This window comes from Lutzomyia longipalpis, chromosome 3 (genome assembly GCF_024334085.1).
Source record: "Lutzomyia longipalpis isolate SR_M1_2022 chromosome 3, ASM2433408v1".
In the NCBI taxonomy this organism is placed as follows: Eukaryota; Metazoa; Arthropoda; class Insecta; order Diptera; family Psychodidae; genus Lutzomyia; species Lutzomyia longipalpis.
The window spans coordinates 29,752,561-29,889,246 of record NC_074709.1 but is presented as its reverse complement, the minus strand read 5'-3'; the positions used below and the strand labels follow the sequence as shown (position 1 = coordinate 29,889,246).

General features: G+C 35.3%; 6 protein-coding genes across 19 annotated transcripts; 2 read left to right on the top strand and 4 right to left on the bottom strand.

Annotated features, from left to right (window-relative positions):
• Nucleotides 1-35,766: 35,766 nt before the first annotated feature.
• Nucleotides 35,767-74,124, top strand: LOC129793795 (zinc finger and BTB domain-containing protein 17). Of its 10 annotated transcripts, none has more exons than XM_055834141.1 (9): nt 35,767-36,200; nt 43,036-43,722; nt 47,632-47,709; nt 58,994-59,258; nt 62,875-63,059; nt 68,353-68,515; nt 69,451-69,618; nt 69,712-70,412; nt 70,476-74,124. In XM_055834141.1, the coding sequence occupies exons 2-9, from the start codon at nt 43,447-43,449 to the stop codon at nt 70,881-70,883; spliced, it is 2,244 nt and encodes a 747-aa protein (XP_055690116.1). In that variant the 5' UTR covers nt 35,767-36,200; nt 43,036-43,446; the 3' UTR covers nt 70,884-74,124. The 10 variants fall into 10 exon arrangements, with proteins under 10 accessions (XP_055690116.1, XP_055690117.1, XP_055690119.1 ...); XM_055834142.1 differs by having other exon boundaries at nt 35,925-36,200; nt 47,635-47,709; XM_055834144.1 differs by having other exon boundaries at nt 35,925-36,200; nt 68,383-68,515.
• A 5,418-nt stretch (nt 74,125-79,542) lies between these two features.
• Nucleotides 79,543-99,698, bottom strand: LOC129793792 (eukaryotic translation initiation factor 4 gamma 3). Of its 4 annotated transcripts, none has more exons than XM_055834134.1 (15): nt 99,453-99,698; nt 98,213-98,719; nt 93,568-93,755; nt 93,250-93,489; nt 91,589-92,133; nt 91,273-91,514; nt 88,214-88,485; nt 87,718-88,143; nt 84,854-86,313; nt 82,658-83,232; nt 81,935-82,155; nt 81,690-81,833; nt 81,413-81,623; nt 81,094-81,195; nt 79,543-80,942 (listed from the first exon to the last, which is right to left on the bottom strand). In XM_055834134.1, exons 2-15 carry the CDS (start codon nt 98,367-98,369, stop codon nt 80,869-80,871), a joined length of 4,857 nt encoding a protein of 1,618 aa, XP_055690109.1. In that variant the 5' UTR covers nt 98,370-98,719; nt 99,453-99,698; the 3' UTR covers nt 79,543-80,868. The 4 variants fall into 4 exon arrangements, with proteins under 4 accessions (XP_055690109.1, XP_055690112.1, XP_055690110.1 ...); XM_055834137.1 differs by having other exon boundaries at nt 99,537-99,679; XM_055834135.1 differs by having other exon boundaries at nt 99,484-99,671.
• A 350-nt stretch (nt 99,699-100,048) lies between these two features.
• On the bottom strand, nt 100,049-106,081 carry LOC129793788 (semaphorin-1A-like). Its single transcript, XM_055834127.1, has 3 exons — nt 105,405-106,081; nt 101,973-102,990; nt 100,049-101,345 (listed from the first exon to the last, which is right to left on the bottom strand). The coding sequence occupies exons 1-3, from the start codon at nt 105,809-105,811 to the stop codon at nt 100,605-100,607; spliced, it is 2,166 nt and encodes a 721-aa protein (XP_055690102.1). The 5' UTR covers nt 105,812-106,081; the 3' UTR covers nt 100,049-100,604.
• Nucleotides 106,082-106,384: 303 nt separating this feature from the next.
• On the bottom strand, nt 106,385-111,902 carry LOC129793787 (calcium/calmodulin-dependent protein kinase type 1). 2 transcript variants are annotated; one of them, XM_055834125.1, is made up of 6 exons: nt 111,299-111,902; nt 111,021-111,155; nt 110,393-110,440; nt 109,201-109,806; nt 109,012-109,099; nt 106,385-108,518 (listed from the first exon to the last, which is right to left on the bottom strand). In XM_055834125.1, exons 1-6 carry the CDS (start codon nt 111,418-111,420, stop codon nt 108,372-108,374), a joined length of 1,146 nt encoding a protein of 381 aa, XP_055690100.1. In that variant the 5' UTR covers nt 111,421-111,902; the 3' UTR covers nt 106,385-108,371. The 2 variants fall into 2 exon arrangements, with proteins under 2 accessions (XP_055690100.1, XP_055690101.1); XM_055834126.1 differs by lacking the exon at nt 110,393-110,440 and having other exon boundaries at nt 111,299-111,900.
• Nucleotides 111,903-112,953: 1,051 nt separating this feature from the next.
• LOC129793786 (very-long-chain (3R)-3-hydroxyacyl-CoA dehydratase 3) lies at nt 112,954-114,945 on the top strand. The gene is made up of 3 exons (XM_055834124.1): nt 112,954-113,115; nt 113,490-114,211; nt 114,277-114,945. Exons 1-3 carry the CDS (start codon nt 113,029-113,031, stop codon nt 114,593-114,595), a joined length of 1,128 nt encoding a protein of 375 aa, XP_055690099.1. The 5' UTR covers nt 112,954-113,028; the 3' UTR covers nt 114,596-114,945.
• LOC129793046 (transcription factor SOX-13) lies at nt 114,942-135,318 on the bottom strand. The gene is made up of 6 exons (XM_055832592.1): nt 135,310-135,318; nt 134,382-134,453; nt 133,936-134,288; nt 133,114-133,255; nt 117,206-117,820; nt 114,942-116,994 (listed from the first exon to the last, which is right to left on the bottom strand). The coding sequence occupies exons 1-6, from the start codon at nt 135,316-135,318 to the stop codon at nt 116,557-116,559; spliced, it is 1,629 nt and encodes a 542-aa protein (XP_055688567.1). The 3' UTR covers nt 114,942-116,556.
• Between the last annotated feature and the right edge of the window lie 1,368 nt (nt 135,319-136,686).

Below are 136,686 nucleotides of genomic sequence, written 5' to 3'. Positions count from 1 at the left end.
AGGAAAATTACTTACAACACATAATTATAATTTTGATAAGTATATATACTTACTATTAATTGTATTTGTCAATTATTTATCAAGGATCCGTTTGAAATTAATAAAGATTTTGTATAAGAAAGCTTAATAAAAACCAAAAAAATACAGAAGAAGGAAAAACGTCAGCAAAAAAAATCTTTTTCTTACAATTAAAATATTCTTCAAAAGTGTTTCTATAAAATATTAATAGTTGCTGTTTTTTTTATGATCAATTCATAGCAATTAATTTTATTAATTAGTTAGGTTAAAGAATTAATTCTGTAATAAAATCACCCAAATGAATGAAAAAAAAAATAACGTAGAAGTTAAAGGAAATTGCTATTATCTTTTAATTTTTTTAAGGGTTAATGAAATGATTTAACGTTGGCTTGATCTTATCTTTTTGGCTTGTCTTTTTTAATGGAATTATGACTTTATTATGAAAATTAAACATATTTTTGTACTCTCTATAAAGCCTGGAGAAAATTTTTTCCTGATTTTTTTCTTTGGAGAAATATTTTATATTTAAATTTAAAGTTATTATGATATGTACACCTTGGCAAGAATATTAAAAGAATTAAATAAAAGTAAATGAATTGAAAAGGAATATCTTATCCCTTCAATTTTGCCTGAATGTGGATGAATTGAAGGAGAAATGGAACTTTTTAGAGCTTCCATTGCTTCCATGCTTTTCCGCTATTCTCTGTGAAAGTTCCCTCAGTTCAGCACTTGAGAATACTTTCCCACTTTCAGAAAGCGAGATCATAATATTTAATGTGTGCGATGGTATATATTCTTAGCAAAAGGGTGAGGAACTTTCCACCCAATGAAGCGCCATATTAATATTATTTTACAGAACCCAACGCTAGATGTCATACCCATGCGAGCTTTGCTTTTCAACCCCTTTTCCTTCTCGAGAGGAAAGCCAAAAGAGAAAGCTCTTGTTGGAGGAAAATTAATGAGCAAAGAAAAGGCTTTTCTTGAGAAAACACAGCGGAAGGCATTAAAAACATTTTTATTACAAAAAAAGTTGAAAAAATGATTTCTTTTAATCCACAGAGAAGAATTGATTAACTTTTTTCTCGATTAAATGTTAAGAAATATTCTTTCCAACGCTCTTTTCTTTATCGAAGAATTTCGCAGAATTCTTCAGAAAATATTTTTAAGATTGATGTAAAAATAAAAATATTTCCTTCTAATAAAAACTTTTTGAAAGAAATCATAAAAAAAAATTTAAAAAAAAATGTAATTTTTTCATGAGATTCTAAAAAGGAGACGACGCCGCGCCAACAATGCCACACCTTTTTCGCGCAAAAGATTTTCAGGACCGTCGGCAACCTTTCCGCTGTGATTTTGCCAAGAAATTCTCTCTTGATGATTTTTCACAAAAGAAAAGTTAAATTACCTTCTGCTAAAAATTTCTTTTATAGTTTTAGAAGCATTATAAGTAAATTTTTCCGTTACGATGATTTCTTTATCAATTAGACTTATTTTATTTGTGAAACTTTAGAGAATTAATAGGAAAATTATCAGGAGAACTTCTTAATAGTGGAAAAAAAACGAAAAAAATCCTTTCCTTTCTCTTAAGATTAGCTCCAGAGTTTTGCATCAGATTTCTTAGCTTCTAAGCATGAAAAAATAAAGCGAAAATATATTTTTTGAATTGTTAAATTTGAAACGAAACATGCTTAAACATTGATATTATTCTCTGATAATTTTAATGAACTTCCTTTCCATCAATACCTATATAGGTAGCTACTAAATTAATTAAAATAATACAGATTTAATCATTAATTGCACCCGTTGTGTATTTATTTAATCGATAATCCATCGCTATATATCCCTTAATCTTTTTATTATATTGTCCAATTACACGGTTCATCGGAATATTTATTTTTTTTATTAATACGTGAAATTAATTCGAGAAAGGTTTTATTTAGTTTGAAACGTTTGAATAAAATAATTCTTTTACCTCACAATTTTTGTTCAATAATGTTCTCACGTGAATCAGTTCATTTATGGCCACTGCTTAAATATTCTTTTAATAATTTATATTTACCTTAAGAATTATTTGAAGACTTTTGACTAATTCTTTAATCTTTACCTTCATTTAATCATATGATTATTTGTTAAAATTTAATTTTTGATAATCAAATAATTTTCTACGAAATTCCCCAAATAAACTGAGAATAATTTATTAATTTTCTTCCAATGATTTTCTACCCAATCAATGGAATATTAAAATATTACGTTGTGCGTCAAATTTAGTATATTATATTTCTAAAGCAATGTCAACATGGTTTGCGCACATGAATACGAATAAAATGACCAATAATTGACCTTATATTTATTATAAATAATTAATGTGATGACTAAAGCAGCCACTAAATAATTAATTCCTAATAACAAAAGCTCATGTCATCAGCAAACAATGTTTTCCTTCACGTTGAAGAATATTAATCTTAATTTTCTTTCATTGTTAAATGCGGACATCATCCCTCTGAAGACAAAGAGAAAAAAAATTGCAAGGAAAAACTCTGATAAAAGAGATTCTTTTTTAAAGAATAATTCAAAGTTCATTCTGTGTGTCCTTCATAGTGACCTATCCCGGGGAAAAGCTCGCTCCTTCAAATATCCTCCATGTGGCGTCTCTCAAAATTTATCATCCCTATTTTGCGGGGGGTGGAATTTCACAAGAAAATTAGCCAAAATAATGAATGCCTTTCGCAAGGAAGAAATTTTGGCAATTATCGCGTGCAAAATGTGATATTAACTCTGAATTTCGGTGATTTATTCATCTCTCCTCCATCACCCCATACCCCCACCCACACCGCGTGTAAAACCCTCTCGCCGGGAAAATTCCGAGAAGAAAAGTCACGGGGTTGACAGAGGGGGGAGGGAGTGGAGGAGTTTTCATTTTCCCTTGAAATATTCACATCTCCACACACATATACACACACTCCCCATGGTAAAATGTTGATGGGGATGGGTTGAATTTTGAAATTGAATTGCGATGCGAGGGGTTTGCGAGGGCAGCAGCAGGGGCTCACAAAAGTTCTTCATCTCTCGCTCTGTGTGAGGTTTCTGCGGGGGACGATGCGGAGGGTGAAAAAAGGGCGCGGGCGCGGGCCCACCCTCAATTTTGAGCAAGAAGAAACTGCGGGTGGAGCCCTCACACCGCGCTTTTGCAAGAATTTTACCCTCTATTTTATCCCATCTTTCGTGGAGCACAAAGAACACTCACAACCCACCCCCCGCCCAACAGTCTTTGCTCCCAGAAAGACAAAACACCACACGAGGGAAGTAGAGACTCTGAGCAAAGCTGCCATTTCACGGGATCTCAACATTCAAAATCTGTGATGAAGGATGCTCATAGAAAGATTTTAGTTTTATGAGAAATTCCTTAAAATTCTATTTAGAGAAGAAGAATAGGAACAATTAAGAAGGAGAAGAATTTAAGAATTTTTATTTAAGATTTAAAAATCAAATCAACTGGAATTCTTTTACAAAATCATGTAAGGTTTTGCCTTTAAAATTAATTGTATTTAAAGATTTTATCCTTTTACGAATTTGCGAATTATTCTATCTTTAACAAAAACGTTTCTTTAACGAGAAACTTTCAGTCTATTTCCGTTCTTCTTGACAGAACTCACTAATAAGGGCGTAAACGAATGAAATGAGAAGTAAGAGCAAACGTAAGAAAATATTCGTTTTTTTAATTTTGTATTTATATTTTGAGCTCGTTGTCTAATTTTTTATTTTTTTAACACCAATAATACGAGAAACTCTCTTTTGCAAACATTTCCATACAATTTACTACAAAATACGACTACTGAAATATTTTACATTTTACGTTTACGTCTCTTACGTTTCCGTGTGAATTTAATTACTATTTTTCCATACAAAATTAATTCCTTTTCAATTTTTAATCATTAAATTTGAATTCTCTGATTTTTTTCTTTAATGAAGAAATAGGAAAATCTTGAATTTATTTTAAGAAAATTCCCATAAAATATTCCTTAAAATACATCCTTGGAAAACCCTTATTTGCTTTCTAAATTTATAATTTTGAATATATTTTGTCTGCAAGAGTTTATAGAGTTGTGGGACATTACAACCCCCTTTTTTGGTGGATTTGCCGGTCAGACGAGCAAGGATTTCTTGTCCAGAGCGTCCCTTTTCTATATACACATTGATATGTATGTAGTGTGGCTCAAGGAGGGTCACATATGGGAAAACAGGTAGCTCTTTGCGGACTTTTCCAACGGCCTGACTGACCACTCGAGGGTTGCAAAGACTTGTCAATCTCTTTTGGTTGCGTTTTGTTTTTTTCTGAGCTGTTTTGAGAGCTGAAGAAGGACGAGTTTTCCTCGCCTGGGAAGATTTTGTTGGGTGGATGGGGTTGAAACTTGCTTTTCTCGTTTCACCGGACTTCTTTTCCATTCCACCACATGCTATGTACATTCATAATAAACTGACCATCGTCCACGCAATGCAAAGAGACAAAAATCACCTGGATTTTGTTCACAAAAGTAGTGGACATATGGCCAGGAAAAAAAGAAGCCAGAGAGACTCGTTTTCTTCTCTCTTCAATGGCAATTTTCCAACGCCGTGAACGCCATCCTTTTGTTGTGCAGAGAGGGGCGGCTGAAAAAGTATTAAAACTCTTTCGCTCACATATCGCCCGACTGCCAACAGTGGCACTTTCTTAAGATTCCCGCATTGCCATGGTGAAGCAGAAATGGTGGTGCTCGCCGACGCAGAGGATCCGCGAATAAAAAGCAAGTTAGAAAAGCCAGGGATGTGTATGTGGGTGTGTGTGAGTGAGAAAATGTTGAATGTGTGGCGGAAAATATATCTCCGCCTTGGAAAAACCTTCCTCTGGTGGAAAAACTTCAACTCCGCACACAGGAAAATCCACTTGGGTGCTCTGAAATTCATCTCGCATCCGTAGCACGAGCAAGAGGGTGGTGGATTGCGCAAGGGATGGATGCCTTGGAAAAGCTATATACGAAGGAAATTTTATTGCTTCAGTGGAAAATTCAACGTTAGGAAATTTCTTTGCATTCTATGACGTTCAATGTGGGGGAGGAAGTTAGCTTGAAAATTCAAAGAGGGAGGTTTCTTGGTAAGTATTAGGGGGTGTTTAGGGGATGATTTTTTTTTAAATTCTTTTTTGAGAAGATTAAGTAAAAATATATTTTTAGAAGAAATCAAATTTAAATCTGAATTAAAATTAAGAATGTGAAAATGTAAAAATTAAATTTATTAATAGACGATTAATCAAGCAAGAATACAGAGTTTTTTAAATTGATCTGATTTGAGAAAAAGTCAATTTATCTATAGAATATCTACGTTTTCCACCAATTTTTTTAATCAAAATTTCAAAATTTTAGACTTATGGAGAAAAATTCTTATTTAGAACATTTAGACCTAAATTCTAGACTTTGTGTTGAACCTGGCGTGAGACAATTTTCTTTGCTTTTCCGGTCCCAGGGGTAGAAAATTTCGTTTAAAAAGAAAGACAATTCAAGAGACAAAATAAATAATAGAAATAGAACATCGCAACAGATCAATGCCTTTTTCAATCTATTTTATAAGAATTTTTATAAAATTTTTCCTCAAAAACATCAAATTTGGCGCAAGAAATAATGAGTTTACTTTTTCCTTAATTTTGTAGGTTTTATATTTTAGTTTTTTTCCGAACTTCAACGGTTTAATCAAGATCGAATCATTAAAGGTAAAACAAAAGAATCACAGCTAAACAGAACGCGAAAAGATCGAACTTGAGTTTCAATTCTTGATCAAAATTAAACAGTTGGAAAATTCATTGAAATTTTCTTTCTTTAACATTCTTTTTCCTCACAATTTCCAGGGAAATAAATCATATTGGTGTGAAAATTCCTACATACATAGCTTCGTGTTATGTATTTTTAATTTCCCTCTCTCTATTACTTCTATAATTTATCCGTGTGCAAGCTGGTGCTTTTGAATCAAGAAAACTCATTAGGAATTATGAGAAGTTTGGTATGAAATTTTCCCAGCAGCACTCTAGGTGAATTTTCCATCTCACTCGTTAGCGTTATATAAAGTGAGTGAAAAAGCATGGCGAAGACGGAGGTTTTTCCGCGGAAAACTGCGATAGATGTGCCAAGTGTTGGCCCAAAAAGACGTACATGTCGAATTCTTATGTGGTGGAAAATCAATAATCCCAGAGAGTGTGTGGAGAAAAGCAAGTTGGGGCGGGGGTGGTGGTGTGGTGGAGCACCCAGGGGAGCCTTGGCGTGTATGTGTGTGTGTGATGGTATAAAAGCAAAAGGGAAATAATAGAAAGAGTGAGAGATGTTGGAATAAATTAGTGCGAGGAAAATTCTCAAGTGCCGCATGTGGATGAAAGAGTTTCACCCGCCTTGGGGAGAGCTATATAGCGCGTTCGCTTCTCTGTCGGAAAAGCCATCCTCGGGAAAAGCGATATGGTTCCCCGGACGAAGCCGCGCCATCGCATTTTCCTTGTGTGCCCTCATACTTTTTCCTATAAAAACCACCACCACCCCCATCGCGCGCGCTTAGGCAAACCCCCGCACCCCCACCCACCATACACGGAGCTAAAGGTTTTTCTTACTCGCTACACATTTTCCCGAAGCACGTACGCCGGAATTTTCCTGCGGGAGACGCCTCAGCTCTCGGAAAGTATTCAATTTGAATAGCAATGAGGGGATTTCTCAGGCAAAGCACCGCAAAATTTATGTCTACCTAAAACTTTATATTATGCGAATAAATATACAACTTATATGTACAACACACATGAAACATCTAAGAACGAGATTTTTGCATTGCTAATACAATATACATATACTTTACACATAGCGAGATATGTATGAAAGGCGGCCATTTTGAAAGAAGATCTTATCGCGAGAAGTTTGAGAAAAATTTCCCACATTTATACAGAAAGGGGATGATTTTTTATGCTTTTCTCTCTAAAAGAGGGAAAACTCTGACATTATTCTGTATGGAATTGAATTTTCCAACCAACCCCCAACCACAGAAAAAAAATCCTCCTGTTCGCGAAATTCCCCGAATTATACGCGATAAATTACACTTTATTACGGAGCAGGCACGTTTGCATCCGTATTCCTTGCCTTCCAAAACCGATCTGTCATTTTTGCCGCCAAATCATTCTTTTTTCCCTACATTCTCTATTTTCACCACACGAATTCACCACTTCGATTGCGCGCCAAATTCAAATATTATTTTATTTCATAAGTTTTCCGAACAGTCCCCTCTTTGAGCGGAAGCATACCGCTGAGCATCAAACATCTCTTCTTTTCGATTTCCACAAAAAATGGAAAGATTTGGCGGTCCTGCTTTACTACTTATGATATCCTTTCGATAGCTCGACCTATTCATTGTGTAGCGTCCTTCTCAACTGTTTCCTTTGTCAAACGCTACTATCCCTAGCTGACAAAAAATTCCTCTGCAACTGCTATTACCTCATAGTTCCTGTTGACACTCTACAACTAAATTCTTCAGCTTCCAGCCACTATTGAGTTCCGCTTCCATTGATGTTACTGCTTCTCGACAACTTCCAGCTATCGAATTTCTAATTCGTAATTTATCCACTATGTCTCGATGTATTCAGCTCAATGGACATTACTGACTCCACGAGCTCTAATATGTCTCTTTTGCCCTTAGAAATCTTCTAGAACCTCAATTTATAGATCTACCTCATGTAATTATTGTCAAATTCTCTAGCGATAGCCACAGTTACGCTATTGTCAATCTTATCCACTGCGTACTTTGATATCATCTACAAGGGCTGCCACTGTAACGCCAGTGCCAACCATACTTAGAATTCTTTGACATCCTCTTCTACACGTTTGACGCTATGCTAAACTTCAGGCTCCACTTCCCAACCTGCAAGATCTTCTTACTGCAACATTATTTGGAGCGATCCCGCCGAATCGCTACTCGGGAGGTCTACTCACCGACCCTTAACATCTTCCTAAAGGCTTCATATGAATCGCAGCATACTTTACAATTTGCACTTTTTTATTTGCATCAGCCTACGAATGCAAATCTGCTTAATTGCCTTACACGCCTCCTGTCTGAACCCTACGGGAAATCTTGCAACTCGTGTCACAAATGCTACTTCCATCCGGATCTGTGACTTAACACCTTGTCATTTAATTACCTTCAACTACGGTTTTCTTCACTGAATGTTTCTTACGATCAACGAGATGCTAATTCTGCCTTTGTAACTTGTCTTTACCTTAGCCTCTTTTTAGATTTGCTTCGACACCAATATCGGCCATTCCGTTCAATCTGAACATAAATTCTGCTGACATTCGCACTTCTACAATCACCGGACTCCCTGACTGCGTCAGCCAAATTCGGTGAGGCAAACGCTACCACAACTTCTGACAAGAATTCTTGATCACGTGAGCAACTCGTATCACGTCCACTTTAAAGAAAGGTGACACTGCTTAAACTTGATCAAGCCTATCCAGGAATTCATTAAGTTCATAGCTTTCTCATTTCGATGGTAGAACATTCAAATGACTATAACAGCTTTCATTCTTCCACTGCGGCTTCATTCCTTTCTCCGAATACCTCTATTAATTGCTACAACTCCTCCAATAACAGTTCACACTGCGTCTCTACTGGCTAAAGCTTATTCATAACACGATCATCAGCTGTTCTCAGACAACCTGGAGAGCTTCATCTCCTCATTAGACAGACAATGGAGATTTTCGTATATCCACCCGGAACATCCCATTCCTATTCTATTCTAACCCGTGGGGCTTTTGAGATTAATCAAGAATCACCCTTGGCACGTACGACTCTTCCAAGCACTTTATCCCTTTTGTACTGCCATTATCCAGTTCCTTTAGTGAATCAACATCTACGTATGTATCCTTCATGACCGTCCCTTGTCCCCCCGTGGGCGCATCTGCATATCCCTTTGCGACTCTCCTTACTTCTCCCTCGTTGGGAACTTGTCCCCAATGAAACTTTCATCAGGACATTTTCAAAACAACACCATCGACCTTAAAATTAATAGTCACTCGTGACATTAGATCTCTGATCGTCGATTGCGAGGCTGATCAAGTCAGAGTATGAGCCAGAAAGTGCAGAACCTGAACCTTGTTTGCGAAATCTTATGCAGACGGGACACCTTAAATATCTGCACTTGTTCAACAATCAACATATATCGAGTGTATCCTTCTCTGGATCATATGTCTTTCAATAGAACACGACTAATATGCTCTTTTTATTTCGGACACCACGATGCAGTACTTTTACTATAATTTACCTTCTTGGTTTCCATGAAAAGTAACACTCTCTGTGTTGCCAATGCTTCGACTCTTTCATTCGATTCTGAATTCAATCTATCCTTTAATGTGTCAAATGTCCCCTCATGCAGTTAGTAGACTGCAAGAGCACTTGAAAACCCGAAGGATATCTATTAAACCTTTGACGAGTGAGCTTCGAGGCCCACATGAAACCTTCACAACGACCAACCTATGATCGCTGTTTTCAGCTACAACTTATGGTCAGTACTAAGACCAATCAACTTGATGTACCAAACTGCAATTGCACTGAAACGATCCTCTTGGCTAGCACAGAGACCCTCTATTGCTCTGAAACGAAGCCACTTTTCCATACGTTCTTTCAAACCGACGTTCAATCAGTTGTCCATTTCTTGATTTGAAAGGAAACACTAAACAAATAAGTTTCCAAGGAAACTTCATGACCTTTAAACTCTTTCCCAGTCCCACAGGACACATTGTGGCCAGTACATAGGCCCTCAAATATATTGCTGAAGGTATTATGAATAAAAAACGAAAGCCCTCAATAATCCATCATTGAGAAAGCAATTTCCCAAAGAAATACGATGACCAGCAATTAAGTCCTTTATATTTCCATAATGAATAAATGTGTTCTCAAAGGAAACATCCTGCTCAGCACGACGCCCTTTAAATGTCCGGAACTACGGACAGATTGTACGGTTAGCAATAAACCACCTTAAATGTTCAACACTATTAACATTTCGTTCCCGAAGGAACTATTTGTATGCTTCGTAGACCTTCGAATAATCTTTTTTCAACATCAAAGACTAGTCGAAACCTTCAACCTTCGTAGGACATATTATGGCCAGCGCTTAGGCCTGTTGATGTCCAGCATCGATGACAGATGACAGTTTGTTCCCGGAGGAACTGGTTTGGCCTGCACCATAGCCTTTAAAAATGTCCAGAACTGAGGACAGTCTATTCAAACCCTTGTTTTTTTTTTTTTTTATTTTAAACCCTTTTTGGCCTGCACGTTGGCCGCTTGAATTTGTCCAGCACTTAGGACAACCTTTAAACATTTTTTTTTTTTTTTTTAAACCCTTTTTGGCCTGCACGTTGGCCCCATGAGTTTGTCCAGTACTTAGGACAACCTATTATAACCTTTATTGGCCTGCACGTTGGCCCCATGAGTTTGTCCAGCACTTAGGACAAACTATTATAACCTTTATTGGCCTGCACGTTGGCCCCATGAGTTTGTCCAGTACTTAGGACAAACTATTATAACCTTTATTGGCCTGCACGTTGGCCCCATGAGTTTGTCCAGCACTTAGGACAAACTATTATAACCTTTATTGGCCTGCACGTTGGCCCCATGAGTTTGTCCAGTACTTAGGACAAACTATTATAACCTTTATTGGCCTGCACGTTGGCCCCATGAGTTTGTCCAGTACTTAGGACAAACTATTATAACCTTTATTGGCCTGCACGTTGGCCCCATGAGTTTGTCCAGTACTTAGGACAAACTATTATAACCTTTATTGGCCTGCACGTTGGCCCCATGAGTTTGTCCATTACTTAGGACAAACTATTATACCCTTTATTGGCCTGCACGTTGGCCCCATGAGTTTGTCCAGTACTTAGGACAAACTATTATAACCTTTATTGGCCTGCACGTTGGCCCCATGAGTTTGTCCAGCACTTAGGACAAACTATTATAACCTTTATTGGCCTGCACGTTGGCCCCATGAGTTTGTCCAGTACTTAGGACAAACTATTATAACCTTTATTGGCCTGCACGTTGGCCCCATGAGTTTATTGGCCTGCACGTTGGCCCCATGAGTTTGTCCAGCACTTAGGACAAACTTTAAACCTTTTTTGGCCTGCACGTTGGCCCCATGAGTTTGTCCAGTACTTAGGACAAACTATTATAACCTTTATTGGCCTGCACGTTGGCCCCATGAGTTTGTCCATTACTTAGGACAAACTATTATACCCTTTATTGGCCTGCACGTTGGCCCCATGAGTTTGTCCAGTACTTAGGACAAACTATTATAACCTTTATTGGCCTGCACGTTGGCCCCATGAGTTTGTCCAGCACTTAGGACAAACTATTATAACCTTTATTGGCCTGCACGTTGGCCCCATGAGTTTGTCCAGTACTTAGGACAAACTATTATAACCTTTATTGGCCTGCACGTTGGCCCCATGAGTTTGTCCAGTACTTAGGACAAACTATTATAACCTTTATTGGCCTGCACGTTGGCCCCATGAGTTTGTCCAGCACTTAGGACAAACTTTAAACCTTTTTTGGCCTGCACGTTGGCCGCTTGAATTTGTCCAGCACTTAGGACAATTCTTGGAAGAGTAAATCTCATTTTATTTATAGTTAGTACCTTAGCAGGCACTCAATAACCTTCAAAACATGATTTTTCATTCATTTTAATAAAGCACAAAAATTAATAAATAATTTTACGATCGCCTTTTTATAAATTATGAGAAATTGAATTTTAATTTTCTCAAGTTACCTTTCCTTTCACCTTTCCTTTCTATATGCAATTAATAATAAATGCATCTAAATTATTTCAACATTTGTGCCTAAATTAAGGCATCCTTTCCAATAATTCAAACTCTGGCTGTAAAATCGGTTATTTTACACAATTTTTACTTTACTTTTTATGGGTGACGTCCCCTATTAATTTTTTACTTCACTGACAAAAAGGTGAAGTCCCCTATTTGTTCCTCCGTGTCAAATTTGCAACATAAATTGCTGCCAAATTTGTCACTTTGGAGTCTTTTACTCCTAATTGTACTCACAGATTTACCATATCACTCTCCGGGAGTGACACACTTCCTTATTTGCGGCCCCACAGCCGCTCCGAGGACCCATTGTGGAATTTTTCTTGGAATCGAACTGCAATTCTACGAATCATGAAGACGCCATTTGATTTTTCTTAATCAAATTTTCTTCCTCAATTCTCCCCCCAATTGCAGCCGATTCCAAGCACCATCACTTCACTGCACTTCCATAGGTCCTGGTTCTTGCGAAGGACCATAAATGTTCGCGAAATTCCCCGAATTATACGCGATAAATTACACTTTATTACGGAGCAGGCACGTTTGCATCCGTATTCCTTGCCTTCCAAAACCGATCTGTCATTTTTGCCGCCAAATCATTCTTTTTTCCCTACATTCTCTATTTTCACCACACGAATTCACCACTTCGATTGCGCGCCAAATTCAAATATTATTTTATTTCATAAGTTTTCCGAACACCTCCAAATGCACAAAAAACAGAATTCAAAGCAAAAGTTAATTTAAAATAATATACGTTATCATTGAGAACAAACTTCTGCTCCGAAAAGCATTGAAAAAAAATCATTCACAAGTGAATAATAATGAGGAGCTTAAGCTCACTCAATGGCATGATATGTACAAGGGTGGAGGACAGTTGTGGAATCTCAAATGTATATAGCATGGGACAACGGCCAAGTCCAAACGCACGATGGAGGCGAGCCGGAGTTGTTGTGTGTTGCCCACATTTTAATTGAATTTCAAATGCAACAGGTTCGCACCCCAATCGTGCAATATTTTTTCCATTCTCCCACAGATTTTCCCAAAGTGGTGACCACAGAGAAAAAAAAGCACGAGGAAAAAGTCCGGGAAAGCGGAGAAAATTCGTACAAAAAAGCACCCTCGCTTGGTTGTTAATTTGGGCAAACCTATTTGGTCACACACACGCTTTTTTTCCTTTTTTTTTTTTGCTTCTTTTTGCCCCATCGTTTTTTTGTGTGCAGTGCAGCCTTTTGCCTCCCTTTGGGCATGAAAAATTATCATTCCGTGGGAGAATGGGGTGGTGTCGTTTGTCGAGGGGAAAAAAACGTGTGAAAACGGCGTACAAATGACTCAACGCCCCAAAATGAGATTATGGCTTTCGTACGGGGGGTTGAGGGTTGAATGTGCTGCGAAAAAAAAGTATCCAGAAGGACCAGAGATATGGAACCACTTAGCTGTGGCATAAATGGGTTTTTTTATGCCACATTGGGGACTTCTAACGTGGCAATAAAAATGCAGGATTGACACACTAAATTGAAAGCATTAAAAAAGAGAAAAGTATGAGATGAAAAAAAAAATACTAACAATGAGTAATGGTCTAAAAATTAAAGAAAAATCATAATTAGGGGAATTTTACTTTAAGAATTTCAATTCCTTAATTTATCTGACACGATTCATGGCATTGAAAGTAGAAATAAAAAAGATTTTTTGAATCACTTGGGGGGTGGTTCTCTCTGAAAATCTTTACAGTTGATGTTTTCAAATCCTTCTACAGTATTTCCATAAAAGAGAATATAAAGAATTTTTTGTTCTAGAAATTAGTAAGAATGATCTCTAAAAGACCCTGATGGAAAAGTAATTTTCCTTTAAAAACTCTATCAAAGAAAGAAATAACATGTCAAAGTCTTTTAAGATTTTCCATAGAGATACCAAAAATCTCGAAGAATTGTAAGAAAAAACAGATTTTCAGCAGAATCGACCCCATCCTTTGATTTTTTTTATAGCGATAATAAAGTCGTTGGTAAATGTTCTTAAAATTAACGTAAAATAATGTATAAACAAGGATTTATTCCTTTGTTACAGCTAATTATCTACTTCTTTTAGATCCAATCAACTAATCTGGAATGAAAAAATCAATTTCCCTCATATGCTAAATTTTCTTTAACCCTTTCGCGTCAATTTCGATATAATTTAAATTATTTTAATTATTCATTTTTATTTTTAAATGCTTTAATATTACGTAGAAGGTTTAGATGAAAGATATACTTGAGAGTTTTCATTCTTTTTGAATTTTGAACCTTTCTTAGTAAAGAATCTCATTATAATCCTTAAAATTGATCGGAAAAATCTACAAATATGCATTTTTAGCCGTTAGGCTTTTTTTTTAATTAAATTTTTTTATGATCTTTAGAATGAATATGGCGTCAAATTAAAGAATTTCTTTGGCCGCCATTTTGTTTTAGCGTATTTGCAATAATTTTTGCCAAAAGATCTGTGTTCATTTGGTTGATTCTTCAAACAAATTAAAAGCTTTCCTTCATCAAGATTTTCTTCTAAAGAATTCATTTTTATTTAATTCTAATTATATTCCTTAAAAAATTAAATTGAAAAACGTTAGAATTTAAAAGTAAACGGTGTTTTTTTCTATATATTTGACCCGTCTGACCACAGAGAAGCATTGAAAGAAACCTCAAAGGAAGCATAAAAGATAAAGGTACTGAAGCAAAGGGAAACACCCTTTTAGAATGAGAATAAAAAGCATTCGACAAAGCAAGAGCGAGTGAATAAATAATTTCGCGACGTGGGTGGATGGATGGAAAATTTAAATGAAAATTTTGTGAGACTCTTTTCCCCAAAAACCGAAAGAATCCTTCGCCCATCTTCGTGTGGGTACCGGAGAAAAATTCATACATATATAGCGATGTGGCGTCTCGCGCAGAATTTTCTCATTGCCGAAAGGAAAATTGTATGTATGTAGCACAAAAATCTCCCCATCGTCAACCCTCTCGTAAAATTTTCCTCTCTTTCTCGCAGATGCTCCACACATTCAGCCATCACACACCATCCAGCGGTGCGGGAAGAATTAAGAATATTCATGCGGCAAGAAGAGATGTGAAAATTTTCTCCAGCGAAGCTGACTTTTTCCTCCTCCATCTCCGCAAGAGATCCCAATGCTTTTTGCCTACATAACCACCCCATTAAGTCGCGCTGTTACCATAGCAATGGCCCCATTTTTCCTACCCCCGTTGTACCCTCGCGCGCTGCTTTTTACCTAACTCCTCGAAAGCAGAAATTTTCCTTTTGCCACCCGCAACTCATTTTAATTCTTAAGAACACCCTCGCTCACAGACTTTTCCCTCCGTATCGCGTGTGTAGACGCCCACATCGCACACACAACAGAATTTTGTGAAAAGGCATTCTTTCGCAGAAATTCTCTTCAATATTGTAGGTACCGATGATGGCTTTTCACAAAAGCGCGCAACTGTGGCGCTATTTGCGGGAAATTCATCAACTAATCGCGGCTACGCCCTAAAATTCACGCGAAAAAGATAAAAGTCCATTAATCAGGCCATTTCTTATTCCTCAAATCTTGCCCTTTGTGTTTTAATTATACATTCTTAATGGCCTTAATGGTGATTTTGCGTCCTCAATTTATTTAGTTTTTAGAAGAGAAATCTTGAGGAATGAGGAATAAAACACAAAAAGAAAATTAAATCGTTGAAATAATGGAGAATTTTTTGAAGAAAAAATAAGAAAACTTTCTTCACGGCTAAGTTTGTAGTCAAATCGGGTAAAAATTTTAAAGGTGAAAAAAGCTATAGAACATAGATCTCATATTTGTTAATGACTTAAATATGAAGTCTTAAAATATCTTCCGAAAATAGCTTAAGATTCAAGAATATTTTTGTTTTTATGATTTAAGTATTAGGAAAAGCTTTTTCTTGCATTCAATTTAATGCAATTACATATTGCTTTATTCGCATTCATACTATGAATTAATCCATAATTATTTAAAGATTAAATTGAAATAATTTCATTTTTATGGCTAAGGAAAGAAGAATCGATTGTTAAAAGAAAACTTTTTAGAATGGGAATAAATTAATGATTTCAATCCAAAGAAATCTTAATCTTAATCTTAACGGAATTCAAAGCAGTTTATTCGAACTTTAAGTAACAGAGATTTAATTCGCTTCACTCTTTAAATCCCAAAAGAATTCTTTGGAATATTTTTTTTGTCAATAATTAAGTTTATTAAGACTTCTTTAAAGCCGAAAACTTTGAAAAATAAAAGATTCTTCAATTTCAACTCGTAGAAATGTTATTAAAAACTGAAAATAATTATTTCTTATACTCCAATTTTCCTGCATTCTTAAGCAAAATATTTATGTTAAAAAAAGTTGAGCTGATTCCTTAAATTTCTAATGTGCCTGAATTCTTGAAATCATTGACTAAGAATTTCATTAACCGTATTGTTTTGATAAAGCTCTTCCCATTTCTATCTAAGATTCATTTACAATCTCAAAGGATTCTTAAGAACAATTTAGAGAAAAATAAATAAAATCTTAATATTTTAAGGAAAATTTTTTAAGAAAAAATTCTGGTAAAAATCTTACGGTAGATGTCGCCATTTCCTGGGCTTTTCCTTTGCCTGTGTGTCGTGTTATTCATCCACATCTCACACGTTGCTGCTGTGTCAAGCCAGCAAAGCACCCTGAAACGTGCACTCACCCCATCCTTATGGGCTCACCCTCCTTCACTCCACACATCGCCTCACTCGCATCTCATAAACTTCCACATCCTCGCTTTGTTTCTCCTTAAATCCCATCGTGAGCTTTCGCTGAATAAACGAAAGGGGAAAAGCGAACGTCTCAGAAGGGTGCTGCTGGCAGAGGATATAACGGCACACGATTGTGCTGGCCAAGCTCTAGCTTCCACCTCTGGGCACTGGATGGAGCTGCAGAGGTGATTTTTTAGGGTTTCTCCTTCGGCACATCCTGGCACGGTAGAAGTTGCTGCACAGAGACACCCTCTTGGACGCTATTCGAGGGACTCTCTTTTTCCACCATTTATCCTCTTTGTGTGCTTCTTTTTTTTGTCCCTGCTTCGCTCCTACATCTCACGACGCCCACCCACCTCCAATTAATCGATATTACGGCCAGAGAGAGAGCTGTGAAGACGCCCCGAAGTGAATTTCTTGACGCCACCAAAGGACCGAGGTTTGTGTGAATATAATTTTCATCTCATTTTATTTATTTATATTATTCTCATTGCCGTCTTTCCGTTCTTGTTTTCTGTTTTTTTTTAGCTGTGATTCTTTCGAAGAAAAGAATAGCACAGCTTCTGTGTACCACCTAAAATGCAATGTTGTCCGTTTCATTTATTGTTGTAGATAGTTCTATTCAGTTCATTAAGTTTTTTTTTCAACGGCCTGTTTTTCTCTTCTTTACGAAGCTTCTAAAATTAAGTTTTTTTATTTTAAAAATTGAATAAAATCGTGAAAAAGAAAATTCATTCATTTGTGTGCAAGAAAATGAGATATTTTAATTTTTTAAAAATTCTATGCAGTGAAAGTTTTTTTTAGAGTTCTTTTTAGGCAAGATGATGAAAAAACGAGAAAAATGTCTTCTAACGGCAAAATTTTGAATAATTAAGTCAAAGAAATTTTAATTTTAGAGGAGAATGAATCAAGACAGATATTTTTTTTTTGATTATTTAAGAAAAATCTGGTTACAAAAAATTTTTTCTCATAAAAAACTTTGAAGTGTCTTAACTTTCCTGCCTATTTTCTTAGTTTTTTCGCCGATTTTAACATTTATATTTTCTTATTTGTTTAGAAGATTTTCTTTAAAAACTTTTTTATAAACTCCTCTACAATAAAGAACTTATTTTTATTCCCAAAAATTTCCTGAATTTCCTCAAATATCTTTCGTGAGGAATTAAAGAATGATTGCAATTTTTGCCCACAAAAAAATTTTTTTTTAATCTTTAAGCATTTAAAATGCTTCAATAAGGAACATAAAAACATTAAAAAATAAAACATTTTTCATCACATATTTTATTACCAAAGAATAAACTTTCCATACACAACACAATCCATGCTAGAGAGAAACCTCACAAGAGAAAATTGTTGCGGCAAAGTCGGAAAATTGCGCGGACTTGCGAAGAAAACACAGAAGAAATGAATTTTCCACAAACATTTTCTTTTTCTCGACCACTAAAGCCGCCGGGAAATTTCTTCTTTGCCAATCGCTCATTTTACCATTTTTGTTCTTCCATTGTAAATCGCGAGGAAAATTTTGCAGGAAACTCAACACATAATTTTTTGTTTTGGTTGACATAAAAGATATTTCCTTGGGAAAAATCATCTTTTTGGCTGCACTTGCATTTTCCGCATCACATTACCCGCACCACAGTGAAAGTGACACGAAAATGTACGAGAATTTAATGTTTTGTGAGCCTTCAACATATACTGTGATGTGGGAAGGAAAGGAAAATCTTCTCAAAAGAAAAATCAATAAGTTTGTGATGTGTTGTAATTAAGGATTTTATTTTAAGGCATTTCCGGCAAATTGATGATAGGTTTTATTTCCTTTCCAATTTCTTCACAAACTTGCTGTTAGAAAAAAATATACAACTGAAGAATTACCCTGATAAAAATCAATTTTGGATAAAAAACAAATCGATCGTAAAGCAGTTAGTTTGATTAAATATTTTCCAATTGATTTTATTGATAAGATTAAGATATTGCTTAAAAACATCTGAAGAAAATGTACTTAGAGCTTCCTTGTAAAACATTTCTCACGTCGAATGATTAATTAATTCACCAAAAATGCGAAAAATTCTTAACAAAACCTAGATCCTTATTAATTTATTCTCATCTCTTTGAAAAATCAATATTCAATAAAATTTTCAAGAGAAAGGAGAAATTATCTTCTTATCAGTTATTCAAATAATTACGTTTAATTAATTTAAAAAGCTCGTTCAAATATTTATAATGAAGCAAAAATCTTCTAAGAATTGAAAAAAAATATATATATAAAAGAAAATATTCAAATACAGAAAGGAGTTTATTCATTGTTATTTATATAATGTCTTAATTCAAACAATGGACAAACTTTACATTGTAGAGGATCAAACAAGATACAAAAAATCCCCCAAAAGACTCCCCATTATCCACTGAGATCAGCTACAAGAAGGATTCATGCCAGTGCTTCGTCAAAGAATTTTCGATAAAATATTTTTGAAATATCTTAATTATTGGGCTTTATTCAGCGACGAAGAGACCCTTGAAATATTTGAATTTTGTACTGAAATTTCAAGATTTCAAGCAAATCTCAAGGGTTTCATGGTCACTGAATAAGGCCCATTAAGCTGAATAAAGATATTTCAAAAATACTTTTTCGAAAATTTTATGTATTATTAAGAGAATAAAAGAAAGCTCAATCGTGACGTCATTTCTTACATTCTCTGGTAAAATCTTTGCAAGCTTTTCACCTGATATTAGTGGACAATGGGAAGTCTTTTGGAAGATTTCTGAATAATCTTAGATCCTATAGAAGATTAGATTTTATCTCGACTAGTTAAGTATGATTCCTTGAAGGAAGAGAACACGGCTAGTGCCTTGCAATGAATAAACTCCTTTGGCAAACTTACAATTTTAGAAACTTCATCAAATTTCTCAAGATTAAAATGTTTTAAACAATTTTTTTTGAAGAAAGTGAATACTTAATGCCTAAATAAAACTATGAAGATTTCCTTGAAACATTTCTATGGTAAAAGAAGAATTCATTTTTCAAGAAAATAAATCCTCATGGAGCTCCTAAAGGACACACAAGATAAATTATTATAAAAAAAAAATAAATTGAAGAAAACTCAATTTAAGGGGCTTCTTTCTTTTCATTCCCCACCATCGTTGTCGTCGGCATAATTCTATCCCCATGGGCAATTCCTTTGTCATTTTCCGCACTAAATAATACGGAGAAAGGGTGAGAGAAAGAGAGGAGAAAAAAGAACCTTAATTTAGCTCCCAAACCCTGCCTAAAAATTTGATGCAATATTCCACCCATAATGGCGAAAAGCGATAAAAGCAGAAGAGAGAAAATAAATGACGAAGTATAATGTTCTAGAGAGGGTGTTGCTGGGGGGAGGTGAGGGAGGTGAGGGTGGTACGGGGGAGTACTTTTTCCCTTCCACAGTGTGCAAAAAGTATATCTAACGTTGGGTTTTCCTCAAGGAATGGTGTGGGTCGGTTTGAAAAATGAGGGTGAAGCATTTTCTCTTGTGAGGAAAATGGGGCTTTAAATGTATATGTATGCACACTATATATAATGAAGGGGTGCGAATGGGATAGGGCACTATATGCCGGCGGTTTGTCCGTCCTTGTCGCACTCTGAAGAATTAAAAGAGGTTTGGCGAGGAAAAAACGCCGAGGGAGATTTCTGGTGCTATGCTATGCTCCTCACTTGTCCAACCCTTTTCTCATTTTTAAGGCAACACACAACCATGCCAAAGCCACCCTCATTGCGCGCTTGATATTTGTGAGAAAGAGACCATATAATAAGAATTTTCTTCTCTCTACCCCCATCGTTTGGCTCTGTAAGAGAAGCAAAAAAGGCGAGGGCTGTGTGTTCGCCTTCTTCGTCCTTCTTTCCTTTTTCAAATGGGAGACGACGCCAAAAGCGGACGTTCTGCCTCTTATTTTCTCTCCAGCTCCTACCACCTCCCCCCGAACCACCCCCACCCACCTGCTTGCCGCCTCGAAAATATCATTTTACCCGAAAAACGCCAAAATCTCCCTTTTTGTGTGCTACATACATTTACCATCTATATACGTACAATATAAAACAATCCACCCACACCACCCCCAAAACATTCTGACGCGGGAAAAAGGAGTTAGGGATGAGAGAGAAAAAGGCGAATACACACACTCCCGAAGGAGGACAGAGGAGGCTGAGTTAGCTGATGGGGTTGGCGGCCACCTCAAGAAGGGGGCGCACACAAAAATCAATACGATGCTCGCTGAGTTTTATATATTATATTATGCTACAAAAAGAGGGATCTCCCCAGGACACACAGAGCACCCACCCCCTCAATCCCTCTTCCCGCATTCACTTTATAGCGCGCGATAAAACACCATCAACCATCGCCATTTTAACACAGCAAATCTTTTGCCTCATTTGTGCGAAAAATATCCTCCTCAGCCCCTCATAGCCCCGCAACAAGCTCCTCGGTAGCATGGAGAGTTTGTGATATGAGTGAGTTCCGGAATGACTTTTTCCACCGCCTCTCCTCCTCCCCCGGAGGGCCTTCCGGAACGTCAAAGCGAAAAGATGGAGCAATGATGGGGAGTCATTTAATTCCTTATCAGTTTATGTGGAAAATATTCCATGTAAAAATATATGATTAAGCTATATATGATAAATTAATGCGAGAAATATGCTGTGGAGATGCCACGAAGAAATCATATTGGTGTGTGAGTTTGATTTCTTCTTGGAAGGAAAATTTTGAAATTGCTGTAAAACAAAGAAGGCTACAGCAGGCTACAGCTTCCAATACGAGCGACGTTTTGACTGATTTTGGAGAAACTTCTTTAGATACACCAAAGAAATTTGTTGGTTTGTTAGTTCAATCATGAAAGGAATTTATCTGTAAATCAATTTACTTCACAAAATTAAAAGAAATGATTAATTTTGAAATTATTTTTGCTGAAGAAATTAATTTATGTACTCACGAAAAATACTTTTTGATTGAAGACACTTTTTTTTCTTAGAAGGGATGTAAAATAAAGACTTCTATAGATGCTAATAGAAAAATTCTTCTTAGTTCTTTGATGAACTTTTTATTAATCAGCAAATGTAATAATTCTGCCAACAGATCTTACATATAATCAGTCAAAATTTTTATTAATATACTTTAGTTTATTGTAACACTAAATCAATAAGAACTTTAATGGAGAAAAGTATTTATTTTCTAATTAATTGAATGTTCTCTTTCTGACAAATTTTACACTTTTACTGACTTGGTGAAATTGCTCATTGAATAAGGAAATTTTCTTAATGAATTATTTTCATTTCCCCAACACATTAGGGCTTTTGCTGTGCAACTAAACCAACTAAAATTTAAGAGAAGTAAGTACAAAAATCTGTCCAATTCATTTTTAACAAGGAGAAAATTAACCAAAAATTAGGGGTTAAATCACTTAAATTTAAATCAAAACACTTCCTCTGCAAGGGGAATAAAAGATTTTTTTTCGCACGAAACCAATCCATGAAAGAATTCTAATCAATATTCAATTTGAAATTTTCCTTTTTGAAGGAAATTCAATTAATTCAATTTAAAATAATGGCGCTGAATCCTTTGGTAGAATTTCTGCACAAAATAACGAATTCTTTGACGCCCTCCTCCACTCCTTCCAGAAGGTTAAAAAAAAAGACTTAAAGATATGAAATTTCAGAGCAACTTTATATAGAATTCAAATATCCTCAAGATAGCGACCCCGTTTCGCGAGAGACTGAAAGGATTTATCAATGAGGAAGGACATTGAATCCTTCGTGTGGAAGGAAAAGTGTCCCATTTGGAGTGACCATCTGTTCGTACAGCCAGATGTGCAGGATTGACCCTCGAGTGACCCGCGGAGGGAGTGCAAGAAGTGGTCAAACAGGACTGACCGGTTTTCTTACCAACGAATATAAACTATATTCAACCCCATTCAACCCCTTTTTTTCCGCGGACTTTGGTCAACATTAATGTAACCTTATGCTGCGTGCACACACACAACATAAATGCGGGATTTAATTTAAACCTCACAGTTTGGAAATTATTTTTGGAAAATGTCAAAACAAGGTAAGCAGCAGTATACATTAAAAGACCTTGAATTTTCTGCAGAAATTAGCCTAGAGTCAAAGGATTTACTTGTTTTGTTAAATTTATTGTAAAATTTTTGAACAAAAATAAATCCTAGAATGAAAAGGAGTTCATGCAGTTTATCATTGAATTATTTCCTAAATTAGCATTAAACAGAGAAAATCTTGTAGAAAGATCTCAATTTCTTTAATTACTTGTGATCAACTACTATATATTGGGCTAAAGGGGTTAAAAGCATAAATATTATTCTAACCAAAAGATTTTTTTGTTCTAAAGATATAGATTTGTTTTCGGGACCTTTTCCTACGAATTTCATTGCTTTGTGGGTTTAGTACTAATTTTGAAAATGATTTAAATGAAGGCCTCAAAATGAATAAACTCCCCTCCATTGCGATATTTTTTATACTTCAATTTATTTTTGATTTTTAAAATTAAGAGTTCCAACTAAATGTATCAGAAACTTTCCTTGTTTAGCCAGATAGAATACAGAATAAATAATTTTATAAATTCCTAGAATTTAATGAGTTCTCAATCCAATTTTCACTTAAAATTGAATTCAAAGCTTCAATTTATTTAGTTCTTTTACAACTTAATAAAATCTAAATTTACAAATTACAATGAAAATGAAGGGATAGTTTTTCCTTAATAATTTACTGAAGAAAATTCATAAATTCATGTATTTTCCTTCAAGAAAAATAAATATTTTTCTACAAAGGAATGCAAAAAAAATTGATAAACTGGAACAAAAATAAATTAATTCGTTAAAAATATTTTCTTTGTCAAAAAAAATCCTCCCAAAACATAAATATTTTCATGATAAGCAAAAAACTTTCCACATTTTGGTGGGAAAATGCGGAAAATGCCTCTGAAATCAATATTCAGCGCGAAATGAGCGTGCTGAATTGGAAATTTTCAACCACTTCGTACCGTTTTTGAGACAACTTTTCTCGCTCCCGCGCGGTGTTGGTTTAAAATATAAAGAAGAAAATTAACTCCAAACGAAAAGCCAGTCCTCTGGCGAATTAAAATTTATCGATTGAAGGGATGATGATGCGGAGAAAAAGTCGTCATTACGGAGAGAAAACTCCCCCAACTCACACGGAGATTCTTTCTACGGGGGGACAACGAGAAGAAAATGCCATGGAAAAGAGCCTATGTTATGTACATATGTATATACATATATATTGATTGAGCACAGAAGAAAAGAAGCCGGAGAAGGGTGTGAGAGGCGAAAGGCAGCATTATAGCTATATGTATGAATACATAGAAGAAGTTGAGATGGGGGTGGGTATGAGAGAGATGGTTTTTATCTCTTCCACACTCTCGGGGAATTTTCCTCGAGAAAGTCATATTTTCTAATTAAAAACTTGGGGGTGAATTTTAATAATATTTTCCAGGGAAATTACAAATTCAGCAGAGAAGTCCAGTAGTGGGAAAGTCGACGTTACGAAGGCTACGAAGGAGCTTTGGATGGGAGAGTGGTGGGTAGACAACGCTTGAGTGTTGATGACAGATTACAAGAGCGTGATGTAATTCAAATTGTGTAGCAAAAAGTGAATTTATTAACTTAATTTGTTTCAAAAATAAAAGCTTTCAAAATTATAAAAGAAAAAATGTTATATCGAGTGTTTTATTTTTGTTACATTATTTGAACAGGTAAGTAGGAAGGGTGAAGGAGTGCGTGAGATGGCTCAAATGCATCCTTTTTGCATTCTCTTTGTTCATTTAGTGAATGGAAAATGAATAAAATGAATGCATTAAATTCATTTCAAAGAAATATTAATTTAAAAGGTTATTAATAGAAAAAATTGAATTTATTATGAATTTAATAGAAACTTTAGGGGAAACTCACGTGCAAATGCGTAAGAGATGTAAGAGAGCTTAAGCACGATGCGTAAGCAGTGTAAGAGATTAATCGAAAACGTTAAAGAATATACGTTGATATTTAGCATTTATAATTCTTACCTACTTAAGTTAATCTTAATCAGATATCTTGAATTGAAATTATTTTATTCAATTTCAAGAAAAACCTTTTTCTACTTTCTTTCAATAAAAAGAAAAAAACTAGTAACAAGAAATTAATCAACCCATTTCTTATTTATAAGAAAATTGTCTTAAAAGACATCTTTTTCAGCTGCAACAAAAAAAAAGAACTCAATATTACTTTTCTACCAGCTAGTTTGAATGCATTTCATCCAAAAAACATCACCTTCTGTCAAAATGGCAACAACTGTCAATTTGTAACTGTCAAAAATGTAATTTAAGATGAAAATAAAAAATGTAATTAGAAATTTTCTTATCTCAAATACTCGACAATTCCACCCCCTTCCATCATACACTTTTTCACCCTCCCGGGCATTCTTTACGACCCTCGCGTCGAGAAAGTTTCCCACCCCTTTGATACCGCGCTCTCTCCCTCGAGTACGTCGCCATTGCGGGAGGAGGTTCCACCCCATCCCACCACCACCACCTCCTTTTTCAACCAAGCTACATAAATGCGAAGTAGAGGGTAGAAAAAAAAGGCGCGAGAGGGTGGAAAATGCCCCCGAATGGCGTCTCCGTGGCCGTATACGCTTTTCTTTTGGACGAGCGGCATTTCTCCTCTCCTTTTCACTCCGACGAAGAAAGTTCTCCACGTTCGCCGTGAGTTAGGCAAACATCGTACCAAAACTCGCCCTCTCCTGTGTCTCGCACGCCCAATGGCCGGGCGTTCTGGGCGCGCGAACAAGACGATGTGAAACGCATACATAGACACCAAATGCTGTCCCCTGGCTTTCTTTTCTTCTTTCGCGCGCGCGAGATTTTTGCACCCTACCCCCTGACTTTCTCACACTTCTTCGCGCGGCGCCCTACAATCCATGAGCATTTACCAGCGTCCACAAGATGGCGACGCTGAGCCCAAGGACCATTTGCGTGCTTACAGGGGCTCAGTGATCACCCAAAATACAGTTGAGAGAATATTTATTGAGACACTTTCATAATAAATAAAAAAAAATATGAATCTAAATTAGAAAATTGTGAGAAAAATCAAGGATTTACCTATTTTATGTTTCACGTTATCTTTTTAAATAATTTTTTTATCAACCACCTACAGTAAATATGATTTTATTGTAATTGATATTTGTATGATTAAACGGATTAAACTTAATATTTAGTGTGAAGAAATAAAAGAAAGAACCTGCATTCTACATCGCAGTATACAATATTAACCCTTGGAGGATCCGGAGGATCGAGGTTTCTAACTTCAAAACGTTTTTTCTGCTAAAGAAGCCAAACGTAAAAATCATTTAATTTTTTTCAAATATATTTTTTTAAAGTTTTATTATAGACACAAAGGGCTAATCGATTATTGATCTTGTGATCAACTATTGACCAAATATTGTCAATTTATGCTCAATTATTGACTAATCAATATAGGCAATCAATACAAAGTCAATTTTAACTCAAACAGTATTGATCATGGATTGATCAATTGTTTTTTGGAATTTTTATATTGTGCTAAGTTCTATGCATTTTATATCGTGGCAGACGATATTAATTAATAATACAAATTAAATTAATTATTCAAAATTATTAAAACAGAATTCTCTCTGAAAATTCTCAAAATTTTAGTAAAAATTCTTCTGCACGTAGAATATTTTTTGAATGATTTTCTAAGACTTCCTTCTTGATTTTCTTCAATTTACAATAAAAAAGTTCTTGAAAAATCAATTTTATTTGCAGAAGGATATTAACCCTGATCCGCCAAAGAGGCCCATAATTCATGAGATTTTTTAAAAATAAAAATAAGTTAGGAGGGTTCAAAGGTTAAAGATCTTTTATTTTATAAAATTCAAACTGAATATTCGTACAATTTCACAATTATTTGGCGAATTTCTCTACTGTATAAGACTCTCCCTCATACTTTCAGGTGTTTGATCCCATGTGGTGCTTCCACCCTCGCAAACCTTTCATATTATGCACTGTACAAGTACATGGATGGACACCCCACACGGATCATTTGGCGCCCCTTCGATCGCGCGGGGGTGCGATCCGTTGACGTGCGTTTCCTCCAGCGTTGCTGGGCAAGTAAAGTTAAGTATAATGTGTTTGAGTTGAGTTGAGAAAAAAAAGCGCGTATGTCAGCTGCTCTTGCCCGTTCAATTGCAATTGAACATCCACAAATTTTCTTATGTTGTGTTCACATTTGGGAGCCGTGCCAATTGTGCTGATCGGTTTTTTCACGTACACTCTGCCCGTTTACCGGCTGCCGCATCCTCGTGAGATTTGAATATTTTTTCCAGTGGCATTTTCTCACTTTCGCGCGTTCACGGTGACCCGGAGGGACGCACACCTGGCCACAGAGGGTCACACACACTCACATTGCATAAACCATGGGCAGATGGACCCTTCCGGGCTCTGACCTCGCAATCACATCTCTCTCGCCCAGCTCTCGCGGGAAAAAGGTCACTGGAATCTCAAAAAAGAGGGAACCCTTTTTTTTGCACGCGTGTCTCCTCTGTCCTGAATTAATCAGCTGGCTCTTGTCAGATGGTCACAAAATCCCGACCACGAGCAGGGAATTACAAAAGGGATGGCCCATCTTAGGTAAGAGCAATTTCATTTCCCTCTTTCACTGTATATTAGCAGCTAAAAATTACTTAATTTTAGGAAATTTCTCCAAAGGGTGGGGCTTTAAAATAAATGTTCTTTTTGAATTAAAAATTATTTATTTAATTGAAAAATTATTACCTATATGTAATTATGTTTTCATTATAAGTACCTACCCAACATAAATTCGTGGTTAAAATAATTATTAAATATTATTTGGATATAATATGCATATGATTAACATTGTCGCTTTATGTATTGCACTGGAATTTTTTTTATCATTTGCGCAGCATCCAATATTATTATAAATATTTATTCAAATTAAAAAAAATGCCACAGGCACGTACAAATATTTATTTTAGCGCTCAAAAATTTCCCATTAATTTTCTTTTGAAATAAATTTACAAAAAAAAATAGTTTTAAAGAAAATGATCTCAAAAATCCTCTCTCTTATATATTTTAAATCATCTTAAAGCCTTATTTGGTATTTTGCTTTATGCTTTCCTTCTCAGTATGAATGCCATTAAATCTCTTCAATGTGTGTGCAGGCATCTCTGAAGGAAGAAGAAGCGTTATCCTTAAATTTCTCTCATATTTGAAGAAATTTAAAGCTCTTTCGTAGCTTTTGGTATATAGCTTTAGGACCTCTCAGTGATCTTTCACGTAATTTCAGGCAATAAAATGTCCCTCTAGGAGTCTCCTGGAGGCTTCCCAGCCACAACAGGGAAAGCAATGAGTGAAATCCCGATGACCGGCTACTGTAAAAAGTGCATCCTATACGGCGGCCGGCCTGGGATCACATCAGAAGTTTGGGGGATGGGTGTTTGTCCGGACGGCGCGTGTGTGCGCCCTTATGGATGCGCATAAAGTGCATCCTAGTGGCGACCTTCGGCGGCGTCAATGCTAAAAAGTCCTATATTGCCGCCGCATCGCGGCCGCGACCCAACCCCGCGAATTTCTCACGCATGCACGCAAATTCACAATCGATCTGCCACCCTCTCTTGCCTACCTACAAACCCACACCATCACCCCCCCCCCCGCTCTCCCCCCTAGAGAGGTCATCTGCGGCCAAACGGGGCCCCGGAGTATCACTATTCGAGGCCTGTTTGCCTTCCGGGACTCCGCTAGGAAGTCTCAGGAAGCTTCAAATGATTTTTAAGATCATTTTTCTCATATTTTTGTGAATTGAGATAAAATTAAATTTAATTTAACATTTAAAAAATTATTTGTTGTAAAGAAAAAGCGAAAATATCATTTTTTTAATTTAAAAGAAAAATTTTAATTCTTTATATTGCTTGAGAAGTATTTTCTTTAATAAAGAAAATCATTTTTAAAAGATTTTCTTGATTTCGGAGAAATATTTTCAGAGAATGAAGTTTTCAAATGATTCAATTTCAGTAAAATTTGGAAAACTTCCTAAGTAGCCAATGAAATGCTTTTTAACTATAATTTGGAGTTTTATTTAAAAGAAACTTTCTCCAATTCAATTTTAATCTTTTTATTTAATTTTTGTAATAGAATCAGTTAAGAGAACCTTCTTCCTTTAAAACATAAAGATTCTTAGTGAGATTTACGGGTATTCCTTAGCCGAAATAGAAAGTGACAAAATAATCTTTTAGCTCGATTTTTTTAATGAACTGTTTAGCGTATTTTTAAAACTTTAATCTTCATGCCTTAAATAGACCTTAAAAATTAAAAGAAATTTAATTTAAAAGCAAAAATTTCAAGAGAAACTCAGAGAGAAATAAATTTTCAATGAATTGGACTGAATAATAAATATTTTAGGCTGGGAGCTGGGCTGAAAAAAATGCTTCTGCATTTCCCAATGCACCGCGCCAACCCGCCTAGCTGCTGCCCCCCTTCAGCGCCACCCCCGTGGTGCATTCATATTATTTTTGTGAGCAGGTGCAGTTACTCACAATATTGTTAATAGAGACTATTGATTTTCCAGAATGCAATATATTAAATGCAATAACCTTTTTTACTCGCACATCTAATTGATTTTTGACGGGGCGCAGCTCCAACCCTCAAAAATGGTGGGGGGGGGTCATAGGCGCAAAATCGAATTGGAAAACAACGCCAAAAATATCATACATATGTACATACATAGGCCCCATAATACCTCCCATAATATTTATTTTAAAATGAGGACTTTTTTTTGTTCTGAACAATAGAATATAAATTATTAAAACACATTCGCGGAATAAAGCATTCGGCAACAATGGCGGCTTTCACGGGAGCATTTGTTATTTCTTTCACGCCTGTTATGTGATTAATTTTGAATATATGCAATTATGATGCCAGGGTAGGTATGTAAAAAAAATAATCTTTTATTCCATCGATGAATAAACTATATATACATATATTTCCAATTGAAATAATTAAAGAATTTCTGAATTATTCTATATAATTATTTATTGAAAATAGGGCCTAGGAGCCTACAATGGTCAGCCTATATTGAAAATTTATTCTTGAAGTTAGTTGTGCAAAACGCTTTAAGGAAATAGGTAATTTACAGAAGCTTCTCTGAGAAAGATCAGAGAAACCCCAAAATCACCCCCTTAAGAGTACATGTACTCTTACTTTAAGAGAAATAGAGAAAAAATGTAGTTTTCAGCCAATTCTACCAACTAAAATGATTCTTTTTATCAAAAATTTCACAAAGTCAGCGCAATGAGAAATAAATTGAAATAATGTAGAAGTGAAAATGTAAAATGGCCAGACTGAAAGGGGTTGTTTGTCGTGTGTATGTGTTGTGAAAAAAAGTGCATGCGATCGGCTAAATGACCGGGTACTGTCGCGACGCAGGCTCATTCGGGGGTCCGGGGGTTGGTTGTCATGAATGCAACGCATCCCCCCCCGTGTCCTCACCCTCAACACCAATTTACCAATCGAGTGGCAACAACGAGGGGTGCACTGAGTGCAGCTTAAGTGCAGTTTGCATCGCGGTTGATGCAAGTTCGACAAGCCTAAAAATACCATTCACACTACAATTCAACAAAAAAAACTCACCCATTGCACACAGAATTCTTTCACAAGTTTCAACAAAAGTTAAGTGAAAATAAAAACTATAAATTAATATAAAAAACAAAGTTAACGTACAGTTTGACGGCAACAGACTTCCTTTTAAACACTGAGTTTTGTGGAAAATTTTCTTGTGTAAATAGGAATTTTATTTATTCCCACCCTCAGTTTGAGAAAATTCACGATAAATTTTTGGGAATCATTTAATTTTCAAATAAAAGTTTTACAAAAAAATAAGTTTGAAAAGTTATAAAAGCAAAACGTGAGCAGTGAAAGGTGAAAGAGGCTTTTCCGGACAACAAGCAGCATCCAACGGCTCCCGAAAATGGCGTACCAGGATATTCCGGTGAATATTTTGATGTGTTCCACGATACACATAAAGGGGGGTGGGTGGTTCGCTATGGCGTCCCTGGGCAGAGCCCCCATCCACCCATACATACAAAACTTCGAAAAAAACCGCTCAAATGTACCAAATTATCCCATCCAGTGGCAGTGGAGGCCCCAAAAATGTAGAGAGTTTCAAAAAATTTGCCCCAGTGGAGCCCCAAATGTCCCCATTTTTGCATTTTCATGCCTACCACGCAAATATGGCGGCCGCGTCCAAAACCCACCCTCATCACCCACCCACCGAAACTTTTAGCCGGGGCGGCCCCCAGCGCCCCCCATTTTGTTTGCAAAGATTGCGAGTTCAAAAATGGATAAAATTGCGCGAGCTCCGCTGCAAAAAGCGACATTTTGTGAAAAGTTTGCCATATTATTTGCAGACTCGCAGGACAATGGAAGTGCATTCTGTGGATTTTGTGACATTTTTGTGCGTTTTTACTACCATTTTGGAAATCTTTTTTAATGTGCAATTAGCGAGCTTTTCAGCATAATTTTTCGCAAAATTTTTTAAAATTTTCTGTGAAACTACAGATTCTTTTTTGGATACTTTTACACCATTTTGTGATTAAAATTTTTGATTTTTGACAAAAAGTTTAATTGAATGTAATAAAAAATTTCAGTGTATTGTATACGCATTGAAACGTTTGCGTTGTGATGCTGGACCGGATAGTGGGGAGAGGGATGGGGGTGGAATAGGAGTATAAAGCAAATTTGCAAAGTTAATTAGTTAATTGGGAAAATAGGGGGTAGGCCGCGAAATTAATGGGCGTTTCCACGACTTTTCGCGAATTTTGCATTGACTTTTGGGCGGTTTTTAATTGAATTATTTTATAGCATTTACCAAAAATGGAAATTTGCAAAATCAGTGTATTCTTACACGTGTAATGTTCAATTTTGACCCCTTAAGAGTACATGTACTCTTAATTTAAGATAAACACAATTTTGTTCCTTTTTAAAAAGAATTCTTTTCAAATTTTGATTGTTAAGGAATTTTTCAATTATGAATTAGAAAAAAAAACAAATTCTTTTTTAAATATAACGAAAAAATTCTCTTTTCAGCTCAAAATGGACCCAATTGACCCCAATCGGGGTTATTTGCAGTGAATCCGATGCCATTTGGGAAGCCAAAACCGCTACACATGCAAATGGACGCCAATCAGTGGCTTGAGCACTGATTTTGAGAAAGAATTTGATACACTCAACTAGTCGAAAAAATCGGCGAGAGTGAAGAAAAGTGACCACCACGCTCCACACAGACAAACAACACCATTACACTGACACCGGAACAAACAGTTTTCAGTACCACATTCCATTTAGCTAGCATTCATTCAACAAACCCCCAAAAAAAACCAAACATAACAAATCTCCAAACAAACACACAAACACACATCATCAATCCATAAGAAAAAAACATAAAACAAGAATATAATCAACCAAACTCCCAGTAATAAAACATACACACACAAAACAAACAAAAACACAAAAAATAAATATCTAAATAATAAACATAAATAAAACAAAAAACAAAGTCGGAGCAAGAGAGAAACAAACAAACAAACAAACACACATACAGATACACTCGTTGAGCGACTGAAGCACACATACAACAAATATTTGGCGTCTCATAACCGTCACAAACGGAAAGAGTATTCAAAAAATAAAAATAAACCAACAGAAAGATAAGTAACAAATATTCTTAAAAATAAAAGTATATATATAAATATATTGTGTATAAAAGAGAGTGATTAAGAGTGATTTAAGAGGGACAAGTAGAGAGGAAAAAATAGAGAAAAAGAATTTCTATACTGTTTTGATCAATAAAAAAAAGATATATTTAGACAAAGAAAAACTAACATCCTCGCATGAAATTGTGATTTTTAGGCAAGAAACCAAAAAGAATTTTTAAAAAATTAAATTAAAAAAACCAGTGAAATAACCTATTTATGGGCTAATCCATCCACACACTCAATCAATAAATAAAAAACTGTGGGCTATATAGTTAAAACGTTAAGTGGAGAGGAGATTTTTAATTGTAAAGTTTCTCCTAATTTCATAGAACAATTTTAATTTAAGAGACATTGAGTTACAGCAGCGCCACTCAGCGAAATAAATCGGGCTACAATTCCACCATAAGTGACAGAATAAAAAAAATACAATAGAACTTAAAAAAAATAAACCAAAACCATTAAAAACCAAACTATTTATTAAACAAACAAATAATAATAATTAAAACAAAAAACAACATTTAAAACCACGCGGAAGTGACTAATTATTTTTCTACACCTTTTAGTGAAGAACTTTAGACAAAACCAATTTTTTTCTCGAAACCAAATCATAAAAAATCACAACATTTTAATAAAGAATAAAACCAATAAACCCAAAAACAAAGTTTCTAAAAAAAAATAAAAAAAAAATTCCTCCCCCTAAAAATTCCGCAAAAGAAAGCCTCAAATAAACCAACTTAAAGAGATTTTTTTTAGAGAAATAAAAAAAAAGAAATATTTAGAAAATGAAGTAATAGCTTTTAAGGAAACTAACCAAAAAAAAAGATAAATAAGACAAAAATCTAGTAAAAGAAATTGAAAGAAAAATAATTGTTGGGTGATACACTTCTGGGCCTATACTGTTTTTGAAACTAAATTGTGATTTAGAGAGTGAATCAATAAAAAAAAGTCATTTTAAGAGAATAAAAAAGCAACATTGAACCGAAAGTTACTAAAGAAAACTAAAATACATAAAATAAATAAAAAAAAAACAAAGAGAATTAAACGAGTTATGGAAAATTGTGCCTTAAATTGGCCTTATTTGAACAAGAAAAAGTATATCAAGTGAAGTGAGAGAGAGAGACATAGACACATTATTTAAATCAAATGTGAAAACGGTTTGTGAGGGACTTCGGGTCCAGCCGAGACTCCACGACAAATCCCGAACACCCCACCCTTCCGTAAACATTTTTCCTTTAACCGTTTATTTTATCGTTAAACAAAAAATATCGCGCAATTTTGATAAATAAAAACAACTAAAACAAATCAACAAAATTAATAATTTTTTGCTAATATTTACACATGAAAAGAAATTTAAAAAAAATGATATAGTTAAATTGTAAATAACCAAAAAGATAAAGAAAAAAAGAAACCATGAATGTTTAGTACAAAAAGAACAAATTTAGGCTACACTTTTTACCAACTACGTGGAATTAGCTTTTAGAGAGAGAGAAAAAGACAAAAAAAAACAATGTTAAAAGAAAAGAAACTTTAAAAAAATTATGTGCGATAACTAATATGTGGAACTACAATGGCTATGGAGCTATCTGGAGCTGAGGTGTGTGGGACAACAACAAGCACAAACCCTTAAGAGAGACACACAGCGAGAGTTAAGAGGTGAGCATGAAATATTTGTCATAGATTTTCATTCAAATTGAAAAATAATAAAAACTATTTTTTGGATTGAAATACTTTCTTTGCAAAATTTGTAGAGCTTCTCAAGGATTATTCAAATGTACAAAAAAATTCGTTAAATGTTTTAAGAGAATAGCCTATTTGCTACGAAATAACGATTGATCTTTTAAATTAAGAGATCATCACGAAAAATGATCTCAAAATATTCCCAAAATAAACTTGAGTTTCGATTAAATTCCTCCACCTAAAAAAGAAACTTTCATGACATTTTTTTTGCATATAAAAATCTCACGAAAGAATCCCGCATTTATCTCCCCAAGATTCTTTGAGGCATCTCGCATTGGGATTTAAACTGAATAGCGCGTCTTTTTTTCACTGCACTTTTTATTTTCTTTTTTTGCAATTCGTTTCGTTCTTTCAACTTGTGCCCCATCACTCCTTTCTCGCGCGCGTGTTGTGCAAAAAAAAACAGCCTTAAGAAAAAGAAGAGAGTCTATGTATCTGTGTTGCCTCGCAAATGAGCCCTGTTCGGCCAATAATTGTTTGGAATGGTTTTTTGCACCACAATATAAGAGAGTCCGCATGTGTGCGAAGAAATTTATATATTTTTGTTGAGGCAGGTCATTCACATCATCCTCCGCGTTTTCTTTTCCATCTTTTATCGCTTTTTTCGCTTGCATCTCGCACTCTTTTTCCTTATTCTCCAATAATATGACCTTTTTTCGGCGACTCTCTACATTGCATCTTCTTTCGCATTGTTGTATTTTTAATTGCTAAAACATTCACAAAAAAAATTTAAAGATTTACCAAAGAGAAAAAATAGAAATATTAATAGACAAAATTAGGACAAATTTCTTTTAATTTTAAGAGATTTTTGGAAGAAAATAACTATACTCGATGCTATAGAAATCTCTGATAGTGAATAAATGGGAAAAAATTATAATTATCTTTTAAATCCTCTTAAAAACGATTGAACTTATGGTATGAGGTGAATTCTTTCAGCGAGCAAAGACCCTTTTTCTGCACTGAACAAAAAAAACACGCAGATTTAGCGAAAAAGGAACAAATAGAAGAAAAAATGTGTAGGAATTGGCATAAGAGAAGAGAGAGAAATAGATAGCGCGAGAGTCAGGGAGATGATTCTCCCATATAGGAGAAGACAGACCCCTTTCTCAGAGAACAACACACTTCTGAGTCCATACGGAGGCTCATTGGCAAGAAAGTGGCAACATAGGAAAATTCTAAGCTGCCCTTTATGTATTAAAATTTTTGACTCTTAACATTAAGAGTATTTTAAGTAAAATCTGGTTTTTTGATTGACTTTAATATTTAAAATTCAATGTAATGATAAAATTTTAATTATGTGAAATGAAAATAATTAAATATTCTCCATAGTATCAAGAGAATTTAAGGAAAAACAGGCAAAACCGGATAAAAGGTTTCCTTCTATCATAAAATTCATGTGTAGAATATTAAAAAGTTTTTAATTTTAAAAGATACTTTAAAATAGATCAGATTTTATCCAATTTTCATTCAAATTTCTTCCACAACAAATATTTCAAATGAAATCAGACTTAACAAAATTCTATTGACCTTCAAGAGTTCTAAACTAACTCTTAACTTTAAGAGTTTTTTAATTTCAGTCAGTTTTTCTTTAATTTTCTTTCTTTATTCTATAAATTCCCAAGATTTTGATTAATTTAATTAAATCCTCCAAGAGTAAAGGACTTTAGCATCTTAAGTGTGCCGCTTTTGCATACGATGATCACCACTCGAAGTGCATCGATGTATTGGGTGTCAGTGTATATGGCCTCTCCATCGTACGATCGCAAGTGTGCAAGAGTTTAGAAAATTTTCATGAATGCACTCGCAAAAATAAAATTGTGCATTTAGTCTGCATTTTGTATTCTCACGTGAAACCGCTTAGTATTGGAGACGAGAAAAATTTCTTTTCTCTCCTTTTTTTTTCTTTTCGGCGGTTAAGAAAAACGCGACGCGGAGTGAAACGAGGGGGTGTATGTTTTAGTTTTAATTTTTTTTTACCAATGCGGGGGTGGACTTCGGGGGATGAGAGCTGTTTGTAAGTACGAGGAGAGAGGTGGAGGAAGATTTTTTTTTCACACCGTCGCGCGGAATTTCCACCGGCCGTGCACATTTTGGTGGTTTTGTTTTGCGTGGTGTCGTCTCAAGAACGCCCATTTCGGGCTTCGAAAAAAAATCCTCAACAGATGGACACCGTGAAATTGCGGGTGGATGTCCACTCACATTGTGCGGGGGAGGAGGGTGTTCAAACCGCGCGTTCTCAAGGAGTTGGGAGTACAGAAGAAGAAGAAGGAGGAGGAGGAGGTGGAAGCAAAAAAAAGCCGCGAAACGGCCAGAGAGGTCAGGTCCCGAAGAAAGAACGAGCGCGCAAAAAGATGAACAGCAAAAAAAGGCAACACACAATTTATTCGCAATGCAGTGAAATGTTAATATTATTTTTAAGTAAAATAGCCTTGAGCTGAAAAAGATCCACACACAGAGTGCGATTCCTGATGCGCAATGCGCCAATAATATAAGAAACATATACACAACATCTCTATGGGTGCAAAAAAAAAAAGAAGAATTCTTCTCTTGCTCTCTTATGCTAATATTTGGAAAAGAGTGTGTGGGATCGGGTTAAGTTTTCCTTTTGCAAAAAAAAAAATCTTTCAAAATTTCTTCTCATTGGTGTGATCGCGAGAAGAGATCCTCCTGAAGACCCAAAAATTCGTGCGAGGCGCATCACCAGAAAGGAAGGTTCACAATCACGCGCCTTTTGCAATGGAGGACAATCAATCACGATGTCATTGAGTGACTTTTTACACGCGCTATCGCGAAAACTAAACTCCCTTATCAGTTTTATTTACTTTCCTATGGCTTCGTTGCTATGTGTCGCTCTCCCCCTTTAATCACCCGCCCACCCCCTGTCCTGGAAAAAATCGCGCGCATCTCTGGCACAGAAATTATGTTCTCAAACAAGTACACACACATATAGAAGACTCTCCCAAATGATCTTCTTTCCTTTGGAACTAAACCACCCTCTCTCAAATCCAAAGAAACTGCGAAAAATTAACCCCCTTGAACGCTTTGTTGAGAAGCCCAATTTAAATGAAAAAAAAAATTAGAGAGCCAGTCCACCATCTTTTTTTTCCACCCAAAGCGAGGATTAAGTAAGACTCGCGCAAGAGCCTAGAAAAAAGTTATAAACTAAAACAAATATTTGATTTTGCTTGGTGAATGCACACACTTGTGTAATGAAAATGCACTTGAAAACTCCACCATATAGTCAGCAATAGTGCAAAAGGGGGGAGTGCAGCGAGTATTTGATGAAAAGTATATTGCGAGGAAGACGATCTTTGGATGAATTTTTCAAACTCTCTTAATTCAACCATTGTATAACGTATTAATATAGTAATACAATCTCTGAAGGGATGAAAAAATCCAAGAGTTCCGTACCTTCCTCTTTTGAGGGGAACGTAGATGGCGCGCGGACTGGTGCAAATTCGGGGGTAAGCGAAATGCAAGGAGGACCTTCCTCCCTTTCATAAGATCATTTGCTTTCGAGCACTCATGGTGATCACTTGAAGGGCCGCATGAGCTGAGCGTTTTTTCTATATGGACTTTTTTCTATATGGACTTTTTTCTTTATGAACTTTTTTTTTGTACCTACGTTGAGTGGGTTGCAGAAGAGGTGCACAAAAAAGGGCTGAAGGAAGAAAAATGTACACGGAGTTGAGTTCAGATCTTGCAACATTTTTGGTTGAACATTAGTGGGAATGAACAGAAATACATTTTCTTTCCCTTTTGCACAATGAGATCTTCCAAAGTCTCGAAGAGCACAAATTTTGTCTTTTCGAGCAAAATTCTGCCTCAAACACGCTGGCTCATTCAACACGAGCTGATATTGTTACTAATGAATTTAAAATACTTGATATGAACTTTTATTTACTTTTTTTTTTTAATTTTTTAGAAGTTTCTTTAATCTCTTTTTGAGTCAACTTTGAATCAAAAATTTTCTTCTAAAGGTTAGTAAAATAATAATTTTGAAAACTCCGTGGAAATATTAGGTAAATTAAAAGAATATATAGGTACTTAATTAAAAATAAATAAATTCAAAAAACGAAATTGAATTGATTAAAATATAATAATCTATATAATAAAGAAAGGCCTGTTTGTTGGTAATCGTCGTTCCGACTTTTCTATACAAATCCACACCGTTTATCCGATCGCGATGAAATTTGGTACAGAGGCCCCTTATAACAGGCGGTTTCAGATGGCCGTATTCATTTTCCCCCCAAAGCCCCCCATCAGGTAGCCCCCATAGAGATTTCATGCAGTTTTTGCAAATTTTTGAATTTGGCGCCTAAAGTGTTGTATGAAATTGATTTCTTCTCTTTCCGAAATTTTTCTCCGGGATTTACAAGTGGCCTCAATCAAACCATCACAATTTTTTTTCCTCTAAAATTTGCGCGAAGCGCAACAAATCCCCGCGAAGCGGGGCGAGGTAAATTGGAGCGAAGCGACAATTTACCTCGTTAATCAATATTTGGCTAGACCAGAATAATAGAAAAATTCTATTTGCGGATTTAACCCTCCGTATACTATGAGGGGCAGGTGACCAACCCTAGAGCTATATTTTGAATTATTACGCCTTAGTTCTTAGAGATATAGAACCAAGCTTTGAGAAATAAGTTTTTTGGTTATCTGAGAAGATTGTGTTAAAAATTTTAGGTCAATCCGACCACCAGAATAAAAGTTATAAGGAAAAAATATAAAAAGAGGTAATTCAAAAATTGGTGTAACAGTCAAATTTATTCCATTTTCTCTTCACTTTGTCACTATTTGTCTCTTTCTAGAAGATTCTAACCTCAAAAAATTATTGAAAAAAAAATCATCAAAAAATCCATTGAAAAATTTATTTTTGTGTTCAAAATGGATAAAAGACTTATTAGGGAGTACCAAGGAGTCTATTAAAGCTCATTTGACTGAAAGATTTTGCTTTTTTGCAAAAAATTCTATGGGGTCGGTCACCTACCCCATTGTAATGCACGTAAGTGTTTTGGTCACAGTACGGAGGGTTAAGGCGTTTAAGGAACAAAGTGAACAAAACTTTTTATAATTTTCAGCGATGTTTCGGCATAGTGCTGCTTGGAATTTAGGATTTATTATTGTGAAATTTGAAGTAGTACATCGAGTACATCATTATGTTGAAAAGATAATCAGATTCATATTTTAAGAATAAAAAAGAATTTTTTTGAGGCTTCTAAAAATACTTTTCGCATGTTAAGAAAAAAATATTCTAAAATATTTTTCTTTTAGCGCTTTTTAAATCTTTATATTTCTTCATTAGCTGGGTAGTGCAGAATACGAAACGGATGAGTGGTTTTTACTGACTTAAAGGGATTTCTCAGTCAGTATAATTATTTTAATCTGAACATGTCACTTGGGGCGAATTTAGTCGCTAATGTAAACAGTATGGAGTCGCTTCGCTCCAATTTACCTCGCCTCGCTTCGCGGGGATTAGTTGCGCTTCGCGAAAATTTTAGATAAATTCTAAAATATTGGTAAAAATTAGGCTACTCGAATGTGGTTTAAAGGGAAATAAACACGGCTGTTTAAAATCTTCTGATATAAGAGGCCTCTGTATCAAATTTCATCACGATCGGTCAAACAATGTAGAGTTGTATAGCTGTACAGAATAGACGATTACCAACAAATAGACCTTTCTTTATTATATAGATAGGTATTTTCTAGCCTTCCATTCCAAAAAAAAATATCATGGTTGTTTTGTATGGTTCTCTGTTTTAGTGGTTTGAAAAGTAAAATACTTTGTAACGGATTAACAGATGAGAAGTTAGATTAGAAACTGCAAATAATATCTTAGGTGAAAAATCATTTCCAATGTCGGAAAATACCATCAACTTTATTTAAACCTCATATTCCCTCAAATGGCTTTTAAAAAATTCTAGGACGAAAATATCACATTAGATTGACCTATCGAGGAAAATATCTTGACTTAATTATTTATTATATAAAGTTTTCTGTCCGATAATCCATACAATTTCACACTTATAAATCCTAAAGATGCGACAAAAAATATGCCGAAACATCGCTGAAAAGTATAAAAGTTGTGTTCACCTTATTCGTTAAACTGACAAATAGAATTTATATTATTCTGGTCTATATTTTAATCAACTCAATTTTTTTAATTTATTTATTTTTTTATTTTACTAACCTTTAGAAGAAAATTTTTGATTCAAAGTTGACTCAAAAAGAGATTAAAGAAACTTCTAAAAAATTAAAAAAAAAAAGTAAATAAAAGTTCATATCAAGTATTTTAAATTCATTAGTAACAATATCAGCTCGTGTTGAATGAGCCAGCGTGTTTGAGGCAGAATTTTGCTCGAAAAGACAAAATTTGTGCTCTTCGAGACTTTGGAAGATCTCATTGTGCAAAAGGGAAAGAAAATGTATTTCTGTTCATTCCCACTCATGTACAACCAAAAATGTTGCAAGATCTGAACTCAACTCCGTGTACATTTTTCTTCCTTCAGCCCTTTTTTGTGCACCTCTACTGCAACCCACTCAACGTAGGTACAAAAAAAAAGTTCATAAAGAAAAAAGTCCATATAGAAAAAAGTCCATATAGAAAAAACGCTCAGCTCATGCGGCCCTTCAAGTGATCACCATGAGTGCTCGAAAGCAAATGATCTTATGAAAGGGAGGAAGGTCCTCCTTGCATTTCGCTTACCCCCAAATTTCCTTAAAAAGACCTCATGCGCCATCTACCTTCCCCTCAAATGAGGAAGGGCCGAAACGATTTGGGCACTTTCGCCCTTCTTTGTAATACTATGTCTTAGATAGCAAAGATTCAACTTTTAAAAACTCTTATGTGAGCTTTTGGAGCTTTTTTTCCAACTCATAACACAAATCAGAAAAATTAGACTTTGAACAGGAGAGGAATTTGCAATAATATTAGACTTAGAAGTGACTTATCGGGTAGTTCAGAGAGCTCTAACGTGGATGTTAACCTTTGAATGTTTCCTCTGGGAAAGTTTATCAATTTATAGCATCGAAAGTTCTCTCTTTATCAGCGCATCTTGATTGTTGAATTTAATTTCTTTTTTTTTCTTAATAAAATTATGCAATTTCTCGAGAATTTTTTTTAAAGAAAATAAATGATTATGAATTAACTGAAATGTTGTAATTTACTCAAATATATAGGGGAGAGTGGAGTTAATTAACTCGAATTTAGCATATGACCAAATTAACAAAATACTCTTGCCTAGAGCATTTAGAAGCACAACAAGGTCAGAGAACTCTAACAAACCAACACACATTTCTAATTTATTTCATTTTAGTTTATTCTTTAATTTTTTACAACGAACCTCTCTGGCCGATTTCTATGCAGCGGAATTTTAGGGTCAGGAACGTTAATCCCTTCCGCGGTATTTTATTACCTGGAAGCAATAGACCAAGGGTCGAAATACAGAGGGGTTAGTTTGTTAGAAGGGTTGCAGCGGACACTGCAGGAGATTTCATTCATCAAACCGTCGTCCCCTAAAACTAACCAATTTTTCCATGACGTAAAAATTATTTAGAAAGAATTTCAATTTAATTTTCTTTTCATGTCCTTGAGAAGCTGTACAAATAATATTTTTAAAGAAAATGCAAAGAAATTGTTTAAAAAAATAAAAGAAAAATAAAATAGATACAGTGATGTTTCATATAATGTCCAATAAGATAATTTTTCTTAACACAAAAAGTAAAATTTATTATCAATTTTACACACCTTCAATAACTCGCGAAATGAAAGAATTCTTATCAAACGATAAGATTATTAAACAGTAAGAATTTATTAAGAAACTTTTTGTATTGTTCGTTATGTGAAACAAGACATAAACAACGCTAACATTTGATCCATTTGATAGATTTTTTTCTGAAATATCCTAAAGTATTTTATTTTTACTTTTAAAACCCTAAGAATCTAAAGAATTCTAATAGTTTTTTTTCTATTATTTAAATCAGTTCAGTTCTTACAGTTATTACAGCGACGCTCTGCTTTATTTTTTAACGTTTTTTATTATTTTTTTTAAATAATAAATGTCTTTACAACAATGAATTCTTCAAACGTTAAAAAATTTAAACAAAATTAATAGAAATGAAAACTACGTTAGTTTTAGTAATTCAGCGATGTTTCGATTTAACATTTTTCAACCCATTCTAACCTATATCAATTTTTTTTCGTTAAAATAAATGAGCGTCCTAGAATTATTGCACCGATTGTGCTAGCAGTGCCAGCATTTGGCCGAGTATGTTAGCATCGGCAAGAAAGGGGTTGCAAAAGAGACATATACAATGCGGAGGGTGGTTGGGAAAGACCTTTTTGTGGGTGGTGGGTATGGGGTAGTGGGTGCGAGAGCTTTTGCGCAGATTATATATTGCATTTGCACGATAGATGCCGCCCGTGGGCCAAGACGTGGATGCCGAAGATGTGTCGAAGACGAGCCGAAGGAGTAGTGGTGGGAAGACGGTGCCCGTCTTAGTTCTCCCCACTACACCCTAACGCTGACTTCGGCATCGAGGATATGCGAAGAAAAAGAGGGTTGTGCAAGCGGGGGTGCCCGTGACAAGAGGGATATAAAGTCAGTATGGAGCGCGCCTTGGCGGTTTCGACGCACTTTCTTGAGAGCGTTCTTCCGTGGCTCCTTATAATCGACGGGACGTCTTGCATCGCGTCTCAGTTATCATTTGGAAGTTGACGACGCGTCGTGGCCCACGGGACTGCGCCTTCTCGAAACCCCGACCACCCTCTGTTTTGTTCTTCAACACAAAATATAAACTCACGTGGATGGCCGTACGCTCACAACCGGGTTCTCTCATATATTTTGCAGATCTGGATTACGGCACCAGGTAGCGGCTGTGCGCGAATTTTTTTATTTATACAATTCTAACATCAACATAGCCTACAAATCCACAAATTAAGGAGAGAAAAAAAATATTAATCCCAAATAAAAGAGAAAAGAAATAAACCTCAGAATAAAGTGGTGTTGTGGGTGCAATGTGAGTGACATAGGACGGTTAATTTTTGAAAAACAAAAAAAGAGAAAGTTTTTCGCGCGCAAAAGTCCAAAGACGTAAAGAGAACAATCTTGTAGAACGTACAGCCTACAAATTCGCAATTCCGCGTGACAAAGGTGGATCACGAGGTGCTAAATGCATGGCTGTGCACGCCTGCCGGTGTCACAGCTAAGACCGAGGCATTGGACTTGAGCGCAACACATACACCAACGGACGTTACATCAATGAGCACTGATGTGGATAGGCTGTACAAAATGAACACCAGTGACTTCTGGCAGGCACGTGCACCACACATGATGCCCATTAAGGGTGATAGTCCCACACCATGCAACCCACCGCTCTCACCTGGGCTCCAGCACCAACTCCTGGCCAATCAGATGACCGGACAGATCCCACAGCCGAATCCGGCTAATCACCAGCTACAGCCTAGCCCAACGCCAGGTGGTTCCGGTACACCGGACACAAAACCCACCACTGAGAAGCTCGTCAATGAGTTCCAGGTAAGCCCCCATTCTTACCTTTCTTCGTTGTCTTATTTTTTTTATTAACAGTGTGGTAGTCTAGGTTGTTCTCCCACACCTAGACTCCCTACTGCAGCAGGCTTCAATAACACTCCCAACTTCCCTTTGAAGCCTGCAAGTGTTAACAAAACAACAAGAAAAATCTCTAAGAAATTCCGCCAAAATTTTCTGTGCAAAAGTGAATGCAATCGAAAGGAAAATAACCAACAGTGAGTCTTAAAAAAATTCTACCTCAAAGGGTTAACGGAAATTAAAAAAAAAATGTAAAGTGAGTCCATCTCAACTGTGTCTGTGAAAAATGTCCATTAAATCATCCCTCTTCTATTATTTTCCTTCGGACAGCTGCATAATTTTTCCCCGCGAAAAAAAATCTCCTCCTGAGGTGCAAATGGGTTAATTTTTGTGAAGAACGTGTGCAGTGAATACTCTTAAATATTCCTCGAAGCATTCCAAAGTGAAAAATTTTCTCGCAAAAGAATAACAATAACAAAAGTTCGGGAAGAGTTTTTAAAAAAAAAATTCTTTTAAAGAATTTTTCCACGAGGAAAGGTGGAAAAGTTTCTCTTGCTATCAGTGGAAAAAAAACGAGATTTTTTTAAAGAATTTTTTACGGTGCAAAAAATACCGTCTTGGCGGCATAAATTGAATAAACTTGCGTCAAATTAATTTCGCTAGAAAGTTATCTAAAAACAATTTCTTCGAGTTTACTTCTTGATTTAATAAAGTGTCGCGTTGAGTTTTTATCCGCACCACTCTCTGTGGCATAGTTCGACTTTGTAATTTAGAGATGCAATGAAAATATAAAGCTGCAAAGTATTCAGAATTTATAGCTATAAGTATTTTTTTTCGGTGTGTAATGGAAAAAATCTAACTTAATCGAATGCGTGGGTTTGAATCAAAATTTCACTGAGAAAAAATATTCTAAAGATTTATTTTAAAATTAAATAAAAAACTCTATCAGATCTAAAGGAAAAAAATCCCAAAGAATTTATTAAGATTGCTGATAGTTTCAGATCAATGTCGTTTAATTGAAACGTTAGATTATTTTATAGAAAATAAAAGAAAAAGATCTTATCATTAATCAGTCAAAAGTGTTCGTTACATTTCAAAAGCAAGACAGACTAATATTATAAAGTGTTTTGGGTGCAAAATATACGAAATTCAATCCCATGTCTCTCGGAGATTTTTGTCTCACATGATTAACAAAATTATAGTATTATAGTCTTAATTTGCATCGCTTCAGCGTTAAACTCCAATTAAAATTGATAGATTAATCATTATTATTAAGTTAGTAGCAAGCCTTAATTTGAATGCTTTTAGAGGTCAATGATTCCCATCACCTATTAAGACGATTAAATTGTATTTTATTGTCTTTTCTAACATTATCCGAATTGAATTTATTAAGATAAAAAATTTGTCAAACAATTCTGATTATTTATTTAAAAAATATTAACCCTTTGATGACAATTTTAGGGAGTGATTGCCTAATTCTGACCTCTCAGATTTCTTTTACAAAATTAAGTATTTTCTTATGGTTTGTTTCGTCTTAATTTTTATGTGAAAATACATTAAACTAAGAATTAAACATTTATTAAAATTAGCAGTGATAATTTGTTAAAGGAATTAAATAAAAATTTAACGAAAAGAGATTTTTTAATCAATTCCATAAATTAACTATTAAATAGAAGCAAATTAATTTAATTTTTAACCCCTTCAGCCCTTTCAAAGCATCGCGTCTCATTTTAACAACAAAGTGTATTATTTACGTTGAACCCAGCTGGACACACGACACAAATAAAATTTCCTACAAATTACTTTAAATATTTTACCTTTACTCGAGAAATTGTAATAAAATGATTCCAATGAATTTCTGTTACATTCAGAGTTTTCCTTTCGATTGCAATCACTCACAGAAAAATAAATAATGGTGTAAAAAATTCCCACCAAGTGTAATTAAATAAATCCTTTATGTAATAATTTCTCGTGAACAATCTCAAGAGAATAATTTATTAGGTAACAGCTGAATGCTGCTGGGATATCATTCTGTGTGTAGAATAAGCGGTATTAAATTACGTATTAAATTGAATTGTAAAAAATGATTTAGTATCGATACTATAGTGATATTTTTTCAGTATTAGCACAGATATAGGCTATTTCTTTACACATAAGATGTGAATCCCAGCAACTTTTCGCTCTATACCTGGAAAATTTTTCCGGCAAACTCCGGTCACTTTTTCTCCGGAGAAAAGCCCCGTATACATATATTTGTATAAGAAGTGTGTGTGTTGTATGAATAAAAAAAAATATGGGGGTGAAGAAAAAGTCCCCGTGCCATTTGAGGCGGAGCCCGGTGTGACGTAGAGAGGGCTGGAGACGTATTATTGTATGTGTGTGTGCTCTTTTTCTCACTTTTTCTTTCCCAATCTATATATCTCGGGGTGTCCTCCTGACAAGAAAAAGGAGCCGCAGTTGGTTTTATTTTTAGCGTGACCGGCGCATCCACCCCTCTTGCCGGACCATTCCCCTGCGAAATGGTGAAAGGAAAGGATGTAGGGTAGGAAAAAAAAGCAAGCCCAGTAAGCAAAAGAGTGGAAGAAAAAGCAGAGAAAGCGTCTTGACGCGCGCACAAGCGGACTCCCAAGAGATGGGGGGGCTACTTTTTGCGCGCGCTTAAGGTCCTTTTTTTCATGCTGCTGATGTGCCTCTCTACATAGCAGAGGAGGAAAGTTAAGGGGAAAATTTTTGTTCTCAGGGACACCTTGAGACTTTTTTAACCCTCTCTCTGTCTCGCGCACATTTTAAGGGTTGCAATTTTTACACCATCACTGGTGGGGATGATTCCTCTGTATTGTTATTCCTTAATACCGTACACACCGAAAAAGTGTCTGCTTCCTTCTCACTTACTCACCCTACTTTTGCCCAACAACGCCTAGGTATATATATATTTTTTCTGAATACAAAAGAGGAGTTTTGCATATATACATACGTATAGGGGAGAAGGGTTTCCTCGCAGTAGAGGCGCATCATATATATAAATGAAAGGCTGACGAATGAAAATGGGTTTGATGTAAAAATTTCCCCCACCCTATGTTTGAGCACACACCGTCTTGCCAGCCCTCGAGCGTCTTCATGCCAAAGGAATACCCGCTCTTAGATGCTCTCCACCAAAAACGTTCAGTTTCAAGCGAAACATCAACCGGTGTGTATCGCTGTTGGGATACGCGGTAAAAATTCTTTTCTTTTTCTACTTTCTTCAAAAAAGAAAAGGAAGGAGAGATTCACTCCCCTCCTTCACCCTTGTCGCTGAAAAATTTGGTTTTCTCACCACCAACACCCCCCGGTTTTCGGTGTGAGAGACGGCGGACAATCAACCCCCGCGCGTGGTACCACAAGTGATTTAGGCGCCAAAGCCGCAAACGTCATTAAAAGTGAAATAAAAAAAATCTCCGGCACTTTGCAAATATGACAAGAACACCCGGATTGCTCAATAGTTGGTGAATACATGTGTTAAAAAAAATAAGATTTAATTAAAAGAAATATTTTTGAAAGAAAATCAGCCTACACTCCCACACCCAAAATTTAAGCAAAAAAATAAATAAAAATCACACACATCAACGGAAAAGTCAAATGATACTCGAATGTGAAAATGTAAATTGGCAACGACACTTTCATAATCCCCAACCACAACCCCCAAGAAACCACCCCCTCCCACACTTCCCATTCCAAATGACAAAATTCTTTTGAGAAAAAAAAATTGATAATTTTCTTCAAGAAAAGAAAAACTGTCAGGAATTTAACAAAATCGTCCCGTCGTTCGTTTTTTTTCTTCTCTTTTGTGCTTTCACACAACCCTCCCGTTCATATGGAATAAAATGCATCTCTATATAGCAGCAACTGACGCGATCCAATAGTGCAGCAACGATCAGTGAGCGAACATTAGAAGAATGCTGGTCAACCCTGCAACGAGTGAGTTGGCATCTCTTCCGTTGTGTATAGTAATCTTCCAGATCAAAGAAAAAAATATCAAAAAAACACAAATTCCTTCAAAATTTCTCATTTTTTTCTTTGTCTTGAGTTGTTTTCTTTTTTTTTTTCAATGTGTTTGAGCTGCATTTATTTTAGTTTTCTTTAAAAAAAATATTGAGTACAAAAGTTGTTTTCTAATTTGATACACGAATTTTCTACACCGACGTCGAATATTTTCGACACCCCTGCGCAAGATGATTTTTATCAGTGTTATGCGCACTGGGTAATTTTTTTTGCCGACGGTTCTTTGCTAGTTGGGATTTCCTACCAATAGTTTCGGTGCTAATTGGGGATGATTTTTTTTAATTGAAAATTAATTTTCCTTTGTCAATCTTTATTCACTTCTGTAATTAAAATGTTGAATAAAAATATTTATCCTTTTATTATTGTTTTTATTTAGTGTTGGGTTGTAAAAGAAATTTAAATTATTTTTTTAAAAAAAAGTCATTTTTTTGGATTTTCAATTGATGATTAAAAAATTAAAAAATTCTTTCTTCATTTAAAACAATTTTAAAAAAAATACAAATAAACCGAAAAAATGATGGGAAAAAAATCCCAGGAACATAAAAAAAATATATCAACTTTTACGGGGGTTAAAAAATGTCGAAATTCCCGTCGGTGTAACCACCCCCACATATTTTTTTTATTTCGTTATTTCTCGTTTGCCGTTAACAACCAGCATTTTTCTTTTGATAATTTTGTTGTTGTGATTTTTGCTGTTTATTTTGCGCATTTTACATTTACACCCCCCACGTCCCCCATTTAACACATCGAGCCCCAAACATTGGGGTATCGATTCCAAAAAATAAATTAAATGGTAAGTTTATTTGAGCAAGATTGTATAAACGGGGATGGTCTTTCTCTTCCATATTTAAATGAAAAAAATATATATTTGTCTTGTTTATGGTTTTTAATTGTGTATTATAACACTTTATAACTCTGCGTATAACTTGCTGTTATAACAATGTACTGTACGTATTAAAGAATGGGGAAAAGTTTAAATCTTTCTAAGTTTTTAAAAGATTTTTAAGGTTTTCTTTGAGACTTAGAAGGGAAGTGTTTTGGAAACATTCTTTTCTCAATTCAGTACACAGAAAGATAAAATTTTGTCGTAGCTTTCGGCACTGTTCTAATTTCTTCTAATTATCGTTTAACCTCTGGGTATTCCTGGTTAATTCTTGAGATTCCCAGAATTTTTAGAATCAAATTTGATCAAAAAAGTTCTAAAATTCCTTTGAAAAATTCAGTTATGGAATTTTATTGATTCAATTAACCCTTTCACGTCCACAAAACATGCGATCATTTTATCGCGATATTTATTCTGTAAATGCTCTCAAAGGCCATTCTGGAGTCAAAACATCTTCTTTGGCCTCTTCTGCGTAATCTTAATGTATTTCCAACTTAGAAAAATATTTAAATTCCAATAAACGCGAAAGGGTTAACCTTTAACGATCATTATATTACACAATGATGTAAACTTGATACATTTAGTCAGTTCTGATTTTATAATAGTTCTATGAAGTTTTCTTTTCAATTTTTCAATATTTATTCATCTTTCTTTTGAAATTTTGTTAGCTGCTAATCTACCAAGCTTCCAGCTCATTTTATTGTTTAAGAGAAATGTCGAAAGCTCTGAAATATTTACAAAAAAAAACATAAAATAAAATTATGCGCGTCACAAATCAATTTCGACGAGTTATATCATTCATTATCTTCAATGCCAGCATTCCGATTTAATTTTACATTGATTTGTACGAGTCAAAATGAGAATTTTGCGAATTGCATAACTAATTTTTCTCTGTGTAAAAATCTCATTCGAACTTCTCTTTGAAAGAAAATTCCAAAAAAAAATTAATAAAAACAAGAGACAATTTAATTAAATATCCTCAAGATCTATATATGCGAATCAATTGCAAAATTGATTAACAAGACGATAAAAGCTGAGCAAATTAAAAATAAAAAGCTTCACAATTTTCTAAGCTGTTTATTTTTGCAAAAGCAACTTTGCGCGCGCATTGAGTTAGCTTTTTTAGCTAAAGCCCATATGTGCAAAAAATCATGGAGTTTGTGCGCTAAATTCCCCATTGCTTCACTTTTTCCTGTGCATATCTTCCAATATATATAACACACAATATCTCCCTCTAAAAATACAAATACGCGATCGCGATCTTTTCTCTCTCACTCCGCGATATTTCGCAACAGAGAGTTTGTCTCTCGTGAGTTTTTTGAGAGAGAGAGGAGGACAAAAAAAAAGATGTGCGCCTCTCATTTGCCACACACAAAACTTTTTTTTTATTCCCTGCCTCTTATATGTATATGAATGCCTTCCAATCTCCGTAAGAATATCTTCAAGTGCCCCGTGTGTTGCATTGTTGACTGTTTCTTATATATGCTATTTTTTCATATGTCGTGCATTTATTAATGCCTTTATCTCAAAGCAGCGCACATTCAACTCTAACATGCTTGAGGCAGGTCAAGATACTTTTTTTCATATTCTTCTTATTTCGTTTCTTCTCTTCATGGCGTGGCTGTTTTTTTTATCTCCACAAGATGCGCCTCTTTTTTATATATATTCTTTCATTTTTTTATTCTTCAAACCATTCGCCAATTCTTTCCACACACACACACACATGCAAGAGAAGAAACTTTTCTATTTTTTTCTGCTGTTGCTCCTTCATCTTCTTCTGCCACAGCATCTTCTACATGCCATGCTTTTTTTTCTTTTAAGTTGTGCGAGCGCGAAAAACACCGCACTGTATTATTAAAACATTTGGGGAAGTGCAGCATCGTGAAAAAATATCTAAAAATACCAACGAAAAGCAAATGCCGGAGAGGATTTTGCACGAACTTTTGCAAATTGCATTTTGCAAAGAAAATATACGCAAAATGTTTGCAAAAAAAAAAGAGAGAAGAAAATGATTTACTAAAATAAACTATATTTCACATCATTGGAAAATTCTCTGTGTGGAAAAAAAAAGTTTTCAAAGAGGGGAGAGATTTTTTTTAAAGATAGGGAAGGATAGTCAAGTGGCTGAAAAATGGGGGAGGGATTGAATGAATGAATGATGAAAAAAAATATATCAGAAAGGAGGGAGGTTAAAGTTATAAAATGGCATTTAAAGGGTGTTGCGATGGAACGCAGAAGTCATGCAGAAATTCTCCTCCGTGGGCAAAGAACTCAAATAAAGATGGGAGAAAGATGAAAAAGGAATTATTACCACACTAAAATTCTTACTTAATTTGAATGTTCCTTAAACTATATACCTACATTGTAAAACAAATAGTTGAGAAAAATGTCTAAAATGAAGCACTTTGTTGGTTGAGCTTAAACTGAGATTAGGCTGTGAGCTTTAAACCTTTCAATCTGAGCTTTTTAGCAGGTGAAAAATTTTCAATTTTAAATGTTTAGTATGAATAATTGTTTCAGTTAGAAGACTTTTAAGGAATACTTGTCAGTTTTTTTCTCGAGAAATTAATAAAGATTTTATCCTTTCTTAAATTATCATTCAAATAACCACCAGATTTGATGAATTTTCCTAAGATCTTAAAGAAGCTGTCAATTTTAAATCATTTTTAATGCGTTAAAAGAGATTTAAAAATTCCTTAAATCTGGGATTTTTTCTTAATAAAAATAATTTAAGGAAATTAGAAATAAATTTCTTTACAAAATACTTAGGTAAGATTCTTTAAAATTCTGCTAGTCAATGGAACTACTAACTCTTAACTCTTAACTCTTTTAATAAATAAAATAGATTAATAATTCATTACTGGATTTAATCTTTAATTTATAATTAATAGATAAATAAATAAATTAATTTATGAATGAAGGTAATTGATTAAAAAACTAAAACTTTAAAAGCTATTCAGAAAAAAAAATCAAAAAATTCTTCAAGAAAAGAAATCTAATTAATCAAAATGAGAGAAAAATTCGCCAAGAAGCGAAAGGGAATCTCACTAATTTTACAAATTAGTATCCTTTTTGTACAAAATGCTGTAAAGTGAATGAAAAAAAAATTCCAAAATTGCAAATTACACCCCCTGCCACCCGTAATCTCCCCTCATTCACTTGGTGGATGTGGATGATTCCAAATGTGTTGGAAAAGTGAGAAAATTCCCCAAAAAGGGTGTCTTTTATTTTCCCATGACATTCCATCGTGCTTTGGGGGTGGTTTTAACCCCCCTTGAACACTATAAAATTCAGGTTTACCGATTTAGCGCTCAATTTAGCAGTGCGTGTCTTCAGTTTTAGAGGAGTAAACGTTCCTTTTTTTGGCGGGGAGGTGGTGGTGTGGATGCTTCACTTGAAGCTCCACTTTTTCGCTTTAGCGCGAAAAGTTAGGAAAAGAATTCTTGGGGAAACAGCAATAAATCGCCGTGAGAACGCTAAATCAATCCAAAGCCACCCACCCCCCCACCTCTTCATTCTCATTTCGCATTCACCGCGCCCTCCGTATATGTGTATACTCCACCACCCCCGCGGTGTGAAAAGTAAACCCCCCGCAACATATTTCCCCAAAAGAAGGTGAACGAGCGCGCGCGGGAGCCAATAGAAAGTGATGCACTTTTTTCTTCGCATTTTACAGCCAAAATGGTAATGCGAAAAGGTAGAGAGAGGTAAAAAAAAATTGTGAGAGCTGGCGTTCCGGCAAATCGCACAGCCAGGTAGAACCCTCTACACCGTGGAATGTCTATTGGTGGAGTGTTGCCGTTTTTTTCTTCTTCTTCTGTGCTTCTGTGTGTGCCTCTCTTGGCCCTTTTTTCTTGCACCCAAACACTTTCCGGAGGTTTGGGCTACATAGCAGCTCCGGCATGGAAGTCACAACTTTCGGAGACACGGAACATTTGAGGCGCACACGTATATTTTTTTGCCCTTCCTCACATTTTGCCAACCAATCGCACACCTGGAGGAATAGTTGGGCAAAAAAAAAGAAGAAGAATTAGTTTGCTATTTCCTAAAAGTACCTTTTAGCTATGACCCAACCCTTTTTGCCCAATGTTTTTTTTTCTTTGTTCCTTCGCGAAAGCAAATTGTGGGGTTCTCGAGGAAATATTGGGGTATTATTCAACCCCCTCTCCCGCCCCATTTGTATGGTGCTCTATCATTAAAATCGCGCGATGTATAAGAATTATGGGATTTTAAGGCTTTTTCGTGGTTCTTTTTCAATGTCTCTGGGCAAAAGGAAAAAAATTCAACAGAATGTTGTGTAATAATTTGTATGAAGAATTTATTTTTATTAATTTCTTTAGGGTGAGGGAAATGTTGTGTAGAAATATTTTGGGTTTTTTCTTTTAATTGAAGTTCAATAAATCTTTCAAGGATCTTTTTGACCATGAAGAATAGAATTTTTATGTTCTAATGCATTTCAATTAAATTAGTAAAGAGAATTTTCCAAAAAATCAATAGTTTAAATGCATTTTTATCAAAATTGAAAATTAGAAAAAATATATAATACTTATTAGAAGAATTCTCAGTGCATTCGCGGGCGTCTCTCAAATATATATAAAAGTACATATATCTCTCTCTGAATGTGAAAGATGTGCAAAAGCCACCTCTCCACCCAAAGAGTCTTGTTGAGATGCTTTTTAGCGCGTTTTTTTTTCCTTTGCAACTTCTTCCTCCTCGTGCGCGCAATTGTCGTGAATTCTCGTGCTGAAGAAATTGCTATATGTACGCTTCTTTTGAGCACCACATTCGCGCTATTTCGCTATACCCCCGAAGTCTATCTTTTGCATTTCTTTTTCAACTCTTTTTTTCGCGTATTTTGCCCATTCTTTCTCCGCGCAAGCCGCCTTCTCCCGCCAGCATAACTTGGATTTCGAGTTTTATTGCCTCCTCTCTCTTTCACTCCATCTTATGCCTGCGTTATCTGTGCGCCTTTTTTTCACACACAGCACCATTGGTACTCACAAATACAAAACTCTTGCCTCGCGAGAATTCCTCACAGAATGCACAAATGTGCCTTTTTATATCGCGAAGAAGAAGAAAAATATAAAAAAAGAGTTTCTCTCTCCCCAAACTCGCAATGGGGCCCATACTGAATGAGCAATATTGTAAATAAGCGCGTGAGTGATTAAATATTTCAGGATAGGTCGATTAGGGGTTAGTTTAGGGTCAAACGTTGAAGAGAGATTGTGATGAAAGTCATTTGAACATTCAACAGTGCTTGTCTTTAAAAAAAATTTTTTTTCCATAGCTTTCGACTTAGCTGAAGAGTGAGGTTATGTTGGAAATTTATACAATTTTTGTTAAAGGCTCTTGATAGAAGAATTAAGATTGTAAAGTAATTAATTTTCCCTTCTTTTCTTTCAATAAAAAGTATATTTCTGTTAGAATTTTGTTCTGAAGGGGATTTTTAAAGATTTCGATGTAACGTAGATTGAGGTTATATTGGAAATTTTACCATTCTTGTAAAGGGAATATTTTAACAGAAGAATTGAAATTGAAAAATAAAACATTCACCCGTCTTTTCCTTTATTAAAAAAATATTTCTTTTAGAATTTGGTTCTTGAGAACGTTTTTCAAAAATTTTGATTTAACGGAGATTGAGGTTACGTATAATAAAGTATAGACATTTTAAACATAATTAAGATTATTTACTTACATAGAAAATTTAGGACTTAAAACAGTTCATTTTCACCTCATTTCTGTATTTTAATAACTTATTTTCTTTTTGAATTTTTATCATAAGAATCATTAAGAGAATTTTCCACGGCTTTCGACATAACCTAGATCTTTTAAATTGGCTTAAAATTGAGGTTAAGTTGCAATTTCCAAAGTTTTATCAAGATGTTTTTAACAGACAATGAAAAATTTAAAATCAAGAATTCCATATTGACATTTCCTTTTTAAATTAATCTTCCGTTGACATTTCGATCTAGATAGGATTTTCATCAGGATCATAAAATAAACTTGATAAGATCAGTGAAAATTCTATAAGTTTTAAATTACCCAAAAACCAAATTTCCCTCATAGAATTAGAAGATTCCCAAGATTTTTTTTTTGAATCGGATAAAATTTATAAATAATCGAACAGTCAGCCGAGTCTCTTCCATCTTGGTGTGCATCTTAATCATTTCTTCGGCGTTTTTTTTTGTTCTTTACACACTCATCTTGCAGAAGAAATTGGCTCTGGACTCGCTTTGAGACTTTTTGAAATAGGCAACCGAGAAATCAGTGAGGATGGTCAGTGTCGAATTTGCAGCGCCTTTTGGTAGCTCCCTCGCCCCATAACAAGAGCTTTTCCGCGCGCGTTTTCTCTCCCCCCTGAAATCAGGTGCCATTGCCCTCAAAATCATCACACCTGGACTAAAAGTCTCCCTTAACATTTCCATTTTGTTTTGTGTCTTTTCCCTAAGATCAATTTTGAGTGTTTTAAACCCACGAAAAGAAAAATCTGAAACTTTTGTGAGAAAAGTGGTCAAAAATTGTGTGAAAAAAATCCCTTTTTGCGCGAGGGAAAAGCCGTCGGAAAATCCTCTGCAGCTTTTCCCACCCAGGGAGCAAGTGGAAAATCGATGACAATACTCTTGGTGCGGGAGCTTCTCAAATAAATTTCAACAAGAGCAAGGTTACCCTCTGAGAGGGTGCTACTGTGGGGTGTGGGTTTACCACCCCTCCCCAAACAAGTAAAGGTGTTAAGTGATGTTCAAAGGGGGGTTGTTTTTGGCGCGGGTGGGTTTGTGAAATACCTGCCAAATGTCTGTGTCTCACTTACTGGACTTGTGTGATGAATTTAACTGCAGCACAATGAGGAAGTTCATGAAATTCCCTTGAAAATTTGTTAGGATTAAGTTCTCATCTCACAAGGAGATAAAGGATTCAATTAATGAAGAATAATCATTTAAAAAAAAATAGTTTATTGAGATTTGATTTGTGGAATCTCACAATTTTCTCACATATATGTATATAAAGCTGTGGAATCTCTCTTGAGGTAATAGATAAAGCATCAATATTTACTCAATTTTATGCATATTATACCAATGTGTGATGTTGTGCTTTAATATTGTGTGTTGCTTCCCTCAGACTTATTTGTTCATGCAGAGCAACCACAAGGAGTCTATATAAGAAATTGTATACTTTCAGAGGTTAAATGGGAGAAAAAGAGCTCAAAAGGTTAATTTTGAATTTAAAAAAAAATAACTAGTTTTTATTCAATTGATTAATTATTCTTTTATTAAAAAAAAATTCTTTGGAGAATCTTCTGAGAGCAGATTAAAGATAAATTATTATTTTGAAATATTTTGAGTTCAATTAAACCTCAAGTGGTTGATAAATAAAATAAAATCTTGAAAACAAAAATCATTAAACCTTATCAAAATCGTGTGCCCTTGAAATTCTCAAGAAAGCTTCTTTTATTATCTCTAATCTAATCTTATCTATATAAAGAATATTCTTTTAAAAAAATTGTGCCTTCGTTTTGTAGATTTTTTGTACATTAAAAAAATCATTTTTATAGCTCTAAATGTGCCTCAACTATAAATTCTATAAGAAATATTTTTTATACCTGACAATTTTATTATTCAATTTACAAAATATCAAAAAGAATCTAACAATTTATTAATAAAATGAAGAGTCAAAAAAGCAAAGATTTAATACAGAACAGAGGCCAAAATTTTATAGCAATCCCCAAAGTGTCTCAGCTAAATATCAAAAAATAATTAAAGTTTTATATTTTTTTTTTTCAAAACACATCCTTATTCTTATTGCAAAATATGAAAGATAATCTTTCAATTAATTTAAAGAAAGAACTAAGGGATTTAAATCAAATCAATGCAATATTTATCTCATGCTTATTTTTATAGCAAAACCCCAAAGTGTCTCAACTAAATGCCACCCAGAAAAAAATCCTAATTCCTTCCAAATGAAGCCCATCTTAATAATTTCCGAAACATTTTTAAATTAAAAATTAATTCAATGCCTAAAACATTTAGGAAATGTCAACTAACCCCCATCGCATGACAAAGCTCAAATAAGTATAAATCCAACCCAATTGAATTATTCCAATTTCCTCTTTGCGAGGTTCTTGACCCCCTACCCCGCGTGTTATGCACAACACACAGTGAAGGGTTGTACTCTGTACTGGACACAAAAGCAACCCTCTCGCACGTTAGAACGTTTTTAATATTAAAAAAAGGGTGCATCTTTTAAAAAAATAAAATCCTCGCGCGTCAAATACAGGAGGGTGGGTCGATAGGACTCTTGATTTTTTTTTCATTTTTCTCTTCAACCCCTGGCGAAGATTGGAAAAAAATAAACATGGGGGTTTTTTGGGCGCCAATTGGCCAAGGAGACCACCTTGGAGAATGGCATAGAAGAGGAAAAATAATAATGAGTAGGAAAAAAAAGACGCTGGAGGGGAAAAAACTATGGCACTTCTTGTCCATCTGCCCGTGACGCTCCGCCTTTGCGACTGTGGGTGTCGAAAGAATGCGGAATAACTCGGCAACTATTGGGGATACTTTGGGATATTTTTTACCCAGGCGCTATAACTACTTTGGCACGAGATGGGGTGCAGGGGACGCTCGACGTCGCCGCACCGTTCATACAGAAGGAGGGTTGGGAAAAAATTCACACAAAACGCCCATTTTTCTCATGAAGAAAACCGTTTTCTTTTGCTATGCAAGAGAAAATGGAAGAGATAGAAAATTTATATAAAATGAATGTTAATACAGGAAAATTTTTAATGAAAAAATCAACAACTTCAGTCTCTTGTAGCGGTGCTAATTAAAAGTGTGTTGCAGTTTGTGTTGCTTATGTATTTCAAATGATTTTTTTAGTACCTTTAGAAATAATACAAGATGTCGTTAGAAAATTAGGAAAATTACCCGACTGGCAGGTATCTGTAAAAAAATATTTTTCAAGCAAAAGCATTTTTCTACGGGGAATTTAAATACTTTCTATTAAAAAAATATATTAAAAGCATTTTAATAAATAAAATGTAGGTAATAATTCTTTAGTCAGCCGGGAAATTTTGTACACGACTTTTAATTACACGTGGGGTAATAAAAAGCAATGCACGAGTAATATATTGTGTCCTAATGTTTTAAACTCTTCAAAAAATATCTTAATAATAAAAATATCTCAAAAAAAAATTAAAATTCTAATTAAGATAATTAACAAATTGACTTTCAAGCATAGGAAGAGAAAGGTAAATGCTAAAATTCTAATTAGAACAAGAAGGAAGAAAATTGTGCATTTAAAATGTAAAGTTTGACCTTAAAAAAAGGGGCATAAGATTCCCCCTAAAATCCCGTTTCAAAGCCACCAAATCCACACACCACAGTAAACATCTCGCGAGAGATCGCCTTAAAGAATAAAAGCAACGTTCGAAAGTATAGTTCCCTCGCATCCCGCGCGAGCAAATAAAACCATCTTGAGCGTCGATGAGATTGAGAAAAACATTCTTTTGCACATATGTGTGTGCGCCTCCCGAGAGATGAGACTCTCCCGAAAGATATATATGCAAGAGAATCGCGATCAACGAACTTCACGCGGGATTTAGTGGCTGTAAATAAAAAAAAAAGAATAAGCAATAAAGAGGCAAAAAAAGGCCGCAAGAAGGAGAGGAAAGAAAAAAGCCAACGATACGGAGGAAAAAAGTTATTGAAAAGACTCTGTGTGAGATAAATAAGATTCACTTGGCTTTCGGGGAGCCATTGAACTCCTCTCCTCGCTTGACGTAGGTTAGTGATGCGAGATGTTTGCATCAACAGGGGGGATTTCTTCTTTTTTTTATTCTTATTTAATTTATTCTTTCATTGTGAACTGCATCTGACGCCACTTGACCCCGAAAAATTCTCCATGAATAAAAATCACGCAGAAAAGGTGAAAATGGAGAGAAATTCTCCCGTTGAGAAGCTTTTTTGATTTGTTCAAGAAAAAGCTTGTAAAAAAAGCTCTGGGGCTATTTTTTTGAATGATTTTGATCATGAAAAGCTCATCAGGAAAATTAGAAAACTCCCATAGATTTTTTGTAATGTTCTAATAATCATAAAATTAACCCTTTCGCTGCCAAAAGACATCAAATTAACCGCAAAACCTCTCACAACAAACACTACGAATGTGTTTTTAATGCAACACCAACTACGCAGCAACAAGACAAAATGGGGAAAATGGAAGAGAAAGACCAGGAAGTGCAGGAAGTAGGGCGTTTTGAAGCATAGACAGGATTCCACTTAAGAAGTATCCTAACTCGTTGTTCTTCCATATATTCCATACATTTAGATCTTCATGCACAAGAGCGCCATGCAGATGCAGCACGCCCGGGATCTACAGCGAGGTGTGGGCGTAGGTGGGCTCAGTGGATCTGGCATGGGTGCAGAAGTAAAGCCACACCAGTGTCAGCAGTGTCTCAAGAGCTTCTCAAGCAATCACCAGCTCGTCCAACACATTCGTGTCCACACCGGCGAGAAACCCTACAAGTGCTCATACTGCGATCGAAGGTTCAAGCAGCTATCGCACGTACAGCAACATACGAGGCTCCACACAGGTAAGCCTATCAAGCTTTTTTTGTTTAAACATTTAATTAGAAATAATTTGAATTTTAACGTTTTTCGTAATCATTTTTTGGATGAAAGAAGAGTTTCTTAAATTACTTCTTCGAAGATCTGATGAAGAAGAAATTTTTAATCCTTCGATATGTCAACCTGAGACACCGTTTGAAACGTCTAGTTAAGACACCCATTAGATTTTTAAAAATCAAAGGAAAATTCAGAAAATATCAAAAAGTTGAAATTCAGATTTTATTTTAGAGCTCAAAAGTAATTCTTCTCAGACTAAAAAAAACAAAGAACGTCGAACGAAATTTAGGCATTATTTTCCTGCAATTCCAAAAGTTCTATTTTAAAAAATTTCAATTTTATCTCTTAATAAATCCATCAGATTATTATCTTTACTTTGACTCACAACATCTGGCAAAGTTTCTTTTTGAATGCATTAAACCCTAAATGTATTGAATTTCATCAAAATTTCCACACAACGTGCATTCGATCTAATGTTTAAATCGTTTTAATTTTTTAGGATGTTTTTTCCTTTAATTCTTCTTTAACAAAATCTTTTTTTCTTAGCTTTCTTGCCAACTGAAGGGTCATCTTTTGACCTGTTGGTTCTTCCTCATTCCTTCGACAAGTCCATGGACTAACTCTTTACATCCTCATTGTAGTGAACATTCGTTGAAACACTGCCGAAGAGGGTGAAGGTTGCCCTGAGAGAACCCTTTTCTCTCAAGAGGCTCACAAGTGTCGGCAAAAAAATGTCCCAAATCCTAAATTTCAATGCCCAAGAAAAAAACCCGCGAAACCGGTTTAAAATGCGTACACGCGGATTTTTTTTTATAGCTAAACTTTAACCCCTTCTCAAGTGAGTCCATCATCACAGTTTTTTTTTCTTAGTTCCATTCATTGTTTGAAAGAATTCAGTCTGTCAGAGAGAACTCATTTCGTGGGAAAATGAATCAAAAGTTTTTTTTTTCAAACTTTATTTTAAATGTGTATAAAATACATTGTAGCGTTTCGGGATTAGGGTTTAGCTGGGATTTATAACTGACATTGTGTGTCAAAACCGTCAAAATTAAATGTTAATATTGTTTATTAAGGATTAAAATTTGAATTCTCAATTAGATAGAAAAAATATATAGAGCTAGAACTTTTCCTAAAAAAAATTTTATAACAAAAAAAACTGTTTTAGATAACCCCTAACACGGTTGGAATCAAACTATGCTTCCGTAGTAAGAAAATTTTCGTTTTTATCGATCTTAAACCTTAAAAAAAACTTCAAGAACTCATAAAGAAAGCCTCAATGACCTCATAATTCATTCATAAATCATCAAAATGATAAATTTTGTGTTTTTTTTTTAAAAGGAAACCCTCAAAATAATGTCCACGTATTTTCATAAATTTAATAACGGTTGCGGCACTCTTGATGATGTTTGTAATGAAAAATTTCACGGGAACCTCTTGAACGGGGCCCCGTGCTTTTTTTGTGTACAAACCGACCCGCCCCGGAATTAAGAAACTTGCCAAACAACGCGGGGCCAGGAAGGATGGCGATATAAAATTAAACCTCCAAAAAAAAAGTAATGTGAAACAAGTCTTGGAATTCTTTTCGTCACAATTCAACCCCTTTCCCAGATATATTTTTAACAACCCTCTCGAAAAGATATGCTCTCTATATTGTCTAAACTGGTCGGTCGTCTTTTTTATGCTGCGGACAACTTTTTCTGCGCGTACCCCCGTATTAATCATCTGGCTCAATTGAGTACGTTTCGGTGGTCTAATGTTGGAGAAATTTTTGCATTCAACCGAATATTTATTGTTCATTGAGTTTTTTTTTAATTTGAAGAAGAATTAGAAAAGAAAATTCAGCAAAAAAATTTAAGCATAAAATTTTCCGTTAAACCGCCATCTTGCAGCATCCTAATTTGAAAAGGAATGTCATCAGTTGAACACCCTCAAAATTTTCTAATTAGTACCATTTTAATATGTGGTTTTCACCCCCTCTTGCCCCCTGATTTAGCCTACACAAAGGGGCTACACTGCACACATTTTTCCCAGTGCGAGAGATCGATGGTCACCGCAGGAATCCCAGTCGCCCCAAGCTGACTAATACCCAACCACAATGTAAAGTTGCGCGTGTGCAAAAAAGCATGGAGAGGCCACCCCATTGACATTCTGCAGTGTGCCAATTTGAGAGGGGGGAGGAGGAGAGGGTTGTTTGTCCACCCCAGCCCCCCACACACATTTGAGTACCCTCGAGCGCGCCCGGACGCCGTGCCGTGCTTTTTTGCGCCCTTTTTTTCTCGGCGCGTGGTCTCTCACCCCAAACTCCCGCGTCTAGGCCACTCGAGGCAGCACGCCTCCCGGGCGCCCACCGCGCATAGAGGTGGGAGCCTACACAACCCCACTTTGTGGTGAAAAATGCAAAAACTATCTCTAACCCCCCGTACAATACAAAACATGGTTGTTTCCGAGGGTTGGGGTTCCCTTTTCTTGCCTTTTCTCGTTCTTCCTTGTAGGAAATTTTCTTTTCATAATGGGAAAAGTTTTTTTTTAAATCACTTTCAGTGTGAAATATTGAATCTAGAATTTTTCTAAAAAGTTTCCTTTGAGATTTTTTAAGGGTTTTTTGGGAGATTTTGGAAGATTTTTTCTTATATAAATTCTTTTACAATTTCTAAAACTTTTTAGTTTTTAGTACCTTTTTAAGATTATTTCTTTTTCTTATTAATGAAGAATTTTTAATATTTAAGTAGACGTTTAATTTAACTTTTTCCGGTAATTAAAATTATAAACTTTCTCCTGATAATGATCAATCAATTTTACGTCTTTCACACTACCGACGCTAACCTCAAAAGATTAAAATTTAAGGTTAGAAAGACCTGAATTTTTGATTTTCTAGAAAAAAAAATTGAAAATACAAGAAACGAAAACTTTAAGATAAAATAAATTTAATGATAAATCTTCAATAGTCCAGCAATCTTCAGCCGCTTCGGCTTGCACACAGCTTCCACAACCCCTTCTCGCACTCTGTGAGGGCAATTTTTCGCGCGTCAGTGGTGCGCCCCCCAAGACCTCGACTGTCACCATGGGGTGGCCACGACTTGGGAGGATGAGGCGCAAGAAAAAATGGGGAAGAAGCGAGACGGATGGCGCGAGAGTAATTAAAAGTTGCGGCATTTTGCGATTTTCTCTAGCGCTTTTTTTGTGTGTATACCCGGTATACCCTCCGTCACCAATTCTTGGCTCAATATTTGCCCAACCAAAAAGGGTGGAGGCCACAATGTATTGAGAAGAGAGAGAGACAAAGTGGTTGGGGGGCAAATGGCAGAGGAAGTGTTCGATTTTCCGCAATTTTCTACACAATGGGTGGTCTATGGCGTTGAATACTAAGCAGAAATAGTCATGAATTGGTCAAAATTTAGTCTTTTGTGAATGATTTTTGAGTTTTTAAATAAATTTGAATAATCGCAGTAATTTTTGAAAAGTTTTAACAGAAAATAAAAAAAAAATAACGAAGATTTTTTGAGAAATAAAGTGAGGTTAGCGTCCTCAATTGCCCACAAGGTTATTATTGACTCCATGTTGGTTTTCTTTTTTGCAAATTTCCAGGAGAACGTCCGTACAAATGTCACTTGCCTGATTGCGGTCGAGCTTTTATTCAACTTTCAAATTTGCAACAGCACCTGAGAAATCATGATGCCCAGGTCGAACGCGCCAAAAATCGTCCTTTTCACTGCAATATCTGCGGGAAGGGTTTCGCAACGGAGTCCAGTTTGCGCACCCACACGTCCAAGGTCAGTCATGTATGTATTCCTTGCGATGCCTCTTATTTTTGTTTTCTTTTTTCATCTCTATACAACCCCTCCTTGAGCCCCAAAACGTTTTATTTTTTCATCAAAAATTCCAATTTTTTATTATTTCAATTTATATTTTTATTTGCTACGCTTCCGTGTGCTTGGCTAGTGAAATATATAAACGTTTTATTCTTTCAATTTTTGAATTTTTCTTGAAGTAGATTTTAGTAGTTTTTGAGATTTTTTTTCATTCACAATTAAAGCAGAAAATTAGTTTAAAAAAAATGGACAAGAAACACAAAAACTTAAACGCCTTAAAAAAAATCCAAAAACAGAAATTCTTTGAAAAAAAAAAACTTCTTTTCAGGGTTATAGAATAAAATCGTTCTTGATAGAGTTCTGCAATAGGCTTATCGAGACTAACTTTGCATATCCGTTTGATCGTTATTCTTTAGACAATCTTGATTGTTTTTTTTTTCAACTTTTATATTGTAATCAAGATTTCCAGATCTTAAATTTCTTAATTTTAGAATGCGAAGCAATATTTTTTGGATAAATATTGGACAACTCATTATAATACATTAATTTCACTCAAAGGATCAATTTTGATAAATCAAATAAATTTTGATAGCTAACAACAAACGCATCAGAAAGGAAATTTATTTCCGGGAATTCTTCGTGAAAATTAAACATCAAATTGCTTTCCTATAACTTGCATTTGATTTACCAATGAAAAGAAAAACCTCCCTCATTTTTCTTATGCCCGATTTTGATGATTTGAAGCAATATTAAAAAAAAACAGACATGTTGAGCCCCTTTTGCTTCCAACACGATTGAAAAATGTCTAAGAGATCACGAAAGTGGCGGGCAACCCTTCTTTTTTTGGCAGACAACATTCGGACAGAAGCCACGAGGGTTGGGCGGGGGTGGTTGATGGGTGGTAAGGATAGGGTAGCAGCAGGAGTGGCAATGAAGACGGGGTATGGGGGGGTATAGATAAAAAGAAAAAAGATGGGAAACGAAGTTGGAAGGGAAGGAAAAAAAAACGAATGGAGAAAACGCGAACTCCGGGGAATGGAAATGAAAAATAAGAAAAATTAACAAACTCAAGTGGGTGGGTTTGCTTGCGATGGAATTCATCTGGAGAGACCATCAACTTTTCCCATCTTTCCTGAGGGAGTGAGGGGGCGGTGGGTGGGGTTTTTTGGCAAGGGTATAACTCTACTACGTTCTATACTATTAAAAAACCGGCGAAATGATTTCGTGAGAGAGAGATATTTGAGTTCTTTCCTTCTTTTTTTTTTTTAATTCTTCATACTCCTTCTTCTTCAGGGAAAAGTATTGCGAGTGGGTGTGGGGGTGGTAAGAAATGGACGAAGCGCGCGGTGAAAGAATGCAGCTGGTGCGAGTGAATTCATATCAATATTTGAAAGAGGAAAGTGGGCAGCTCACCCCATTTCTGTCGCGCGCTAAAAATTGAGGAAAGAAGCAAAGAAAAAAAATTACCCTCTTAAGTGCTTCACCATTCAAGGAGAAGAAGCAGGAGGAGGTATAAAAAAAAGGATTTAAAGCTGAAAAATCGACCGGAAGAATTGGTCATACATTATTTATGAAACGACACACCAGCAGAGTTTTTTCTTTTTAATTGGCGAGACGTGGAGTCTTTTTTTTTCTCTTTTCTTTTCACGGGTAATTTATCAAGTCAATGTCTCTCGATAAAAGCTCTGACTTGATGGGATTTTTTTTACTGTAGGTATCGAAGTTGGATTCTTTTTTTAAAGGGTGGGAATTATTAAAAATTAAACGTGGTAATATAAAAAAATATTTTTCTTCAGTTTAGAACTTTAATGGATTGATTGATTGTTTTTTATAAAATTTTCTTCGTTACTTTTTTAATTTCTTCACGAAGTTTTATTTAGGTGAGGAATGTATCTTTCTAAACATAGCAGATTTTTGAAAATCGATTAACCACAGGCGGAGTAATAATCAATTAAAATTCACGTAAATTCTCATTGAAGAAGCCTTAATTGTGACTGCCGGTAACTTTTTGAGGGTAGTGTAAATAATATATTTTTCTACACAACTTTTCTTCGATTCCGAGTTGAGATCTTGAAAAAGTCGTAATTAAATGCCTTTTAATGTTTCAAAGTAGTTAAGATCAAGTTAATACTAATTTTCTGATTAAGTTCTTACAATTTGGAATATTTCCTACTCTGTTGAAAGAATTAAAAAGCATTCTATCGAGAGAACGATTTTTATTTGATCTTTTCTAATTAATTCATTAAAAAAAAGTTCTCAATTCAATTCTTACAATTCTTTCTAATCCGAACGTGCAATTTCTTCGAATCAAAATCATCCATTTTATGCCCAAACTTCCCAAAATCTCAAAGGGAAAATCAATTTAAAAAAAAATCACTGCAGAAGTGAATTAACTACAACCAATTACCCAACACAGTGTTAACCCCTTCGACAGCTTCCAACCATCACTTTCAATTCAATAAACGTCCCATCAAAGCCATTCCCACAGAGCTTCATCAAAAATGATCTTAATTGCTTTAAAAAGATTTCTCCTTCACCTCCCCCAGAAAAAAAAATTCCCATCCAAATGCAAATTCCAAACCAATATAGAGCTGCCCTTTTCCGCGGTTCCACTTTTTTTGCTGCTGCTCCTTTTCAACAAAAGGGTTGTGTGGCTCGAGGGTCAAACAATCCGCTTGATTACGCAATGTGGAATCATTTGGTAATAATGGGAAAAAACACTGTGGGGGGGTGGCGGACTCCCTTACCCACCCACCGCACCCAACTGCCGGACATCCCGGCAAAAGGGCAGCTTCCGTGGATTTTCCGCAGAGTAGAATGTTAGGCGAAAAAAAATTCCCCGCAGCATTAAGTCTTCTAATCGATAGTTAATAGGGCAACCAGTGTACCCGCTTTTTTTTGGTTTGCCTCAAAAAGGGGCTAATCATTCAAGAAAGTGATGGGCAAATGTTTAGGTTAATTCTTCTTTCAAAAATATGATTTTTAGTTTTTTTTAAAAATACTTTCTTTGAGCAATTCTTTAAAAAATCATTTATAGGGCAGATCAGGGAAAATTAAGTCACAAAAAACTTCAATTTTCCTATTAACACTTTCGTGATCATTGGGGATCATATGCCGATTCAAATGCAATGGAATCATATTTTCCTACATTTTTTTTTTTTTAATAATTTGCTTAGCATTTTAACCATGGAGTGTTTTAATTTCCACCGAGAAGGCAAAATAGTGCTTTGCTCCATTATTCTAGCAGTTATTGGCAGTTACTTCAGTGTGGTAAAACTTTTATTAATTTAACCATGCTAAAGTTAATAGTAAAAACTGCTAAAATTTATTATTCTTCAACCAATTGAAATTAAAAAATGAAATCATACAAAATTATTCTTTAGAATGAAACATCTTCTAAAATTACCTTTCTCTGTCTTGAAAGGGTTAAAATATTTTTTAAAGAATTCTTTGAAATGAAAATCTCAAAAAACAAATTAAATTAAAAATGATGGGAAGATTGCATTTTTCTCAATGCACCACCCCTGGCATGGGGGTGGATGTGTCGTCGCAAGGGGTCCAGGATAGAGCGTATACAAAAAAAAGCGAGTCTGCGGAGAGCAGCACCCCCTCATCCCATCAGCACCCCATGGCCACTCGAGGAACGTGCTAATGAGAGTGTGAAGCAATTACGTGTTTAAACGTGGGGAGCGCCAGGAGCGTGCCATTGCGAGGCGCACGCTGTGCACTTAGTGTGGCTGCCCACCCCCACAGAGACTCTTCACACACAACAAAAAAAATCTCTGCAGCGTGGAAAAAAAGCAGCATCCCCCTGGAGAGGGATCTCTCGCCCCCAAAGCAAAACACACTGAATATTTCATGAGGGAAAGATTATTTTCACGCGAAAGGGAGGAAATGCAGGCAAGGATAAAAAACGGATGCTGGTTTGTGGCGAAGGAAAAAAAAGCTCTCGCGCGTGGTCAAGAGGGTAGGAGCTTCGGACTGAGCTGAGCAGAGCATGTTGTGTGTGTGCATTGAGTGGTGGTAACCACTCGAAAGAAAATCACATGGACAGAGTGTGAGAAAAGTCTCTCTGGCAGCGTCCTTCTCTTGGTGCTAAATTGGTCATTAATGCACGAATGTCGCGTGGTACAATTCAATTAGGACGAAGCACTAATTGGCCCCCGCGCGCCAACGAGAAGCGCGCCCTGAATCGTACACCAATTGGGATACAATTTTGCACCAAATGATTCATTAGGCACCGATTGAGACCGCCAGGAAGGACCTTTTTTCTGCAGCTCAATCGTCGCACAGCCCGTCACCCTCAATGTCCGGGTGTTGTCGCGGATGGAATTAAAAAGAAAACGCGGCCTCGTCTTGAAGTAATGAGTTACCATTGAGGACTAAGAAAAAAATATACATGAGAGCATCAATAAATTGAGGGGTTGCAGGTTCAGCCCCTTGTAAGGAAAGCGGGGAGGATGGGTCAATTGTGAAGACTTTACCATTATTTGAGTTATTTGATCATTTATTCTTAAGGGAAATTTTCACAAAATTATATTTCTTTAGTATTGAAAAAATGATTCTTAAATTTTTCAATTCAATTCAATTCAATTTATTGCTCATTCCGCATTTTACAATAAAATGTTTTTTTTTTGGTACAAAGAAATTAAGAGAAGATCTGAAAATATTCAATTTATCTTTTAACACGTTGAAGACTACTAAATTATAGAAGTTTAGTATTTTACTGTCTGATGCATTAACCCTTTGAGGATCACTGAATATCTCAGAGCGTTCATAACTAATAATTCTTCCATGCAAAAAAAATATTTTTAAAGAAAACTGCAAGAATCTGTTCATTCTTAACGTGTGAATGTTGTCCCCAAGGAGTTAATGATAGCCCTTAAAATAAAGGTTTTTCCTGTGAAAAGCAGGTATAAAATCATTTTCCTAAGATTACATCGAAAAATGAGTTTCTTGTCCATTTTTTCATGATTTAATTGACTACATTTCTAACTTTTTTTACAACAAATCTACAACAAAGAAGAAAAAATTCACAAAAATCTTCTTTTAAAACAATAAAATAAAAAGAAGAAATTAAAACTATTTAGTAGCATCTATTCGTTTGAAGCACGTATACTTTTTTTGATTGTTTCTCTCAATGATATTTTGCATGATGGATGTTGATTTATAGAGTGTTTAGAGTCGAAAGTATACGAGAGCCACAACTTAACCATTACCCATGTTCGTTTTGGGGTTGTTTGGTGGGGTGTAGGAGTTACAGCTGCATCTTGGTGTCTTGCAGCAACATGCAGCCCTAATCGGTGGCCCAAATGCTACCTCCTGCCCAATTTGCCATAAGCTCTTCCTCGGCGGTGAGGCACTCATGGAGCACATGAAGCACACGCACAAGGATCCAAATGCATCCGGAGTGGCCAGTAAGTATCTACAACGAACTACAATCATCCTAACCACTCATTCTCTCTCTCACTCTCATTCTCTATCTGTCTTAAACATTCTTTCTCCATCATTGCTAAATCCTCATCTCTAATATCTCATTTGGTGTACTGTGTACTGTTGAATTATTCCCTCCGACAAAGGATCTTCTTTCTGTTGTTTAAAAATCAACATTTTGGTTGTTGTTGGTTGAAGTGCGTATTCCTTATGAAAAAAGACGGCTTATTGTACATTAAAAATTTCAAAATTCAAACGACGAAGATTTTTACAAAACAACATTTTCGTTGTTTTGTTGCAGTCGGTTGTTGTTGTAAAAAAAATGACTTTTTTCAACGAACAAACAGAATTATAAATAATTAACATTAAATAAAGTAAGAAATACAGCTATTAATCAATATTATTGTTGATGGTATGATAGAATCGGTTGTTTAAAATTAAATCAAAATTTAACGTTAAACAACGTCAAGAATATTTAAAAAAAACATTCAATAAGCAACATTTCAGTTGTCGTTATGGAAGATTCAGTTGTCGTTGCAAAACAAAATGGATTTTCCATTACTAAAGTGAAAGTTTCATATAAAACAACGTCTTAAACATTATTAAAAAAAAACAATTAATTCAATATAAAATCATCAACATTTTGGTTGTTGTTGGTTGTAGACAGTTTTCATTGCAAAAATCAAATTTCTCCGACGGAAAAATATTCAAAACTTCTCAATTTAAGCTCCAAAACATCCATAAATCATTGTTAATGTACAAAAAAGGAGATCCTTTGACATGGCTTTAGGAATCTAACGTGCTGAGTGTCCTGGTTTCTTCATTACAAAAAAATCGCTTTGACATTTCTATCGGCTTTCGCATTGACCATAAAAACCCAATTTTTCTGTTCGCTCATCACCCACTGACCCCTACTTAGCCAAGAGGCGGACCGCCAACCATCCGTGCCCCGTTTGTGGGAAGCACTACGTTAACGAGGGCTCCCTGAGGAAACACTTAGCCTGCCATCCGGAAACATCGCAACTCACAACAAGTCTCAGGATGTGGCCATGTTCCGTATGCCAGGCTGTCTTTACGCACGAAGCAGGTAAGGATTCTTTTTCTTCGTTTTTCAAAATCAAAGAAAAAACGGTTTTGTTTTTGAATTTTAACGAACATTTCGGTTGATTTATAAAAAAAGGCCTCCTAACGCACATGGAGCATATGAGAATGGATCCTAAGCACCAGTTTGCCGCTCAGTACGTCCTATCGCGAGCAGCAGCTGAACGACGGGAAAGGGATACCCTGCTAGCTGCTGCGGCGGCAGTTTCCAATTCCAATCTCCTTGGCATTGGTTCAGGTGGTGGTGGGCAGAATAGCATGTGCCCCAGCCCGTCGGCGCACTCAGACAGCTCCAGCGGTGGCGGACGCCTGTCGTCGGCGGGCTCAGACCCAGGAGCTGGTCTCCTTAACAATAACAACAACAACTGCAGCAGTAAACTCAGTGATATCCTACGTGGTGCCAACAATGGGCACTTACAGCAGTACAATGTGGATGATCTGCATGCCAATCGAATGGCAATGGTTGCAGCCGCAGCGGCTGGCATCCAGCCGGGTGTGGATTCCAATACAGCCGCTGGGGCTGTGCAAGCTGCCGTTGTTAATCTTGCAGCTGCCATGCGAATGCAACAGCAACAGCAACAACCGCCGTCGGTACAAGTAACCGCAACACCACCCGCTGCTACCAATAATGGCTCCACAACAGTTCAAGCGCCTGGTGCCTCACCCACCGATGAGGATACAGCCAGTGCAGCTGCTCAGGCTGCCATGAATGCCATGCGGGTGTCAATGGCCGACAGTATGATGCGGTCATCAATAGGTGTAGATCCCATACATCATCAGGTAAAGTCCTTCTCTTCATTCAAACCCAAATGTTCCTTAAACTGGAAGTAAAATCATTTCTAGGGCCACCATCAGAGTCAAAATTCCCCAGAGGCAGCCCTGAGGATACATCAAGCTGAGGCAATACTGCGATCTCAAGCGGAGGCCGCCCTGCGTCTGGCTGTCTCCCAAGCAGCAGCCGTGGCGGCATCTGGGAGCTCAACGAGTGGTGCCACGTCAAATGGTGCCACAACGAGTCTCAGCAACTTCCATCAGACGCCAGCGGTCTCAGCGGCAGCCAGCCAGCCGCAGCCACCGCTACAGCAACAAATGTCGCCAGAACTGAGCGAGGCGCTGCGGCTGGAGCATGCCCTGAGGCTGGATCCGCGTGCCCTCACATTCACTCTGTCTAGTCATGTACAACAACAACAACAGCAACAGCAACAACAACAACAATCAGGTGGGCAGAATCAAGCCTCCCACACGTCCTGAAGCACGGATGTCGCCGGCGAAGTAGCCGGCGGCTATGGCGGTAGCGCTTTGGTGCGTCTCCTTGGTAAGGACACATCCCACCAGTCACCCATAATGGGGGGCTTCTTCTAGTGCGACCCGCCGGCACATGGTCCGAATAAAAATTTATAATTAAAAAAAACTAAAAATTAAAAAGTTATTTTACAATCAAAAGTAGCGGTGTGACACACTTTGAAGCACAATATTTTAATTTAGAATTTACAAAAAAAAAGAAAACAAAAAGTGAAAATGAAAAATTTTAAAATAATTTAATATATTAGCTAAATTAACTGTCTTTTTTTTAAATATTATATTTTACATGTTTGAGGGGCAATGCTCCTTCAAAACAAGGATGAGGGTCTGGTGAAAAATCACCAATATATTGATGGAATTTTGCTTATTTGTTAATCCTTTTAGGCACGTACAGAAAATTATCAAAATCGGTTTAGAAGTTTCTATTTTTTGCTTCAAAAAATGAATTTTTAAAGCTCTAAACTGATAAAGATAAATCTAAATTGCTCCTAATTAAGTAATCTAAAGGAATTGCAAAAAAAATCTTAATTTTGAAAAAATCTTTTAATTCTTTTTTTTTCAATATCGATGCGATGTAGGAGAAAAATGAAAACATTTTCAGAACATTAAAATTGTCGTTTTTTTTTTTTAGAGGAAAAGTCTGAAGGAACTAGGCTTTCTCCCAAGTCAGAATTAAATCAACAAAAATAAAAGGAATTTCTCAAAATTAAGGATAATTCTTAAAGCCTAGAAAGGAACTTTGAGACCAATTTTGATAAAGTTAAATATAGGGCTCCGAAAAATCGAACTTTTCGATGCTTCGAAGTGTTGAGAAAAAATCGAAGCACTGCAAAAGAACTGCTTCGTTTTTAAAATCGTCCATCCGCTTCGAATACCTAAAATGCTTCGAAGCTTCGAATATTTTAAAAAGCTTCGAAGCTTCGAATATCTAAAAATTACTCGAAGCTTCGAAGCTTATTCGATTATTCGAATAATCGAAGCATTTTAAAAACGAAGCAGTTCTTTTGCAGTGCTTCGAATACGCTTCGATGCTTCGAATCACCGAAGCTTCGATGTTCAGATCGAAAGTCCGAGCCCTAGTTAAATACAAAGATTTTTTTCTAAAGATTTCTTAAAGTTAAGACTTTGATAAATCTTTAAAAACAATCTTTATGAAAAAAAAAGCATTTAGGAATTGAAAACAATTGATTACGAGACGTTCGACAAAATTGTCTACACTGCAACGTAATCAATATGAAAAACAGTTTCAAAAAATAAAGCAAAAATCTCATCAATATTTAAAATTAAAAGAAATATAAATGTGCAATCGTGCCAGACCCTCTCAATGATCTTGCAATGGTTTTTTTTAAATAAAAAAAATATTAATTATTTTTCACAAAATATTTTTCTTCTTTTATTTAAAGAGTTTTTTTTTTTAATTTCTGTGATTGACTTTAGTCACACCATCGCTCTAAATATTAGGGAAAACAAATGTGATTTGAATGCAATTTTTACACAAGTTCTTTTTGTATAATTTTTAAAATGAAAAAAAGGATACAAACAAAAAACACATCTTAGAAATAAGGGATAAACGCCCACATTACCTTTATTTTTTCAAACTTCAACGGAATCTTTTCCTTTTCAAATGGCGGTTTGTTATTCGAATTGTTTAACGGAAAGATTTAAGAGAGATTAAATTTTTCTTTATTATTTCTCTTTTTTTAGTTAGAAAAATCTCTCGGGTTATGTTTTTTCATTGTGATTTTGTGTTATTATAATGGCTTTCTTATTCTTATTCTTTGTCAAAATCACATCGTGTGAACAAGTACAAGTACAATAAAAATTTAAAAGAAAAAAAATGAAAACATTAAAACATTAGAGACAGGACAGAAGCCCCGAGAAGACGTCTCTGGGTGTGAAGAAATAAAAACCAATTAAAAAAAAATATTTCTCTGTGAAAACATCACGAAAGAACCCTTTAGAACATTTTGCAGAGAAATAGAAAGAGAAAGAGAGAGCTGGACATCATGTAGGCAAAAAAAAAAACTAAATAACAAAAAAAGAAACAAGCAGTGAACGTAGGGAAAGCGATTAAATGGACGTTTATGGAGTTGAATAGATCCTTCAATTGACCCCAAAACACTGGCCCCCCGCTAGGCTACTACTTACCGTAGTTAGCCCAATTTTCCCCCCTCCCACGACACCCCCATCCCCCCTGTAGGTACACAAATTCTCCTCATTTTTATTTTATTTTTATTCTCAATTTTGAAGCTTTACTTATAAAAAAAAAAAACGAGACACAGTATATAAGTAATTTAACAAACAAACAAACAAAACAATCAAGGTCGCGTAGAATTAAATTAACAAACAAAAAATACGAGAAAACATCTCAAGGGGTCTTAGGCTGGTCGTTGATATCGTGTTAAAAAATCTTTTTTTTTTTTTAAAGAATTTAAGACAATTGAAAATAATGGAAAATTTTAAAAAAAGAAAAGAAAAATCTTTAGTTCTAAAGAATAATTTTTCTTACAAATCAGATTCTTTTATTTTAAGTTTATTAAAAAAAAAACAATTTGAATTAAATGAATTTTGAAAATATCCTTTAAAAGCATGAAGTTGAATCTTTAACATTAGGTCCTAACTTAAGATCACAAAAAATTATTTTTTTTTTACATTTAAAAGTTTTACAAAAAAAGTAAAACAGCAAAAATTTTGAATCCTAAAAAAGATCTTTAAAAAAATTTAAAAGAAAATTAAAAATAAAGAAAAAAGAAAATATAAAAATTATTTTTTATCCTTTAGGCCATTTTAGGATTCTACAAAAACACTTTAATATATTTTTTTAAAGATTGCCTCAATCTGTCTATTAGAATCTTATATTTTAATAAGTTCTAGGACCCTAATATTTTTTCAAGAATCTAACAAAAAAGTTTATAAAATCTAGACTTCACATTCTAAATTTTCTGGAATAATTTTTAGAGAATTCTGTGTTAGGACCAAAATAAAAATTAATCAAAAACGAAAAGAAATTCCAGCATAAAAATTTATAAATACAAAAAGAAACGAACAGCCTAGACCCCAAAATGGGATCAATGTGTCCGCTAATTATACCCCTAATTAGGTTCAACATCCTAAGTTTTAAAAACTTTACACCTAGCCTGGACACTAGGCAAGAGAAAACCTTTTGGTTTAACCCCCCAGAAAACCTTTTCACCTAAAGAAAACCATAATAAAAAAGAAAATAAACTTAATTTAATCAGATGAAGAAAAAAAAGATAAAACCAAGACGTGACGGAGAGTGTGGAGAAAAAAAATAAAATAACCAAAAGCAGACACAGTATTAACAAAGCAAAATAAATCTACTAAATAACATTAAAAAAAAGAAATAGCCCGATAAAATGAAATAGAGTGGAGTTGAGTACTGTGGGGGGCACACCTGGCTAGTTTTACGCTAGGTCCCCTCCCGGGACTCACATTAATCGATATTATTTCGTGAAAATTCCTATGTTTTGTCACACAGTGCATAAACATCTTTGAGTTGTTTTTGACAGCATAAAACACATATTTTATGCTGTGAAAAGAAATGCAATAGCCCAGATAATATTGTTATCAATTAAGGAGTGTGTTTTTAGAGGTTAATAAAATGGTGAAAAAAACAGTAAACAGAAAATAAAAAAATATCGCAAAAAACATAGAAAAAAAACAAGAACTCGTGTTATCCATTCGAGGGGATACACGTAGAAAAAAAGAACATTTTTTGCGAGAAAAGGAAGGTGAGAAAGTGAGAGAGCTGTAGAGAATGATGAGATAGTGTCCCAAAATAATAATACAAAAAAAAAAACAATAAAAAAACAAGTCGCAATGGCGGCTTGAAAAAAAAATCATAGAATTTCCGTTTTTAATAAGAAATTAAAAAAAAAACAAAATGGAGAGGTTACTAAGCAGTGTAGTAAGAAAATGTAGCCATGGGGGCGCCCCAAGTAAGAAAAGGGGACGCCCGCAAATATGTCGTGTTAATTGACTGAGTTGCAATAGCCCAGATAATAATCATTATTTCCAAACAAAATAATTAATAAAAAAACATAGACACATTCGATGTTTTCCATCAGGAGAGTGTCACTGATCAGCATTTGATTTTAGAGATAAAAAAACTACACAATCACACACACAAACAATCAAACACACACACAACACATACAGCAAGATAGCAGAAGCCCCACGTTGGGTGATAAACATTCAAAGAAAAAAAAAACACAAAAAACCAAGAAAACAATTGATTCTATGTTATTCAAATAAAATATAGATTGTAAGCCGTAGAAATTTAGATCACATCAACCAATTTACAATAGCCCAAATGATCAGTATAAAAGTCACTTTAAAGAAGATAAACAAACATAAATTGTCAGTCAATCTATTTCTTTTCCCAAAAAAAATCACAAAAAACGAGCATTTACAAAAAAATATAGAAAACCAGGACATCCTATGTTTTTTTTACACCGTTCCGACATATTGGCTCATGTGAGAGTAACAAAAAAATATGGATTTTAATAAAATTCAAACCCAGGTCTAAAAACAAATTTATTTATAACTAAAACAGCGTGAAAAAAAATAAAATTTTCTACTTTAGATAAAAGAAAACAAAAACATAGAATTCCAGAAATTAAGGCACCTGGGTGTATTTTGCGCCTCGAAAAAAAAAATCATTTTATAATTTAAGTATAAACAATCCAGGAACGGGATAAGAAATCTCATTGATTGAGAAAAGCTATGTGGAGTAATTTAATAAAACAAAATAGTCATACTAACTAGTAATTCCAATATAATGTGTCTCAAAACTTATATTACATAATAGCATTTAAAACAAGATGAAGAAAAAACATAGATTGTGAGTGGAAAAAAAATATTGTGAGATTTTTAAACAGCAAAAAGGAGGGATTTTTCATTGTAAATGGAAGAGTTTTGGAATTTAAAAAAATCTATGATTTTTAAAGTCATTTGTCGTTGGAGGATCTAGCTTTCTAAGAGACCTAGAATTTCGATTTAAATTATAAAAAAAACTCATGAAATTTGATTTAAGAAATTAATTAATATTCGTTCTAAAAGAAATCTAAAGATTTTTATACACAAAAAAAAAACAATCTAGGAACCTAGCTCTCCCTAGGTAGCCTAGATCATCAATCTTTTCCATATGACATCCCTCCTTTTATGCAGAATATTTGGTTTTCACTTTTTACTTTCCACTGATGAGAAAAAATAGTACAGATAGAGAGACATAGTTTTAAAAGAAAAAAAAAAGATATTCTCTCGTCCCCCTTAAGAAAAATCCCCTGAATCCTTAATTCCCCTTTAAAACAAAAGAAAACAAATAAAAGTACCCCCCTTATCCCGCCTTCCGCCCCCTACTTCCCAGCAAAGATCTAAAGACAGAGTCCAGATGGATCGATTGGAAATGAGAAAAAAATGTGAATTTAAAATCTCATTTCAACAACGAAAAGCGTCCCCGATAGATTATCCAAAAAAAAATAAGAATTAAAAATAAAAAGAATAAAAAGATGTTGAGAACGGATTTGCCATGAGATTCTAGGGAATTTATTAAGTATAAATCCAAATAACAAAAGTAGATTCCCTAGAGCCCAACATCGATAAGCGACATAACCCCAAAAGTAATAAAGAAATCTTTTCTTTTATTAAAAAATAATTATCGTTTTACCCTCAGCCGTTACTTGTTTAAGGGCCACAACCTTAGTTGGTTTCATTTTTTTGATCGTAAACTTTGTAAAAACTCGCGATTGTGTGCCATAGAAGCTGCACAGGTCACATTGTTAGCACATTTTTTTTAATTAATCTTAGGTATGTTAATTTTAAGGTTTTTTAAAGTAAAAAAAAAACAAAAGAGAAATACTTCCTTTTCTATTGAGTTTGAGACTTACTTCTTTGCCGAAAGGAAGGCCAAATTGGCAAAATTTTGAGAGGTCTCAATTGGGTAAAGATTGGGTCAATTGAGCTGCTGTCTAGGTCACAAAAAATGGAATTTCCTTGAATTTTTAAATCTGAGAATTAGAAAGTTTCAAATTGAAAAATAACAAAAACGGCTTATTGGCTCAGAACAGACGGCCGTGGCTTTTGGTTGACGTCTTCGCGATGCAACTTTTTGGATGCGACTTTTTTGCGCAGACATAACCTCAAAGCAACTTTTTTGTGTGCAAAAAAGTGAGAAATACGGGAAAAAATGCATTGCAGTGCCCCCGGGGGGCTTCCCGTATGCTGTTATAGCATTTTCCAGGCGGAAATTTGCACAATTCTGTTTTTTACCACAACAATATTTCGATGCGACTTTTTTGACACTTGGATGCGACTTTTTCGATGTAACTTTTTTGGATGTGACTTTTTCGAGGAAACTTTTTTCACTTTTTTTTGAACAAAAAAAGTTTCCTCGAAAAAGTCACACCCAAAAAAGTTGCATCAAAAAAGTCACACCCAAAAAAGTTGCATCAAAAAAGTCACATCCAAAAAAGTTACATCGAAAAAGTCGCATCCAAGTGTCAAAAAAGTCGCATCGAAATATTGTTGTGGTAAAAAACAGAATTGTGCAAATTTCCGCCTGGAAAATGCATTAACAGCATACAGGAAGCCCCCCGGGGGCACTGCAACGCATTTTTTCCCGTATTTCTCACTTTTTTGCACACAAAAAAGTTGCTTTGAGGTTATGTCTGCGCAAAAAAGTCACATCCAAAAAGTTGCATCGCGAAGACGTCAACCAATAGTCACGGCCGTCTGTTCTGAGCCATTGGATTGAAATGGTCTCTTTGAAAAAGTTGTAGAGCTAAGCCGTTGCTTTCAAACTAACCTAAAGAGCCTTAAATCAGTTCATATTTTTAATTTTTAAAGAACAAAAAGTACTTTGTAAAAATTTTCTAAACATTCTGAATATCTTTCGAACCATATCGTTATTTATAAAATTATACAAACCTACTAAAATAGAAGAAAACAAAAAATATATAACGTTGGAAATTTTTAAATACAAGAATTAGGTTTTCCTTTAAATTGAAAAATAAAGAAACCCGTTTGAGATAGAAACTTGGAATCTTTGCGAGATTTTTACAACTTGGAGAGCTCTTAACATTGACCCCAATCTCCACCACCCTGTGTGTGCAACCCCTCTCAATTTGACTGTCGATCTTCCCCTTGTTAGTTCAGTGGCCTTTTCTTTGAACTTTTTTAAATAAATGTAATTTAAAAGAAAAATATTAAAATGAGCTGAGACATTTAAATGATCTTCTTTTTTAATTCTACAAGAATGCATTATATTTTATATTCAATGAGTTAGTAAAAAAACATGAGAAATATTTAAGTGTCATGAGATTAAATGCCATTTTGTTTGACTGCAGTACGTAGGACTTTTTTTTTTTTAAATAAATTAAATGTAAACTGAATGAGTGGGAGAATCACTTTTTTTGTGCATTATAATAAAGAATATTGAAAGAATAATAATCAAAAGAATTTTATTTATTTTTTTAGGTGAAAAGTAAAAACATTTCGGGACATAATTCAAAACTTTTTGTAACTTCAGAAGCTTCCTTTTTCACGCATCGCAGTGAAGATGAATAAAATGAGAAATGATATTTAAAGAAAAAAATAACTTGAACACAGCCAAAAGAGGGTCAAAAAAATTCGATTTGTAAGAAAGAAGGAAAAAAGAAAAAAAAAGTTGAAGGAGAAAAAATTGAGAAAAATGCAGACAAATTGCTGCAAAATGCTTGACGCATGATGAAAAAAAATCTACAAGGACGAAATAGTGGAGTAAAAAAAAATCTAAATAAAAAACCAGATAATGATGAAAAAGTAAAAAAAAAATTGTGGAAAATATAATACTAATATAAGTACTTAGCATAGAAAATAAATATATGAGAAAAAAAAGAAATAATATAAGAGTAAATGAAATAAATGTAGAGATTTCAAAATAAATCCATCTTCTATCTAAATTTTTTTTATTCTTTTTGTTTTCTTTCTTTGAGGATATTTATTCAAAGGTGGAAATTCTCTTTGAAGATGGAAGATAACTGCAGGTAAGTCTGACGAATTAGCCTGAAGTAATTGCTTAGGAAAAATCTCCTCAAGATTTTAACAGGAATTCAACAAAAATACAAATCTCATTGCAATGAATTAAATTGAATTTTTAAATCTGAGAATTAGAAAAATTCAAATTGAAAAATAACAAAAACGGCTCATTGGATTAAAATGGTTTCTTTGCAAAAATTGTAGAGCTAAGCCGTAGCTTTCAAATTAACCCATAAAGCCTTAAATCGCTTAATGTTTTTCATTTTTAGGGGGCAAAATATACTTTTGAAAATTTTTCTAGACATTCTGAATATCTTTCGAACCATATCCTTATTTATTAAGTTATACAAACCTACGAAAATAGAAGAAAACCAATAATTAAAAACTTTGAAAATTTTTAAAAACGAGAATTAGATTTTCCTTCAAAATGAAAAATTAAGAAAACTATTTGAGATAGAAATTTGGAATCTTCGAGAGATTTTTTCAACTTTGAAATATACGAATTATCCTTTAAATGAAACTAATTTTCAGCACGCAGAATCCCTAAGAAAATAAAATGCTAAAAAAAAGATTTTCTTTTGCGGTTTCTTTTCCTTTTTTATTATTTTTTTTATTATATACAAAAGAGATATAGTTTAATAATATTTCAACCTTATAATCGTTTCATCTTTTCATTTTCTTCTTGTTTTCTTTTTCTTCTTTATTTAAATTTATAATCATCTATTTACCTCCACTAATTCAAAGATTTACCTCTTCGTCTTCTTCTTCCTTAAGAGATGTGGTATTTTTTGTGTTAGCGCAACACAAAGTATTTTCTTTTCTTTTAATAATATTTTTTTTTACTTTTTATTTCTTAATATTTTCATGTTGTTTTTTTTTGTTTCGTAAATATAAAACGCGCACAATCAAAATGAGAAGGTTATACGAAAGAAACGTCAGGAGGGGGGTGATGAGGACAAAGGGCAGGGTGTGGGCATGAGGGGTGAAAACAGGCGCGTAGTTTGGGGTTTATTTTACGTGATTTTTTCTCATTTTTCTCTTCTAAATTAATAAAAAAAAAGATAATCTTTTAACGGCAACAAAATTTCTCTTCTCCGGAAAAGAAAAAAAACTTACAATAGCAAAAATTTATACAATTTATATAGCTTTCATGTTCTCTCACTTTTCTCATCTTAATAATTCAAATATATTTTGTTATTTATTTTTTTCTCTATCGTGTGTGGTTTTCTGTGTTAAATAATCCTCTCTCATGCGTCATCTTTTAGTTTTTTTTGTTTTTAATATATTCCCTATTAATTATTAATTTTTTAATCTTTATATTTCTCTTCTCAGCAGTATTTTTTCTCACCTTTTTTTGCTCGCAAAAAATAAATTTATTAAATTATAGTTAAGACATTCACTAAACATCCGGTTTTGATGATTATTCTTTAATGCAACATTTAAAAAAAAAAAACAAACGAAAAACGATAGAAAAAGAAACAGAATCCGTCTCATTCGCAATTTCTTTCTTTTTTTTTCCACGAAATGTTGTGCTATTTTTTTTACATTTTTCTCTCTCTCAACTTTTCCTATCATTTTTTTTCTTTACTTTATGTGTTTTTCCTAGAGACTATTTACAATATGTCTGCATTTTTTTTTGATGGACTGTTATTCAACAATTTTTTTTTTCTTTATTTATTCAATTACAAAAAAATATTTCACTTTACTATTTCTCCGTTTTTTTTTTTCATCTCTATTTTTTTATCCTTAAATCTAAGACTTAAATATTTTTTCTTTCTTTTATTTATCAATCTTTTCTGTGTGTTTTTTTTTCTCATGTTTAATATATATTTTTATATTTATATCAATAATATATTGGAGAGTCTCTCACAGTAGATGATCTCCACGTACCACCGTTTCATTCATTCTCATCAGAGCCGTCATTAATAAATAAGTTGGTGAAGAATGAATGCAGAGACTTCACAGCAACACCTTTAATTTGTTTTTTTTTTTCAAACAAAAGAAAATTCTCTCATTAGAAAGGATTTTTTGGGGGAATAGAAACTTTTTTTTAAGAAAATAAAAACTCTTCCGGAGAAAAGTTTTCATTCTCTAAAAAAAATATAAATTTTGTGTGACTTACCTTTTCCCTCGGGTTCTTCTGTCGAATTCAGCCAGTTCTTGAAGGAATCAGTGGATAGAACTTCCAAATCATACAATGTACCGAAGATATTACTCATGAGTCCTTTAAAAAAGAATTGAAAAAAAAGGAGATTTATTAACATTTCGTCGTCAAAAATTGAGCAATAATTGATCAATAATTGATCTATATTTGATTGACACTTAATTGAGACAAAATTGATTCAAAATTCAGTCAATAATGAGCCAATACCCCAAAAAATCCCCACAAATGACAAATAAATCAAAAGAAAATAAATAAAAAAGAAGAAAAATCAACTCACCGGATGGATGTTCAAGCTTAAAGATGAGTTTCTGAATGGCATAGAGACATTGCATCTCAAACTCCTCCTTATTCTCAATATACTTGGTGAGTAGCCCACATTGTGTCTCAAGGAGTGGTGCATTAATTTTGTAATTTGGATAGAGGCACGATTCAATGACAACAGTCGTCAGGATACGAATAAAGTTCTTATCAATCGTACCAACATTTGCCTGAAAAAATCAATTAAAAAAAATCATTTTACGAATTTTCTTAAATTTTTTAAGTTTTTCTCTTACCGAGATCCATTCGAAGATTGTGTCAGAGGACGCATTGGTTGTAATTAATTCCTTTAGACGCTCCTGAACACCATCGAGTGAGGTATTGTTCGAACTCGTTGATTGGTATGTGGAGAAATCCTTATTAACAAGGAAATTAAAGTTCTGTCACAAAGAATAAAAAGCCAAGAAAAAAAGAAAGAAAAATAAAATAAATTTCAAAAGAAAAAAAAATGAGAAAAAATTTATTAAAATAAAAAACTTACGTTTTTCGCTATAAATTCATCTACTTTGGAAGATTGCATGAAATCAGTCCATTTAACCTGACTCTTCTCCCACAATTCCACAGCGGCACCGGGTCCGCGTTTGGAGACAAAGTACCTAAGCATATGCGCCAAGAGTTGCCCACCCATATTGGCTTGTATCAGATTCTCCGATACCTTTGCCAGTGTCTGCAGGGTGATTACTTTGGCAAAGATCATTGGACCTGATGAAGGAGGGAGACAAAAAAAACTCATTAATCAATCAAAAACTTATTTTTTCTTCAGAGGATTCTCTTAAACTTGGTTTTTTGATGTTGGCCATATTTAAAGACCTATTCTATTCACCACGATACTATCTCAAAACACAAAGATGGGTTTTTCTCAGGATCTACTGGATGGATTTTGATGGGGTAAAAAGCGAATGAAAGAGGAAGCATTAACGGAGAATGTACCGGAATAGATCTTTAAATTTCAACTCAGAAGCTGAGAAAAGTCAATAAGAATATTTTTCTACTTTTCTCAGCTTCTGAGTTGAAATTCAAAAATCTATTCCGGTACATTCTCCGCTTATGCTTCCTCTTTCATTTGCTTTTTACCCCATTAAAATCCATTCAGTAGATCCTGAAAAAAACCTACCTTTGTCTTTTAGGGTAGTTCTGTGAAAAAGTCAGAAAATCACAAGATGGCCTCGCACCTAAGATAGCAAAAAGTAATTTTCTAACTTACCCAAATATTCCGGAATTGACTCCCAAATCTTTGGCACATCAATGACCAACTCCTCAACATTCTCCATATGTAGCCGTAGCCCATGCAAATAGGCCTCAAGGGAGATTGATCTGGCATTCCGGATGGCATGAGCGAAAATTTCACCCGCTGCCTCACGTTGTTTGCTCTTCTGCTCCAATATATGATCATAAATTTCCCGTATACCCAGATAGTGATGCTCCTCTGGGACCTTCTCAATGAATTCCGTACACTGCTCCACATTTGTGTACCCCTCCACCACCTCCATAATCATCTCCATCCATCGACGACGAATCTTCTCACCGAGCTCCTTCAGCTCCTCCTCCGACAGCTGCGGCGGCGGCGGTGGTTCACGCTGGGGCAATTTCTCCGGAACAATCTTCTCAATTGACCTACTTGCCCCACCAACACCACCCTGCGACGTACTCGCCATTGAGGCATAGGGTAACCTACTTGGACCCTGTGGACGAGCTGGTGCCTGTAAACTCCTCGATGCAGCACTACGTGTTGAGGAATTTTCCCTTGAGGATTTATGCTGCGAACCACGTCCTTCGTATCTGTTTCAGAATTTATTTTTTTTTATCAATTTTCATTCTTTTTTCATTATCTTTAATTTACTTTAAAAAAAATTCATTTGAAAACTTCATTTTTTTAAAGTTTCATTAAATAGTGTTTCAAGTAATTGTAAATATTGTAGATAGGGTTAACCCTTTCACGTTTTTCCGTCTGTACGTTAGACACAAACGAGAAATATTTTATTTTCACGAATTTAATTGTTTTTCAGAGTGAGAAATGCATAAATATCACGCAGATGACATTTCTCCTGATAAATTTCTTTTAAAAACTCTTGAAGAAAGAAGAAGTTTCTTATTTATTCAAATGGATCCGAAAGGGTTATTCGGGTTTGTTGCAACACAGGAGAAACGTAAGAGAAACCATCTTGACATAATCTGAATTGGATTCTATTACAAAAAACACATAAATTCTGCAAATTCCTTATAGAAAAAAAAAGAAATCTATTTAAACATTATTCAAAATTAACCCTTTTATGTCTTCTTTTATCACTTTTATGTATGTATTGTTTCTGAATATAAAATTAACCCTTTAACGTTTTTTGGGTCATACGCTGACCCAAACGTGAAACATTTTATAAAAGTCCTCTAAAAAATTCATAGAATAAAAATCGGGATAAAAGAGTGCATGTTTTTATGTTTCACGTTGGACGTTAAAGGGTTAATAATTTTTTTTTTCAAATTTGAAAATACGTTTTTTTTGTCGGTTTTGCTGGTTCTTTTTTTTTGTACAGAAGACGTCAAAGAACAGGTTTTGCTTATAAACCTAATAAATGAATGTTTCAATGTTTCTTTTATGTTTCATGCGGTAGCGAAAGTGTTCATAATTTAACTAAAACATATTAGCCTAAATACTTTTACGCGAATTTTTCATTTAAAACGTTTCTTTTTAAGCTTCTTCTGAAAAATTTTAAATATTTCTAAATTAAAAATTAAAAAAAAAATTAACCATTTTGCTTCTCTTGAGTAATACATTGAAACAAACTTGAAATATTACATTTTCTCAAGTTTAGTAAAATAATTAAATTACTTTTCATTCTCATTCAAGATGTCAAGTAAGGCTTTTTGAATGAAAAATTTCCTCTGGGAACATCTAAAAAAATAAATATTGTGACGTCGAGATCAATTAATGTTTCAATGTTTCACTCGGTTTTTTTTAATTGGATCATACCCTGATTCAAATGTGAAACATTTTATTTTCAAGTTGGAAATTACGTTAAGATTAAATGGAAATTGCATGTTTCACTCGAATGCGAAAAGGTTAAATTCTGGAAAATAAATTTAAGTTTAAAAATATAACTTTACGTTTAGCTCTCACAGTGTTTAATCCAATTATTCAATTGACGTGAAAGGGTCAATAAAATAAGATATTTCTCGTTTAATTCCATGAAACATGATCAAAATTAAATGTTTCTCTCAATGAAACAGGCAAATACAAGAAACATGTTGCCAATGGCGCGAATTTGAATTGAAATTTACATTTTATGCACAAAAATCCTCAAAAGCTTTACAAAAACTTCTTAACTACTCAAAATCCTTAAAGAATCTTTTTAAAAGTCAATTTTCTTAATAAAAAATTCAAAGAAAAAATATTAATTTGACTCACCTTTCACGTTCAGTTGACCCCTTGCCGAAACCACCGAATCCTTTGCCTTTGTTGGCATTTGCACCACTATCTGGGCGTGAGGTATCCATGTCACTGAGTGCTTGGTACATGTTTGTTGACTGCGGTTGCCACTTGTACATCTGTGCCGTTCCAAGTGGTGTATTCTGATCAATATTTGTCGCCTTGACGGTGAGTTTCTTCGTATCAACCGCCGTACTTCGGTTACTCTTTGTATTCTGCATCGTCCACCCATCATCATTTGACTTCCCACCACTTCCACTTCCATGACTGCTGGACTTGTTGTACCCCCCAGATCCACCGCCTCCGCCTCCGCCACGATTGTGCCTATCACGTTGATCGCGCACCTGTTCACGGTAGCCTCCACCACTGCCACCGCCTCCCCCACCGCCGCCGCCGCCTCCACCACCGCCGCCGCCAATGGCTTGATTATTGTACTCCGCCTCAGCCTCCTTCTGTATCTGCACAATAGTCTTGGGCTTGAGGTCGGGACGCCGCGGTACCCACTTATTCTTCTTCAAATCAATCAAATCCTGAATCATAAAACGCACACGACTACTAATCTTATGCTGCTTCCTATTATCCACAATCTCCTGCAACTTGACAAAGTAATCCACGAGCATATTCTGATCCAGACGCTGCCCAATTGTCGTGAGAAGCTTACACAGGCACTCAAGGGAATCCTCGTGTCGATTATTCATGAGTATTGCAATACAATTATTCATTATATTTGACGTAAGCATGTCACTCTTGAACAATTCCCCGATAAAACGTACCGTCCCCAGGGCACGCCACCTTAACTTCCGCTCTTCCTCCTCCACGAGGAATTTGTACTCCTCATGCTTCTCTGGGTCATCTTTGAATTCCTCAAGGCGCTTTGTTCGTACCTTCTGAGCATCTGTTTGTGCACTAATTGTCTGAAATTCCGTCTGACACCGATTCAGCAATGTTTTCCGGAACATATACTGCTCATGTGACTGCGGTGGTGGCTTTGTTGCCCCATCGGCACCATTCTCCGGCGGTGGTTGTGGCTCCGACACACTAATCGTTGAAATTTGCTTACAAAGTTGCGCATAAGCCACGGAGAAATTTGGTTCACTAACGGCCTTCTCGAAAATCAACTCAATGCACCCATTTAGGCGTTCACTCGTGTCAATTTTGAGTGCTTTAACCTGCCCCACGAGTACATTAAACTTCTCCGGGGTTAGCTTATTGAGGATACAACGGAAATTCTTGTACAGCTCCTCTGTAATGCGATCCTCTTCGGATGAACTCTCAGAGGCCTTCATATGACTCGGACGCCATGCATTTTCCGTCTCATTCAACTTCACATCCTCACGGAGGGACAACGAAACACGGATCATACCACTATTTTGTGGATTCTTCCCCTGAGACGATCCACCGCCCGATGCTCCGGAAGATTTATTGCCCTGTTGACTCACCTAATTTTTATTGATTTTTTATTTGTTCGCGAGTAGAGAAAAAAAAGAATTTTATTAATTTTAAGGAATTTATCAATGAGAAAACAAATGTTTTTTTTAACTGATTAAATTCTTTTCTTTAACTGATTAAATTCGTTTAATTTCTCTTTTTTAACTGACTATTTTTAGCTGACTAATTTTTCTTTTTTTTTAAACTAATTTATTTCTCTTTAAACTTCTGTTTTTTTAACTGATTAAATTCTTTTTTTTTAACTGATTAAATTCATTTAATTTCTTTTTTTTAACTGACTTATTTCTCTTTTTTTTAACTGATAACTTAATGGCAATATAATTGACTAATTTTTGTAATTTTAGCTGACTAATTTTTCTTTTTTTAATTAATTTATTTCTCTTTAAGCTTCTGTTTTTTTAACTGATTAAATTCAATTAATTTCTGGTACCTATTTTAAGTGATTAAATTCAGTCCATTTGGCTGATTAAATTTAGCTATTCTTGCTAATTAATTTCACTTTTTTAACTAACTAATTTCTCATCTTTTAACTGATTAAATTTGGAATAATTTAACTGATTAATTTCAATTTTTTTTACTGATTAATCTCTCTTTTAACTGATTAACTTCTATTTTTTAACTGATTTATTTCTCTTTAAACTTGTAGTTCTTTTAACTGAATAAATTCTGTTAAATACTGTTCTTTTAACAAGCTAAATATACTTTTATTGGTTGATTAACTTTCATTATTTTCGCTGATAAATTTTTATTTTTTTTTAAACTGATTTACTTTTGATTATTTTAACTGACTCTTTCATTTTAAATAATTAATTTCTTTTTATTTTTAACTGATTAATTTCTCTTATATCTAAATAATTTCTTCTTTTCTAAACAATTACATTTTCTCTGGCTGATTTACTTTCATTAATAACTAATTTTTTAAATTATTTATTTAAAAAAAAAGTTTTTAACTGATTTAATTTAATTTTTTTAACGGATAAAATTCTATTTTTTGTGTAAAGGAAGTAAGTTATTTTACGTTAACTTTTTCCATTCTTTTAAGTAATTAAATTCAATTCTTTTAACTCTCTTTTTTCTCTTCTTTCAAGTGATTTATTCCTACATTTTTAACTGATAAAAAATCATCCTTTTAACTTATCAAATCCGTTTCTTTTAATCGATTAAATTCTTTTGTTTTAACTGATGAAATTTTATTCTTTAAAAGTAATTATAAAACTTTTATTTATAACGAAACATTTTATGTTCCTTCAATTTGTTTATTTCTATAGTCCCTTCTTTCAACTAAACAAGATCTTAAACTCCCCAAAAATTCAAGAAAATCACGTAAAATAATCAAAAAAAAATATCAAAGAAAATGATAAAGAATGAAAATAAAAGAAAAAGAGTCTACTCACCCTCTTGTAGCCGCCTGTGAGTTGATTCCCACCTGGGCTCCCTTGCATTAGATTCTGTGCAAAACGTGGCAAGAGATTGGAATCACCACCACGTCCAGCTGGCAGTTTACGCTCCACCATTTGACCCCCGTAGTTGAGTCCCTGCTCACCGCGGGCCTTCTTGAGAATTGGCTCAAATTTCACGTCTGGCTTTATCTTTGAACGTGGATCCTCTGAGAGTTTCCTCAATTGCTCCACAGTGTAGTATTTACGTCCATCCGGATTTGCCGGACTCCATTGACCCTCATCGTAATTTATGAGAGTTGCTGCTGCCTTTTCCGCTGCAGCTGGCTTCTCCTCGGGCACTTCTGCAGCTGCTGCAGCAGTTACCTTTTCGGGGATTTCATCACTCACAGCCACCTTTACATTTGCAGGAGGAATAATAGTCTAAGAAAGAGTAACAAAAATGAATGAGAAAGAGTTGAGATTTTATTGGGAAAATTTAGTTTGTTTTTACCTCCTCAATGGGTGCCGCCACTTCGTCAGTCTCATCAGTTGATTGTGGCGTCACATTTTCATTCGTGTCCGCCACCTCGGGTTCACGAATGGCCTCATTATTATTCTGGACATTCGTTTCCTCCACCACCGATGGAGGTGCTTCACTATTATTATTAATAATAGCTCCTACTTCCTCAGTTTGGGTACTTTCACATTCTTGCGCCTCAACAGCCACCACATTATTGTTGCTTATATTTGCATTAGCACTCACTTGATCATTGCTCACTGATACTGTAACAAAAAACAATTTAAATTTCAATTAAAAATGAAGAAAAAAGTGAGAAAAAATTTTTTTTGAGTGAGATTTGAACCCAAGACTTTTGAATGGTATTCCTGTACTTTAACAGTTAACCCAACTTTTTCTTATAAGAAGCTCATTGGATGTCAGACATGAGTTTCCTTTTGATAGAAATTCTTTTAAAAAATTCATTTTTTCCCAGTTTTCAAGACTTTTTTTCACGTCTCTGTGTCCAAAATACTCTCAGACCACACCCAAATTTCTCAATTTTTTTTTACCACAAAAAATTCTTTTTCTTCATAATTTCTTTGCAAAGACTTTGAGACATTTTTTTTCGTGGATTTTTCCCCGGTTTTGCTGTACATGTGTGCGTCTGTCGTTGTGTCCATTTGTGGGTCAAAAATGTCAGATAAATGTCCAAAAGCCGCCTCCCATTCACTTTCTCGCCATATACCGATCAACCTTCAAACTTCCACCTCTTGCTCATTTTTTTCATGAGATTTGCATATTTTTTTTTCTTTTACTTTTCATTCAACTACAAGACGTTTTTTTTTATCTCTCAACTATCAGTTTCATTTTATTCGGGAAGGGGAGACCTTTCTCACCAATTTTTTTCACAATCTCCTTGGCTGACATGCTGCCGATGAGATTTTTTTTTTTATTTTTGAGTATTATCTAAATTCCTTTTTTTGCAAAACGTTCCTTTTAAAAGTATTTTGGCAAATGATGACTAGATTGTTATTTTTTTTGCTGAGATTTCACCCCGTTCGGGTCACATCACTCACGCACATTAGAGGTCAACTTCAACCCCGTTTTTTCCTTCTACCTCCACGTGGGTTCTTTTTCTTCTTTTCCTTCCCGCACGCATACACACACCGTGTCACTACTTCACCACAATCCGGCTTAAAATCCCCCTAATCTTAACCCCCCGTTTTTTTTTAGTTCCTCCACACCACATTCACTATCCTCCTACACATTTTATCACACAACATTTAGCCCAGGAAAAGAACTCAAAGAGATTTTCCCTTCTAAATCCAAATTCTTCTTTTTTTTGTATAAATAAATAAATTTAATAAGAAAAAAAAAACACTGTAAAAGGGGATAAGAGACTATCTTGCCGGGAAGACGACACTACAAGAGATCACAGATTTAGGGGGCAACACCACGAGCACATTTTACTTCCAATAAAGTAAAGTAAAAGAGTATTTGAGCAGAAAAAAAAGAAGATCTTTCGTGCGTTGAACGTTTCAAAAGTGAAATGCGAATTATTTTTTAACTTATAAAATTATTTTTTTATTAAATTCGGGGGTGGTGTGGCTATGAGAAAATATATATTGCACAAAAATGGATATAAAAATGTATATTTCAAAGACAGAAAAAAATGCCAAAGTTATTTCGTGCAAAAATTTCACAGAGAGAGACAGAGATAACAAAATGAATGGATCGTTTACGTAAGGGAATGAGAACGATGATAAGTTGAATGATCATGTGTGTGTGTGTGTGGATGACAGATCATCTCTATATCTATATAGCATTTAGACAGAGCTTAAAATGTCCCCTGATGATCACATGGGTCGCATTTCTCATGGGGGTTATGTCTCTCACTCTCTAGTTGATCGTGTTGCGCATGCACGCGAATGATTTGAGAGATCACTTAGTGTGAGAGAGACAAACAATTGACTCTCCCAGATGACAGCTCATGTCAAAAATTCACCACACTTGACATTTCCGAATGTAAATTTGACATTTAATTTGCATATCTGTCAATTTAAATCATTCATTTTCTAACGATTTTTTAATTGAAATCAATGCTCTATGGGTGTATTTAAAAAAAAAATTAAGTTTATTATTGAATTTTCTTTTTTTAAGCCTAAACGATTTATTAAAAAATTGAGAAAAAAATGCAAGAGGGACGATTCTGTTAAAACAATGTGTTCTTTTCTTACAAGTTTTAGATTTTCAAGATTTTTGGTATTCTGTAAAAGAAATCGGTCCTGTTTAATTCTAAATTTCTAGAATTTCTTCTGAAATTTCAATAATTTCAAGGCTTTCTTGCTGGCTGAATAGAACCTAAATTTTGCAAGATTTTGACAGTTCGTTCCTTTTATTTCTCCTGATATAAAAGAAAAAAAACTTCACTAAAATTTCTTTAGAAACTTTCTGAACAATTTTTTGAAAAAAAAAGCTTTTCTTTTTCTTCTAGAGCACGTCAATAGATCAATTCAAAATTTTAAACTGTCAAAATTTTAAAACTTTCTAGTTTTTAGAAAAATAAAAGGATAGATTTTTGACAGAATCAACCCCAATGTTTTAATAAAAAAAAAAGAAATTTTATTTTGAAAAAAAGATTTTGAAGAAAACGTTCAGGATTGAACGAATGTTTTCTTAAAATTTGATTTTTTTAATAACTTTTTTTTTTAATTAGATAGAATAGGAATAAAATAGAAAGGAAATGGAGATATTCTAAACGTTCTTCAGTCCTTGATTTAATAATTCAAGTAGAATGATTCTTTCTACTTTTATTTTATTTTTTGTTCTATTTTTACTATTTTTTTCTTTAATTAATTTATGATTTCTCCTAATTCCTTCTTTAAAATTCTAAACCTTCCATCTCATACCGTTTAACCCTCCAATAGCAATCGTATAAACAGATAAACTAAAAATCATTTAATCCATTTTTTCACAAAACTATTTTTTTTTTTTAAATCTTCAGAAAAATGATCTTTTCAACAAAAACTCCAAAGACAAAGAAATAAATAAAGAATAATAAAAGAACTCACCGGATGTGCTTATGCAGGTCCCTGAATTATCTGGAATAATGGATGTTTCCGTGACGGTTGTCGTAGTCGTTGTTGTATCAATAATCGGACTACTAACCACCGTCACAGCTGCTGTTGTTGGAATAATTGGTGTTGGTACTTCACTAACTTGCTGCTGCTGCTGCTGCTGCTGTTGCTGCGGTGGTGGTGGTGCTTGTTCGCCCTTTACCGGTGGTGGGGGTTTTTCAATCTCCACCGGTTTTCTTTAACAAAAACAAAACAAATTTTAAAAATTAATTAAAGAATCAAATAAAAGAAAAATAAGAGAAATACTAACTTTTTCTTATTTTGCGTCTGTTTTGGCGTAATATCAACCGCCGGCCCGTCTGAGATGGCGCTCACAACGGGCGTCATTGCCCCCATATCACCCACTTGCAATTCCACCGTGTTGGCCCCATATTCCGGTGCTGGAGCAACAACAACAGCTTCGGGCGGCGCCTCTGCCGGTGGTTGTACCGCCGCGGCCGGACTCTGTGTTCGCGATGAACTCTTTGTATGCAGAAATTCATCCAGAATATCCATCCCGGAGTTCGGATCGATAATCTGCAGGGCATGCTGCCGCCGGTTGGCCGTCGTCGTCTTGGGCGTACTACTTGGCGGCCCCACAGCAGCTGCAGCCGCCATTGCGGACGGCGGCAGCACAGTCGGTGGGAGCGTCATACCCGGTTGCGAGGAGGCCGGTGCAAGTGTCGGCGTACCCTGCGTTATGCCAATGGGTGCCGTTGCATTGGGGCGCTGCTGCATATATGGGGGATTCGAAAATATATTGGGGTAGTACGTGAAACCAGGCGGCTGTATGTGGGTCGCCTGATTGAACTGCACCTGTTGAAAGAAAAAATTTATTAAATTTTCTTTAAGAGAAAATTCATTTTCTTAAAAAATTTTCATTAATAGAAAAATTATGTCCATAAAAAAATATTTCTTTTAATTTTTTTTTGTAGAGAATTCTTTTTTTTAGAGCTGGGGAAATTAAATATTTTTATTTTTCTTGGAATTCCTTTTAAACGTGGTTTTCCGGTGTTGACCATATTTAAAGACCTATTCTATTCTCCACGATACTGTCTCAAAACACAAAGGTAGGTTTTTCTCAGGATCTACTGGATGGATTTTGATGGGGTAAAAAGCAAATGAAAGAGGAAGCATTAGCGGAGAATGTACCGGAATAGATTTTTGAATTATGACTCAGAAGCTGAGAAAAGTAGACAAATAGTCTTATTGACTTTTCTCAGCTTCTGAGTTGAAATTCAAAAATCTGTTCCGATACATTCTCCGCTAATGCTTCCTCTTTCATTTGCTTTTTACCCCATCAAAATCCATTCAATAGATCCTGAGAAAAACTACTTTTGTGGTTTAGGACAGTTGTGTGGAAAAATCAAAAAATCACAAGATGGCGTCGAATACCTATTCCATCAATTTTCTCATTAATTTAATTCTTCTTCTTTTTTACTTTGAGAAAACATTAGTCTTCTATGAAGAAAATCATTTTCATTCCGAAAGAATTGTTAAATTAATAAATTTTTGCGATATAAAAAAACCTCTAAACTGTCTAAAATAGCTTCAAAAATTCAACAAAACTTCTGAAAAAAAGCTCAAAATTCCTTTCAAACATAAACATTAACAAGATGTTTGTAAAGTCATTTTAAGTTGCAATTTAAACCCCTTTTCGTCAAATTTAATCAACAACAAATTCCCTTCCTCAAAGTGCCAATGGAATGCACCCAAACAAATAAACTAAACATGAGAAATGTTTAATCTTTCTCCACATGAGCAAATATTATCGAAATTTTCTCAACCAAAAAGCCTCAAAAATGTGTTATCAGTGAAAAAGTCTTTGTTATCAAAATGCAAATTTTTTTTTGCAAAAACTTTCTCTCTGTGCAAAAAGGAAATAAATAGTTTTTGACATGAGAAAGAAGAGCGATAAAAGAGATTTTTTACCTGATTGTGCTGCTGGTAAATTTGATTCTGTGTCTGACGCTGTTGGGAATTGAAGGCGGTCGGAATTGTGGGATATTGCGCCATTACGAGGTGCTGTGGTATGTGGGGCGATGCATACATCGGGGAGGACATCATGGGGGCCCTCGTTCGATTTGTGGCGGGATTGGAGCCATTGTTGCGCGAATAAATGGCCGGCGGCTGAGCGCCCTGTCGCTGTTGCTGTCCATAAGACAGTGGTTGCTGCAAAAATTAAAGAATTTTCAGTCAAAGAATTCTTTTCTTTAAAAAGAAAAGAAAAAGAATTAAAAGTTAATTTACCAGAGTCTGCTGCGGCTGCATCTTCTGCAGTTCCGATTGCTGAGACGATTGCTGCTGTGGCAGCGTCGGTGTTGCCTGATTCATGGCTCTAATTGTATTTGGCGCTGACTGCTGAGCCTGTTGTTGTCCAGGCACCGTCTGTCCAGTGAATGCTGCCGAAGTTGGTGGCGCATGGAACCCATCCGCCCCTTTTGTTGAGGACAAGCGAAAAATACAACCAAAGATGATTTTTAGAGTCACAAATACATTTGCAATTTGCAAGTAAAATAAGTATCTTTTAAAAGTAATTTAGACGCTCTTCCCAACCAATACTAAGCTAGGCAGGTAGGTAGGTAGTCTACCTTAAGGTTTTTCCTTCTCTTGGGGATGGATTAGGAATTAAATTAGCATTTAATTACTAAAGTTTTTGGGAATTTCTTGACTACTTTTTAAGTACCTAAGAATTCTCTTTTATTGGGCCCTATTCTGCTACCAAGTAATCCGTGAAATTTTAACGATTTTAAGGATTTCTTGGCTCTATTAAAATTTAATAAAAAATAAACTTTACAAAGAAGCCCTTATCAAACAAAAAATATTAGATGAGGTGTTAATTAACTAATGAAAATTCTATTTTAAATCCTTATTCTTTAAAACTTTAGACCTTTAAAACATTTAGACCGCATCGAAAAGACACAAAGTACTAAAAGAATTTCTTAAAAAAAAACGGATTTCCGGTCTCTGATGCTGAATTAACTATATTTTATTAAAAGCCGACATTTCGGACTACATTAGTCCTTCCTCAGGGCATACAGCAATTAAATAAAGAGATTTAAAAACTAAAGAAAAAAAAAAGTAATATATTTTTGGAATAAAAAATCATAAACTTTTCGTTTAATTTTTATTCAAATTCCATTGAAAATGTCTGCTTATAGTTCTTCCTTTTACAAATAATTTAGAAAGGATCTACCAAATTTGACAGATCTAAAATTTAGTACATTTATAGCGAAGACAGAAAAAAAGACTAAAAAGCTTTAAAGATCTTTAAATGTTTTTTTCTAATGCCCATTAAGTTCTTTTTTATTTCTATTTAAATTCTGTTTAAAATCTGCTCATTTTCTTCAATTATCAAATTAATTTTTTTAGAATTTGACGAAGAGTCTTCAGATTTAACAGAGATTGAAAATTTAGTACTGTTTTAGCTGAGACACCTTTCGCAATATGAGATATTTAGTGTTCTGTCACTTTCTTTTGGATTAAAAAAAAGTAGAATTAGAAGTAAAAATCTATCAAAAGGATTTTAGATGTATTTTCTAAGGCACTTTTATTTCTTTTTTTTTTTGTACCTAACTATAAATTTTCATTTTCCGTTTTTAAATTTTAAATGTAAAAATAATTAAGATTAGTTAATAAATTTTACATATTCTGTTGTTGTTTTAGATTATAGATAAACAGAAAACTTTTAAATAATTTTGTGTTTAGTCGTAGCGTCGCTGGAAAATGTTTGTTTGCAATTTCATCTTTACCATATCCCCTTTCTTTTTCTATAATTTTACTTATTTATTTAAAAAAATTAAGTTATTCACAATATTGTTGTTACCAGTATGATTTGAACAACAGAAGAATTCTTTTTTTAATTTGTAAACAAAGGGACACCGCTTAAATCTTTAATTGAAAATTATTCACAAAAATTGTATGGACCTGATGAAGACAACACAAAAGCCTCCGAAACGTCTTATTAAATTCAAATAATTTAAAATTTTATCGTCTCTTCTCAATCTTCTCATTAATTCAAAAAGAAAATTTTTTAATTTCATTTTTTAAGAAAAAACCTTTAAAAATAAATTAATTTTCCTTTTTTTTTTTTTTAAACATAACTCATCGTACACGATTTACACGTTGAAGAGACCTTGAAGAGGCCACCAAAAAAAAAGCATAAAGAATTGTTATAAAATTTACTTGGATGCACGATGCGGAAGTGCCCAGCAGAGGGTGACACGGCCTGGGAATTGATGATGTGAAAGTCGTGCGACTTGTGGGACGCCTTGGAATCTGATGGCCCCAGGGAGAGTGCCATCGTTGCCGTGGGCATTTGGGGTGTATGATGGTGACTAGACTGCCCCCCACCACCGGCCCCAATGCCCAAAGAATAATTATTAACGAAACGTGACACCATGGCAGCGCCCCCACGCGCCTTTTCCCCCCGTTACGGAAAAAAAGGTGGCTCAACTACCACACACAACACAAGAAGGAGGAGAAGAACCCCGCGTTTAAATGACGAACCCCCAATGACCACTTGTCATTCTCTTTCTCCTTTCCTCCACCCTTCCTCTCTCTCTCTCCCTCTCTCTTTCGTTCTCTTCTATGTACTTTCACACAGCAGCAGCAGCAGACACTCTTCTCCAGCAACCAAATCGATTTGGTGGTTTGCAAGAGGCTCCGCTTTCCTTTCCTTTCTCTTCGTCTCTCGGAGCTTCTTCCCTTTTTTTCTATAAATTCTTTATTTCTTCCTTTCCTAATCTTTGCTGAGATTCTTCTTTTATTTTTCTTATAATATATAAATGGTATTAGTTTTTAATCTTTTATCCACGAAAAAAAAATTAATCTTCACAAAACACACAAATTCCTTTCTTCTTAGCAAGTTTGTTTTTTTGTTTTAGTTGTTAATTAAAAAGAAATTTTTCTACACAAAGATATTAGATAGTTTATTAGTTTTTTTTGTTCTTTCCTTTCTTCAAAACTCAAAAAATTTAATGCAAAAATTGCACATACACACTTTTGGGCAAAAATTCACTTGCGGGGTGAGTTTTCTCTTTTCTTCTTTTCCTTTTTTGCACCTCTTGAGCGCATGCGTGGCCAAATGGACGTGCATTTGGGTTAAAATGGGGGTTGTTGAGAGAGACTTCGCGCGCGAGAGAGGGAGAGAGAGAGAGTAACGAATGGTGTTGAAGAAGAACATAGAAAAGCATAAAAGGGGATGGTGGGTGGTGAGAAATGTTCTAAAGAAACGAAGCGACATTTCTGTACGTTTCCCATTTGAAGCATTATTTGTCAAAATAATCAAAGGAAAATCCGTTCAGTGTGTACTAAACACGTGCTTCCTTCTAAACAGGACAACAACATAGGTACGTTATGTTTACTCTGTTATTTTTAAACCAAATTGGTCAAGAACTGATTAAGAATTGATTAAGAATTTTTAAAGATTTTTAGAAGGCTCTAATGTATTTTTTTCAATTTGAAGAAATCCTTTAAAATAATGTTTTAAAAAGTTTAAAAAATAAATAACAAAGAATAGGTAATGAGCCTAATTCAGCGACCAAGAAACCCTTGAAATCATTGAATTTTGTACTGAAATTTCAAGATTTCAAGCGAATTTAAAAGGTTTCTTGATCGCTAAATAAGGCCCAATATTTTTCAAAAAATCAAGAAATCTTGCAGATTTTAGTATTCAATTCAAGGTGGTTTGTATGTGTTGATTTTTTATATTTTTATTTGATTAAAAATTATTTCAGATTTATTTGAGTAATTCTTTAAGAGTTCTTTAAGATTTGTTGAAAACTTTTTCAAGAATTCATTCATTTCATTTATTAATCATTCTTCAATTCTTTTAAATTTGTTCAAATTTGCTCAGAGATTATTCTCAAGAGAGCGAGAGAGATTAGAGGAAATAATTGCTTAAGGATTGTACAAGAACTCTTCAACATTTTTTCAAGAATTCTAAAACAATGATATAGATTTTTTTAACAAGATTTCTTCAAGAAATCATCTAGAATTGTCCAAGATTTTTAAGCTTTTACCAAAAATTAATCAAATGTTGGTCTTAAAATTCAATAGAAAATGCTTGCAATTAATAAATCAAGCTTTCAATCGATAAAGACACTGATCAAGATTTATCTGTGTCTTTGCTAAACTTTCCAGTAGTTCTTTATTCATACAAATTCAGTGAAAAGAATCCTTTAAAAAGAATTCTTTTATTACTAAAGTCTTTCTTACTTTAAGACTTTCACTAATTATCTTATTAAGCAAAAAAAAAGAACACCGTAATATTTCAATAATTTAAATTAGCTGAGAATTCAATCATTTCAATCGCTTTTAACTACTTTTCATACAATTCTAGTAACTTTCTCTTTTATTCTAGCAATTCTTAATCAATTTTTCAGCAAAGAAAAACATTTTTCTTTCATTTAAGTAGTTTTGGTTTAACAATTTCAACAAGATTATCCTATTTCTTTCAAATTCTAGTAGTTTTTGACAGTTATTTCAGCAAGTTCTAGTAGTTCTTGACAGTTTTTTACCCCAATTCTAGTAATTTCCAAGAGAACGAAAAAACTTTTATATTTTCAGAAATATTTTACATACCTATTGAAAATTTCAAACAATTTTTCTGCAAAATTCCCAACATTAAGAAAAACTTTCAAAGCTTTAGCGAGAAACCCTTAAAAAAATCCAAAAGGATCCTTTGAGGACACACATCAATTGCCCCACTCTGTGATTATATCGTGATAAAGTCAATTTGGGGTGCAATGACTTTCTAAACTTCAAGGTAACTTCTTCTGTGACTCTCATTTCTTACTAAAAAAAAAGCCCTGTCAGCCAGCACTTCCTCCACCTTCCTGACTCATCCCAGGAGATGGGAGTGGAGACAAAGAAAAATCCGTCAAGGACTCACCTGAGATAATCCCAAACGTTGTTGTGGCTCCGATTGGGTTTTTCTGTGTTGAAAGTGGATTTGCTTGCTGGACAACGAAGGAGTACTGCTGCTGTTGAATTTTATTCTTATTGTTCGTGCTATTTCCACCACTTCCGGGGGAATTGGTGCTCATCATATTCCTAACCAATCCCTGCACACTGGCACTTGGCACTTGCTCTGTGTGGGGAACTTCACTTGTAAATTTTTCTGTTCTTTTTCTTTGCACAACTACCCCGAGATCTTCCTCAAGGGGCCCCCGTTTCGTCGTTGAACAAAATTTTTCAAAAAATATTTTTTTTCTTAAATAAAAAAGAAAAGTCTTTTCGTGTCTCTTTTTTTCCTGCTTTCTTATCCACACGTTGAGCACTTCTCTGGACGCACACTGTCTCTATGTGGGGGCCAGGAGGAGATGTGTTGGCAGCAAAAAAAATTGTTGCAGTTTGAACTCAAAAAAATTATCTAACTGAAAAATCAAAACAGTCCTTCCTGCGAGTTTTTTCGCAGAGGGTTAGAGAATTAAATCATTTTCTCGTCATTTTCCCTCATCCGCCCCAGAAGACAGCCACAAGAGATTTGTGACAGATTGATGGTTCTGCACAATGCCAGCAGGGAGCGCAATCCACCACCTGGGGCTTCCATCACACACACGGGGGCTCTTGCTACTCTCTCTCTCCCTCCCTCCCTTCCTTAGTAGGCTTCCCACCAGCCCCACGGAAGTCCAGTAAAATTCCAAAGGAACAAAAGAGAAATCTCCGAGGAAGAGATTTCCTTTCAAATGCAAAAAAAATGACTTGCAAACCTCTAGCTGTCTCACTCACATCCACTCAAAACCACTTGTTTGCGTGCACCCCCACGGTATCCCTTATTCCCCATTCGAAAGCTTCCACAACAATGTCCTCGAGCAAACCCACAGGAAGATGCAAATAAGCCCCATTTTTTGTGAGGAGAGACAATTAGGTGCCCCATTGCATTGGAGAGAATCTCTCTCTGTCCCTTCCGGAGCTGACACGCGCGCAACGGCGGCGCCACCATCGCAAGAGCCACGTTTATTGCCCGAAGGGCCCTTTTACCCCAACCTTTTCACTCCCTGCACCCCATCCCAAACCACCGGAAGTCCCCAACTGTACCCCAGAGGAAGCAACAAGAGCACCAGGAGCCCCCATGAGCCACCAGGTAGGGTGGAAATGCGAGGAAAAATGAAAGGTAACGATGGTGCAACCTCATTGGCCGCCTTCTGGACGTTTCAGCACCACATGAGCACTTTTCCGAGAACTTCTTGAGGCATCACCCTCCACAAAGTCACCTCAAAAGGCAGTCTCAAATGTCTATAGCGCGTCTAAATGTCGAAAAGCACGAGAAAAACGGGGAAAATACGGAAAACACATGCCACGATCGCCAACTACGCCGCGAAATATTTGGCGGCAGATTAAACCGAAAATATTTAGCGGATTGCAAGGCTCCTCAGCGCCCGTGACATTTCCGTGGTGAGCATTGGAACTACAAAAAATCAAAATTTATCTGCGGGGAAAATTCACATTTTCCGCTTTTTCCTGGATTCTTTTTTCTTGATTTTCGCATCGAGTTATATTTAAAAAAATGGGATGAAAACAATGCTAAAAAATCAATTTATGTATAAGAAAAAAATACGTTAAAAAGAAAAAAATCCGCGGCTGAATTGTAATTGATCTTAGCGTAAAAACCTTCCAAAGTTGATAGTTTTTGAAAGTTTGAAATTTTCAATGTTGAATTTTTCAAGAAATATTTCATTAAGAATTTTTTTCGTCTTCAAGATTTCTGAAAATCAAATAAAATGAGTTTTTTTTGTAATGAATTTTTATTTATTTCTAAAAAATACATCTGTTTTACAATTTAAAAAAAAAGAGAGAATACTTATAAGTAGATTAATCTAATAAAATTGTGTGAATGCTTTGTTCAAAATTACTTTGCACCAATTATTAAGCTGAATCCATTTAAAATGATTTAACCTTAATTTTTCAACGTTCTGTAATAAATTTTAAAAACTATTTTGATAATTAATACGGTGCAAAGTTATTTTAAACACAGCATATGCACACGATTGTCCACAAATTGCTTGAGCTCCGGAAATACTCGAAATACTTTTTCTTTTTAATTTTTTTTTGTAATATAAGGGCACTTTTTCGATGTTGGCCATTATTTTTTTCCTAAAAAAAATTGTCTCTTAAAAAATATCACCAACTTGAGTCAAATTGCCTTTAAAAATAAAAACACTCAACAAATTGGATGGAAGATGTTTTGATGGAGATGATTCTCACACAGGGGGCGGGGATGGATGATCATTCATGGAGTATTTTAGGTACTTTTACGTTTTCTTTTCCTTTTGTTTTGTTTTTTAAATGTACGTCTTCTTGACTTTTTGGAGGGTGTCTGTTTTGAAATGCTGCGGATCCTTTTCTAGACTCTCTGTGCTGTTTTTACTCTCATGCCGACGATCCTTGCCGTCCACGTCAAAGTCCACCAAACCGAGATTGTCCATTTTTCTTCTGGCTTGCGGCGTTGGCTCTTGGGCATTGCTAAAAATCACCGGATGCGGTGATGCTGGAGGGGAATAGAACTGATTTGTGTTCATTAGAAGATTAATATCTTTACTATGATGCGCCATATGGCGGGACTTTGACCATGTCAGCTGATTGCGATGCTCCATGGGTGGAACACCCATCATTGGGCACTCTAACCGACACTTGTGACCCACAACAATCCCCACGAGACCCCCTACGGCTAAGGCTACAGCTGCCACAACTACTAAGGCAATTGCCATGGTTTGTGCGGAATAAGCACCCGCCACAGCTATCTCCGGGCACGTATGATTGTGACTTTCGTGCACAAGGAAACCCGACTGTGGATCCCTGCCCACGGAAGAGATCGTTCCATGTGTCACAACACGCTCCTCGACCCAATTATTCTCCGGGCAGACATCATACAAGGCTGCTGTGTCCAGTAGATGCCCCAGAGGTACTGTTCCAACTTCCCTGCAACTATGAGACTCCTCATGCCAGCCACAGAAGGGATCTCTGGTGCCAACGCAACTGGCACAGTTTGTGTAGTTGCTGCAATCACTCTGTGGGATGCTCACCTGTAACGAAAAATTGATTGATTTTTTTAAAATTATTTACTTGCATTTTTATGTATTTTTTGCAAAGAAAATCTTAAAAAAAAACAGATTTTTTTATTTATTAGAATGTGTGAAAATTTCAATACTTTCAATATATTGCTGAAATTTTCACAAACCCTTCCGATCTTTTCATCAAACCCTAAAACGGAGGTGGAGTGATGGCGCCACTGTCGACAAGAGGGAAATATTTTTTGAAAAATTTTTCTCTGATGTTTTTCGGGTCTCTCTTTTTTTTCGATATTTTCTGTGTTAATTTTCATTTTCCACACAGCTTTTAATGTGAAAATCATAAAGTAACTCCCCATGAAGTGATTAAAAGTGAAAAACAGGGGATTCTTATAATTATTTGACATAAAAATGTTGATTTAAAATTTTGAATCAATTTGAGGTTATGACGCCATAACGATTTACAACAATTTTCCCTTTTTCTTGCCACATTTATCATAAATCTAGCATTCTAAGGTAGCGTTTAGGGCTCTTTCTTGCTTTTGATATGTTTGTAAGATTTTTTTTGGGTTTATCAAGAGCCGGAAAGCTTCCGGAACTCTTCCAAATGTACAGAAAAGAGGTATCATACAATTTACTCACCACAGAGTTCTCACTGATGGCTAAAATTTGCTTCCCAACCGTTGTCAGTTGCTTCACCGCCTGCCCCGGAGGAAGAACTTGCATTTCGGATACAACAACCTTCTGTAGGGTATTTCCGGCAACAGCGTAGAACTTCACAAGACGCCCATCGGCGGTACCAGCAAAGAGAACACTGTACGCACGTCCATCAGGCCCTGTTGTGGGTACAACGGCAACGGAAGTCAGACGGAGCTGAGCTCCAGTTGTAACCAGGAGGGGTTCCCCATAGAGTGCTGGAACAGCTTTCTCCATCAACGGATGATTCTTGACAAAATTCACCGTTTGACTGGGGAGTGTTCGGGAATCCTCAACACAGGACCCGGGACGTGGCTCCGTGGGGCCAAGGCTCGTGGAGACGGGCAACCAATTGGATCTGGTGTCCTTTTGTGCCTTGAATGGACCCTCAAAGGCTTCCAGGATATCCTTCATGCGGAAGACACAAACGGCACTACCCTCAATGGATGTGGGCGGTGTCCCAAAGACCCCGTAGACAACGTCTTCCCCACTCAACTTGACCACATCCGTCGTAGCCGAGAGGTAGTCAAAGTAGAAGGGATACTCTCCGGGGAGGGAGCAATTCAGGCGGGCCTTGAGGAATGATGTCCAGCGATCGTAGAAAATTGCCGGACCACCGCGATCATTTTTGCACACGCGCCCAACGCGTGAGTAAACGGCTTTCCCGCAATTCATGTACTCCATGGCGATTTCGCGGAAGAAGAAGAAGGCGTACTCATCATAGCTCGTGGCACTCACAAACGCCGGTTGGTTCAGCTGCTTCAGGTCGTACTGCTCAGTTCGTTGATTCTCCCGATAGATTAGCGGATCAGCGCCAGAGAAATCAGCCACTGTGCCCGTAAAGAGGTGCCCATCGGTGTAGGTGTAGGCTGAACTATGCGTGGGACTGTACGGACACCTCCCTTGGGCTTCTTCATTCTCCTTATCCGTATCATCTTTCTCACTCAAAGGAATGGAGTAGTGTCTGAAGACAAGAAAAAATCAGATTTTTTTTGCTCGTTCAAAATTACTTTGCACTAAATTCTTATATCGATTTAATGACGTTTTGAAGCTAAATTGAGAGAATTGACATTTAAATTAATAATAAGAAGAAGTAGAAGTTTCTCTGATTGGTTAACCCTTTAAGGTCCATTGGGTCATACGCTGACCCAAAGGCTCGATTTTGAAAATGTTTCATTTTGTATAGTTATTTTATGAATATTAAGTCTAAATTAATACAAGATTATGTCTTTACAATCCCTGATCATTTTATGACTACGAAAAAGCATCACCAAGGACTCACAGGATCAGGAAGGACGAAAAACTGAAAATTTTTGAGTTGGGATTTTTTGCAAAAAATTACTTATTTGAGCTCAAAGGAACTCATAAAAATTATTTTTAGTTCAATCACCTCGCTAGATTGATCGCGGACCTTAAAGGGTTAATAAAATCGCGAGAAGTGCTCTTTTTGGTGTCATACAGTGCAAAGTTGATTTGAATGATTATTTTGAAAATCTTTACTCCGTTAATTTTTTTTTTAATTTTAGGATAAAGTAAACTCTCAACTAATACTCTATTTCGACTTATATTTCAGCTTTTAGGGCTTTTGTGGAGCAACTTTCGCTTCAGCTGTATTCAGGAAGCACCGAGGAGAGTTTCTAACCTTCTTCATTTCTGCAGCTTAAAATCATTAATTCAAAAAATGAATGATACAACACACCTGGATTTACTAAATTATATAAAGGAAATAAAAGTTAAATTATAAATCTTTGAGATACTTTTGACTATCCCTTTGGGATAGTCCACTCTCAAAAAGTGAAAAAGTGTGATTCGCTATAATAAATCATGCTGTGAAGGGGTCCGGAAGGAATTCAACAGCCATAAAAATTTAAAATGGAGAAGAAGAAGAGGAGAGTTCCTGAGGGTGAGTCTAATTACAAAAATTAACCCATTTGTCCCTGAATTACACGAAAACGTTTAAATACTTCATTTAACTCTACTTAAATTGAAAAAAAAATCAAGAATTGCTTTTTTTCCGTTTAAATAAACATTGCATCAAAGCTCTACTCCGAAAATTACCAATTAGCCAATTAAAAGGCTTCACCTGATTTTTTTAACCAATCAAAGCTTCTCATTGAAATACATTCTTATTCATATTCATTTTATTTTATCACTTTTTGCTTTAGATTTGAATTAAGTAACGTTCTATTGAAAGAAAGGAGCTTTAACCTCTAGGCCGCCAAGCGGGGTCGTTGAACGACCCCAGCCCTATATTTCGTGCTATAACTTAATAAATATAAAAGATACCATTCCCATCTTTTGGAAATAAGTTCTTTGGTTATCTGAGGAGGTTGTGTAAAAATTTCAGCTCAATCCGTCAACCACAAGAAAAGTTATTAAGGAAAATGTAGAAGAAGGGAATTCAAAAATTGGTGTAACGGCCATGCTGCGGAAAATTTCTCAGAATGAAGTTAGTCACATCATAAATCATATGGTTGAAGGGGGTTGAAGGGTTGTGTTTACTTTCTCACTTTACCTTCTCAGTGTCAGAATTATCGCGAATAAGTAACATAAACAACATAAAACATAATTAGAAGCATATAAATGTGCAAAACAATAAAGAATATTCGAGAAATATTGCCATTTATCACGGTGCGGGAAGTGAGGGGAATGTGGGGAAGTAGTGAAAAAAAATAGCAGTTGCGGTCAACTTCGTGGCAAATTTCTCACGTAGAAAGTGTGAAAAATGAGTGAAAAATGTTTTTCCCTAATATCTTCTTCTGCGTGTTTCCGGGTGGAGAATTTGTGATGCAAGGGGCAAGAGGACTATATAAGGAGTCTAAAGGTAGTGACCCGACAGTTCCCGGTTTTATAGTTTATGAGAAAATCGACTTCCTTCTTGGGGTCGTTCAACGACCCCACCTTGGCGCTTTAAGGAAGCTCCAAGGTCTTGGCGGCCAGCAGGTTAATGCAAAGCTAATTTGAATATTATAATACAAAAAATCTTCAAAGATTAATACTCTCTCAACATTCTTCTAAAAATATATTATTTTCAAATTAATTTCTCTTTTGAGAATTAATTAAGAATTAAACTCTCTTCTGCAAAACATACTATTTAATTCATCAAAGTATTCAATACCTGATGAAGGTGATAAAAACTACTCAAAAAGTCGTTAAAAATCAACACTATTGTTTTCTCTCAGCTTGCTGAGCAATTTCTCGGAATAATTTTATTCTCCACAAAAAAAACTTTATTGATGAATTATTAATAGTTCCAAAGAACACATAAAATCGTGCCGTGAAGCTTTTAAATTCTGATAAGATTAATCATTCAGCATTTAGCTGATGGGAGTGCTGTTGCTTTAAAGTCGTGCGATTGATGCTGTTGTTGTGACTCACCTGCACATTGGTTTGTAGGAGTTTGTTCCGCATATGAGAGCTCTTCCTGGATTAACTTCCGCAAATATTCGAATGTAGTTCTGACAATCCCCCTCCTGCTTCCCCTTCAGCGTACACAACTCCCGATGGGCATCCGTTGAGCCCCAAATAAGTTTCCCCGTGAGATCTAAGTGCCCATCAAGGCCAACTGTGACATTGTATAGGGCGTTCCTGCCACCGAGCACGACAAAATTATCCGTTGAACTGAGTAGCCTCAGATGATCTGTACTATTTGTCCGGAATTCCTGATGTTGCCCCCTTGGGAGGCCACCAATAACATGCGGAGCATACCCTGGGCCACGATCCCATGCAAATGAAGCTCCCAAGCATGTCAGGAGGACTCCAAAGAGTCTCTCAAATCCCAACATTTCCCACACACAAAAAAAGAAACAAAAAAACTACTTGGCCTGCTTTGCAATGATGCGCAATGCAGGTATTTGTACGAAAGATGTTGTTGTTGTTAACCCCTCGTGCACAAGGGGAGCCCTTTTGGGGCACAATTCATGTGAGAAAGAGTTAAATGAGAGCTCAAAACACAAAAACAATAAACAACACACAAACTAAAATGGCGAAAGGCACTTCACTTACGTGGATGGAATTCACCACAAATTAACTCACCTCAACTTCTTTTTTGTGGAATGTCGCGTAGCGTCAATTTTTCCATGCGAATGCCAAAGAGAAAGAGAAAGAAAAATCTTTAAGAGATGCTTAAGAGATATATTTTAATTTAAAAGATTTTATTTTTAAAAATTCTGTTTGTTTCTTAAGGACTTGTAACGTTACATTTTGTGTTTTCAAGCGACGTTTTGATTTTGTTAAAATTGTTTTTTTTTAAAGAAATCTCTCATGGAGTCTTAAAAAGTCTCTTAGAAATATGAAAAATTATTTTCACGATAAGAGACTTCTAAACGAAGAAGGAAAAAACTTAAGAAAACAAAATATTTTTTTCTTTTAATGTGTTTATTCTGTTTGGATGCATCCTCCATCATAAATCCCGTTTTACATTAATTTATGTTTTTCACACATTGTCTATGTTTCTTTTTTTTTCATTTTTAAGTCAATACGTTACAAATTTAACCATTTCTAAGGTGACTATGTGTCCATATATATAATATTCTTCTTTTAGTTTATTTTTAAGTGTTGCCTCGTCATCCCAATATAACTTGCCATGCATGTCTTTTAACCGGGTTGAGTGTTTTTTTTTTTTAATTATTTAGTGATTTTTTCTTAATTTGAGAATAAAAAATAAGAGAGAAACTGAATTACTTTTTCGGAGTCTTTTGTGTGATTCGTTCTGAACAAAAAATAAAATAAATTGCTTTTATCTGGAAATGTTACGTAGCTGTTGGTTTATATTCTTTTTACGTTTTATTTGTTTTGTTTTTTTTTTATTAAGAAATAAAAAGATAGAGGAAATGTTGGATTTATTGCCCTTTTTAGGCCGCTTTCAATACTTAAAAAAAAATTTTGTTTAAGAAAATGGAAAAAAGACAGAGAAGGAATATTTTTTATATACAAAAAATTCTTTTCTGTTTTCTCAGCAATTTTTCTTTTAAACTTTTTTTTCTTTTGTTGCACATTTCAATATGGCGGGTAATTCCCAAGTTTTTTTATTTGTTTGTTTTTCTTTTTAAGTTTTCCTTCACACACTATAAGATCACAGAATAAAATCAGCCTCGTTTTGTTTTAAAAACTTGACAAAAACGTGTTGTTTGCTTTTAGCTTATGCATTCAACTTTTAACTATAAGTTTCATTTTATTTTATTTATTTTTCATCTTTTTCCTTTAATTATTTATTTGTTTTCCTTTTTCGACATCGAGCCACCTTAAACCCACAATCATTCACAATATATTGGCTTCATAATATTTCATTCAACAAATTCAACAATGTGATTTTTTTTCTTAAAGTTTTGTGTTTTTTTTTTGTTTTACTTCAATAACATTTTCATCATTTTTATTTTTTTTGTTTTTTATTTAATAGTTATAAGTAGTTTTTTTTATAATAAGAGAAATTCTTCGAGTTAAGTTTTCTTTTTATATATTTATTATTTGTTGTCTAAGACAGAGATTCCGGAAGATCAAGTAAATACCGATGAATATATTTTTTTGCTTTGAAAACCGCCAATTGCACTGATTCATCTCTAAAAGAGTTTTTTTTTCTTATTAATTTTTTAAAAATGTTTTTTTTTTTGTGAAGATCACATAAGTATATTTTTTCTTTTTAATGTTTTATTTAGAAAGATTTTTTTTTCTTGCACTTTGTATACGCATTCTTTGGCTATCGACACGTTTTTTTTTTAAATTTATTTTTTCAAGCAAAAGAAACTCCAAAGTATTACAACTTCCATCTCAATTTTTACCTAATTTTTGTTTTATAATTAATGTGAACTTTTCTTCATTTTTTTCACTAAAATCTATTTACAATTAAGTTTTAGAAGAGATAGAGGGAGATAGAGAGATTAAATTTATCAAAATACATTTAAAATTTCTTCTTTTTTTTTTACAAATTACAATAATTATATTCGATTTTTTTATTAGTCATGGAAGTTTATTAAAAAACAAATAAAATAGAGAAAATAGTAAAAAAAATATATAACAGATAAAAACCAAAATCATATAAAAAACAAAAAAGAAGTGTTAAATTACAAAAAATAAAAAATAATATAAAAAAGGTCTTTGAGACTTTCTAAAAAAAATAAAACAATTAACAATAAGTAAATAGTTTGCCCAGATATAACAAGTATGTATAGTATAGGTATATAGTAAGAATAATAAAAATGGAATAGATAAGGTTTTGAGCCGCAACACAGACGTTTTGTTTTCTCATATATATAGTTTGCAAAATGGACTGTGGGGGACTAATTGCGGTAGAGAGCAGGATTGTGTGCTCCGGGTACTCCTCTATCGTGATAGAGAGTACCAGGAGATTCACTTTGATGCACCACCATTAATGCACGAACTTATCGCGTCTGCTGTATCGCCACTCCGTCCTGCTGCTTGATTTGTGGCCGAACCGCTGCTACTCAGGGCCATTCGTTGCATTTGACGGATAACTGTGGCAGCATGGTAGGCTTGCTGTTGAAAGAAGAAAAGAAAGTGGTTACACAGTTTGATGTTAGCTTTGTTTTGATGAGGAAGTGAAGTTTACATAGATCAGGAGAAAGTCTACGTCAAACTGAAAGGATCAGGAGACAAGTTAGGTCTAACAAAGTATGTAAGTTTAGATCAGGAGAAAGTTAATTTGATCAGGAAAGAATCAAGAAAAAGTCTACGTCAAGTGAGAAGAACAAATTTAATTAAAAGTCCTAACATTTTGTAAGCAGCTTCAACAAATCAGTATCAGGAGAAAGTCTACGTCAAGGAAAAAAATCAGGAGTCAGTTCGATTCAGACTAGAGCAGCTTAGAGTTCAGCCTGCTAACAGACTTGCTAAAGAGCTGCTAGCAGGTCTTCTATAGAGCTACTCAAGTAATGTAGTTATCACAGATCAGGAGTTAAGTCATATAAAACAGAAACTCAAATCAGGAGTTATCTGTCATGAAAAGGACAAATAGGTCTGTTGAACTTACCTTCCAGCGTGATTTTGCAAAGTTCTTCTTAAGTTGCGCCGAAACAGTTCCGTGAATATTCTTGTTACTTGCAGCATTTCCTGAAATCCTACATTAGCAACAACAACAAAATTAAGCAAGAATTCAATGATTTTTCTTATTCTTTTGAAAATAATCTTTAAGAATTTATTAAAAGGAAGACTTCCTTACCAGGGATGCGCTAGAGCTTGCTTGCATGTATACCTCTTGTCGACGTTGACACACATTAGGTTCTGTATGAAATCCTTTGCTGACTCACTAATTTCATCCCAATACGGTGAGTCAAATTCAAATTCCCCCTTGAGAATTTGCGCAAAGAGATTTGCGTCGTTTTCATCGTAAAATGGTGGATAGCCACATAGGAGGATGTAGGAGATAACACCTATGCTCCATACATCAACAGCCTTCCCGTAGGGCTTCTGTGCTAGCACTTCTGGTGCCACATAGCCCGGGGTACCGCATGCAGTTGCCATAATGCCGGAATCTTCCATTTTTGACAGCCCAAAGTCACTTATCATGATTTTACTATCATCATCGGCACTGTAGTAGAGGAGATTTTCGGGTTTGAGGTCACGATGTACCACACCCTGATCGTGCATGTAATCAACGGCTTCCAACACCTGCCGTATGAGCCCAGAGGCGTCCTTTTCGGTGTATGAACCCTTTTCGACGATACGATCGAATAGTTCACCACCAGTTACTAATTCCATCACCAGGTACACCTTCGATTTATCCTCGTAAGTCTCAAGTAATTGCACAATATTTGGATGAGTGAGCCTATAAAAAAAGAGGTGGAGAGACACATTTTAAGTCTAGTTTAGGCAGGGCGTAATGTTGTTCTGTTGCTGCAAGGTCGGTTGTCTTGGTTGTTTTCAATGAAATTTTCCAAGTTGTTTCGTTTTTGTTGTTGAGGATTCTTGTAGGGGAATGCGAGTTCTTTTTTTTTCAAGATTTGATGAGGATTTTTGAAAAAGATTTCTGGAAATTGTTGACTTTTTGTAATTTTGGTAACAAGAACATGTTGATTGTTGCCAATTAGCTTCTTTAGAAGGCCATTGTTTGCCCCAAGGACTTATTAGAACTTTACTTCTCTACCAATTCGTTTAAAGTATGCGGAAAAGGGAGAAGAGGACATAAGATATCAACAACGACAACATGTTGATTATATTGTCGTTATTTGTATCAGAATCAGGAAAAACCAATAAAGATTTTTTTTCTTCCAAAACGTTGCGGATTTTCGAGATTTGAGGTAAAAAAAAATTTTTTTCAATCAATTTCCACCCAAAAGAGTGAGAGAGAGATTACCACCCCCTTTTTCTTCTTGTTCTTTGTATGACCACCGACAGAGAAAACATTAACTCACCCCGGTCCGTTGTTTTGACCATCGCTCTCATTTTGTAAAGCACTGAACCTGAAGATTAGAGAAAAAGAAAAGACCCTTTTGAAAACAAGATAAAAAAGAAAAAAAAACTCAAGAAAAAAAATGAAGAGAGATAGTGCAACGAAACGATTTTTTTTAATTTTTTAATTTTGAAATGATAAGGAAAGAGAGAGAGACAGAGAGTGGAGAGAACTTAATAATAATTAATAAATTTTGGAGGGAGGTCATTTTGCAATTTCGAAACTTTGTGAGTTTGTATGTTTGTTTGTTGTGTTGTGTGTGGTGTGTAACGAACGGCAGGCAGAAGAAAAACGGGGGGTGGATGTTTTACAATGAAGGGGGTGGCTTTTGGCGCGTAGGTGATAAAAGGGGGTGGATTTTTGGAAGAATTTTTCCTTTTTTTTTTTAAATTTGGCAGAAAGAACCAAAAAAAAGAAAACCAACAATAGGGGTGGATGGAGAAGGTTGAATTTGATGCTTAATTTTTTTTATAATTAATTTAAAAAAAAAATAAGAAAAAAACCCGCGTTCCCGCGTGTGCAATAGGAGAAGGGGGAGGGGGGAGAGATCGTTGAGTCCAGAGGATTTTTTTGGGAATGATCCTTCTTACCTTCGTAGTACTTTAATTTCATTCTCAAGTGAATCCTCCTTGCCCTTGAGGGCTTTCTTGTCAATTATCTTCACGGCAAATAGCTGCCCAGGTGTGTCGCGACTTTCAGCGAGTCTGACCTCGGAGAAGGCACCTCTGGAAGTGTGATAAGCAAATAATCAAATATTGCATAAATTAGCATTATTATCTATTTGAGAAAAAAAAACTAAAGGAAATATGCGGGTGTGAATAAAGAAAAGTTTAATAAAAAATGAGCGGGAAGAAGCCACACAACTTACGTTCCCAGGAGCTCCTTGAGGGTATACTTGTCCTCAATGGCGGGACTCTTTTCGGGATCACGTCCAGCATCGCGTCCCGTTTTGGCTTTTTTGCTGGAGTCCTTTTTGCCAAAGAGCGGCATTTTATTTATTTATTTTTTTGGGTTTATTTTGTTGTTCTGGAGGGAGCGGGAGGGGGTGTAAGCACCCACTTTTAGTCGTCGTGAGATTCAGCAGGTGGCACCACCATTCGCGGAAAACATCCGACCACCCTCTCTCGTTTAGCCCCAATCCAAGTTACAAATAAAAATAAAAGAAAGGTCCTCTCTCTTCTCTCTCACTCTCTCTCCTCGTTATCCTTGGGCACGCAACAGACGTACAACAATTACACGCGTTTCCAGCACATCAAAAACACGCGAATGAAGAAATTCTCACGCGTGGCCCAATTTGGGAATAATTGCTTCTCTTTGTGACAGATAAAACACAGTTTTTTCACCCACAGCTCTCATGCTCTTTGACCGCGAGCATCGTTTGGGGGACGACTTTTCTCAGCAAAATCCGCACTCATACACACGCACACAAGTTAGTCGCATTGAGGCAAACATGACGTTCTGCAGTGCGATACATGTTGGCAGTTAACATCGAAGTTTACCTTCGAAAAAAAGATCTCTTACTCAATTCCTTACAAATATTAATACGTTAATAGTGAAATTTGGTAGTAGAGCAGCAGGGGAAAAAAGTGGGGAAAATTTGACTGAAAATGCGAAAAATGACGTCACTTTTATATATTTTTTCAATCTATTTCAATGAATGAAACATTTACGCTAATGTTTCCTCAATGAAATGAAGGAATTTTTATCACAATTGACGAAATATCAGCTAAATAGAAAGATTCATGGATTTAAGAAGACTAAAATAAATATTTATGACGTCATTTTATACATTTTCTGGACAAATTCTTGATGATTGTTTTCAGTTTATCTCAATGAAAAATAGTAAGTCTATTTAGTGATTTCAAAGTCATTATTCAGTTCTCTATAAGATTACAAATGTCCTGATTTTTTCTTTGAATAAAGTCATGAATCATACTGAAACGAATAAAGTCCTTTAGAAATTTTATGTAGGTAATAGTTCTTTCAGCTTGATTCAGCTTGATTTAAAAAAAATATATAAGTTTTGCTTAAGAAAATTGAAGAAATCTTAAGTTTTTATTTAGAAGTATTAAGAAAATCTATTAAAGTTTCAGACGTTTAAAAAAAAACTTAATAAACTTCAAGAAAACTTAAGCCTTTTTTATCTTAAGGATCTGTTTGAGTTTCAAAAGTCCTTTTCTAACGCTAGTTTAATAAGGAATGAAAATCTATTTTTTTTTTTCATAAAAGTTTAAATTGCAATTCATTCAAAGAAACTACACTAAAAACTCATTATAAGTCTTTGAATTCTGAAAAGGTCTTAGTCTGGTTAGTTCTGTTAACTATTAAAAATGAAACTAATTTTTTTTAAACTTATGAATAGTTTTTCTTTGATCATTATTAAAGAAAGGAGAATTTTCCTTTTGAAATTTGTTCCTTAATTTCTGCAAAGGAAATCTTATGTTATAGAAGATTCCGTGACCCTTGTGACCCTTCTGTAACCACGAGGGTATGGTCTACTGGGAGATAACCAAGACACACACACACACACTAAACAGAGCTGATTGCTCTTGTCAAGCAAATTAACAATTCAATGTCTCTTGTTGTTGTAAAGCAAAAATGCAAAATTCATTGCTGAATCCTTTGGTTTTCTGGTCCCAAACTGAGGGTCAAATTAGCCTCAAAGTCGACCTCAAGGATAGTCAGGTGATTGATTTTCACAAATTTATTTATTTCCTCCAAATAATTTGCTTCTTCATTGATTTTTCTCACGCCGAAAGGGATTGTTTTGAAAGAATTAAATGTATTTGATCTTATCTTTTGCTTTTCAAAGATCTTTTTTTTCTATATTTTTTTTTTGATTAGATAAATTAGTCTTTAATCTTTTACGAATTATTGGTTTCTTCTTTTTGTTTTTTTCTGCTTCAATTTATTGATTTTGCTTAATTCTCTTTGTGGTTGTTCGGTTGGCTTCTTCTTTTGCTTCTTTGAGATCTAACAAGCCTAACTAAGGTCCTAAAAAATTAAGGAGCTGTTCTAGTTCGGTTTTCGTACGATTCTAATTCCTCCGGAGATTCTAGGTGGATGACTTTACCTGCACGGGGAGTCGTATTAATTTCCAAGCAACTGGACGTGGTGCATCGGGGAGTCAAGAGTATGGCTTCACATTGGAGCTCTTTGGGAACGTTTCTCCGGATGAATGTAAATTCACCACATCAGATGCACGTGTTGACATTAGTCTGAAGAAGGTAACACCGTCGTGGTGGCCACAGCTCTGCCCACCGGGAACGGAAAAATTGCATTTCCTGAAGATTGACTTTGATAAATGGAAAAGCGGTGAGGATGAGACGGAGAGTGATGAGGAAAAGGCACGATTGGATGATCAACGGGACATCCTTGCGGACTACCCGGATGTCCTGCAGCGGCTACAGACGCAGGAGTTGGGCTACCGCAAGGAGCAAGGGAAGAAAGTCTACTTAGCTCTCTACAATCTCCTTCAATTTGTTGGATTTCTCTACATTGTCACCGTTCTTGGGTTGAGACTCGCCCGGGATGGGCATGAGGCAACGCATGAGGCCTATGAAGCTGTCGGGAAGGCTTTCAAGTTCTGTCAACTCATGCAATTCCTCGAGGTTTTGCATCCAATGTTTGGGTACACCAAAGGTGGTGTCTTGGCGCCATTGATGCAAACAACAGGACGTGCTGTTGTCCTCTTCTTGGCCATTGATACAGATGAACGTGTTCAGAGGCTTACAATTGTTGCCTACCTCTTCCTTGTTTGGGCTATCGTTGAGCTAGTCAGGTTTGTTGGGACACAAAACTATTTTTCCGCAGGGAAGATTCACAAAAAATGATTTTCTGTTCCAGATATCCTCACTACCTCATGAGGCTTGTAGGGGTTCATGTAGCACAGCTGGAGTGGCTGAGGTACACCCTGTGGATCCCATTGTACCCTCTGGGGGCTCTGTATGAGACACTTGTTCTCCTACGAGCTGCAGAATTTATGGAGGCAACAGATAGATTTGCAGTTCGCCTTCCAAACAAGTGGAATGTTACCTTTGACATGGCCCTAGCTATTAGAATTTACGTTCTCGTTGCCATTTTACCCGGTGTCTCGTACCTCATGTCAATGATGCAGAAGGCACGCAGGAAGAGACTTAGGTCACGTTCGAAAAAACTCGCTTGATGCCTCAAATTGTAGTTTAATCGGTGATTTAGTTTCCTTATTTTTTTTTTGTCCAAAGGTTCAACGGATGGATTTTGATGGCAACATATTGATTAATTATAATTGTTGAAATTTGACTCCTTCTGTAAAATAGTCTATTCAAATTAACCGTTACAATGACGCTGCTTCCTTGAAAAATTCAAATATTTAACGTCTGAAACATTTGACGTTTATTCAAGAAACATTCAGCATGAAGGCGGAGCTTCTTTGCAAGGTCAATTTGAATAGAGTATTGTTGATTTTCTTTACAATTCCAAAGGGAGAAGTTTTGGTGTGTGGTGGTGTGAAATAAATAAAAGTCATTTGATGAATTTGTTCCACTATTTTTACTTGAAATGTTTGATTTTTCTTTTAATATATGTTTATAATATATATGTCTATAATTTGGCACAGAAATGAAAAAAAAGAGAGAGTTTACATATTAGCGCATCCAGAGAAAACAGAGAGAGCCTAAAAAAGTTTTTTTTTATCCTTTTTACTATAAAAAACAAAACATTTCGAAGAGTTTTACAAAGATCAGTGTGAGAGAGAAGAGTACTGTCTATATAAAAAATATAATATATATTTTTCTTCTAACAAAAAACAAAAAAAAACACATTGCACGTTTAATGTGAAAGATGGCGGGAGTTGGTACGAATAAAAAAAAAATATGGCGGAATGAACATGGCATTGGGAGGGAGAGTCGTGGAGGCAATAAATATTGCAGATAGGTTCACCCATAGTCCTTTTTTGAGGTTTTTTTTTCTTTTTTTTTTCTTTAATCATCTTTTTCTTTTTATCTAACGCCGTATTCTCGTATTTGTCATGTAACTATTTACTCTAATGCCTTACTATTTCCCCACCTCTCTTAGTTTTATTTATATACTTTCTCACTATGCACGATAATGTAATAAATACTTTTTTTATTTATATAATTCTCTCTCGCTCGAAAGAGCCACAAATGGGGCTCCCGTGGGAATTTGTCCTAACAATTTTTGGGATGATGCAATTTGTCTCCATGCACTGATTAATATTTAAATTTTGAACATAGGTTTTGATCGTTGAAATCGTTTTTAATTGAAAAATAACAGTCTAAGGAGTCTAGGAGTCTAAGGGAGTTGAAGAGCTTTAAGAGACCTTTCAAATGCAATTTACTTCATAAAAATCGGATGTAAATAAGAGGAGTTATGAATTTTTAAATCTGAGAATTAGAAAAAAAGTTTAAATTGAAAAATAACACCTTTAAAGAATTTTTTGTAATGATGCCTTCTAAGGAGTTGAAAAGCCTCAAAAAATTCTTTAAATAAGAAATTTCTTAGGGGAGTAATGAATTTTTAAATCTTGGCATTAGAAAATCGTTCAAATTGAAAAATAAAGAAAACCGTTAATCGGATTAAAATGATTTCTTCAGGAGATTTGTTTAGGTTTTCAAAATCTTCCAATTGCATTGAAGAGTTTTCAGAGATTTTTTTGAATTATACGGTGAGACGCTTATTTTTCCAACATCATCCCAATATGGCCTAATCTACCTATTTATTTTCATCATAACTCTATATCTGTCACATTATATACTAGACACAGTTGATTCCTACAAGTTATATTGTATATAATTCTCAATTAAGGGAGCTGAAGGTACAGGGGGAATAGGACTTAAGGAGAAGAAAGGATCAGGGGTGGGGGTGGCCTTAACTATTTTTAAGAACTTTTCTTTTTTAGCTAATTTAAGAATCCTTACATTTTAACTAGAAATTACTCATTTTTTGTGTGTTTTGCTCAATGATTTTTTCACTCTCAGAATGTTTTTTCTTCCTTCTATTCTTTCTATCGTTCTTCTCAAAAATCTTGGGGATGTTCCAAAACAAAAAAAAAAAGAATTAACGCTTCACATGGCACGTCTAAAATCTCAGCAAAAAATAGGGGGCATGGCGCACACCCTGGTGGGCTCAGTCATCATCTCTGCTGGCATCAGCAGCGGAAAAGGCGCCGGGTGATAGGCTGTCCGGCGGATAGAAGTACGTTGCCGTGGCGCTTGGTGGTACTGGGGCACCATTTGGGGACCCGGAACCACCCGATGCACCCGCCATGTCGCCCATGAATTGACTCCCTTCGGGGCCGCCGGTGTCACGGCACCACAATTGCCGCATTTCAGCTCGTCGGCTTCGCATTAGCATCTTGTACTCACTTATTCGCATCTTCTTCCCGTCCACAATGCACGTACGCTTCGGCCGTGGCCGGTAGCGGTAGTCCGGATGCTGCTCCATGTGCAACTTTGATAGCCTTGATTGCTCCTCGTAGTAGGGTTGTTTTTCCGCATTTGACATGGCTTTCCAGCGGGCACCCAGAATTTTGCTAATGTTGCTGTTGTGCATATCCGGACAGGCCTATTGGTTTATGGATAAAAAATATGTTTTAGGTCTCTTTTAAACTCGTTGAAGTTTTAAACATATTTAAAACACAAATTCCGCAAATTTTTCTATCATTAGCCGCTCAAAATTATCTCAGCTTTGTACTCTCTAAATGCTTGAATTCCTTAATGAATTTAAACAGAAAAAAATTGTAAAGAAAAAGAGGAAAAGAAAAATAAAGGTTTACCTTTAAAATTTTCCTTCGTTCATCCTTAGCCCACACCATGAAGGCATTCATGGGACGCTTAATGTGTGGCTTGGCGGGATCGGGACGTTCTTCGCGCGGCGGCGGTTCTCGTCGCCGTGCAAGTCGATTTTTATCCTCATCAGGTGGTGGTGCCATGGGTTTAGCACCCATATGCTCAGACGCCCACATTCGACACACATTGAGGAAGTCTGGCTCCTCGGGGTAGGCCTTCGTGGGGGCACCGTAGAAGCGTGGGGGCGTCGCAGGGGGTGGCTCCAGCCCGGGCGATGTGCCCTTGGGCTTTGTTAGATTGAGTGGGGCATCGGGATCGGGTAGGGGTGGCACCCGACGGCGTGGTGATGCTGGTGGTGACGTGGAACGTGGTGGTGAGGGGGATTCACGTGCTGGTGGTACGTCCACGAGAGCCGCGGCTGCAGCAGCGGCTGAGATGTGCGCCAAATGGGCTGCTGAATCCCAAACGGGTGTTGGTGCAGGGTACGGTGGTCGTAGGTAGGGCAGGAATAGCAGGGGATTCTTCGGGGATGTTCCACCAAAGCGGGATGTTTCAGGGGGTGCTTCCGCTGCTGTGAAATCCAATGGAGCCGGGGCGACAGTCTAGAAAAAAAATTAATAAATAAACATTTTATTTATTTTTCTTTAAGCTTTTAAATCTCTCTTTGTTCAACTTTTAAAATTGCAAGAAGGCTTCACACAAATCGTTTGATTTTAAAAGTTTTTTCCCCAATAAATAAATCGAAAGTGGATAGAATGAAAAAAAAAAACGAAGAAATAGAATTATTTCCAATTGATTCACTTTCAAACATATTGGTTGGGATAAATTTTCATTCCCTCCCCCACCCGTCCAGAGAACGCGGACAAAATGAAAGGGGGAAAGAGATGTGAGGGTTGCTGTGGAAAACACAAGGGGTTGCTCTATTTATTTATTTATCCATTTATTAATGATTAATAAGGGGCGGATGTCGCTTGAGGCCACCGCGACGGCACTTACCCACACCCAACATGCCGCAAAAATTTTCATAAACTCACCGACACACTCACAAAAAAAAATGTTAATCGGTCGGTATTTAGTAGAAAGTTTAAGGATAAATAATTAATATTTTATTGTTGAGATTTTAATTATTTAAAAGTTCCATTTTGGATGGAATTTTAAGGGGCTGAATACTGGAACTCTTTTTAACTTTTAAATGATTTTATTTTGAATGATTTTGATTGAGAGAATATAAAGGAAGAAGAAAACGTGCCAATTGTCCTTTAATGGTTACGAGCTTTTCTCTAATTAGTTCCAAATTAAATCTCTTAAAATTCTTCTAAATAATTTTAATTGATGCGTTTTTATTGTTAAAAGAAATAAACAAGATCCCCCCTTCAAAAAATCACAAACTTAAAAATAAAATTCTGAAACATAGAAAATAGTTCAAAAGGTAAAACTAAAGAAATTCGTAACAAAAATACTTAGACTATTAAATAATTCAGAAAAGAAACTAAGTTTTGTTCTCAAAAATTCTCCTCAGGTTCTCTCAAAGATCCTTTAAAAAAAGATTTTTTTTCCTCTCGAATTGATTTGAATAATTCTTCGTAAATGCTTAATGGAAAGCTTTTTAAAATAATTAGAACTTTTGTGAAAATTAATGGAAAGGGGGGCTTTATTGCAAATAGGCAAAAGTTCTTAAATACATAGTGGAGTTATCAGAGATTTTGATGGCAAACTAGAATGTCTGGAAAGTTGAGAAATTCCTCTGAAAAGCTCAATAAGAAAAAAAAGGAAAAATCAACTAACAATTTTTCCACTCTTGCAAGTTTCCTAATCTATTCCACCGTGTCGTCGTAAGTCGTAACTTTTATCCACCCTCTCTCTTTTTCGTTTCGCTTTCCACGGTGGAAAATGCATTTCCACATCTCGTGAGCTTTTTTTTTTTATAATGCTCTACATGTTTTTTTTGCTCTGTGTAAAGTGTGTGTGTGTGTAGGTCTCATTTGTGTAATGGACCCTTTGTCCATGTGCGAGAGGGGTTGTTGTTGCCAGCAAAATAATTGGCGGCGAGATGGAGAATAAAATAGAAGGAAAGAAGAATTGGATGATGCGGAGGATGGTTTTTCCTTTGTCCCCGTGTGTAGAATCCCAGTCGGGTGGCATGAGAGCTTCGTGCTGCGCGAAGAGCTTTTGCGGGGATTGAAAGCCAACCCTGTGCCGCCCAATCGACTCGCCCCGAAAGCTTCAAACCTTCTCCCACAAGACACCCACGCACCCAATCAGACGCCAAGCACGCCGACTCGGCCACGCCTCCGTCGTGGAGCCAAAAACACCGCCGAAGCTTCCAATATTATTTTACAACAACAAAAAAAAAACACCGGAGAGCTTTTCCGCCGGTACGACGACACCTGCTGCGAGGGTGTCTTTTTCCATCATCATCACCTTTTCCTTCTGGGAATGTTGCGACGGCTGCAGGTGATGTGTGCCAATTGAGAGTGAGGGAGAGGAGGTAGCAGGGGGGCTTTGGTGCATATATATTTGTTCAAAGAAAGCTCCTCGTTTGCATCATTATTGTAAGAATGTTACTGGGAAGAATTTCCTTGTTAGAATGAAAGAAATTGCCCAAAGAGGTATAATTTTTTAGACTAATAAAATATAAAGCTTTCCTTCAAAGTTTTAATTGATGAGAATTTATTAAAATAAAAATATTCTTAAACACAAAAAGAAAATGTTTTAGAATTGAAAAAAAAATAGAGTGAGAACAAAGATCAAAAAAAAATTAAGCAAGAATGAAAAGACACAACTTCTTTACTAAAAAGCGACGTTATGATATTTCTTTTATTGTCTTAATCAGGCTAAGACCCAGATTTTCTGATTTCTTCTCATCGTTCAAATTAACTATTTAAACTTCATTGAAAATCCTTCTAAAATCCTCAATTTATTACTTTTCATTTATCATAATTTTACATTACATTTCATTCTAATTGAGAATCTTTTCTGTTTTCTTGCAATCTAGCACAAAAATGTGTCTTGACTAAGAAGTCTGTAAGCTTCCAATTTTTTTTCGATTGGTGATTTAATAACAAATTTGGAAAAAAAAGTTAGAAAAAAATTCGAAGCTCTGGAAAAATTAAAAGAATTTTTTTTGGAATAATAAAATTTGAAAGAAAAAAAATGTTTCAATCTCAATTCTTATTCCTAGAATTTAGCACGAAAAGATTAATCATTTATAACATTTTTTTTATTTGTTTTTTCTACGAATAAAAACAACAATTTCGGTTCTTCTCTGGCGCAGTTCTTCCCTCAAAATGTTTCTACTAAATCTCTGTAAAAATCCAATCAAATATCTCTGTCTTTCTGTGAGCTTTCACAACTCACCTTCCTCAAAAAAAAAACACGAAAGGTTGGATTGTTTGCTAAACAAATCGAATATTTTCCACCATTTCCGCTTCACAGTGAGGCAAAAATTCCTGTCGCTTTTTCGCGTATGTCCGTCTCGCCGGTTCGAAGGTGGGTGGATGCGAATGGGCAAAATAAAGCAAATAATGCTTCAGTAGAATATAAAATTTTTTTTATTCGGCAAAAATCACCAGAGGGGTGGCATCCCTCTTTCAATGCTGTTTGGTTGAGTATTTTTTTTGCGTGTGTACGTTAGAAGAGAAAAAGCTACATTATTGAGAGCCATCAAGGGCCAACATAGTATGTACCTAACATAATGTTAGGAAAAAACAGGGAGGAGATGTCATCTTGTTTCGCATAGATAATTTTCATTGAGATATTTATCTTTCTCTGTCTCTTCTATTTGTATTCATTTTAATTCTCTCACACAAACAAAAGTCCTCCCGTTTTCCCCGCTAATCAGTCGCGCAGAGAAAAGCAAATTATTGGGTGGAAAATCTCAAAGGAAAAATGTGTCTGTGTGTGCTTTTCTTTTACATTTCCCCCATTCCCTCGCTCATTTTTCCCTCGCTCCACGTGCGCACCTCTTCTTTCTCATTTTCACATCAAAAGGAAAAGTCTTTCTCTTTTGCTTTGGGGGTGGGTGGGAGGTGAAAGAAAAAACAGCGGGATTGCAATTACAAAATAAAATACAATTATCAAATTGACATTCACGGACTACGGGGCTACACGATGGTGCTCTCAATGTGATTTACCTGCCGCGCTGAGGTTTGTTTTGCTTCATCTTCCTTTTTTTGTATTTAAAATAAATTTATGCGTGACAGAGATGATGTTTTATGTCGAGGAGAGTGAAGGGAGGATTTGAGAAGCTTCTAAAGAGGGGAGAGCTTTTGTGGAGCTTAAGAAGTACAATGTATACATATTTTCATTTTTCAACTAAATATTATTAAATGAAGTTGAATAAAACATTATTTTGTGTTTAAAATTAGACAAATTAGGAGATTGTAAATTAATAAAGTAATGTTAAAAATAAATTCTTTTTTTTATTATAGTTGCTGGTTTCTTATCGCCTAAGATTAGGTAAAAATTGAGTGTAAATAAAGTTTTTTTTAAGTCCAGACAGTCCGGATTAGGATTAAATTTTCGTGCAAGTTTTATCTAATAAAACTTTAGTAAAATTCTCCATTTGACTTGAAATGCATCAAAATAAAAAAAAGATGGCGAGCTTATTTCAAACATAACCTTTATAACCTCAAAGTAACGTTAAAAAACTCGTTGAAATTTGACGAAAAATTTAAAATGAAAAGTCGTTTAAATATTCAAAAAAGAAACGGTTTTCTATCTTTTCAATCAAATGAAAAAAAATGTCGCATTTCGTTTATCAATGTTATCCATCATCAGGCATAAAAATTGTTGAAAAAACATTATCCATTAATTCAAAATTAAACTTTTTAGACAAAGGTTGAAGAATTCTCTAAACAATGTAAATCAGAAAACTTTAGAAAATATCTTCTTGGTCATTTTAATGGTTTTCTAGACCTGAAGAAGAGGGAAGCTCTAATTCTCAAAACATCGTCTTCCTAATTGAAACAAAAATACTTTCTTTGTTTAAAAAGAATTCAAAATTCAAATTTTAACCGAAAAACTACTAGAGCATTTTTAAAATTGCTCCCAATCCAGGTGAAATCTCAAACACAAAAACTTAGTACTTTGTAAAATCCCTTCTTTATGTTGATTAAAAACCTCTAAGCTTGGTCATGAGGGTGACATCAGCAGAAAATCTCCCAACATGTAGGATAGCATAAATGGGAAGAGGAACGTTTTGTCCCAAAATACAAGAGAAGGAGATTCCCGTGATTGTTGGGATTTTGTACGCAATGACAGATAGATATCAGAGATAAAATTCATTTATTCATTGCTTTTGGGTTGAATGATCACAGGGAAAAGTGGCGAAAAGTGCAGCTTCCCCGGGAAAAGTGGTGTGTGACACGTGCCGCGTGGAAAACTCATTTTTCTCGCGACGCAACACTCACACAGAGAGATGAGTAGAGTAGAAGAAGATCGACAGCACGATGATCCACCACTTTTGCGGAAGAAAATCATTAATTTCCGATTTAATTAACGCCAAAAGGGAACATTATTTTGGAGGGAAAGGTTGTCGTGTTTTTTGTTGTTCTACTCAACACCCACGAAGGGTTTTTTTTGTCGTTGGAAAATTCCTCTTGAAGAGGATTGCCCCTGATTTTCTCTTCTGACACGAAAAGAAAAGCATAAAAAAGGGAACAATGACTAACAAAAGCTTATAATGCACAAAAGAGTTGCGTTGGGGGAGGGTGTAGAGTTCAAAGTTTAACAAACTCCTTCACGGAGGGTGAGGGAAATGTTGTGTGCTGTAGAATGATGGAATTTTCTCAACAATATTGTAAAGTTTCCCACCCAAAATCTACATTTAAATCAACCCAAAATCGAATCAAATTCAACCCAATTTTGCATTTTTCCCACCATCCTGTTTCTTCCTTTTTTCCTCCCCAAATTTAACGATGAATAATCTTCCCCCCACGTTGATTAACTTTTTGGATTTCTCACCCAGAAATAGGCAAAAATATTTAGAAAACTCCCTGAATTTTTGACGGTACTTGGATACATTATTTTCCCTCCAGGCTATGACCTCCCACGCATACATAGGAGCATCATTAAATCTATAAACTCAATCGCCTTAAATATTGTGTCCTTATATTATGGGAAGCCTCATCAGAGAATCCATTCTTTTGCAACTTTGCCCCGGCAATCACCACCACCCCCGATGAACGTTTGTGTTTTGTGCAGCAGAGTGAGGAGAAAAAAAGGGGAGTAAATTGTGTCATCCACCCACTCAATTTGTCGTACTTTTGTCCCTTTTTGGAACACCACCACCACACACCCACCCACACATACATATATTGGATGGAGGCAGGAGGAAAAATTGAAGAGAGAAAGGGAGCAGAGCATTATGTTGCTGCCCTGAACAATATGTCATTAATGTCGTGAGATATCCATGAATCTTCTTAGTGAATGGAAATTTTGTCTGCATTCAATATCTAAGCGTTTTGTTCCTCCAATTTTCCATTCATTCAATTCATCCGCACACACAGAGGCGGCAAAAGGAAAAGCCAAAAGGGAAATTTCGGTGTGCAAAAGGGAAAATGGACTAGAAAACAATATTCATTTACAAAGCTATTCTTGTACAAAATCTCTCGGAAAATTATATTGTTTTCCATCTATCTGCGAGGGTGGGAAAATATATTTTCTTTGCAACTAAAATGTGGCTGAGAAAACATTAAAAAATCATTACGCGGAAGTTCCTCTTATCGCCTCACTCACCCCATAGAACTTTTTTTTTCTTCTCTCAAAAGGTGACGAAAATCACGATGAGTTGGCGATTTTTTTTTGTTGGAAAGGAAATGGAGGGTGAAAATGAGCCTGTAAGGATGAGGATGTAGTGCGATGAAATCGAATTTTTGGTTGAGAAGATAAAAAAGGCTTTTCTTCGAGGGAAAAACCAAGAAAAGAAGCATTAATAGTAGAGATTCTTAGTATAACGGGCTTTTTTTCTTGAACGTAGAGCTATGATTTGGACAAGCGCTTGAAAAAACAATTTAATAATACCTATTAATTTAAAAAATGACCAATTTAAGGTCCGAATTGGGACACTTTACCCTAGTTTTTTTTAAATAAAATTGACTGCAAATGAAATAAAAAGAAAACCAAAGGAGAAAAGCTTTTATATTTCATTACAAAGCAAGTTTTTTAATAAAGAATTTATTTTCATCGATTTTCGATTAGTTTTAGCTTCATCATAACCTACAAAATGACTTTCTTCCGAAGTCATTTTGAATTTTTCTCTCACTTCTTTCAAAACTTCTATTGAATCGATTTTATTATAATTAATTTCAAATGAAAGTAAAGAAATTTTTACAAAATAAATTCATTTTAATATGAAATTCCAGAACAAAGAAAAATGAAGAATTTACATTTTTTCCGGAGGAAATTATTTTCAATTGAAAACAAAGATTTCTTTTACACCACTTGCGACACTATTGTTGCCACAGCAAAGAAACAACATTACAATAATTATTCTTTTGCTGTGATTATTCTGTACAACCAGAAAGCACCCTTCTTGTGTGATTAAAACCAAAATGAAAATGCGTATTGTTTGTGAGAAAAGTATCATAAAAATATAATTGGATATACATATGTTTTGTTTGCAATATTCTTCCTAAAGCAACACAAACGTGGGATTCTTAAGAGGTTGTAGGTATATACCGTAGCATGAAAAATTGAAAATAATTAAAAAGCAATGTGCGGGGGTGAACCACCCCCCGTGACGAAAGAGAGAGAGGAGAGAGAGTAGAGCGCGTGAAAGGATAGTTGATTGCATGAGTAATGAATTTGAAATGATTCTGTTGCAACACGATGTGAGGGGTTGTGCAGAGAGCAACAAGTGCGTGTACGAGGGAAGGGCATTAATATTAGAAGGGTGTTGTTGTAGCGTGTGGGGGTGTTGTATCTTGGGTGGTGTAGGTACACCGTACGATGAGTAGCCCCTAGGGTGCTAAAATCGCCCCAATTCGCGTTTTTTTCTTTCACCTTTTTCTCATAGTTTGTTTTAGGGGGTTGTTGAAAGAAAAGAAAAATAATTTTATTGAAAGGGAGATGAAGGTTTGTTGGTTTTTTTCGTGTCGTGAAGTGTGCAAAATTCCACAAAACAATTTCAACAGTTCTGGAAATTAATAAAAATAATATTAATTTGAATTTGGCGCGGATTTGAGGTGGGATAGAAAAGATGGTGAATATGAATGGTGAAGAAGGAAATGTGGGGAAAATAAAGATTTAACGGCAAAAATGACAAATCAAACATGGAAAAGGCAAAGTGAACATTTGCAAAAAGATTTTCTTCTCAATAAAGTAAAAATTATTGTTAAAATAAAGACAATTTCGTGAACACCAACAAATTCTTCATATTGAACAAGAAAAAATTCACAGCTAAAACCAACATAGTACTTTATAATTGACTTCTTCCCCACGCGATAAATCATCAAATAAAAATTTCCTTTTCACATTTTTTTTCGTGGAGAGATATATTGTATTGAGAGAGTTTATTTTTGTACAACACACAGTTGAATTTTCTCCGGCATAAGTCTGAAGGAGTTCAGTCAGTTTTTTTTGCTGCTACTGCTGGTGCTTCTGTGTGGCTATACAGAGTACAATATAATCTGAATGGGGACTAAAGGAAAATCCATTCTAAAGGAGGTTTTATTGTATTTATTGTAATTGAAAATACTCTCCTTTCTCTCACTCAATGCTGTGTTTGGGGGGTATATTATGGAAATGATGAGAAAACCCCTTTTTCCAAAAAGCAAATTCAACATTTCCGAATAATAATATTCTCTCTCTCACACACCATTCACCCCCCATCCTTTAGCTATGAATTGCTTTTGAATTCCACCACTCAAAGGGATATATGATGCATGTGGGAGGAGGGGTGGATGTTGTAATGTATTACTTGGACCTCTATACAAAAGGGGATCGGAGGTTATTTGCCATAAATAGGGTTGCGTACATATGTATGTTTGGCAAATGGTCAGTCAGTGTTTTGTGTGTCTCTCTATCTCATCTTGCATAGGGGAAAGAGGCGCGAGGGTTGAATAAAACAAATGGACTTTTGATCATCATTTTTTTTGCTACAACCCCCAAAAATAAGTTTTTTTACGAACTCTTTAACTGTTTTAGCATCAAATATGGCGTCATAACGGACGCGTGTGAGTTACGCAAAAAATCCGCAAGAGGACTTTTAACGCGTGCGTCTCCCCCTTTCCGTTTTATTGTAGCGTATACACACCGTGTAATATTATGATATTTATTCAGTTTATGGTAAGAGAAAGAGAGAGAGGCAGCGTGCAAGAGGTGTATTTATACAGTCAAAAAGATCAAAGGATTCTATTGAACGGTAGCCGGGGCAGAAGGGGGAGGAGAGAGGGAGCAAAAAGATGAATATATATGGTGGAAGGCACATAAAACACATGAACCTTGTGTTATATAACATTAAACATTGTATTATTGCTCTGGAACTCTATTATTCTAAATACACACACTTCATCCGCCGCACAGTTCTCGCTCTCACTCCTTCCCAATCCGCAGTACAATTGGGTGTGATGAGTGTCGACACAGGGGCGAAATTGATTGATTTTGGGGGCAATTGTAATTGCCAAAAATGGATTATCTGTTTGGACGTTTATTAGTTTTAAATTTAAATTTTAATAATATTGGAAAGATTTTTTTTTATTGAAAAGGATCTTTCTTTCTACCTAACTTAACCATTTAAATGATTACTAACTAAAGTGACTCAAATGTAACGAATCAGCAACTAGAAGATCAATTTTTACAAAATCCATTGATAATTCTTATGACAAACCGATTTTTTCCACTGGAAACTAGCTTTTTTCCATCGGAAAACATTTCATCTGCTTTAAGTTTTAAAAATGAAAATTAAATCTGCAAAAATTTCTTTTATAGAAAGATTTTTAACTAGAATAGTAATCTAGTTTCCAGTGGAAAAAATCGGTTTGTCATATGAATAATCCGTGGATTTTTCCATGGAAGAAATACAATAGTTTCTCTCCCCTGAATTCGCCACTGCTTCTAAGAGTATAGTCTTCCCATACGGGAGGAGAATCTTCTCTGATGGTCTTCTGGATTTGTTGCTAAACACACTTGAGTGGTGGAATGGGTGCGCAGGAGGGGGGTGGGGGTGGTTGGTAAGAGAGTGTATCAAAAGGGAGACACATTTGACTGCTGACATTAGGAATAATATATACAAAAGGCAAAATGGGAAGAGAGAGAATGGGGCGAGAGTACAGATATACGAAATATCCGTGTGCTTCAATTTGACGTTGGTTTGTTATTTATGTTGTTAATTCTCTATGATTCACTTCACATGATAATATTTGTTTAGTGGATCTTGTGTGTGTCTCTCTTTGAGCTTCCGAGGGGGCACGGGCGCGCGCACACGAGGGTTTATTAACAACACAAAAACTGATACCGGAGATCTCTTGTTGACTCCGCCATAGCATATAGAGGAGTGGATGTTGTATAGATGAATACTTATTATGTGTGTAAGGAACTGATTGCAATGAGATTTTCCTTTTGGCCAAGAAATGGTTCGGGGGTGGGGGATTTTTCATGACAAATGGGATTTTCCGGTAGAAATTTCCTCGAAAGAAAGAAAAAAAAAGAAGGAAGACGTGTACAAGAAAAGAAGGAAAGTCTCTGAGGCAAAGAAATGGCGCCAAAAGCAAACAATAAATTGTCATCCTTCCGGGAGGAGACACTCCTGAAGGAGATCTCCTCTCTCTCCCCTTTACAGTTCGCATGATTTAGCAAAGTGTTGTACACAAGGCATGTTTGCCTCATTGAGCAGCAATAGCATTCACCACTCACGCCCAATTTCTTTTCCCACCCCTTCCTCCCCCGTGTTGTGGGTGATTTTTCTTCATCTTCAGTTGAGCGATGGATTTTTTTTTAAATTGCGGAAGAATCACAAACCAAATGCGGTGTGATGCGCCAAAAACGTGCACACCACAATATCGCTGCCGGGAATGCAACTTGTGTGCCTTATCAGACAATTTCCGTGGCTGCAGGTCAAACACGTGGTGACCCAGAGACCCCGTCATGTGACCTATTGGGCGATAGTGATGGGCAATTGTTTCAAAAATTGTCACAAAGTTGTGTTAAGAAATATTCCCGGAAAATGGCGCGTCTAGCAGAAAATCCCATTTTGTTTTTCATCACAATTTGAATTTTTTATCGTTCTTTCATCATTTGTTGTTTGAATTGCATTTAAATGCATTTTATTGCATTTTATTGCAATTTATTTGTGAAGGAACGTTGATAACGGGGAGAATTTTGAATTTTAGGAAAATTATGAAGGATTTTTGGGATTTTCTTTGGAGAATTCGTACAAATTTCATGGGAAATGTCTTTAACTACTTCCCAAAGGAATTGCATTAAATATTTCTATGGCAAATTATAAAATTCCTAAAAGATTCTGGAGAATTTTTTTTTTAATTTCCACCGGAGAATTCGTATGAGTGTCATAGGAAATATCGTAACTTTGTCATTTTGTATTTTTTCATATTATAAAGATAATTTTTATGTTTCCAATCTCAAAAAGCATTTTTCACATTTTTTTCCAAATAAGGAAATTTTCTACGAATTTCCATAGGATTCTCCACGAGTTTTTCCTTGATTGCTCCACATTTTTCTCAATGTGTGCACTTTTTATTTATTTTCAACAGTCCAAAAGGCAACTAATTCTCAATATATATATATATAGCATTAAAATAACATCAAATTGTAATCCCCTTGTGCATTATTTCTTTAAAAATAAACCCCTAAGTACCGACCCCCTCCCATCCACAAAGTTCTGGTCATTGTGTACACGTATAAGGTATTGAGCACCCTTGTTGGAAATGTCTTTGATCCATTCAATGGATTTTCTCATGAATGGTTCGCCTTTTTTATTTATTTCCCCATTATTTGATAGATGATTCGGTCGTGTGCTCAAGAGTTTGAGGGGAGAAGAAATGTGCTATAAGTACATTCCTCCTCCCCCCGTTTGCATTGCACATTCCGAAGCACCAACAAAAAAGCCACCGCATTACATAGAAAGAAACACCTTGCACCCACACCCCTAAATAAAAAGGCAGAATAAAGGTATAAAGTTGAGGTACAAAAGATATTGATTGATAGTGGGCACGAGATGGCGCGCGCGTAATATTTTTAAGAAATCAAATAATTCGTGGGTTCGCCCCATACCCAAAAATAACTCCTAAAATCGCGTCCATCGCACTTTGGGGCGAACTATTTATTGTGTTGGGTAAGATTTTGAAGAAATATAAATGTCGTGGGATGATGAAAAACAATAAACATACACAAGAATTATGAAAATTTGTGACAAAACATGTCACTCAGGGGCCCAAAATAGTCATCGTGTAATGGCTAATAGGTGTGCTAAAAATAGTACAAATGCTTGGCGCAAGGGGGGAGATTGAAAAGGGGGGGGGGACGCTCTTTGACATTTTCATCCGTTGGGTAGCCATATTGGATGTCAGAAAATAGTTTAATTTATTAATTTTGTTCACTGATAAATGAATGGAAGTTAATTTTGCGAAGGAATTTGTGTAAAAATTGAAACTTTTTTTTTGTACAATACGCGGTCCGCCATGATGAAGGTATAATTCACAAAATGATTATCAAATTAATTTTTGGGGGCGGATGAATTTCCCGGGGAATCAAGTCCATCCCTTTTTTCCTGGGTCAGGCTGTATCATGTCTCGGAAAATGTGTGGAAATACAGGATGAAAATGTAATGGAAAATTCATGAATCAAAGGTATATAAATGCGCCCTGTTGTTAACATTGAAAATTAATTGGGGAATGGATTTATTATTCTGCAGCAGCAACAACGCACCAGGGAGATGATAGAGAGACAAAATAGGAATAATTAAGTGTAAATGTCTCCCCTTGAATCTCATATTTTCGTTGTTGTTTATATACATTATGTTAAATCTCTATATACGTGCCCTTTTTTTCTCGGTAGCGCCATCTCTCACATTTCACTCAATTATGCACAAAGGGCACGCCAAAGTTCACAAAGAAGGGGGTGACTGTGTGGGGGTGGGTGTGCTTTTGGCTAATCACTGCCATTTGCGAATTAACTGGGTTATGTGTGTATGCGGCGCGATAACCACGATTGACGCGCACCAACTGCCACCAATAGACGCCACCAAACGCACAAGAAAAAAAAACCTTCCCGATCAATTTATGAAAATTAATAATAAAAATTATTACATGACAGCATTCATCTCAAAAGACGTACGAAAGAGTGTCCTAAAAAAATGAAAAAAAGAGAAGAATTTCTGAATTCAGGAGTTGGTCGTCCCCCCAAAAAAAATTCCACTGCCTTTATCTTCGGGAAAAAAAAAGAAAATTCAAAAGTGTTGACGAAAAAATGCGTCAGGCCCAACTATAAATAATATCGGGAGTTTTTTTCATTTGAATGCGTGGAAAATAAAATGAGGCATCATACCAGGAGAAAATATAATAGAAAGAGAAAAATTGGAGAAAAATAGCATAACGTATATCAAAATATTTCTTCCCTCGTCACTAATTTATTAATATTGTCCGGACATATTTTTATAAATATCCAACACAACTCCCTCACACACGCTGTCTATTTTTATTACGACAATCGCGCTTTTCTTCTCGCAGGAGAAGATTCTTTTTTTTTTTTATCTATAAAAATAATTTTTTGATGCTTCATTTTTCCACCGAACTTGCTGGAAGGAATTGCATGAAGAAAACTTTATTGATTTTTTTTTTGTTGAAATTAATTAAAATCAGAGGCGTTTGGAGCTTAAGATTGGCTAAAAGATCGGTTTAAAGTTGTTTAACAATTAAAAAAAAATGACTCAGAAGATGAGATTTATGATGATTGGGGTTATTAAACAATTTAACGGCTGTTACATTTGAATTTTTAACGTTTGTCATTTCTTTTTTATCATTTGACGTTTATCTAATCTTTGACGTCTTCTTTCTAACGTTTAACGTTTGAAAATCCTTTCGTAATTTTTAACATATGGAAATATTTATTATAAACTCTATGGAGAAATGTTTTAAAGGAAAAACTGGATTTAAAAAAAATTCTATTTTAATTCTTATAAAATTCATACATTGTGTATAACATCCTTTTCACTATCTTGTGAATTAGAAAAGAAATGTATGGAAAAAATCAATATGGAAAATTTTCTCACAATTCCAATAAATTCTTAAATGAAAATTCCTCATTCTTTTGAAAAAATAAATTAATTAAAAGAAAACTAAAATGAAAAATAAATAAATCTAGCATTAGATTTAATTAGAAATTGAAAAATTCCAACAAAAACTAAATGAAACAACAATGCGTGTTTTAGCTGTATTGGAGTAGGGACCTTACAGAGTTTCTTGCGGTGCTTTTGACAATTTCTTTTTTTGAGGGATGCTGTGGCATCTAAAAGGCACCCAAAGATCCCAAAGACATGACCCAATTGCATCCAAGGTGGGCAGACTTTTTTTTTTAATTTTCTTTCTTCCTCAATATTCGCAAGAACTCCCCCCTTGCCGTGGTGTTTGAAAGGGGGGGATGAGGGGTGTTGTTCAATGGGAAAAGATAGGTAGATTGTGCAGGCATCCATTCGCGCCGCAACGACGCACACACACGAAAATGCTGAAGAAACGCGAGGTGGATGCCCCGATGTGGAATGTCGCGCGCTTGCTTTTCTCCTTCTCTCATGCTTATGCCTTTTTTTTCTCTCTCTCCTCTCTCTCTACTTCTTCATCTTTTTGCCTTCTCCATCATCTTGTATTCCTCCCCGTTGGAAACGCGCGAACAGGTGAAATCAGGTGTGCTGGACGGAAACAGGTTGAGCGCCTGGCCAGCTCTCAGTCGATGACCCGCACAACTCGTACACTGCCCGGGGAAAGTCGCTGCCACGCCGCAAGAATTGTTTGAGGAGAATTCCCTTCTCTTGTTCTTCTTCATCTTCACCCAAAAACAAGAAGAAGAACTTGCCCCCAAAGGAGCCTCTAAGTTTTTCAGAGGAAAATCCCCAAATGAAAATCTTTCCGGAGGGAAAAATTGAAGATCTTCTGAAGGATGACATGATCTTTGTCATAGATCAGGAAGCTTTTTTTTCTCTTTCAAAATATTCCCTTAAAAAATCCATAAAACTAACAAAGTTTTCCCTTTAATAAGAGTTGCTTTAGAAAGTCCTTTTAAAGTGACTTTTGAGCTTTAAAAAAAATATTCAGAAAAAAATCCATTGCGTCTGCTGCACTACTTGTTCAGTCGGTTTGCATTTGCAGATCAATTTACTTCGTTGTGGAGATCACAGATATTGTAATTAATCCAAGTCACTGTAGTTAATTAATTTGTCATAAAACATACATTTTTTATTGAGTTTTGGCTCAAAGACATACGAATAATAAAAAGTCAAAGAATAAATTTTTCAGTGGGAAAATCGCGTTGTATTCTACGTTTTCCTTTCTTTCTGAACCTTCATTTTAAGATTTGTCTGTATGAATAAAATTATCTAAAAATGTTGCAAAGTTAATTTAAATGATTTTTCTTGCCTAAAACGATTAATTAAAAGAAAATTTCAAAATTTTTATAAAGAAATTGAACAAGATTCATTAATCTTACTTTGTGGTTTACACGTGAATCACATTTAACGTCAAGTAACCCAGCCTTTACTGCACTTATCTCATTAATCAGTTGGAATTATAAATATTTCTTTTACCCTCACCACAGAGAAGAAAAAAAAATCTTTTAGTGTTTTTTAAATTGAATTTTATCCGAATATTTAAATCAATAAAATTGATTGAAATGCAAAATAGGAAAATTTGCATTTGAATAAAAAAAGGAAGAAAGAAAAAAAACTCACCCTCTCTGTGTGATGCTGCTGATTTATCAGATGATCCCTGACAAGTTGCAGCTGTAGGATCATCTCGTTGAGTTTACGCTCCTTCTCCTGGACACTACCGGGGTAGCATCCAAGTAGTGTGTCGGCCGTCCGGTAATCGGGGCTGGAAGTTAAAAAGAATTTATTTATTTTTTTAATTTTTGTGTGTGTGACCCACATCATCCCGCGCCGGCGAATTGAGGGAATAAAACGCGTCTCATGTTGGCCGTGAGATTAAAATAGTCGGAAGATTATCGATGGGGTGAAAAAATTCCACGATGAACTTGACACTTTGCTTTTTCTTCCTCGCGCACATTTTCTCAATTGTTTCACCCAGAAACAAACCCAAGAATGGAGGCAAAAAAAGCCTCTCTGTGATAAGAAGTCGCATATAGAATAAAATGTATGAAATGAGAATGATTCCGAGGAAATGTTTTTTTGTTGTTGTTGAGTTTTCAGTCATTGTTTTCTTGCAAATGAATCACAAAGATTTATTATTTTTTTACATCAAATCTCCCAAATTTTTCTCTTTTTATCAAAATCGGTTTGATTTCTTGGTGAAAAGTTGTCGAATGATAATTTTTTTTATACTTCAAACGGTCGAAAATTTAAACTTTAAAATGAGTTTGAGGTTAAATCGTTATTCGGCCATATTTTTATCGTTAAACAAAATTCTAAAACTAGTCGAAATTTGATTCTTCATTCCACAAAATGACGAAATTTTAATTTAAAATGTTGGAAACAATCTCAATCCGCCATATTGTTGCCCTTTAGACGAGATTTGTCAAAAAATGTCCTTTTTACCTGTCAATGAGCGCATATGGTGCCGATGGTGGTTCTTCATGACTACCAGGTCGTTTCGTGGCGCCGCCATTGCTGCAGATATTTAAATTGCTAGAGGTGCTATTGTTGTTATTTTGTGGCTCCATACCACCTTCACGCAGCGAACTGCCGCGCATTTTGTTAGTTAGTCGCCTAAGGACGTCATCCATTGAGCGTTTTTGGGCACAGGCACCACCATCCGGCCGGCCGGTAGTACAATTTGAGCGACTACAGCCGGCCGGTGGTGACATCTTGATGCTGTTATTGTTGTTGGCCACGTGATCGGGCAGGGGGATGTGACTAGAAATGAGGTCGCTGGGCGGGCATGGGAGTTTCTGCATAACAGCAAAAAGAAAGCATAAATGTGACATTTCTCGTCGAATTTGAATAAGAAAATGATTTTTTGGTGGCATTTTGGTCATACATACCTCGGCTAATCGTTGCTTTTTGCATGGACCCTCGAGGTCATCCGATGAAGCACTCGATGGTGGCGCCGGTGGCTTTCAAAATGGTGGTCAGGCATGCAGATAATGTTATTCGACGAGTTTTATATTATAAAAATAAATTCTTATTACATTTTGGGTCGTCTAAGCTGTACAAATATTCAATAAATTGAATAACTTAACGTTAACATATAGGCTTAAAACTTGTTGCAAGTTAAAAGACCTAGGAAATCAGCTACAAATTACCTAAGTCAACAAGTTTTAAGCCTATATGTTAACGTTAAGTTATTCAATTTATTGAATATTTGTACAGCTTAGACGACCCAAAATGTAATAAGAATTTATTTTTATAATATAAAACTCGTCGAATAACATTATCTGCATGCCTGACCACCATTTTGAATTTTAAACAAGTCTCTAACCTCAAATTTTAGAGACTTGTTTAAAATTCAAAATGGTGGTCAGGCATGCAGATAATGTTATTCGACGAGTTTTATATTATAAAAATAAATTCTTATTACATTTTGGGTCGTCTAAGCTGTACAAATATTCAATAAATTGAATAACTTAACGTTAACATATAGGCTTAAAACTTGTTGCAAGTTAAAAGACCTAGGAAATCAGCTACAAATTACCTAAGTCAACAACTCGTCTAACTTGTCGAAATCCCATAATACATTTTTAACTGAATTTCCCATTATTTTACCATGAAATCCACCCCCTCAATGGTACAAAAAACCTCCCCGCACTCTGTTGAATGTTCTATAAATTGAAGAAAAATCACTCCACAAATGGTCCCCAATGCCACTGAGGAATGAAAAAAAAAAAAACGTATCCCCCGTCGCAAAAAAAGGCAGCAGCAGCACCCATAAAATAAATGGATGTGTAATGGAAATGTGAGTTGTTTTCTTACACAATCCATTCCGTTCAATATCCGGCAAATAACGATGGTGCGTCTCTATTGTTGCATCAATTGCTGCTCCTCCAGCAGCAGCAACAACCCATCGAGCCCCGATTTGAATGTCGATTTGTCAATTTGAGGATTTTCGCGAAACCAACAATCTGTCATATTTAGTTATGATTTGTTTTCTGTGCGTTCCTCCTCGCATTGAGAATTTCCCTTCGCCGGAAATGCTGTCGTTGACAATCAATCACGCGGCAACCCCTCTTCATAATATTTCGCAATAAGGTTTCATTGCATGGCAAGAGCGACATGTACCTACACAATTCACCCCATTCCCTTTTAGAGAATTTAGAATTTTCGGGGGATTGAGGTAAATTGGTCTACATAGAACAATATGTGCTGGAGTGGATGTAAGACCTATGACCCTATGAGCATAGCCGGCGAGGGTGGGAAGGTGATTTTCGCGAAATGTGGCGCGCTAATTTTCCCGCTCATTTTCAAAAACAACCACCCACCCCCCGGAAAAGGCACAAAAAAGGGGACGCAACAGCACTCCTGGCAAATGAACAAGGCATTAATTCAAGCCACAACCGCACGCGATTCACCACACTAATTGACGGGGATGCTGTGTGTGTGTGTCTGAGGGGGTGAGGGGACGTCAATTAATGACACACATTCCACCCCCAAACGCCCTTTGCCGATCGATTACAAGAGTACCCAAAAGCACTCACACTTTTCCTCAAACCAAAAGGGATTATGGGGAGAATATAATAAATCACCTTTCGACACATTTTAGACGAGGCTCTGTGTGTGTGGGTGGATTTTGTGGGATTAACGGTGTAAAGGCTAATTTAAAGGAAAATTCGAAAACTTTATTCTTTTTTTAATTTGGTTGAAAATTAAAAGAATTTCGACGAGTTATACCAGTTATGAATTCACCTACATTATCTAAACTCTTTGATAAAAAGCATCTTTATGATTAAGAAAAAGTCTTATTTTATGGACTTAATTAACGATGTTTCGACAACTTATGTAGACGAGTTCTAGCAGTTATTTTTGACTTTTTCATTTTTTTTATTTGTAAATTATAAAGGTCTATTTCTTCTTCTTTTATAAAATTTCCAACTGACGGTTCGATTACAATATGATCTTCTTCAGGGTATTAAATGGTCTAAAAACAGTAATAATTAATCAATTTTCAATTTTTCAATTTTTCAACGGATAGCAAAAAAATAATCAAATTTTTTATACGCAACCCTTAATGAATTTTAAAACTTATTCTTTTAACGAATTATTTGTTCAAAAATTTCCTTTGAAAAATCCTTTTTGGATTAATAAAATGCCAATCCACCCCAATGTCATTTTGGGGAAACATTTCTTTTCCCA

Excerpts from the sequence above, each read along its gene's own strand:
- LOC129793795 (XM_055834140.1), top strand. The coding sequence starts at position 43,447 with ATGAGCACTGATGTGGATAGGCTGTACAAAATGAACACCAGTGACTTC. Across the intron at positions 43,723-47,631 it reads AGCTCGTCAATGAGTTCCAG|CAGCAACTGACGCGATCCAA; the intron begins GTAAGCCCCCAT and ends ATCTCTATATAG. Across the intron at positions 59,259-62,874 it reads ACATACGAGGCTCCACACAG|GAGAACGTCCGTACAAATGT; the intron begins GTAAGCCTATCA and ends GCAAATTTCCAG.
- LOC129793792 (XM_055834133.1), bottom strand. The coding sequence starts at position 95,719 with ATGGTGTCACGTTTCGTTAATAATTATTCTTTGGGCATTGGGGCCGGT. Across the intron at positions 93,756-95,502 it reads CTTCCGCATCGTGCATCCAA|GGGCGGATGGGTTCCATGCG; the intron begins GTAAATTTTATA and ends CCTCAACAAAAG. Across the intron at positions 88,486-91,272 it reads GACCTGCATAAGCACATCCG|TATCAGTGAGCAATGATCAA; the intron begins GTGAGTTCTTTT and ends TTTTTGTTACAG.
- LOC129793788 (XM_055834127.1), bottom strand. The coding sequence starts at position 105,811 with ATGTTGGGATTTGAGAGACTCTTTGGAGTCCTCCTGACATGCTTGGGA. Across the intron at positions 102,991-105,404 it reads TCCTACAAACCAATGTGCAG|ACACTACTCCATTCCTTTGA; the intron begins GTGAGTCACAAC and ends TCTTGTCTTCAG. Across the intron at positions 101,346-101,972 it reads CCATCAGTGAGAACTCTGTG|GTGAGCATCCCACAGAGTGA; the intron begins GTGAGTAAATTG and ends TTTTCGTTACAG.
- LOC129793787 (XM_055834125.1), bottom strand. The coding sequence starts at position 111,420 with ATGCCGCTCTTTGGCAAAAAGGACTCCAGCAAAAAAGCCAAAACGGGA. Across the intron at positions 109,100-109,200 it reads CAAGCTCTAGCGCATCCCTG|GATTTCAGGAAATGCTGCAA; the intron begins GTAAGGAAGTCT and ends TTGCTAATGTAG. Across the intron at positions 108,519-109,011 it reads TTGCAAAATCACGCTGGAAG|CAAGCCTACCATGCTGCCAC; the intron begins GTAAGTTCAACA and ends TTCTTTCAACAG.
- LOC129793786 (XM_055834124.1), top strand. The coding sequence starts at position 113,029 with ATGCAAAATTCATTGCTGAATCCTTTGGTTTTCTGGTCCCAAACTGAG. Across the intron at positions 113,116-113,489 it reads TCGACCTCAAGGATAGTCAG|GTGGATGACTTTACCTGCAC; the intron begins GTGATTGATTTT and ends CGGAGATTCTAG. Across the intron at positions 114,212-114,276 it reads GCTATCGTTGAGCTAGTCAG|ATATCCTCACTACCTCATGA; the intron begins GTTTGTTGGGAC and ends TTTCTGTTCCAG.
- LOC129793046 (XM_055832592.1), bottom strand. Across the intron at positions 134,289-134,381 it reads AAAAGCAACGATTAGCCGAG|AAACTCCCATGCCCGCCCAG; the intron begins GTATGTATGACC and ends GCTGTTATGCAG. Across the intron at positions 117,821-133,113 it reads AGCAGCATCACACAGAGAGG|ACTGTCGCCCCGGCTCCATT; the intron begins GTGAGTTTTTTT and ends TTTTTTTTCTAG.